General features: G+C 38.0%; 5 protein-coding genes across 5 annotated transcripts; 4 read left to right on the top strand and 1 right to left on the bottom strand.

The window, feature by feature from the left end:
• Positions 1 to 18,997: 18,997 nt before the first annotated feature.
• On the top strand, positions 18,998 to 43,781 carry LOC132557260 (sodium- and chloride-dependent glycine transporter 2-like). Its single transcript, XM_060221749.1, has 13 exons — positions 18,998 to 19,199; positions 29,361 to 29,492; positions 30,289 to 30,598; positions 32,948 to 33,080; positions 33,483 to 33,617; positions 36,740 to 36,843; positions 37,185 to 37,309; positions 38,436 to 38,548; positions 39,093 to 39,221; positions 41,369 to 41,468; positions 41,917 to 42,017; positions 43,140 to 43,310; positions 43,635 to 43,781. Exons 1-13 carry the CDS (start codon positions 18,998 to 19,000, stop codon positions 43,779 to 43,781), a joined length of 1,902 nt encoding a protein of 633 aa, XP_060077732.1.
• A 3,839-nt stretch (positions 43,782 to 47,620) lies between these two features.
• LOC132557259 (uncharacterized) lies at positions 47,621 to 48,627 on the top strand. The gene is made up of 2 exons (XM_060221748.1): positions 47,621 to 47,750; positions 48,032 to 48,627. Exons 1-2 carry the CDS (start codon positions 47,621 to 47,623, stop codon positions 48,625 to 48,627), a joined length of 726 nt encoding a protein of 241 aa, XP_060077731.1.
• A 95-nt stretch (positions 48,628 to 48,722) lies between these two features.
• On the top strand, positions 48,723 to 50,693 carry LOC132557258 (pre-mRNA-splicing factor CWC22 homolog). The gene has a single exon (XM_060221747.1). It carries the CDS (start codon positions 48,723 to 48,725, stop codon positions 50,691 to 50,693), a length of 1,971 nt encoding a protein of 656 aa, XP_060077730.1.
• Positions 50,694 to 55,667: 4,974 nt separating this feature from the next.
• Positions 55,668 to 74,541, top strand: LOC132557257 (sodium- and chloride-dependent creatine transporter 1-like). The gene is made up of 9 exons (XM_060221746.1): positions 55,668 to 55,851; positions 65,477 to 65,608; positions 66,845 to 67,166; positions 68,877 to 69,009; positions 69,582 to 69,716; positions 70,971 to 71,074; positions 72,229 to 72,353; positions 72,592 to 72,704; positions 74,386 to 74,541. The coding sequence occupies exons 1-9, from the start codon at positions 55,668 to 55,670 to the stop codon at positions 74,539 to 74,541; spliced, it is 1,404 nt and encodes a 467-aa protein (XP_060077729.1).
• Positions 74,542 to 94,952: 20,411 nt separating this feature from the next.
• LOC132557268 (chitinase-3-like protein 1) lies at positions 94,953 to 108,717 on the bottom strand (the record flags this gene model as incomplete). Its single annotated transcript, XM_060221757.1, has 11 exons — positions 94,953 to 95,134; positions 95,307 to 95,661; positions 95,758 to 95,880; positions 96,082 to 96,270; positions 98,007 to 98,130; positions 103,965 to 104,089; positions 104,890 to 105,142; positions 105,447 to 105,621; positions 105,953 to 106,090; positions 108,424 to 108,546; positions 108,663 to 108,717. Coding segments are annotated over 11 exons (1,842 nt in total), but the record flags the coding sequence as incomplete, so codon positions are not given.
• Between the last annotated feature and the right edge of the window lie 11,772 nt (positions 108,718 to 120,489).

Genomic DNA, 120,489 nt, shown 5'->3' with positions numbered 1-120,489 from the left:
TGTAAGGTTGTTAGGAATCCTCCTATTACAATAAACGTGTAAGGTTGTTAGGAATCCTCCTATTACAATAAACGTGTAAGGTTGTTAGGAATCCTCCTATTACAATAAACGTGTAAGGTTGTTAGGAATCATCCTATTACAATAAACGTGTAAGGTTGTTAGGAATCATCCTATTACAATAAACGTGTAAGGTTGTTAAGAATCCTCCTATTACCTACAATAAACGTGTAAGGTTGCTAGGAATCCTCCTATTACCTACAATAAACGTGTAAGGTTGTTAGGAATCCTCCTATTACAATAAACGTGTAAGGTTGTTAGGAATCATCCTATTACCTACAATAAACGTGTAAGGTTGTTAGGAATCCTCCTATTACCTACAATAAACGTGTAAGGTTGTTAGGAATCATCCTATTACAATAAACGTGTAAGGTTGTTAGGAATCATCCTATTACAATAAACGTGTAAGGTTGTTAGGAATCATCCTATTACAATAAACGTGTAAGGTTGTTAAGAATCCTCCTATTACCTACAATAAACGTGTAAGGTTGTTAGGAATCCTCCTATTGCCTACAATAAACGTGTAAGGTTGTTAGGAATCCTCCTATTACAATAAACGTGTAAGGTTGTTAGGAATCATCCTATTACAATAAACGTGTAAGGTTGTTAGGAATCCTCCTATTACAATAAACGTGTAAGGTTGTTAGGAATCATTCTATTACCTACAATAAACGTGTAAGGTTGTTAGGAATCCTCCTATTACCTACAATAAACGTGTAAGGTTGTTAGGAATCCTCCTATTACAATAAACGTGTAAGGTTGTTAGGAATCATCCTATTACAATAAACGTGTAAGGTTGTTAGGAATCATCCTATTACAATAAACGTGTAAGGTTGTTAGGAATCATCCTATTACAATAAACGTGTAAGGTTGTTAGGAATCCTCCTATTACCTACAATAAACATGTAAGGTTGTTAGGAATCCTCCTATTACAATAAACGTGTAAGGTTGTTAGGAATCCTCCTATTACAATAAACGTGTAAGGTTGTTAGGAATCCTCCTATTACCTACAATAAACGTGTAAGGTTGTTAGGAATCCTCCTATTACAATAAACGTGTAAGGTTGTTAGGAATCCTCCTATTACAATAAACGTGTAAGGTTGTTAGGAATCATCCTATTACAATAAACGTGTAAGGTTGTTAGGAATCATCCTATTACAATAAACGTGTAAGGTTGTTAAGAATCCTCCTATTACCTACAATAAACGTGTAAGGTTGCTAGGAATCCTCCTATTACCTACAATAAACGTGTAAGGTTGTTAGGAATCCTCATATTACAATAAACGTGTAAGGTTGTTAGGAATCATCCTATTACCTACAATAAACGTGTAAGGTTGTTAGGAATCCTCCTATTACCTACAATAAACGTGTAAGGTTGTTAGGAATCATCCTATTACAATAAACGTGTAAGGTTGTTAGGAATCATCCTATTACAATAAACGTGTAAGGTTGTTAGGAATCATCCTATTACAATAAACGTGTAAGGTTGTTAAGAATCCTCCTATTACCTACAATAAACGTGTAAGGTTGCTAGGAATCCTCCTATTGCCTACAATAAACGTGTAAGGTTGTTAGGAATCCTCCTATTACAATAAACGTGTAAGGTTGTTAGGAATCATCCTATTACCTACAATAAACGTGTAAGGTTGTTAGGAATCCTCCTATTACCTACAATAAACGTGTAAGGTTGTTAGGAATCATCCTATTACAATAAACGTGTAAGGTTGTTAGGAATCATCCTATTACAATAAACGTGTAAGGTTGTTAGGAATCATCCTATTACAATAAACGTGTAAGGTTGTTAAGAATCCTCCTATTACCTACAATAAACGTGTAAGGTTGTTAGGAATCCTCCTATTGCCTACAATAAACGTGTAAGGTTGTTAGGAATCCTCCTATTACAATAAACGTGTAAGGTTGTTAGGAATCATCCTATTACAATAAACGTGTAAGGTTGTTAGGAATCATCCTATTACAATAAACGTGTAAGGTTGTTAGGAATCATTCTATTACCTACAATAAACGTGTAAGGTTGTTAGGAATCCTCCTATTACCTACAATAAACGTGTAAGGTTGTTAGGAATCCTCCTATTACAATAAACGTGTAAGGTTGTTAGGAATCATCCTATTACAATAAACGTGTAAGGTTGTTAGGAATCATCCTATTACAATAAACGTGTAAGGTTGTTAGGAATCATCCTATTACAATAAACGTGTAAGGTTGTTAGGAATCCTCCTATTACCTACAATAAACATGTAAGGTTGTTAGGAATCCTCCTATTACCTACAATAAACATGTAAGGTTGTTAGGAATCATCCTATTACAATAAACGTGTAAGGTTGTTAGGAATCCTCCTATTACCTACAATAAACGTGTAAGGTTGTTAGGAATCCTCCTATTACCTACAATAAACGTGTAAGGTTGTTAGGAATCCTCCTATTGCCTACAATAAACGTGTAAGGTTGTTAGGAATCCTCCTATTACCTACAATAAACGTGTAAGGTTGTTAGGAATCATCCTATTACAATAAACGTGTAAGGTTGTTAGGAATCATCCTATTACAATAAACGTGTAAGGTTGTTAAGAATCCTCCTATTACCTACAATAAACGTGTAAGGTTGTTAGGAATCCTCCTATTGCCTACAATAAACGTGTAAGCTTGTTAGGAATCATCCTATTACAATAAACGTGTAGGGTTGTTAGGAATCATCCTATTACAATAAACGTGTAAGGTTGTTAGGAATCATCCTATTACCTACAATAAACGTGTAAGGTTGTTAGGAATCCTCCTATTACAATAAACGTGTAAGGTTGTTAGGAATCATCCTATTACCTACAATAAATGTGTAAGGTTGTTAGGAATCATCCTATTACCTACAATAAATGTGTAAGGTTGTTAGGAATCCTCCTATTACAATAAACGTGTAAGGTTGTTAGGAATCATCCTATTACCTACAATAAACGTGTAAGGTTGTTAGGAATCCTCCTATTACAATAAACGTGTAAGGGTGTTAGGAATCATCCTATTACAATAAACTTGTAAGGTTGTTAGGAATCATCCTATTACAATAAACGTGTAAGGTTGTTAGGAATCATCCTATTACAATAAACGTGTAAGGTTGTTAGGAATCATCCTATTACCTACAATAAACGTGTAAGGTTGTTAGGAATCATCCTATTACAATAAACGTGTAAGGTTGTTAGGAATCCTCCTATTACAATAAACGTGTAAGGTTGTTAGGAATCATCCTATTACAATAAACGTGTAAGGTTGTTAGGAATCATTCTATTACAATAAACTTGTAAGGTTGTTAGGAATCATCCTATTACAATAAACGTGTAAGGTTGTTAGGAATCATCCTATTACAATAAACGTGTAAGGTTGTTAGGAGTCATCCTATTACCTACAATAAACGTGTAAGGTTGTTAGGAATCATCCTATTACCTACAATAAACGTGTAAGGTTGTTAGGAATCCTCCTATTACAATAAACGTGTAAGGTTGTTAGGAATCATCCTATTACAATAAACGTGTAAGGTTGTTAGGAATCCTCCTATTACCTACAATAAACGTGTAAGGTTGTTAGGAATCCTCCTATTACCTACAATAAACGTGTAAGGTTGTTAGGAATCCTCCTATTACAATAAACGTGTAAGGTTGTTAGGAATCATCCTATTACAATAAACGTGTAAGGTTGTTAGGAATCATCCTATTACAATAAACGTGTAAGGTTGTTAGGAATCATCCTATTACCTACAATAAACGTGTAAGGTTGTTAGGAATCCTCCTATTACAATAAACGTGTAAGGTTGTTAAGAATCATCCTATTACAATAAACGTGTAAGGTTGTTAGGAATCATCCTACGATCGCTTTTATTATTACTGCATTAACAGAGTATTAATTGATCACACCAATCGACACTGTAAATGTTTCACGGTAGAATATGTGTCTGAGCTTGGCTAATAGTCCGAGATGACCTCTATTTTAGAGTCTAAGTCGTATTTAATGGGTGTGATATGGACATTCACCTACTTGTTGATTCTCATTCATCTCTAGTCCTATGTTAGAACGGTATTATTGCAGACACATCAATAGTAAACACAATGTTAGCTGGACTATACCATACACCAGACACATGATTAACTTAACACTACTATGATTATCTTATCACTATGTCACGTTTGTCTAGACTTCTGACAATTAAATTATAGTTGTTATATAAGCTGATGTTGTACGCTCGAAAAGATCTACGTTTGACTACATCACATTAACATGCAACAGACATTAAAACCATGATATGTGATAATATGTCTTCCGTAGCTATTTGATGTTCTTAATGGAGATATTTGTAAGCAATATGGTAGCTTGATAAAAGAAAAGAAAATTATTTGTATTTGTATTTGGCGTCCGTACTGATAGTTCTATGCGTTAAGTGTGACTTCAGTTCTACGACTAGATGTTGTGTTAAATGACATTGCTGTAGCTTTTTAATACTCTCAATAGATGACTTTTCTAATAAATCTATTGTCCACTGCTTAACGTGGCACATTTGTACGAGAAATGTAAGGGAATATATCAATGATTCCCAGAGATCCGTAGCTGCTCGAAGGACAGACTCCAATAAAACACATGACAAATGGAAATGAATATAAAATAATCGATGAGAAAGCATTACCTTTAAAAACGGTATTGAGGGAGAAGAAATATTACGAAAATTAAATTAAAATAACAGTAAGCACAGATAAATTTGAGCTGTTAAAAACCAATAATATCAAAGCCATATTATAAAAATATTTAAATATTATATCAAACGTCAGTGTGTATCACAGAAATTGTTAAACATCATATCAAACATCAGTTTGTATTACAGAAATAGTTAAATATCATATCAAACGTCAGTGTGTATTACAGAAATTGTTAAATATTATATCAAACGTCAGTGTGTATTACAGAAATTGTTAAATATCATATCAAACGTCAGAGTGTATTACAGAAATAGTTAAATATCGTATTAAACGTCCGTTTGTATTATAGAACATCAAACGTCAGTGTGTATTACAGAAATTGTTAAATATATCAAACGTCAGTGTGTATTACAGAAATAGTTAAATATCATATTAAACGTCATTGTGTATTATAGAACAGTTAGATATCATATTAAACGTCAGTGTGTATTACAGAAATTGTTAAATATCATATTAAACGTCAGTGTGTATTACAGAACAGTTAGATATCATATCAAACGTCAGTGTGTATTACAGAACAGTAAAATATCAAATCAAACGTCAGTGTGTATTACAGAAATTGTTAAATATCATATCAAACGTCAGTGTGTATTACAGAAATAGTTAAATATCATATTAAACGTCAGTTTGTATTACAGAAATAGTTAAATATCATATTAAACGTCAGTGTGTACTACAGAAATAGTTAAATATCATATTAAACGTCAGTGTGTACTACAGAAATAGTTAAATATCATATCAAACGTCAGTGTGTATTACAGATACAGTTTAAAATCATATCGAACATCAGTTTGGATCAGAGAAACAGTTTGAAATAAAATCGAACGTCAGTCTGTTTAAGATAACAGTCGTTTGATTCCCGTATCTTCTTGACTAGTTTTCTTGTCTTTGATTAAAGTTTTTCTACAACTTACGTTTTAGGTATAATTCAGACTTGATCTTTTAATGACATTTCACCCAGATAGAGGCAAGGTTATGCACGTAATACAGCGTTACACTTCCATAAAGACGAGAAAAACAGAAGAGTTTAGGTCACAATAGAGAATGTGATTGAATAATATGGGCTTTTAAAATGGACAATAATCTCAAGTCATCCAACACAGTCAATAAAACCAGTAGAATAACGGGAACGGCGTTACACAAAGCACTTGTACGCCTGCATCCTAACGCGGGGCCAGCATGTGGAACCCCTATCTGTAAAAAGTTAGGAATGAGTACAATGTACAAAGGAGGGCAACGAAACAAATACCGGGAATGAAAGATCGAAGGCAAGGTATCCAGACTTTATCAACAAAAAGATTGAGAGGGGACATTTTACAAATATATAAATTAAAGATGAATTAAGATATGGAGGATATTATAGAGATGTCACTGGTGGTTTGATTATTCCAGATAATAACAAGTCTATCACTACTAAAACAAGGAGCATGCTATATGTGAGAAATGTTTCTTGCTGGGAGAGGATTGTTTACCCGTAACGTCACCTGCCATTAAAACGTTTGAATCCCGTTTAGATAAACATTGAAGGCAGCTTGAATGTTTTGATAATTATGAGATAGACAATAACAAACTGATCGATATTGGGATACAATTCATTGTAACTCCGATCGGGATATATAGCCTCGATGTTTGTGTATTGTTGTTTTATTATTACATTGTTTTCATTATTATGTTATAGTATCATTATATTCAACCCCCGGATACACTGCCATAAAACATCTACCAACAGAAAAACACTTCACAAAGAGAACTGTCGTCATTAGTTCTTATTCAAAGGGGAAAAACCCAGCTTCCAACACTAATATGAAAACTACCCATCATAATATTATATAGATGATATAAACCCAATTTGTCATGCAGAATCAATGGAACCTCTTTACATCACAACTGTAAAACAGATTCCAACTGAAAATTAACATAGCTTTAAGAGTACACTGTCTTATGGCTACCATCTGTAATTGAACCATTATTGTGCTACATTGGGAGAATTTCAAAAAGAAAATCAACATAATCATAATCCAAACTAAGTTTAATTTCAACTAGGAAAGATGTACAATGAGACTAGTGAAAAGTAGACAAAGCTTACAGTTAGTGATGCATGCAATACTCGTCCCCTGCCGTTAATTAACGTTTCTAAGCAATATAGACCTTGATAGCAACGAATAGATGTCTCATTTTAAGTGAAAGTCTTCCCGATCGAACACCCGCATCTTAAAAGGATGGAACCCAAAACAAAAAATAACGCTGATGTGTTTAATACTATATGTCATCCCTTATTATTAAGTGATAATCTGGAGAACAACCCAAAAAATGACACGTGATAAAGGACCAAGCTGCTTTGTATCTGACCATTCTAGTCACAGTGTCAGTATACACATGATGTAAGACTTGACCTTGACCTTTTTACACACTGACCTTGAACATTGGTCAGTTGACCACTAGTGTTATTCTGACAAACTTTGCTTCCCTAAAATGATGATAGATGACTATTGTATTAAATGACCTTCAAAGCCTTCACAGTTGATCTTTTGACCCCTACCTCTATCCCACCCTATACATTTTCAAAATTATATTAGATTTCATCAAGTTTCAATACAACCGGTCAACCTTATCACAACTTATCATCTGGAAGCAAACATGTGATGATAACAATCTATTTTTAGTAACAATGGCCTTCGAAGTTGACCTTTCGACCCCAAAGTCAATCCTACTCTGTATTACCTCATAAGCTTATATTGTATTAAGTTTTAAGCAAATCTATCAATCCTTTCTAAAGAAAATATCTAGAAAAACCTAACCTTGACAAAAAGTATCTATTTTTAGGAACAGTGACCTTCATAGTTGACCTTTCGACCCCAAACTCATAACTTAACAGTAAATGAAGCTTCATTCAAATCCATCCACGTTTTGTAAAGTTATCGAATGGGAACCAACACTCGGACAGACAGACAGACAGAGACAAACACTGCAGTCCCCTCCGGTTTCACTGGGAGGGGACTAATAAGACCAAGTTTTCCGATAGAGAAAGCGTCGTCTGCTTCATCGATGACACCCACCATTTAAATCTTGATCAATCCCAGTAGGTAATGTGATATTCTTAAATGAGAGAACAAGATATAACAGAACAAACAGGCCAAGTAACGAGCGACAATCACGCCAAGCATCATATCGAACTAGGAAACAGACTATTTCTCAATGAGACCAATGTGACAAAATAAGAAAGCTGATTACTCTGTATTAATATGTTGTTGGTGCCTCTGAGTGTCATTATCAGCCGGATAGTGATAATATGATAATTCATGTTGCTAGTATATCGAACCTGAAAACACGGGGCTCTATTTTGCTAATTTAAGAAACCTAAATGGTACAGTGAAAGATAAAAGTAAAGTAATCTTCGTGCTTCATAGGGTACAAAATATATTTGAGTGACGCTACAATTCGAATCATCATCAAATTGAGCCCCCATATTAATACTTCAATCAATATTGAAACAGACAGAAGCAAATTCCGACATTATTATACTGCAAGGACGTTGTTCAAATACTTACTGCATTCTGTACCTATTTAGTAAATGACAGAACCTTACAGGACAAAGCCCGAAACAGATTAATACTGCTGAAAGGAACACACGCTGATCTGCAAGGCCGCAACCATTAGATATTTCTAACAACGTTTAATTCTGAAGACCTGTGGAAACTGGCCTAGAGACTTCATTCACTTATTGAAGATGTGGCACAATTCTGGCTTTTTAAACCTGTCCTTATAAATAGCCGGGATCCTCCAACAATTCGCCAATTTATGAAAGTTGAGTTTTCAAATAAGACAGAGGATGCTATCAATATCACCACGTCTGTTCTAGCTAACATTCTATCAGCTATGCTACTGAATGGAAGGGATGGATAGATGCAGCATTGGATTTACTTTCTTAGTGGGTTTAATTCATTTCGTCAATCGTTCTTTAAAGAAGTTGCAGCTTGAAATCTAAAGTGAAATCAACACACAATTTAGCTTGTCAAATATTAAATCCACACTTCTAGATTAACATAACAGGTGCTATTGCGCCAATAAACATCAGGAAAATTCAAACATGGCATTCTAATCTTTACGCAAACTCAAATTCAATAAAACTAGGGAAAATATGAACAAAAGAAAGATTTGCACGAAGACTTATGAAAAAGTACAAGATGAATACGACCAAGTGCTCCAAAAAGTAAGCGTCTTTCGGTTCATCGAATACACTGCCATGTAAATCTTGGTCAATCCAAGTAAGTAATGTCACATTCTCGAACGAGAACAAGTTACACAACAACGATACTAATGGGCAAACTAACGAGCATCCAACACGTCCTGCTTCATATCACACAACAGAACCACCAGGTATACTAACGAGCATCCAACACGTCCTGCTTCATATCACACAACAGAACCACCAGGTATACTAACGAGCATCCAACACGTCCAGCTCCATATCACACTACAGAACCACCAGGTATACTAACGAGCATCCAACACGTCCAGCTCCATATCACACAACAGAACCACCAGGTATACTAACGAGCATCAAACACGTCCAGCTCCATATCACACTACAGAACCACCAGGTATACTAACAAGCATCCAACACGTTCAGCTTCATATCACACTACAGAACCACCAGGTATATTAACGAGCATCAAACACGTCCAGCTTCATTTCACACTACAAAACCAAAAGGTGTACTAAAAAGCATTAAACACGTCAAGTTTCAAATCACATTACAGAACCACCAGGTATACTAACAAGCATCAGACACGTCCAGTTTCATATCACACTACAGAACCGCCAGGTATACTAACGAGCATCAAACACGTCCACCGTTATATCACACTACAGAACCACCAGGTATACTATCAAGCAAACCACGACAGGATTCATATCACACTACAGAACCACCAGGTATACTATCAAGCATCAAACACGTCCAGTTTCATATCACAACACAGAACCAACAGGTATACTAACAAGCATCAAACACGTCCAGCTTCATATCACACTACAGAACCACCAGGTATACTAACAAGCAGCAAACACGTCCAGCTTCATATCACACTACAGGACCACCAGGTATACTAACAAGCATCAAACACGTCCAGCTCCATATCACACTACAGAACCACCAGGTATACTAACAAGCATCAAACACTTCCAGCTCCATATCACACTACAGAACCACCAGGTATACTAACACAGCATCAAACACGTCCAGCTCCATATCACACTACAGAACCACCAGGTATACTCAACACGTCCAGCTTCATATCACACTACAGAACCACCAGGTATACTAACAAGCATCAAACACGTCCAGCTTCATATCACACAACGGAACCAACAGACAATCTAAGAAACATCAAACACGTCCAGCTTTATATATCACTACACAACCACCAGGTATACTAACAAGCAACAAACACGTCCAGCTCCATATCACACTACAGGACCACCAGGTATACTAACAAGCATCAAACACATTCAGCTTCATATCACACTACAGAACCACCAGGTATACTAACGAGCATCAACCACGTCCAGCTTCATATCACACTACAGAACCACCAGGTATACTAACAAGCATCAAACACGTCCAGCTCCATATCACACTACAGAACCACCAGGTATACTAACGAGCATCCAACACGTCCAGCTCCATATCACACTACAGAACCACCAGGTATACTAACGAGCATCCAACACGTCCAGCTCCATATCACACTACAGAACCACCAGGTATACAACGAGCATCATCCAGCTCCATATCACACTACAGCATCCAACACGTCCAGCTCCATATCACACTACAGAACCACCAGGTATACTAACGAGCATCCAACACGTCCAGCTTCATATCACACTACAGAACCACCAGGTATACTAACGAGCATCCAACACGTCCAGCTCCATATCACACTACAGAACCACCAGGTATACTAACAAGCATCAAACACGTCCAGCTCCATATCACACTACAGAACCACCAGGTATACTAACAAGCATCAAACACGTCCAGCTCCATATCACACTACAGAACCACCAGGTATACTAACAAGCATCAAACACGTCCAGCTCCATATCACACTACAGAACCACCAGGTATACTAACGAGCATCCAACACGTCCAGCTCCATATCACACTACAGAACCACCAGGTATACTAACGAGCATCAAACACGTCCAGCTCCATATCACACAACAGAACCACCAGGTATACTAACGAGCATCAAACACGTCCAGCTCCATATCACACTACAGAACCACCAGGTCAACTAACAAGCATCAAACACGTCCAGCTCCATATCACGCTACAGAACCACCAGGTATACTAACGAGCATCCAACACGTCCAGCTCCATATCACAGAAAGATATAGAATATTTATCAATGATAACAATACAACTTTCCCATAATTTTCATCAACCATCATTACATTGCCTGCATACAAATGAAATAGTCTTGTCTGAACATGTTTCATATTACAATGATACGGACATACTCAGTTTGGATATTGGATTCATAAACTTCTCAAGAATCTATATAAATAATTGTTGGCACACCTAGCTGTTCAACCAAACCTGCGGCAAAACTGTTAGTTACCATAATCAAATCGGGATTACTCACTGGACAACTGTTTAATAAAGTTGAATTGATGTTACGTGGATTTCAACGAACTCAAAAGAACCTTAGCCAATCTCCAACACCCTCTTCTAGAAAAATCATTTCCTCTGTAAGAACATTTTATTTTTCTACCCTGTACACCACCATACCACACTTTACACTAATATAACGCCTTCGTTATCTTGTAACGAGAAGGTGAACAGCGAAACAAATAAATGGTTGTGAATTTTACTGGAGAGTAATTGATAAATATATGTCTAAACAAATGAAGAATACATAGGATAATTATAAATTTTCTGGTTGGCACCATCTTCGTCGAGTTTGGTGGCAAGATCTCCAAACACAGCATTACTTAACACTTCACCTTTGTTCATACGAGGCTGAATCTATTAAAGAGCTGATCAAGAAGGCCACAAAGATCTTGCTAAGTGATTTAGTTTCACTTTCAGATATATTGATAAAGTATTTTCTTTACATTTAATTTTTTTTGACCTCGTCTATCATATGTACCCAACAGAATCGGAAATCAAGGAATCAAAAGACTCTTTGAGATCACCCGCTTATCTCGATCTTTTCCAACGACGAAAACAGTATGGACAGTTTTCCTCTATGGTTTATAAGTGTGATAATTTCAATTTCAAACTTTTCCATTTCTTGATAGAAACATTACTACATCCCAAACTTTTTGTGTTTGCATGTCGCAGTTGATTCGACTTTCAAAGGCACGCTGCCATTATCATGATTTGCATGCAAGAAGTCGTCAACTGACGAACAAAGTCATAACACATTATTTCTAAAGATCCTGAGGGAAGAAAAATTATGGGGGAGTTTTTCGGTCGTCATAGTGATCTCATTGAGAAACATTTTATTTCTTAGTGCGGTATGAAGATGCTCGTCAGTTTGCCTGGTGTTACATAAAACAACAAGAAAATACCAACATGTCAACATAATCATAATTTAAACTCGAAATCAATAAAACCAGGACAAAATATGAGCATGAAGACTCTTGAATGAGACAATTATACATCAACAATCCAGTATTGACTAAAATAGCTTTAAACAGTAATGGTCATTCTGGCATTGATATAGCAGTAGGAGATCTTGTGGTATAACAAGACAAAAATCTTTTCCCGATATCGTGAATAAATATCACTTGTAGCATGATTCTTTAAACGATTTGGCCCAACTTGTCCCTTGGTTGCCAATATAGTTAAGTCCATGTATGAGAAACACGTGGCTTGTACAAAAAACAAATCAGTGAATCACTTGTTATTACATGTTAAGAATTGGACATACATAGACTATATCAAGCAAATGTTCTAGGCCTGATCGGTTATATACAGGGCATTAAATAATAGGTAAGTAAAGGAAAGAAAATCGGTCAAAATTAACGACAAAAACAGTCTGGAAGGTGCACTAACCTCATACTTTTACGAATGAAAGGAATATTCGAAATAAGGAAAGTGTATACTCCAAGGGCAATAACTCGTGAAATCTTAACCACTTCACCATTGTGATAGTACAAAGTAGGGGAAAAGTTGAGTCGAGTAAACCACAAGGAGAGCGAGAATGTATCAAGACAAGCAGGCGGGAAGGACACAAATCAGTTACAAAGAAAGCCAGGTAAAGACAAGTCGGTCACAAGGACAACAACGAAATCAGTTACGAGAAAATGAGGCAAGTTGTCCACAGGGAGGCGAGAATGCGACAAGTTAAGCACAAACTAAGCGAGAATGAGACAAGTCAGGCTCAAGAAAGCAAGGAATGAGACAAGTCGGTCACAAGAGGCGGGAAATGACACTTCAGCCATGAGCAAAGCGGGATAGTCAAGTAGGGCACAAAGCGATGGGAATGAATGAAGTCTGTCCCGAGGAGAAGTCGGAATGACATAAAGTAATCATGATGGAAACAACTCGAAAATTAAAGCAAAAAAAATACAAAAAAAAACAAGACACCAGGAAAATAGGAACAAGTCGGTCAAACGGAAAGCAGGAATGAGGCAAGTTAATCACGAGTAGAGAGTTGGTACCTTAAACCAAGCCTGCCATGAGGATAAACGTCGGAATGGAATGATCACGTTTTTGCCTCGGCCTTATACAAATCTTTCAATCTATATTTTCTTCAAAGTGACAGTAACTAACCAAATTATCACTCAGACAGCTGACTTTTGTTCCTTTTTTATTCTATCTAAATTTTACTAAACAACCTCTCTATCACTGAACAATATTCTATTTACAAGACATTCTTCTCTTCACAACAAATTGAAAGTCCGATACTGTTGCGTCTGAATTGTGTTTACTAAATACAAGAAAGACAACTCTCGGTCGGGATTTTACCAAATGTTACCTGCACAAGCTTTGCTTCTAAAACTGATTTAAGTGGCTCAAAATATATTTTATGCAAGCTGGTATGACCTTTGTCACATTGGCGTCCAAGTAGGACATGTATTTTCTTACAGGCATTGCTATAATCCCTGAAAACTCGAGATCATTCCTGGCGTGGGAAGTGAGTGGGTATGTTACTCTGGAGAATTCTAGTCGCAATTTCACCGTCTGGTCTGAGAGCTTGATTTATTGAGTGTAAGCCAGATACCAGCTCCGCATCACAGCGGATACTGAATGTATTAAGTTTATTTTGTTTTATATCCTATCACAGGGTTATTTAATAGCGACACGTTATATGAGAGGAGAATGTATATGTATTGACTGTGTGTGTTTTTGGCAAGCTGGAACATATTCGTAGAACACTTCTAGTGATAACGAGGAACTGAAGACGATTTTATAGTGCTATCTCACTGTATGGTACATGCTGGCGGTAGGCATACAGATATTAGATTTCCCGCGGAAAAGTCATTCATCTACACAACATTTTCACTCCTTAATTCTCTTTATGAGAAAGACAGTCACTAGATAACACTATAAGAAACCTAAAGCAGTTACTCTTATAATTTATCGCGTTACCAATTGTGTCTACCGTTCCTATTTCTGCCGGAACTTCTATTGGAAGTTGTAAACATTAACCATACCGACATAAAGCACAAAAAGAACAAAAACATACAAAAAAGCATATTTTTCTACTTTTTCGAAAAGGAAACTAACGCTTTTAGGGAAGTCGATTATTATACAAAGTTTAATTATTCCTAAGATTAATTTTCTTGTCAATGCAGTTGGAATAAATAACGATATAATGAAAACCTTCGAAAAAATGTTGTATAAATTTATATGGAATGGAAAGCCTGATCGGGTAAAGCGAAATGTAATAATTTGTGACTTTGATAAAGGTGGACTAGGAATTGGAGACATTGAATGTCATGTTTATGTTATACGTATTTCATCGATTAAACTGCAAAATTATACCGCGATTTTATTTTTATAAGTTTGGTAAGAATAATTTGGTATTTAAAATGAATACAGGATCTGTAAAACTTTTGCAAAATATCCGCGAGTTACCTCGTTTCTATTTGGATATACTATGTGCATGGTACAAAATACATATAGATGGTTAAATCAATAATTACAGAGAAATAAAACAGCAAGTGATCTGGGGTAACAGATATATAACACTTAATGGTAAAGCTTTATGCTTTAAGATGTGATACGACCAACACTGAAATAGGGCTCCAGGTATGATTGTTGGTAACTGAAAATTGAATACGTTTTTTAGCTACAAAGGATAAAATCTAACTACAAAGGATTTGGTATAGGGAACAGAATTTGAGAAACAAATAAAAGATAATGTTTGCACTGTGATGAGAAAAACTGAGAAAGTAACGATATTAGCAAAACCAACCGTTCATATTAAGCAATTGGATGTATGTATGTATGTATGTATGTATGTATGTATGTATGTATGTATGTATGTCTCCATATAAGCTATGAAATATAAAACGAGATGTATTTTGAAAACTAGAAAATGATCGAAAACAAGAAAACGATTGGATGTGAAAGCTTTAGTCTTACATGTTAGGAAGTCGATTAGTGTAATTACCTTTGACAACTACCTGTTTGCTGGCTGATTACGTCAAAAACTTCTCTGCTCTGGGTGAAAGAAAAGAGAATGCAGTGTGAAGAAAGATTTGGTAGAGAGGACTTTGTGTTCGTCTTTATGTTTTGTTTTTGTTTTTTTTTTTTTTTTTTTTAATTTTCATACGAGACTGCATTTATCGAATGCAACACCTTATCAAAACTGGTCTAGACCTTGTAAAACTGGTCTAAAAGACCCTGTAAAACTGGTCTAGAAGACCTTGTAAAACTGATCTAGAAGACCTTAGAAGACCTTGTAAAACTGGTCTAGAAGACCTTACAAGACCTTAGAAGATCTTGTAAAACTGGTCTGGAAGACCTTGTAAAACTGGTCTAGAAGACCTTGTAAAACTGGTCTAGAAGACCTTACAAGACCTTGTAAAACTGGTCTAGAAGACCTTACAAGACCTTGTAAAACTGGTCTGGAAGACCTTACAAGACCTTGTAAAACTGGTCTAGAAGACCTTACAAGACCGTGAAAACTGGTCTGGAAGACCTTACAAGACCTTAGAAGATCTTGTAAAACTGGTCTGGAAGACCTTGTAAAACTGGTCTAGAAGACCTTACAAGACCTTGTAAAACTGGTCTGGAAGACCTTACAAGACCTTGTAAAACTGGTCTAGAAGACCTTACAAGACCTTGTAAAACTGGTCTAGAAGACCTTGTAAAACTGGTCTAGAAGACCTTACAAGACCTTGTAAAACTGGTCTAGAAGACCTTACAAGACCTTGTAAAACTGGTCTGGAAGACCTTACAAGACCTTGTAAAACTGGTCTAGAAGACCTTACAAGACCGTGAAAACTGGTCTGGAAGACCTTACAAGACCTTAGAAGATCTTGTAAAACTGGTCTGGAAGACCTTGTAAAACTGGTCTAGAAGACCTTACAAGACCTTGTAAAACTGGTCTAGAAGACCTTACAAGACCTTGTAAAACTGGTCTAGAAGACCTTGTAAAACTGGTCTAGAAGACCTTAGAAGACCTTGTAAAACTGGTCTGGAAGACCTTACAAGACCTTGTAAAACTGGTCTAGAAGACCTTACAAGACCTTAGAAGATCTTGTAAAACTGGTCTGGAAGACCTTGTAAAACTGGTCTAGAAGACCTTGTAAAACTGGTCTAGAAGACCTTACAAGACCTTGTGAAACTGGTCTAGAAGACCTTACAAGACCTTGTAAAACTGGTCTAGAAGACCTTACAAGACCTTGTAAAACTGGTCTAGAAGACCTTACAAGACCTTGTAAAACTGGTCTAGAAGACCTTACAAGACCTTGTAAAACTGGTCTAGAAGACCTTACAAGACCTTGTAAAACTGGTCTAGAAGACCTTACAAGACCTTGTAAAACTGGTCTAGAAGACCTTACAAGACCTTGTAAAACTGGTCTGGAAGACCTTACAAGACCTTGTAAAACTGGTCTAGAAGACCTTGTAAAACTGGTCTAGAAGACCTTACAAGACCTTGTAAAACTGGTCTAGAAGACCTTAGAAGACCTTGTAAAACTGGTCTAGAAGACCTTACAGGACCTTGTAAAACTGGTCTAGAAGACCTTGTAAAATCCTTCAATGTCTCTTTCAGATATATAGATATCGTTATTAGTGAAAAGTAATTTATTGACCATGTTCATTTTACATACCCACCAGAACTTCTATATCACCCGGTTATCTCGATCTTCTCCTACAATGACACCAACATGGACAGGTTTCCACTCATCTGTATGATAAGTGTGATGATTTAAAGTTCCATTTCTATAGAAGAGCCTCTCGTGTCCTCGATTTTCAATTCTGGTGGGATATACGATGGACTAAGGTCGAAAAAAGTGTGACGAAATGGTACTCAGATTAAAGAACATAGTGCACAATGTACTGCAGTCAATTCGGCTCCGCTATATCTAATATCTCACGAAAGTGGAGAAAATGCTAAACATTTTTTGTTCTTAGTAAATTTTAATTTGAAAAATATTTCTTAATCAGTAGATCAATAAGTTCACAATAATGGAGATATGACTTTTTTTTAACAATGACGTCACAGTGCGTATAGAAATGCGTAGTTGGGAGTTAGGGCAGATCCCGAATCGTCTGTCCGTTTCTCGTAATGAGATGCGTCTCCGTTCTTGAATCCGACTTTGTATACGCATTCTGCTACATTCTCTTTGGTTGTTTATCCTGGGGATGGACTAGACATCTCCTTGAACTATGTAAGACTTCTGTTGCAATGACACGGAAATCATGTGACTACCTGTCCTTTAATGTTTCCTTTGGTGTTTCGTCACTTAGTTGTTTTACTTACAACAACTTCGCTGCTAACTCTCTGGATTGTCCAGTCAAGGAATCGCATGTTTTCTTGAAGACAGAATTGTCTGTAGTCTTCGTTTAGCTATGAAAACCAAGTGGTGTTCTTCACGGGTACATACTCTATATCTCGGTATTTTAGTTTTCATTTCGTGTCTGTCTTTGCCTCACTTGTCTAAGTGACAATCATCGTTTACATTAACTTATCATAGTCCATCAACCTCTTTGTCTATGTGTTTACAGAAACAGGATTACTGTTCACGTATATTGTTTAACACTCCAATCTACAAACATAAGACACACGTATCACGTTTGTATTGATGACTTCTGCACAACATTAGTAAAATCCGCTGATTATTGTGAATATTCATTGAACTGAAAAGTACTTTTATCTCACTCGGCTCATCTTGTATAGTTTTAATGGTTACATTCTTCCCGAAATAATTCTTTTCTGTTTACTATTGTGTTGTCTTATGATAACCTTCTATCCTGTTTAATGTGATATAACGCAGTTTCTTTTTTGGCAAACGTCTAAAAGATGCAGACTTATTCTATTACATGAACAATAAGAAAAACACAAATGGTACAAAAAACTGTTTACTTAGAAAAATAGTAACAAACTAATGTCACCAAGAGGTCAGCGATGTATTATATACCTCACGTACCTGCTCATCCGTAAGGATACACACAGGTACAGGTAGAACTCTCACTCGTCCAATCTCAGGCACATGTGGATGGTCAGTGTTTGTTTTCTATTCACAGATAAGGAAATCTCGTGGTGAGTCTAAACATTTATTATCATCAGATTTAGGAGTGATGAAAATTAGAGAATCTCGATTCTAAAACTAAAAACATAGTAAACCTAGACGACTTCATAAAAATCCAGATATTCATTAATATGGTAGGTAACTTATGCTATCAAACACGTGTTTAAACTGTTGGTGTTCTGTTTGTAAACGCGTGTTTAGACTGTTGGTGTTCTGTTTGTAAACACGTGTTTAAACTGTTGGTGTTCTGTTTGTAAACACGTGTTTAAACTGTTGGTGTTCTGTTTGTAAACACGTGTTTAGACTGTTGGTGTTCTGTTCGTAAACACGTGATTAAACTGTTGGTGTTCTAACAGATTTATGTTACTTTACGATACCCTATGGACGTAAGGTCCCTGTAGTAGGTTTATGACAGTGTCCGACCTACTTCATCATTACAGAGGTAAACGTTCCAACACGGAGTGGAAAATGGAAAAACCAGATGTTGTAGAGCCGTCTTCACGAAACAGCTTCCTTTCTGACACCACAGAGAGGTCCGGAAATAACCAAAAAACACCCGCCAAGGAAGAATGGGGGAGCAAAGTGGACTTCCTGTTATCTGTACTCGGATATATCGTTGGTTTCGGCAACATCTGGAGGTTCCCATACGTGTGTATGAAGAATGGTGGAGGTATGTACAGAACATCCCAAAGTATTGTGACTGATTATACAAGGAGCTTTCCATCCAACATTTACCTTTAGCGGAATCCAGTGTTATGTCGTTCAAAATCCGTGCCCATTTTGACTAATGACCCAAAAACCGTGACATGATTTATGTAGAAGTCCAGTCACAACCTGGTCATCCCTAACCCTAATCAAAATCGTCGGAAACCAAACTAGAACATATCTTGTCGTACCAAACCGGCCATATTTTATCTAGTTGCCCGAAACCAAACTATGAATTATTCGGTCCTCTCGATTCCAGTCATAACTTACTTGGTCGTTCCACACCAAACCTTAAAATATCACGCGTTCTATACCTATACACAACTTAACTGGTCGACTCTAACCCTGCGATAACATATCCCGTTCTTCCAAATCTTTGACTGTCACAACTCATTCCCAAGCCAGAACTTGTCAGGACGTTCTAAGCCAAGCAATGAAATATCGGGCTGTCAAAACCCAACCATAATTCATTCGATTGTTCCATACCCAGCCATAACTTATCCTGTTGTTCCAAAACAGGCCATAACTTATCCTGGCGTTCCAAACCCAGCCATAACTAATCCTGGTGTTCCAAAACAGGCCATAACTTATCCTGGCGTTCCAAACTCAGACATAACTTATCCTGGTGATCTAAACACAACCAAAACTTATCCTGTTGTTCCAAACCCAGCCATAACTTATGTGGCGTTCTAAACACAGCCATAACTTATCCTGTTGTTCCAAACCCAGCCATAACTTATGTGGAGTTCTAAACACAGCCATAACTTATCCTGGCGTTCCAAACCCAGCTATAACTTATCCTGGTGTTCCAAACCCAGCTATAACTTATCCTAGTGTTCCAAACCCAGCCATAACTTATCCTGGTGATCTAAACACAACCATAACTTATGTGGCGTTCTAAACACAGTCATAACTTATGTGGCGTTCTAAACACAACCAGAACATTTTGTGTGATCACTTAACGTTGCATTATGTGGGATGTGTGCATGGCGTGCAGACCGCATGATTGGTTGTTGATAACTGGAGGAATTATACTGTGTGCAGGATGTACGGTTCTATCGCACAGATGTGAGATTCTATCGTGGTTCATAAATATTTTGGAAATGACATGAAAAGGTGTTTGTATAGAGTGTATTTATCTTTGAAAATATTGAGTACAACTTAGTATATTTCCTAATTAGTATTTGTTTCAGTCAGAAGCATGTAGATCTATATTGTACAGACTAAATGGCTATTTTATGGAGTGCCATACGCTTCGTGTACAGACACTCGTTATATATAGATATATACATAACAAAAAAGAAAGAGTATAAAGATTTGTATCCTCGGCAGCTATATCAGGTTTCATTGAAAAACGGGAGGTCAAATGATTCAGCGGGATGTCTGTTTATGGATGTTAAATGCGGACCAAAATGTGATACGGTTCGTTGATTTTGTGTGATGAACAAGACAGTGGTGTTTGAGGAACGGCCAGAGTAACTAGTTTGTCCACCATTGGCAGAGACCATTACAACGCCTGCGCACAGAGTCTTTATCTCGTCTAATGTGAGCCTGGATGTTGTTTCACTTCTCGATCAGTGCCTGCTCTAGTTTCCTATACGTTGGAGGGCAGAGTATTCCGGTACCCTACTCACTGTCTAAGACCACCCCAGATGTGCTCTATTGGGTTCAGATCGGGGCATTTCTTTGCTGCAATAACGTTCTAGTCACGTGATGGGTGTGGAATGTCGCATTATCATGCTGCAAAATGAACCCTTTACCTTAACGTTGCGAGAACGGGTGGGCGACCGGTGCTATTTTTTCGGATACCTTTGCGCGTTTTAATTGCCTCTGACAATGACTTATCCGGGTCGATTTCCATCCGATATGCCGCCCCATAACAGTATCCCTAAAAAATATGTCATGCTCTGCTATACAGCCGTCTGCTTTTTAGGCTAAACGTACTCAGTACGCATAGCCTATTGTGACGGCCTTTCAGACAAAATTTACCGATCCTGGCCTTCTCATTGGCTGAAATATCGAAAACAGTTGGAGCCCTCTAGCGGCAATTTTTGCGTAAATAATGCCGCGATCTTTCAAATCCCTATTTTAAAAGCATCCAAAATTAGCTTATATTTTAATAACAATACGATTACTATATATTTCAAAAAAGAAGCACAGTGTGGTTGAACTATTGATAATTTTTGAACAATATATTTTACGGAATTCTCGACATGACGTAAGCGTACAGAACACTGTACGTGCGAGTTGATAAGAAGCTAGTCTGGGGGCTTAGTTTGAATTATCAACTAACAACACTTATAAACAAACAAAACTTACAAACAGAACATCAGTTTTGTTTTAATCCTTGTCGTTGTTGCAAGATCATCTTAATATATAACATCACTTTACCTCATTAGACGTCACCGAATTGGACTGTTCGTCCCACGCGCACAGCCGCCGATATGACACTTTTTCAGGTTTTTCACACCCACCGCCATGACACTTTTTCAAGTTTTTGAAGATAAAAAGTTTGCGCTTCGTAGGCAAGTTACATTTGGTGTTCATGATTTATGAATAATATATTTTAATACTGTACTGATCATGATGTTGACACTGTTATAACTTATATTTTTTGTCTTTTAGTTTTATTTGATGAAGGTTGATTGTGCTGATTTTTCAATGTTTGTTAATGTGTATCAAAAGTCCTTGAAATGAAAACATTTCTTCAAACAAAGCGCATATAAAAAAAAACCCAAAATATTCATGTTTATAATTATCAATTAACTAGAACGAAATATTTTCATAACACATTTATTCATTTAGCGTGTCGTGGTGACATTATCTAATGCATTGGAGATCAGAAATAGTAGTAGCTATAGTGAAAATATTGTAAATTTTGTATATATATGGAAGTCTGGTTTAATCTCAAAGAACTATGTCTTTATAGACATAATTACTGGAAGAAAAGTCTAACCATGATACTTCAAGGAAGATAGGCATGTAAATACATTCAATGTAATTACTTACACTTTAATCGATCTGAAATGCTGTGTATACCTTATCTACTTTCCTCAACTACAAATATAATTATAATAAGTAAGGACTATTACTTTGCAATACATTCAAAATAAAGAAGTAGGTATAAAGCCGTTTCGATTTGTCTAAATCCTCATATTGATAGGATAGTAATTGCAACATCTTGAGTATTTCAAAGGTTTTATTTAGTCTACTTCATCATAGAGCTATTTATCTTTTGGCTTGTTTGCGATAGATATATGGTTGTGTGTATTTTGTTATGTTTTTTTTTACCTATTTTGATTTGTTCACATTATTGTCGTCAAATTTGAAATAAGAATTAAAGAAGATATAAAATCGCTTAAAATTAAGAAAAATAGCCTCTGGTTCTCTCATTTTAGTAATTTTTGCATTCCAAAGTGTAGGAGTATGGGGAAAGTAATATAGCTTAGCGGTTATTTGTGAACATTTTTCAAAACGTTTAGCCTCTCAGTACTTTCAGTACTTTGATTCCTTCTGACATATACATATTTGTATATATTACAGGCTTTCTTTGAGGACGTTGCCATAGTTAAACAATTTTAAAACCAAGTGTGATTTTTTCAAGCGATAAATGTTTTGAGATAAAGCGTTTTACAAAATACAATTGAACAAATCTCGAGTAAAGTGAAAGAACTGATTTTGTTCTATGAGACAATGTTTGAATTTCACACCTGACAGTGACTATATCTATTTCATCAACCAACGGTTGGTGTACGGCAAGGTAACTTGATAACATCCTTTTTCTTTAGTTGAAGAGTATGTATACTCGGGAATAAGACCTAGCCGGTACGTACCTGCAGGACACTACCATAAACAAGTTTATTTTGTTACTGGGGTACATAACTCGCCACTCTTTAACATGTGAATCTATATACACTAAAAAGACTAATCAATACGGAAATTGGTTGTATTTTGTCAAATTCTGAAGGAATAGTATACTTCATTCTATCTCTACATCATCAGAGGGAAATGTATACTTCATTCTACCTCTACATCATCAGAGGGAAATGTATACTTCATTCTACCTCTACATCATCAGAGGGAAATGTATACTTCATTCTACCTCTACATCATCTAGGAGAAGTTTATACTTCATTCTCTCTCTACATCATCAGAGGGAAATGTATACTTCATTCTACCTCTACATTATCTAGGGGAAATGTATACTTCATTCTATCTCTACATCATTTAGGAGAAGTTTATACTTCATTCTCCCTCTACATCATCAGAGGGATATGTATACTTCATTCAACCTCTACATCATCAGAGGGAAATGTATACTTTATTCTACCTCTACATTATCAGAGGGAAATGTATACTTCAATCTACCTCTACATCATCAGAGGGAAATGTATACTTCATTCTATCTCTACATCATCAGAGGGAAATGTATACTTCATTCTACCTCTACATTATCAGAGGGAAATGTATACTTCATTCTACCTCTACATTATCTAGGGGAAATGTATACTTCATTCTACCTCTACATCATCAGAGGGAAATGTATACTTCATTCTACCTCTACATCATCAGAGGGAAATGTATACTTCATTCTACCTCTACATCATCAGAGGGAAATGTATACTTCATTCTATCTCTACATCATCAGAGGGAAATGTATACTTCATTATATCACTACATCATCAGAGGGAAATGTATACTTCATTCTACCTCTACATCATCAGAGGGAAATGTATACTTCATTCTACCTCTACATCATCAGAGGGAAATGTATACTTCATTCTATCTCTACATCATCAGAGGGAAATGTATACTTCATTATATCACTACATCATCAGAGGGAAATGTATACTTCATTCTATCTCTACATCATCAGAGGAAATGTATACTTCATTCTACCTCTATATTATCTAGGGGAAATGTATACTTCATTCTACCTCTACATCATCTAGGAGAAGTTTATACTTCATTCTCCCTCTACATCATCAGAGGGATATGTATACTTCATTCTCCCTCTACATCATCAGAGGGATATGTATACTTCATTCTATCTCTATATAATCTGGGGAAAGTTTATACTTCATTCTCTCTCTACATCATCAGAGGGAAATGTATACTTCATTCTACCTCTACATCATCTGGGGGAAATATATTCTTCCTTCTGTCACAAATGTTACAATACGAACGAGGTAAGCTAATGTTAAGAACCTAAATACGTGTTCATTGAAATTGAGGTTTGATAGAAATATGGATAATGTAACAATTTTATAGATGGTTACATCATGGGTATTGACCCCGCAGAGAAATACTGCTGATTTGAAAAATGCTAACATAAGCCTTGAATGACGTTAAAGAAGAAAACGTACTTAGATGTAATGGAATAGTAACTGATACGAGGACACGAGTTTACAGAAAATGTTTCTAATAATGAAATCAAAAATATTTCACATTGACAGCCATTCCATTGTGAATGTTAAGATCACATCCGTATACAAACGGGGTACAGTGATGTATACATCGTTAAAACTGTTTAATATAGTCCGGATTATTCACGGTATTCGAGTGTTTTATGTGACATGTGGCATGGGACAAAACCTGTGTATCGGAGAAACTCTAGGGCAACACGCACTTAAGGATATTGACTTTGAAGAAATTAACAGTATCTACTAAAATACCACTGATTACTTGCAATATTTGGACTTTTTGTATACAACGATTGTGAAAAAGACTCACAAGTGGACAGCATCTTTATATACAAATTTAGTGTTAGATACAGTAGAGCCAAACAATTAATTAAACTGCATCATACAGTTGTTTCGTCCTTCTAAGACTCGTCAGTGATGCTACATCATACAGTTGTTTCGTCCTTCTAAGACTTGTCAGTGATGTTACATCATACAGCTGTTTCGTCCTTCTAAGACTCGTCAGTGATGTTACATCATACAGTTGTTTCGTCCTTCTAAGACTCGTCAGTGATGTTACATCATACAGCTGTTTTGTCCTTCTAAGACTCGTCAGTGATAATAATGGTCTAAGATTTTTAATCCTAGAAGAAAAATCCAAAGTGATTGGAAAAATAGTCAAAATCCAATCGGTGAGGAGCGGCAGCCCCGTCATTCAATAAATCTTGTAATTTTATACAACAAATGATTTTAAAGACAGCCATATATGTGCATATTCAGAATCGCGTCACTATTCTATTGAACTTAAAAATAGCATGCATGTTACGGCAAACCTAGTGGACATAAAGTCCACCAGCAGTGTCTACTACAACCTCGAGAGACGAAAGAAATCCAGATTCAGTGGCAGTAAGTTGCCGATTGCGCAAATGCGCGAGACAAATAAATCTGTGTTAACGTTGTGACGTCACCCGCGGACTCTCAGACCTCGGTCTGTCAGCAACCCGCATAGTTGAAATGTGCTGCCGTTGACCTTGCATAATCTGTACTTCCGTCAGTCGTGTCATTGTTTAATGCTATCAGAAATTAATTTTAAAAATATCATAAAATGATGTGTCTCTATAACGACTACCTTTTTTTTTCTTTGCACTCAGAGAACAAGATACTGATTTCAGCAATGTTTACTTCAACAATGTGGTTCATGTGTTTTCTCTCCAGACTTGTACACTCACACTTTTTCATACCAATTTCCATTCAACGATTTTGTAGAAGTGCGCATATACTCGCTCATACATACATTCCTTATCAGTATATTTATAGCAGTCTTATTTTGTTTTTAAATCAATTATCCAAACTTTGTTAACAGACCGCGTCTGAGAAAAGGTTGTACATGTCATAACCTTTGTATTGTTTTTACATTTATTAACATTCAAGGTATCTATTTTGTAATTAAGCAAATGAACACTCTTACTCATTCACAGACTCGCTCATACTTACTTTCTTTATCAGCACATCAGCCTTGTTTTGTTTTTCAATCGACTCAACAAAAACCTTAAACTATATATGTTTCTATATTTGTTTAACTTTGACAAGATAGCATGGTATAAGATCCGAATCAATATGTTTGAATATGTTCGATTAAAGAAAGATTTAAAAGGAAAGATGAAAAAAGGAAAGATGAAAAAAAAAGGAAAAAAGAAAAGGGGTGATCATATTTGCAAAATATAATCATATATAGATTTTCCATTACGTAAATAAAGGTGTATATTCATATATGCATACCATACATAATATAAATAAACGTCGACTCACACATACATTTCAATTTTCACGCACAAACAAGTATTTAAGTATATGTCTTTTTCTTTTCATAATCAGATGTTTTATATTAAACTCTTATACACATACATGTATTTTTCTGTTGCTGAATCATACTCTATCATTTTGTCTTATCATTGTGCTTTTTTCTTTTATCTGTTCAATAATTATTTTATTATCACCTTGTTTTCTATTGTACATGCCATTTTTATGTTACATACCTAAAACATATCAATGGTCCAGGTTGTCTAGTAATGAGTTGAGCATATTAGGTTTTTTACTCTTATAAATTATTTGCATATTTTTTAATTAATTCTTAAATATGTCCTTCACATTTATTATTTTTTGCTTTTGTTCGCTTAAATGGTAAACTTTATATATTGTAAAACCTATTAAACATAATATTGTATTGATTTCAGTACAGTTCTTTTGGTATATCTTGTATCCATATATATTTCAATTTCTTCATATCAGTTCTATAACCAAATTTTTCAAATATTTTTATAGCAAAATCCCATAGATCTTTAAAGTATTCGCATTCAATAAAATAGTGGTTATAATCTTCAGTAACATTACAGAACTTACATACATTATTTTTTTGCTATTTTCCATCTTTTCAACAAAACATTGCAAGGTATAATGTAATGAAAAAGTTTCCATTTAAATACTTTATAACGGTTATCCTTCATTGTATTAAAATTAAAATCAAGAACATATTTGTGTATTTCAGTTTTCTCCGGCCTAAACTTTTCTTTCCACATATTCAAGCAGTAGGTTTTTAAAAATTTCTTTTTTACGGCCTTATTGTATAAATCTTTGTTTTTCAAATAAAACAAATTGACTTTTGTTCCCCTCATGTTTATCGTTATTCGTTTATCCAATTTAAGTTTTGTTTAACGCGATTGTTCAGATAGCCATATTTCTTTCCATTTTTTTGGTATTGCTTTCTTCACCCTTGTTGTTTCCACAATCCAATTTCGTTTATCTTTTAGTTTCTTGTAAATGATATTTACGTCAATTTGTCCTTGTTTATTATATCTTCTACAAAAACTATGCCAAGTCCGTCCAAGTTTTGTTTATTAGTGATTTCCGTATGCGTATATCTCCGTTACCCCATACAATAGAGTTTCCTTTATCTCTATAACTGTTTTTTACTTTAATTGAACCTTTAATCTTAACCCACGATTTTAAAATGTTATAATAAAAATCAAACAGGTCACTGTTCACGTTTTCTATATCTGTTAAATGTGCAATATATATAGTTGCTTGACCGATTTTTATTGTTTTTGAACAACGCGTTCGCAAGATATTGCAAATAATGTCACTGCGTTTCTGCATCCCTTGAGTTTATATGGATGAGTATTTACCATGGAGATAACGGAAACTCCTGAAAAAGTACAAGGAGAATAAGACCAGGTGTTCCGGAAAAGTAAACGTTTTCTGTTTCATCGACGACACCTGACATGTAAACTTTGATCAATCTAAGTAAAATATGTCACATTCTCAAATAAGAACACGTTATACGACAACAGGACCAACAGACAATCTAACGAGTATACGTCCCGCTTCTTGTCGCACAATGAGATCACTATGATCACCTTGGCGACCATAAACGACTCCTCAATTTTCATCAACCAGCATCGCTTGTCGACGGCTTCTTGCACGAAAATCGTGACGGTGGGCACAGGCCCTTGAACATCGAATCAACTGTGACATGTAAATACCATAGATTAGAGATGCTGGAATATTGCTTTCCAGAAATGGAAAATTCACAATAGGGAAATTGAAATCATCACGCTTATCATATAACTTTATGTCCATGTTGGTTTCGTTGTAGGAAAAGATGACATACTATCCTTGTGATGTATACTATGTATAGTATTAATTACTATGTCGTTTCGCTTTCAAACAAAATTCGAATACCATGTGTTGTATTTCAAGTTGAATTGTTGTCGTACCCAGAATCAAGATATCGGTGATTTTATAAATACTATGTTTATGTTATCATTAGACAGATACTGATGGAACAAGTCTAACTTTCTACATCTGCCAAATATCACATACATCAAAATGTTAATATGTTAATGTTTAAATGCATGCAACAAATAAGATTTAACAAGTAACTTTATGTAAAACGCCTTCCTAGCAGCTGATCAAAACGTCATTGGAAAACCAGTATTAAATGACAATTACAAAATCACCATGAACAATTTACAAAATAAGGAGGGGATTAGACAGAAATACGACCAGGCTAAAACAGTACCACATTAACAAAGATGGGATGTAGGATGGGATTTGAAATGAATGAAAATGAAAGACATTTTGCTCAAAATGCTGTGGTAAAGATGGCGGCACTTCAGTTTTTGAGGATGCAGTTTAAAGTTGTTAGTAAAACAGATGACAATAAAGACATATCAGCCAATGAATATTATTAAACGCGAAGGGGTTCCAAGAGGGTAAAGAGGCACTTTATGGGGAATATGTTACCCTTAAATATATAGAATTTAAAGGAAAATTGTGTCTCTGCAAACAAATAGTTATGCTTTAACTTAACAATTATATTTTAAAAAGTCACTGTTTATTTATTTGTATTCCATATGGGCACTTAATGCTTTAAAAAAGTTTACGTTGATAGGAATATCTATGCTACATATAATGCGATTTATTGGATTATTGACACGAGTCCTTTTACGGCACTATATCAAATGTTTGACAGCGTATTTTGGTTTATCTAAAGTTGTAAGCACAAATGTCATTCCACCCTCAAATGAGGGTCAAATGAGAAAAGTCTTTGTCCATCATCAATGGTCTTATGCACAGAAATCAAGTTAACTTACTATCAAATTTTTATTTGTTTGTTTGTTAGATGATGATGATGGTGATGATGATGATGATGATTTATTCAACAGGTGCATTCATCATTCCATACCTGATTACGATCTTTCTGCTGGCAGTGCCTATGTACTTCTTAGAAGCATCTCTCGGACAATTCTCCGGAAAAACAATGCGAAATGTGTGGTGTTACTGTCCATTGATCAAAGGTAATGACACAGAATGTGTGGTGCTACTGTCCATTGATCAAAGGTAATGGCACAACATGTATGGTGCTACTGTCCATTGATCAAAGGTAATGAAAAAAATGTGTGGTGCTACTTTCCATTGATCAAAGGTAATGACAAAAATATGTGGTGCTACTGTCCATTGATCAAAGGTAATGACACAAAATGTGTGGTGCTACTGTCCATTGATCAAAGGTAATGACACAAATTGTGTGGTGCTACTGTCCATTGATCAAAGGTAATGACACAAATTGTGTGGTACTACTATCCATCGCTAAAAGGTAATGAAACAAATTGTGCCGTGCTACTGTTCCTAGTTCGATGAAGATATGTTAAACATATCAAAGGTTTGATGAAGATGTTTTAACTTATCCAAGGTTTGATGACGATATGTTTAGCATATCCAAGGTTTGATGACGGTGTGTTTAGCATATCCAAGGCTTGATGACGGTGTGTTTAGCATGTCCAAGGTTTGATGACGGTATGTTTAGCATATCCAAGGTTTGATGAAGAAGTTTTAACTTATCCAGGGTTTGATGACGATATGTTTAGCATATCCAAGGTTTGATGAAGATGTTTTAACTTATCCAGGGTTTGATGACGATATGTTTAGCATATCCAAGGTTTGATGAAGATGTTTTAACTTATCCAAGGTTTGATGACGATATGTTAAACATATCCAAGGTTTGATGACGATATGTTAAACATATCCAAGGTTTGATGACGGTGTGTTTCACGTATCTCAGGTGTGATAATGAATTATTGTTTATGTTTACAGGGGAGGGCCTGGGACTGCTGTTGATGATGATGGCGTGTGTGTGGTACTATGTGATGCTGACCTCCTGGGTAATATATTACCTGTATCAATCCTTCTACTCACCTCTTCCATGGAGCACTTGCGGTAATGAGTGGAACACGCCCGACTGTTTCAGCTTCACTCAGCCTTTCCTGTCCATGTATAACAATTCACAAGGAAACACGACCACCTCCGTTAACGTTTCCGATAACCTAACCTCTGTTCACAGTGGTGTTAATATGTCTTTACACGTCATCAAAACAGGTCACAGTTCGGAGGAAGAATTCTGGCAGTAAGTTACTTAAATGCTTCTTAACAGTACCACCATAGTATCACTGACGAAGAACATTGCTAGACAAAACAATCTGCCGGTCTTTTCATTAAGTATTATATGTATTTCAAGATGTTTTTATCAGATTAATTGTATTTCTATGCATTCTTTGAATCCCTTATCAGCTGATTGTGCAAAACACTATGAATAGCACACTGCACACTGTTAAGATTCCTTAGCCTGATAATTATGATGCTTATATCACGAATCAAAGGAAATCTCTGACCTCAAATCTTGCCTTTTCTTACTTTTTTTCCCGTAAGACAATAAAAGTCGACATTAATGACACTTTTCAGTATTCGGACGTTATATATTGGCATTTCATGTGCTGTAGATACCAAACATCAGTTTTATTTAACCAGAAACATGCATAGAGAAGGTCGACCTGTTGACTAACTGACATCTTATCAGTAAAATTTCTATAATGACAAAGAAAATATCAAAATGTCAACAGAATCTTCAATTTCAGGAAAGATAGATAAAATTTGAAAAAAGAAAGATTGATTACCCTGAAAACGTACAAGGATACTGAGACCAGGTACTCTGGATTGTTAAGCTTCGTCGACGACACATCGTGTAAAGCTTAGTCAATCAAAGAAAGAAATGTCACGTGTCCTAATGTGAACGAGGATAACAACAACAGAACATCACACCAACATGCATCGTCCACGGCCAACCTCATATCGCAATAACGAAATGATTAAGACGACAATAAAACTTCGCCATGATCTTTATCCCTCTGCCTTCTTGACACTTTGTGTTGTGAATTTATCTGTCAGTTGCAGAACAATCGTGACGTTTTGAAGACAGCATAAATTGGGGAAGCAGACATATCATGTTGCCGTTCAGAAATAATAGGTCATCAACAGCGATAAACATTCTTATTAAACTCCTTTTAATGGTTTGATATTTATTTCTTAACTGATAAAAAACATTATAACATTTGAATCTTTCAAAAGATTTTTTTTATTAATTATAACATTGAAATGTTTGCATAACCATTGTTATGACAATGTGAAAAATAGGAACAACGCTTCTTTATAATATCGTTATCGTTAACAGAGTGGAAACAATGTTTTTGCGCATGCGCGATGCTGGAAAGGGTTGATTGGCGGTAGACACAGCAGAGAGTGTCGACCAGTGTTAGTTCGAAGCTTACAACCTTTATCAAGTTTTCTTGAAAAGTGCTATAATTTTGTGAGTAGTGTAATTTTAAGGATAACAACGCACATTTCTCTTATATATGTTCTACTGACATTTGTATTTGATATCTAAGATAATTAATACCCATCCTAATCAGGACTCCTTGTCTTTAATACAATATTTGTTCCCAGTACAACTACAATGATACCAAAACATAAAAACATATCATACTGTATCCTCTTAGTAAATAGTAAGTTTGGCATACACCCTCCGTTTTGATACACAAGTGACACATGGATTTCTATGTGTAATAGCAGTATCATACTAACACTGTGTGACTGATTGGTGGCTGGTGCTAATGTTCTGCCCAGTACACGAATCGAGCTAGGCCAATCGTTCTTCATTATTAGATTTCTCGACAAGAATAATGATTCTAGACTAACTACTCAGGGGAGCTGCTTCACACGTAGTAGGATCCTTCTGTCAATAGATAATAAAAAACAAGATTAAATGTATGCGTGTTCTACATTTTTTTGCCCCTATTATGGATATTTTTATATGAATAACATAAATCCTGTTTGTTCCATAAAAAGAAGCACACGTCATTATTCACTTAACAGTGTGATATCATAAAATAAAAAAAAACATTGTTATAAGGTCAATGCTTAACTCAAGTCTATATTGTTTTTCTTTATTTTCTTACACTCATACTGTGTTATCAGCATACAATAATCTAGGGTATTTGTGTATTTATTAAGCGAATGATCTCCAACATAAGGTCTATATTATGTTTGCCCTTACCAATACTGCTTTTGTCCATGTGAACAAACACATCGCTAGCAGCTTTAATTCGAGAAAACACTCAGTTACCAAATTACGAAAATAGCATACTCAACGGAATAAATGCTAATCGACAGGGTTTTGCTTCGTACTTTATCATTAACGAGTGCCATATTGGAGAATTTATCTTGGGCCAAGTAATATCTTTACATTTCATTCGGATTTCCGATATCGATTATTTCTGTATGATTAGTATTTTATAAATCATATCGATAATTGTATTATCTTATTCATTGTCTTCATGGTTGTTTGATGTGGTATTGGTAATGATATTAATTGTCGAGTTGTATTTAGCACGCCTAGTTCTGAAGACTTTCTGTTGATCAGATACAAGGTGTTGGACATATCCTCTGGTTTTGATGACATTGGTTCTGTTCAGGGTCACCTGGCCTTGTGTCTATTAATATCCTGGATCGTCGTCTACTTTTGTGTCATCAGGGGTATAAAATCCACGGGGAAGGTAAGAAACATTAATATTTATGTACCATTAGTCTGAAGTCTGAAGCATTATATGAAAACAAAAGAACAGTAATGTAATGTCTATCTATTACATGTTGCATCTCTACCAACAGACATGTTCAAGTTTACAACCCATAGATTCTATACAAGATGAACGTCTTTGTTTGATCTTTTAATTGTTTATCGTACATACCTATAACAATGTACGTAACTGATATCAGTTTCTATTCTTCAAAGGCACTGGTCTCCAACTTAAATGATCTATTAACGTTACAAATGATGTATTTGGCAGTCTCATGTTTTCAGTGTGGTTATTTCTGTTTCATATTAAAATGGTTTTTGTGACAGCTTCGCTTCCAAATCGATTCATTTGACCAGTCTCATACTTCCGTTTCCGTTACAGGTGGTATATGTGACTGCCACGCTTCCATATATTCTCCTCACTGTTATCCTTGTCCGCAGTCTCACACTACCTGGTGCCATTGATGGAATTATATTCTATGTAAAGCCAGACTTCGCATCACTGATGAATATACAGGTAAAAGAACAACTTAAAAGGACAAATAAATCTTACAGCAAGCAAGTAAAATAACCCATATGTTGATTTATCTATTTATTTATTGTTCTAGAATGCTTTGAGACCATCTATCTAAGCTAACGATATATTCCTGTCAATGTGTCTAAGGAAAAGACAAACGGTTTAGTCTAAACCTTGCTTTGATTTGTGGACGAACATTCCTGTGGATGAAGGTCTCCAGTCTGACAGACGATACGATGACAGGAAGCTCTCGTTATCATAGGAGCATCTCTAAAGCATTTTTAAAACTAGAATGGATATCTTTTTAACTTGCCTCGTCACCTTTAATTGAAAACGAATTTTTTGAAAAAAATTTTTTTTCAATGAAATTGTGACGTTGTAAGTAAGCTTTGTGTATGCTATCATGTTATAACTTGTACGAAAGCTTTGAGCAGCGGACGTAGGCGTGGGTCGACAATGAATACAATCCACGTACACTGCGCTCAACTCAGTAAGGGTATGATAACAGCCCTATTCTATTGTGATGTATATAACGTAACGTGGAATTAGAAAGAAAGTCGTTAAGCAATTGTAAACGACATTTAAGATTTAAGGAGATATACTAAATGCTTTATTATACAGTTTTTAGAAAATTAATTCATATTCACGGAACGGACAGATATAAAGTCTCTAACTCTAACGTTGTGACTTATGTGAGCTTCGTACAGTATAATACTGATATCATAGTAATAGTGTTATTGATATAACGGTAAACCAAAATAGAACGAAAAAAATGTAATGTGATGTTAAGTAGATATTAGTTGATTTCGTGTAACATAATGTACAAATACCTATTACAATGCTTTATCATATACTGACGTCATTTCGTTGTGAAAGTGTGAAAAGGGTAAATGACGTAATCAATTAAGCACTTGAGTTAAGAGCATTCGGATTTGGGATACAAGTAATAAGAATATCTATTGCTTTACCGGAAAATAGCACGAAGCGCAGTTAACTTCCATGTTGTTGTAGAAGTATTGATATTGTATATATCTACATTCCCGTGCGTTATCTTATGCGAAACATTAATTGCGACATAAAATAGAATAAAAAATAGCAAAAAATCAGGAAATATTGAGTCGTCTAAATATTCCATAGCGTGCTCATTCTTTCCCGCGCCAGAAACTTATCCCTCACTTTTCCTGGATGAAACGGAGTTATCATAAAAATGTTAATCAAGAAAAAGTAATGATCTAATTTCATTTTTTGTATTTTCGTTAAAATGTGGTAAAACTACACCGAGAATTTTCATGATTTTAAACGACCTCGACACATTGCGGAGACATGTCCGCTGGATTTGAAATGATGCGGTCAGTGTAGATATCATGTCTCCATTCAGGCTTTTTTGTTTAAATGGGGGAACTCTGAGACATAATTAATACGTCCGGCCAGCTACGTTGTAAATAAGGATACGGATTGTCTTCAGCCAGATGTGTGATGAGAGCTTGGCGACAACGACGGCCTTGTTCAGACACTGGTTTGTAATTGAAAATTATATTGATAGTAGTGTCTTTTTAATTTTCTTATAACAAGGTAGCTCGTTTTCGTCAAACACACGTTAAAGTGTGGTACATGCATTTGCCGTAACCTTCATGCCACGTTTTAATTCATTCGAATAGTGGAACGGTTCAGAATATCTAGATGTACTTCTCATGAAATTATCGGATAAAGAAAAATTGTGAACTTGGTGGCTACTGCACCTCCTCATCTGGATTTTGACATTTCTTTCAATCATTTTCAATTTATTCAGTCGCAACATTGGCTTCCAATTTGGACACTTGGCATCAGTGGCGAGATGGACGAAGCGCCTGTATGCTGTAGACTTGTTGCTTGTTTGGTTCTAATCGTTTCTTACTCTACATTTTATGATGCTATTAAGTTACATGTACTTTGTGCAATCTTTATATATATATCATTCATACACATAAATCTCACGTTTATATTCATGAACATAAATCTCAAGTTTGTATTCATACACTCGTCGGTTCATATTCCTACATGAACGCCTGATTTACATAATAACTGTGTAATTATGTAGGTATAAAGAGAATAATGCTTAGCTCTCTGGACGGTAGGTTTTACAGACGTTGTTTGTATATTATTGTTGATACTCGATAGTTCATCTGTTGGTTCCATTATTGTATACTTGTGTATCTTGTTTTCATTTGAGGGCCTGACATTAATTTGATTGACCTAGATTTTCATGGCGGGTGGCGTCGATGAAGCAGAAGACGCTAACTCTTCCGGAACACATGGTCTTATTCACTTTGTACTTTTTTCACAGTCCTGACAAGAAATGTTTTATTACATGTACGTTTTTCCAGACTCCAAACAATTTTGTTAGCTAGAATTATAGAGAAATTATCATTTATGAAAAGATACATTTTAATTCTAATCTAAAGTTAACTAATATTGGTCAATACGCCCTAGGACACACATATATGTTATGATTCATTATTTACTTTCAAATAAAGATACATCTCGCATCCACGCACCAACACACACCGACACACACCACCTCACCATCTTTATGCTAATAAGTACATACTAATCTTATTCAGTAATATTATAAATCACACCATGAGGTTTCGAAATTATCTTTAACCCTAATTTAGGGGCCAGGTGAAAACCTATGACAAGCCGCCTGCCAAATACACCAGACGACAGCGTGAGTAGGCCAGTGATGTAATATGATCTACCGCTAGCCAAGTACCCGTGATGTCGCATTTTAACAAAATGTTCGGGGGAAAAACTTAAACTTTCCTTTAGTTTCTAGTTGAGATAAACACAATTCTGTATCTTCTGCGCAGCTCAAAAGTTGTACAATTGATGAGAATTAGTTTCCACAAAATATCATACTTCCGACAAAAACGTCCATCCAGTCCTACCGCTCCTTGGAGATCTAAAATGTTAAATATGACAGTAGGTTAAACAGTGTAGATTTTTAGAATCCTTCACACATATATGAATGGGAAACTAAATGACATTTCACAAATCCCAATGTTTGCCTGAGCTACATATGACATCATGAAAACATTGTGTCAGTAGATGATTGGATGAGTATCAGACCATTCTTATAATAGGTGTGGCTGGAGGCGGCCATCCAGGTGTTCTACTCTGTCGCCATGGGATGGGGAGTCCTCATCACACTTTCTAGTTTTAACAAATTCAACAACAACTGTTACAGGTAAGATAAAAGATGAGATATAGTATTTATTTGTTCCGGTTACCTATATGTTAAAGGATAATTCATGTTGTGTATCAGATATCAAATAAAAAATTAAGCGTGTCTTCACAAGCAACATAGACCTTTTATAAGGGACTATGCTGTATTTTATTATTTCTGTTTTGAATTTATATATTGTTGAAGACGCTTAATCTTCCGAGACACCTGGTCTTATTCTCCTTGTACTTTGTAAGAAGTGTAAATTTTTCGTTTTTTCATATCTTGCCCTTGTTTTATTGAATTTGAGTTTGGATCATGATTACGTCGACATGATGGTACTTCCAGGTTATGTTTTGTTACAGAGACGCGTTCCTGGTGACCCTAGCGGGAGAGGGGACAAGTTTATTTGCTGGTTTTGTCATCTTTTCTGCACTCGGATTCATGGCTCATAAGGCTAATTTACCTATTGAAGACGTGTCAAAGTCTGGTACGTGATGTACAAAATAGATCGGAATATCTGATCGCTTACTCGTGTTACAGATAACCACTCAACCGAGTCCTACTGATACAGTAAACTACAATATTATATTTGCAATATATGCATATATGCATGCCATTGAACAGGTATGACGCATTTTAATTCATTTTCTGCTCTGCTGTATCTAGCAATATATTTTTATGGAAATTCATCACTATTCATCACTTTTATACAATATTCTAGATTGCAGGCTTTAGACACTGCTAGAAGTTTTTGTCCTCAAGGTTTGACGTGACAATCATGACAATATTTTTTATTTTAGATAGTTTCACTGAACAGAATATACATTCGCATTTCACTTAGATTTCTCATGAGATAGGGTAGTTAACAACTGCGCGACTCCCTCTATGCAAAAGTGTGGCTGATCAAGGGGGTATAAACACAACAGACCAACAACATACACTTGCAGTTTACGTTCTTTTGTAATCATCAAACATATGAAAATTACAGTTTGTTTGAAATATAAGGCCAAGGACATCTACATTTTGACCCTTTTTCACATTTTGTGTTCCTCATTCTCCTCTTAGGGTTTTAGCTTCGGATGATTATTATCCTAGTATTGTACAGTTAATTAAACAGCTACCTGTACCTATTATGTATTTAAGTTTTGTATTGAAATGTGCCATTCACATTCATATTATTGTATAATCTTTCGTAGTGGACTTCCATTGGTTTTACATGGTCTTTAGTACTGAATCAAGCTTGAATAACTTTGCACGGTGTTTAATGCATCATGCCTGCTGTGATGAGTTCCTTGCTGTAGAATAATTATAAGTCTATAAGACTGAAAGAGTTTTTTTGTGAATGAGAAGTCTTGCCATCCTACCTATCAGATATGTCATCAATACGAAATCATTTTATTGGACATTGTAGTCACTGCAGTGGTTTGCAACCATACACTGGCATCTGTGTTCGTCATTCTCTTGATAGACGCAATCATACCAACTGCATGAAAGAATGGCTTCATATGAAGAAGACTATTGGAGAAATGGTATTTCTGAATAAAAGATAAAAAAAATATTATTTCGGAAGAAGGTTTTATGATACATAAAGAATAATATTGTATCCTTCATAGGTCCTGGTCTTGGCTTTGTGGCTTATCCTGAAGCTCTGTCACAGATGCCATTCCCAAATTTCTGGGCTGTCCTTTTCTTTCTCGCCATGTTCACAGTCGGACTGGATAGTCAGGTATAGTCAAACTAACACAACATTGAGAGAGAGGTTGAAGTAGTTCAGTGATCAGAACGATATATCTACAACGTGTAGGTTACATGTTGATGTAGTACTTAATTGTTATTCCTAGTTAAGATTAAGATCTAACAGGACAATACGTCTGCATTCCGTCCGGTTTATCTGTCCGTCCACAGTTTTGTTCGCAGACTAAGCATACATTCTTTCACATACCGTACGAAGGTGCCAGTCTGTCTGTCATTGAAATGCATCTCCATTGTGTATTGTTTTAAAGATTTTTTTCCTGTCGCGAAATATACAATTCTCTTATTTTCAAAAGAATAGACTCCAAACCAATCACCCCTCTGCTTTCACTTTTGGTATCGGTTTATCATACTTGGGTTATATATAGCAGACCCCGGACATCTAATGATCATTTATAAATGGAATCAAATGTCCCTTTGTTGAGGTTTATTTAGAACAGACATTAAAAATAATGTTTAGAATTCTGACACTTTATCTTCTGTCTTTATGATTCAAAATGCTGCATACTTTATTCCAGTTTGCGTTTACGGAGACAGTATGTATCATCTTTGAGGAGTCCTTTCCTATACTACGGAGAAGAAGAACCATATTTAGGGCCTGTTTCGCCGTTTGCGGCTTTCTCCTTAGCCTTTTATTCTGTACACAGGTAATTAATGATTACTAATTAAGATAGACCTCGTTGTTGCTTTTATCGCTCTTTATTTAGGTTTTAGTTATTTTATCAGGAATTTTGATCGCAATAAAACTTCGCCATAATCCAATCAACCTACCTTTCTCGAAACCTTATGTCGTTCGAATATCTTACAGTTGTCGACATCTTGCGGGAAAATCGTAATATTGAGAACAGGCCATAGACTATCGAATCAGCTTCGACCTGTTAACACCATATAATGAGGATGCAAGGATTTACATACCAGTAATCGAAATTCACAAAAAAATTGAATGTTAAAGAATGGTGGAAAGTTGGCAATCTTGGTTTCGTTGTCGAAAAAGATCGAAGTGAGCGGCTGATGTAGAAGACGCCTCACATTCCAATTCTGATGAGCATACAACGACTGATAGTGTCAATTAATTTCTTTCGTAAAGATAAGGCGTCATCAGTATCAGTGAAAGTGAAATTGAGTGACTTTGCATAGGTATACCAATGGTTTGTGGAAAGATCTTACTACTAAACTCCACGGAAGTAGTGTTAACCAGAAAATCGATCATTGTTATGATTTCTTCTGAGGTATTTTTCACGAAATACGCTTCAGTTTACTACAAAACCATATATTTGTACTATTTTTCATTTTTCTTGGAAAAGAAATCTCTCAATAGTCAGGTCCTTCCTCCGTGTGGTCGGGTGGCGCAGTGGTAACGTGCCTGCCTTTCACCTAGACGTCCGGGGTTCGATTACCGGAACGGACGTGAAAGGAGATGGGGTCACCTGCCCGACAACGTGGGTTTTCCCCGAGTACTCCCACAGTAAGACCCCTTGTGCTCTTCCATCCAGACCAACAAGACTGATTAATATAAGTTTAAAAATTGCTTGCTTCGGATTGTTGTAAAATGAATAAATTTATAGTTTAAGATAAAAAAATTGGACCTATTTCTTGTTATATATTTCACGCTCTACAGACTGACATGCTAATGTTTTTAAGCTGTTCTATTGTCACCTTCTCTAAATGAGATTTGTTGCAGGGTGAGCATGTTTGGTATGTCAATACACATTCTCATACAGTACCTCTGACATTATGTAATTGAATATGTTGAATATAACCAGAGTTTTTTTAACATCTAACGGGTATACGAGTTTATGAGAACGTATAAGATGTATGTGTTGTATGCTGAGGTTATAGATACTAAGAGAGTCCAACGAACAACACAAACGTTAAAATAAAAAAACATAAGGTGATATTTAATTTCTGGTAGTAATTCCCAGTTTTTTGCAGCTAATTAGTTAACTTTCTTAGAAAAGGCGCTGTTACCCCTCTATGTTGTACTATCCTTATGTTATACAAAAGACCAGCAACAACCGTTCTCAAGTACAAATGTTGAGTATTAGCACAAGTTACAACAATGATAACATGTATGGCCTGAGTATCGAGCTTAACAAGTTACTCCTTCCACGGCCACACCAGGACTGACTCTATTTGCTGTGATCTCACAGTTTATCCTAAAGTAATTATAATCTAATTCCGATAGGGAAAGTGTCTTCTACTGATCTACAATTAAACCGTGAACAGTTAATGTCTCACCGGTGGAGAGCATGTCCAGCCAATGTTTCACGGCATGACTCTGACACCAAGGTGACCGCAATTAGACTATCTGTCTGATAAGCCAGCCGGTCACTTTAAGATTTAACACAAATTATGTTGTACACTTGAGTGACAAATTTCGCCAATAATTGGCACTACTTAGAGTGTTATTTTGACGTATATCTAAGAATCAGTTTCATATCTTTGACTTGTGTCTCAGTATCACCCACGTATACTAGCTTGTCGACGATATATTTTATAGGTGTGTGAAGACATACTTTATTCCCAGTGGTTGTAATATCTAATTAACGTTGATGTAAATATATCCTACTTCAATACAGTAAACAAGAACTGTTTATGTGACATTGTACAAGTTGATTACACCCCTTACGTTGAGCCATCGCCAAGTACAGGCTGCTGATGGGTGGATTTTTCTTCAACATCTAAACCTGCCCCGGTTGTTAATAGGACGTAAAGCAACAAAACACAAAGCATTATATACATTCGTGACTTGGACGAATGGAATACCTGTATTAATTGACAATTTTACTTACAGAATGGTGTATACCTATTCCAGCTAGTCGACTGGTACTGTGCCGCTTTTTCACCGATTCTGTTCACACTCATGGAATGTCTAACAATTAGTTGGGTGTATGGTAAGCACTTAAACTCAGGAATTACATAATGGCAGTATGGAGTATGATAAACATATAAGAGCGTGGGCTGCCAGCTGGCAACTAGTTTCTGCGTGCGAAAACTTAATATCCTGCTTATGACGATGCCATATTCATATTTTCATGAGGGATACGTTTGAATTAAGTCATTCAGAGATAATGATTTTTTTTAATTTCAAAAAACTACAGTGCACATCTGTATAACGAAGATATAACGATATGTGATCATTACATCGTAAAATTTAAAGTACGAAGGGACACCACTTGTACTTTAAGGTAAATACGTTATTATGACGTGAAACAAATTACCCAGTCTCTGTTTACTTCTTACGCACCAATAACCAGGTATTACACTACAATTTACTCTTCACTTTTACCTCTAACAGGTATGTTTAATGTGATTAGCGTTAATATGCTTTGATTCTTGCAGGCGCTGAGAGGTTTTCCCGTGATATAGAGATGATGTTGGGTCGTCCTGTACCCATATACATGCGATTCTGTTGGTGTGTCCTGTCACCTATATTAACCCTGGTCAGTGGAACGAAATGTTACATATCACATCTCCTTATATTGGTCAGTTTTGACCCTGGTCAGTGGTACAATATGTTACATATCACATCTCCTTATATTGATCAGTTTTGACCCTGGTCAGTGGTACAATATGTTACATATTACATCTCCTTATATCGGTCAGTTTTGACCCTGGTCAGTGGTACAATATGTTACATATCACATCTCCTTATATCGGTCAGTTTTGACCCTGGTCAGTGGAACAAAATGTTATATATCACATCTCCTTATATTTGTCAGTTTTGACCCTGATCAGTGGTACAATATGTTACATATCACATCTCCTTATATTGGTCAGTTTTGACCCTGGTCAGTGGTACAATATGTTACATATCACATCTCCTTATATTGGTCAGTTTTGACCCTGGTCAGTGGTACAATATGTTACACATCACATCTCCTTATATTGGTCAGTTTTGACCCTGGTCAGTGGTACAATATGTTAAACATCACATCTCCTTATATTGGTCAGTTTTGACCCTGGTCAGTGGTACAATATGTTACACATCACATCTCCTTATATTGGTCAGTTTTGACCCTGGTCAGTGGTACAGTATGTTACACATCACATCTCCTTATATTGGTCAGTTTTGACCCTGGTCAGTGGTACAATATGTTACACATCACATCTCCTTATATTGGTCAGTTTTGACCCTGGTCAGTGGTACAATATGTTACACATCACATCTCCTTATATTGGTCAGTTTTGACCCTGGTCAGTGGTACAATATGTTACACATCACATCTCCTTATATTGGTAAGTTTTGACCCTGGTCAGTGGTACAATATGTTACACATCACATCTCCTTATATTGGTCAGTTTTGACCCTGGTCAGTTTTGACCTTGATACGAAAGTGTCACGAAGCAAACTACTAAATCTAAAACAATTGAAGTCCATTTTTTACAGTGTGTTTTCGAAACTGAAAACAACAGATGAGACTATCCCAAAATCCCTAACACTAGTGTCAACAAACAGTAAAGACACACATTATATTTTGATACTGTCGGATGTCCAACCTTGACCATGTTTTCCTCCATTATACTTAGTTATGTGATCATGGTATTATTACTTACTGACACAGGGTCTGCTGATCACCAGTTTCCTGTCCTATGTCCCTCCCACCTACGGGGACTATGTGTACCCCCACTTCGCCGCCGTGCTGGGCTGGATGTTTGCTGTAATGCCTGTCGTTCCAGTAATCGTTATTGGGTTGATGACAATTATGAAATCCCCTGGTGATACTTTTTATCAGGTAGGCATTACAGGACAAGCTATAGGACAAAGTAATGGACAGGTGCTCGTGACAGTAAAACAATAACCGCGCTTCAATTCGAGCTGATGATAATGACTTATATAACCTTATAGCTTGTTTTGCAATTGTTGTAAAATAAAGTTTTTTTGTGGACCTGATAGATTCTTTGTCGGTTACCAATTTAACGTAAAATAAAACAATTGTTATTTATTATTTCTGTTTATACCTGTGTATATATAATTGTTATCTTTATATATTCCTAAGCCGCGTGCCAATGTTATGTGTAATTTCATGTCTGATGTATTTATGTGACTATTACAACAGAAATTGAAGCACTCCCTGCAACCTTCATCAGAGTGGGGTCCCGTGTCAACTGACAAACCATACAGATCATTGGATGACTGGCGATTGGAGGGTTCGTTTAAGGACAGACTTTTTATAAACATGGGATACAAGAAAGCGCCATCTTAATCTATTGTGTTTTGGATGCCATTAAATTGACCCCAGTGAAGATATCTTAATATCATGCTATCGACATTTGTTTGTAAACGAGGCAGAACATTTCAAATTTGACTATATTATAAATATATATATATATTTACCTACATGCACCTATGTGCTACCTATCTTACTGTCAGTTGCCGAAATTGCGCCAAAATCGTGATATCGGGACCAAGAACTTGCATATTGAAACAACTACGACACGTGAACAGCGCAAGTTGAGAATTCAGTATGGATGCTATCCTGAAACGGAAAATTACAATAACAAAACACTAAAACCTGAACACTGGGGTGAAATTTGCGATATAGATTTTAAAATGACCCAACAGTTCAACGGTATCATAACATCTACCAATATATCCTGACTATACGAAATATATGTATTTTTAGTTTTAATCAGCTTCTCCGGGAAGACCATTTGTCTATTTTTATATAATGCCTTCGTAATCATATACGTTAAACGGAACAAATGCACTGCTGTAGGTTGCTATTTTTAAGCCCTGTGTAATGATGGAGCCAGGAAAGTAATTTCACTTGGACAAAATACCACTATGGTCTTTAACTGCGCGGAAAACTGTGGGAAATAAAGACACGCTTGGTATAGTCTACTAAAATAACGTTATAACTACACGTAAGACCAGTTATAATAACACATACAGATGTACATAATGTATGTACGATGTCGAGGACCAACATCACGAATACGCACAGATAGGCTGAAATCATTAACTATACTTCAGGCATATCAATGTCATTGATCTTTTTTTTTTCATTTTTTTTTCTGAAAATAAACCTTGTTGTTATTCCTTGCAGTGTCTCCTTTTGTGTTAGTGCTGTACGCAGCCAAGCAATAAACTCACGATAAACCAGAATACACCGTGTACCCCGTATTCTAACAAAACACAAGATTGCTCTGCCAACAAAAGCAGTGTTTAGACTGAACAGCGCCTGAACTAAAAAAGACTACAGAAAGAGAAGATAGACTTCTGTGTAAACAGGTAATGCAAACCCCATTCACCACTGTCAACAGGCTCAGAAGACAAAGGAACGCCAATGGTTACGTTAACCAAAGTATTGTAAAAAAAAAAAAAGACGTTTCAACAACATGCGACGTCGCTCTCGCCGAACAGTAAAACCTCCTCTGTTGACTGGAAGGAAAGAACAAACAAGATTGCAATGGACACATGATCAGCCTATATTGAATATAAGATCTTGGCGAGTAGTCCGTTGGCCTAACGAAAGGCCTTACTTAGTCTGACAGACGACAGATACCGTGTTTGGAGACCATGAAATGCGCAATGTCATCAAAATCACATTCTGGGCAGAATGGAATTGGGTAATGACGGTGCTACTGTTTGGTAATATCTCCCAGAGTGCATTGCGGTACCCCAATAACACCTGACGCCATTTCATGATTCTTTAAAAACGTGTCTTTCTTTTTCTGATTTGTTATTTGTATTATTATTTAGAAATGTTCGTTCATGTGGAAAATGACCACATTTGATCACATGGTTATAAACGTTATGTGTTATATTGAGGAAGTTTGATTTGGAGTAAACAGTATCTAACCGTCGTGTTTACATTTTGTACTTTCACTTTTGAGTTCCCAACGTGTTCATATGTTAATATCAGTGATTAGCTGATGGTAAACTGGCTACGATGTTGGTACATAACTTGTAAAAAAGCTCAAATGTTGTGTTTTTAATCTGGCATAAAAACAAAACAGTTTGCAGCTGTGTCCATCATTTGTATTGTCAGGGATGCCGCAATAGTTTTGCACGGCGCCAAACTCTGACCTTGTCTGCGAGGTCAACTATTGTCAGTCCGTGAGTTGTTTACAAAGGTGTACTGTGCCTGTTAAGGAACGACAACTCTGGTAGAATTTGACTGTTTGGGGACTTAAACTGTAAGCTTCGCTTGCATGTTATTGATGGATCCTTAAATCGACAAAAATGCTTTGATTAGATTCTTCGACCTTTAGTTGTTCCGCATGTAGATATCCATTTAATGGCAGCCTAACCTAATGGATTACAATGGCAGCCTAACCTAATGGATTACAATGACAGCCTAACCTAATGGATTACAATGGCAGCCTAACCTAATGGATTACAATGACAGTCTAACCTAATGGATAACAATGGCAGCCTAACCTAATGGATTACAATGGCAGCCTAACCTAATGGATTACAATGGCAGCCTAACCTAATGGATTACAATGGCAGCCTAACCTAATGGATTACAATGACAGCCTACCTAATGGATTACAATGACAGCCTAACCTAATGGATTACAATGACAGCCTAACCTTATGGATTACAATGGCAGCCTAACCTAATGGATTACAATGACAGCCTACCTAATGGATTACAATGCCAAATCACACTGAACCAGATATCCATTTAATGACAGACTAACCTTATGGATTACAATGACAGCCTAACCTAATGGATTACAATGACAGCCTAACCTTATGGATTACAATGGCAGCCTAACCTAATGGATTACAATGACAGCCTAACCTAATAGGTTACAATGCCAAATCACACTGAACCAGATATCCATTTAATGACAGACTAACCTTATGGATTACAATGACAGCCTAACCTAATGGATTACAATGACAGCCTAACCTTATGGATTACAATGGCAGCCTAACCTAATGGATTACAATGACAGCCTAACCTAATAGGTTACAATGCCAAATCACACTGAACCAGATATCCATTTAATGACAGACTAACCTTATGGATTACAATGACAGCCTAACCTAATGGATTACAATGACAGCCTAACCTAATGGATAACAATGACAGACTAACCTTATGGATTACAATGGCAGCCTAACCTAATGGATTACAATGGCAGCCTAACCTAATGGATTACAATGGCAGCCTAACCTAATGGATTACAATGACAGCCTAACCTAATGGATTACAATGACAGCCTAACCTAATGGATTACAATGACAGCCTAACATAATGGATTACAATGACAGCCTAACATAATGGATTACAATGACAGCCTAACATAATGGATTACAATGACAGCCTAACCTAATGGATAACAATGACAGCCTAACCTAATGGATTACAATGACAGCCTAACCTAATGGATAACAATGACAGCCTAACCTAATGGATTACAATGACAGCCTAACCTAATGGATTACAATGGCAGCTTAACCTAATGGATTACAATGGCAGCCTAACCTAATGGATTACAATGACAGCCTAACCTAATGGATTACAATGACAGCCTAACCTAATGGATTACAATGGCAGCTTAACCTAATGGATTACAATGGCAGCCTAACCTAATGGATTACAATGGCAGCCTAACCTAATGGATTACAATGATAGCCTAACCTAATGGATTACAATGGCAGCCTAACCTAATGGATTACAATGGCAGCCTAACCTAATGGATTACAATGACAGCCTAACCTAATGGATTACAATGACAGCCTAACCTAATGGATTACAATGACAGCCTAACCTAATGGATTACAATGACAGCCTAACCTAATGGATTACAATGACAGCCTAACCTAATGGATTACAATGACAGCCTAACCTAATGGATTACAATGACAGCCTAACCTAATGGATTACAATGACAGCCTAACCTAATGGATTACAATGACAGCCTAACCTAATGGATTACAATGACAGCCTAACCTAATGGATTACAATGACAGCCTCACATAATGGATTACAATGACAGCCTAACCTAATTGGTTACAATGCCACACAACATAGAATCAGCGTAGAATAAGAATATTTTCAACAAGAAGGGATAGAGAAGCCATCATGACCTGCAGTGTTGCCAGATATGAACCGAATTGGGCATATGTGGGACTTTTTCGAACAAAATTCAATACATGGAATCCACTGCATGAATTCAGGATGGCTGAGGTTCCTCAGTACAAGCTTCTACGTCGTATGAGATGACGTGTACAATATATCCGATATTGACATTTTGTACCCGATAGATCTTGTTCATTAGTTAATATCCTGGATAAAGGAACATGTTTTAGTAATTTGATGACACATCTGTTAATTAGGGAAGTTGAATTCAGCAGACAAGGTTACAACATATTTTTCCAAGTTCCTGTGTCCTTGTGTAAGAGTTTATGTGGATAAAATATCCAAAGGAGAAAGAATAAAACGTCAAAGGAAAAAAGAAAGAAGAATTAGAGAACAAAGGATAAAACATACGAGGAAAAAAGGACGACAAGTCAGACGACAAAGGAGGATACATCGGAAGGGAAAAAGGAGGATACGTCAGAGAAAAAGGAGGATATGTCAGTGGAAAAAGGAGGATACGTCAAAGGAAAAAGGAGGATACGTCAGAGGGAAAAGGAGGATATGTCAGAGGAAAAAGGGAGGATACGTCAGAGGAAAAAGGAGGATACGTCAGAGAAAAAAGGAGGATACGTCAGAGGAAAAAGGAGGATACGTCAGAGGAAAAAGGAGGATACGGCAACGGAAATAGGAGGATACGTCAGAGGGAAAAGGAGGATATGTCAGTGGAAAAAGGAGGATACGTCAAAGGAAAAAGGAGGATACATCAGAGGAAAAAGGGAGGATACGTCAGAGGAAAAAAGGAGGACACGTCAGAGGAAAAAAGGAGGATATGTCAGAGGAAAAAGGGAGGATATGTCAGAGGGAAAAAGGAGGAAACGTCAGAGGAAAAAAGGAGGACACGTCAGAGGAAAAAGGGAGGATACGTCAGAGGAAAAAAGGAGGACACGTCAGAGGAAAAAAGGAGGATATGTCAGAGGAAAAAGGGAGGATATGTCAGAGGAAAAAAATAGGACACGTCAGAGGAAAAAGGGAGGATACGTCAGAGGAAAAAAGGAGGACACGTCAGAGGAAAAAGGGAGGATACGTCAGAGGAAAAAGGGAGGATATGTCAGAGGGAAAAAGGAGGATACGTCAGAGGAAAAAGGGAGGATACGTCAGAGGGAAAAAGGAGGATACGTCAGAGGAAAAAAGGAGGACACGTCAGAGGAAAAAAGGAGGATATGTCAGAGGAAAAAGGGAGGATATGTCAGAGGGAAAAAGGAGGAAACGTCAGAGGAAAAAAGGAGGACACGTCAGAGGAAAAAGGGAGGATACGTCAGAGGAAAAAAGGAGGACACGTCAGAGGAAAAAAGGAGGATATGTCAGAGGAAAAAGGGAGGATATGTCAGAGGAAAAAAGTAGGACACGTCAGAGGAAAAAGGGAGGATACGTCAGAGGAAAAAAGGAGGACACGTCAGAGGAAAAAAGGAGGATATGTCAGAGGAAAAAGGGAGGATATGTCAGAGGGAAAAAGGAGGAAACGTCAGAGGAAAAAAGGAGGACACGTCAGAGGAAAAAGGGAGGATACGTCAGAGGAAAAAGGGAGGATATGTCAGAGGGAAAAAGGAGGATACGTCAGAGGAAAAAGGGAGGATACGTCAGAGGGAAAAAGGAGGATACGTCAGAGGAAAAAAGGAGGACACGTCAGAGGAAAAAAGGAGGATATGTCAGAGGAAAAAGGGAGGATATGTCAGAGGGAAAAAGGAGGAAACGTCAGAGGAAAAAAGGAGGACACGTCAGAGGAAAAAGGGAGGATATGTCAGAGGAAAAAAGTAGGACACGTCAGAGGAAAAAGGGAGGATACGTCAGAGGAAAAAGGGAGGATATGTCAGAGGAAAAAAGGGAGGATATGTCAGAGGAAAAAAGTAGGACACGTCAGAGGAAAAAGGGAGGATACGTCAGAGGAAAAAAGGAGGACACGTCAGAGGAAAAAAGGAGGATATGTCAGAGGAAAAAGGGAGGATATGTCAGAGGGAAAAAGGAGGAAACGTCAGAGGAAAAAAGGAGGACACGTCAGAGGAAAAAGGGAGGATACATCAGAGGAAAAAGGGAGGATATGTCAGAGGGAAAAAGGAGGATACGTCAGAGGAAAAAGGGAGGATACGTCAGAGGGAAAAAGGAGGATACGTCAGAGGAAAAAAGGAGGACACGTCAGAGGAAAAAAGGAGGATATGTCAGAGGAAAAAGGGAGGATATGTCAGAGGGAAAAAGGAGGAAACGTCAGAGGAAAAAAGGAGGACACGTCAGAGGAAAAAGGGAGGATACGTCAGAGGAAAAAAGGAGGACACGTCAGAGGAAAAAAGGAGGATATGTCAGAGGAAAAAGGGAGGATATGTCAGAGGAAAAAAGTAGGACACGTCAGAGGAAAAAGGGAGGATACGTCAGAGGAAAAAAGGAGGACACGTCAGAGGAAAAAAGGAGGATATGTCAGAGGAAAAAGGGAGGATATGTCAGAGGGAAAAAGGAGGAAACGTCAGAGGAAAAAAGGAGGACACGTCAGAGGAAAAAGGGAGGATACGTCAGAGGAAAAAAGGAGGATATGTCAGAGGGAAAAAGGAGGATACGTCAGAGGAAAAAGGAGGATACATCAGAGGAAAAAGGGAGGATACGTCAGAGGAAAAAGGGAGGATATGTCAGAGGAAAAAGGGAGGATATGTCAGAGGAAAAAAGTAGGACACGTCAGAGGAAAAAGGGAGGATACGTCAGAGGAAAAAAGGAGGACACGTCAGAGGAAAAAGGGAGGATACGTCAGAGGAAAAAAGGAGGACACGTCAGAGGAAAAAGGGAGGATACGTCAGAGGAAAAAGGGAGGATATGTCAGAGGGAAAAAGGAGGATACGTCAGAGGAAAAAGGGAGGATACGTCAGAGGAAAAAGGAGAATACCTCAGAGCAAAAAGGAGGATACGGCAGAGGAAAAAGGGAGGATATGTCAGAGGAGAAAGGAGGCTACGTCAGAGGAAAAAAGGAGGACGCGTCAGAGGAAAAAGGAGGATACGTCATACGGAACAAGGATCAAACGTTAGAGGACGATTATGATTGTCATAACAAAATTGCGTTAAATCTTTTTTTCTTTTTTTAATTTACAAATTTTAGTTGTTTTATCAATTCACGGTTAAGTTTGTAGGTTGAAAATGCCCATTTTATATTAGTATTAATGAGTATATAAACTTTCTAAATGAAAATAACATTCAGCCCGCCGATAATTGTTTAGACTGGCTACTGAAAGGACTTCAGCACCGATGCGTTTCCACATTACTGGCACTCTGGGTCGTGAACTCTTTCCCGCTGTGCCTGTTATCGGTAACATTAAGACAAGTTCGGAACACTCGCGATGTATCTTCACTCTCCATAGGTAAATACATGTTGCTAGTCAATCAGTCATGCCCGTGAACATTAAACCTAAACCCCTCACATAACACAGCAAGTAAACCACGTGAGCTGTGATTGACTTGTCCTGAAAAAATCACTCTCATTCATGTTTAATCGTTTAAAAATGGTTGCAGCGACCATTTGAGAATCATTCTTTTTGGACAAAATATTTGCGTACGTAAAGACATTGGCGATCCTGTCAACAGTGGATATGCGTTTCTTGCTCATATCAAGCCATGATGTGTCACCGATTGGCGAACTGTACAACAACGAACATTATAAAACTGTACTAATGCCGTGCAGTGGATTTGATATGTTAAACCTCAGTCTGCTCGGTTACATATATCATTCCGATAGAGACCCTAATGTATCATTGCAGTTTTTTTATATATATAGTATGCAGCCCTACTATCCATCCATATTAATGCAGTGAATTCCATCATCGAGTTTATTAAATAGCAAATTACATGTTTCGTGGGATATCTTACATCAAACGCGCCTGGTATACTCCCAAACGGTGTAAGCTGCATTTTATTATAGCAATTACACTTGAACATATGAAGAAATGCTAGTAACGGGCACAAAACTAGGTCATCGTTGATGGTCATGGGTGTACTCAGCTAAATACTGCCGTGCGCTATCCGGTAGGCATAGTGTAACATAGTGCCGTTTATTCTTCCGCTATGCGATCGAGAAATATTTATATCTTGTAAACAAAGTTATCGTGATTTATGACGTTCTTTTCACTGGGAGGAGCGGGAGGTGGAGAGGGGGGAGGTGGGGAGGAGCGGAAGGTGGGGAGGAGCGGTGCGGGAGGTGGGGAGGAGCGGGAGGTGGGGAGGGGGGAGGAGCGGAGCGGGAGGTGGGGAGGGGGAGGTGGGTAGGGGGGAGGAGCGGGAGGTGGGTAGGGGGGAGGAGCGGGAGGTGGGGAGGAGCGGGAGGTGGAGAGGGGGGAGGTGGGGAGGAGCGGGAGGGGGAGAGGGGGGAGGTGGGGAGGAGAGGGAGGTGGAGATCACGGCTGAGCTGCGTTGAGAGGATGTGGGGAGGAGCGGGAGGTGGAGAGGGGGGAGGTGGGGAGGAGCGGGAGGTGGAGAGGAGGGAGGTGGGGAGGAGCGGAAGGTGGGGAGGAGCGGAAGGTGGGGAGGAGCGGAGCGGGAGGTGGGGAGGAGCGGGAGGTGGGGAGGGGGGAGGAGCGGAGCGGGAGGTGGGGAGGGGGGAGGTGGGGAGGAGCGGAGCGGGAGGTGGGGAGGGAGGAGGTGGGGAGGAGCGGAAGGTGGGGAGGAGCGGAGCGGGAGGTGGGGAGGAGCGGGAGGTGGGTAGGGGGGAGGAGCGGGAGGTGGGTAGGGGGGAGGAGCGGGAGGTGGGGAGGAGCGGGAGGTGGAGAGGGGGAAGGTGGGGAGGAGCGGGAGGTGGAGAGGGGGGAGGTGGGGAGGAGCGGGAGGTGGAGAGGGGGGAGGTGGGGAGGAGCGGGAGGTGGGGAGGAGCGGAGCGGGAGGTGGGGAGGAGCGGGAGGTGGAGAGGGGGGAGGTGGGGAGGAGCGGAAGGTGGGGAGGAGCGGGAGGTGGGGAGGAGCGGGAGGTGGGTAGGGGGGAGGAGCGGGAGGTGGGTAAGGGGGAGGAGCGGGAGGTGGGGAGGGGGGAGGAGGGGCAGGTAAATAAAAAAAAGTGATGTTCTTTTTTGGCTCTGAAATTTTTTACATATCCTGACGGAAGAAAAACTTTGAATAATTGGAATTTTCCGTTCGAAATTATAAATATTGCATGTTCGTTACGTTCCAATGGTCAGCACTTTTTCGGATTAGACAACGCATACGAGGAAAACAGTCTTTCATTCATGGGAAATATTCTATGAAGTGTATGCAATCCTGGTAAAGTACTAGCCGCGAAATACTGGGCAGCTTGCGAATAGGTGGAGCGTGAGGCTGGTAAGCCAAGAATCCCGGGTTCGAATCCTAGTGGAGACATTGATACATTGGCGTCCACATAGGGACTCGGGAATAAGAGTTAGCTCTACTTTCACATGCATCGCTGTAACCCCTGGAAACTCGAGGGCGAGCTATTTCCTGGACGGGGAGTATATAACCTTGGTAAAATATTAGCCGGAAACTTCTCTTTAGCTCGATCATCTGAAAGTCGGACTAGTACGCCAGAGGCCCCGGTTTCGAATCCTAGTGGAGGCAATGAGAGAATTACAGGGAACATGCCACGCAAGGGTGAAAACGAATGTTTACGTATTATTGGCATTCTCGTGGATGGGATATCTCACAATAATGATTACCATGAGATCAATTTGAGGTACATGTACAATAAATGCTTTATGGGGTAATTTTCAGCAGATAAACACGGTAAGGGACCCCAAATGTGACATCACGTCAACAAGATACGTATGTACCGACGTCGTTTTACGTAACAGGTTTCAGTCCTCTTCACTGAAAGTTAGAAGCATTCGCGAGTTTCGAGGTCGAAATTCTTAACAGATTGCACGAGGTCTACGTCTGTTTGCGACGTCACACTATCCGCCCAGTTTTGCCTCAACGTCAAAGCGTTTTGTATGGTGCAACAGGGGTCAAACGTGTTAGTGGTGCCCTTAGTATGGTGCAACTGGGGTCTAACGTGTTATTGGTGCCCTTAGCATGATGCAACAAGGGGTCTAACGTGTTAGTGGTGCCCTTAGCATGGTGCAGCTGGGGTCAAACGTGTTAGTGGTGCCCTTAGTATGGTGCAACTGGGGTCTAACGTGTTAGTGGTGCCCTTAGTATGGTGCAACTGGGGTCTAACGTGTTAGTGGTGCCCTTAACATGTTGCAACAGGGGTCAAACGTGTTAGTGGTGCCCTTAGTATGGTGCAACTGGGGTCTAACGTGTTATTGGTGCCCTTAGCATGGTGCAACAAGGGGTCTAACGTGTTATTGGTGCCCTTAGCATGGTGCAGCTGGGGCCAACGTGTTATTGGTACCCTTAGCATGGTGCAACAGGGGTCTAACGTGATATTGGTGCCCTTAGCATGGTGCAGCTGGGGCCAACGTGTTATTGGTGCCCTTAGCATGGTGCAACTGGGGCAAACGTGTTATTGGTGCCCTTAGCATGGTGCAGCTGGGACCAACGTGTTATTGGTGCCCTTAGCATGGTTCAGCTGGGGCCAACGTGTTATTGGTGCCCTTAGCATGGTGCAGCTGGGGCCAACGTGTTATTGGTGCCCTTAATATGGTGCAACAGGGGTCTAACGTGTTATTGGTGCCCTTTGCATGGTTTGACCACAGACGTCTTCTTTCAACAATAGAACGTTCTTACTTTGTTACCAATTGTAACCGCCAAGATCAAAAACAGAGACATTCCAGAACAATGTCAAACTACTACAGAGATGTTCCGGACAAGTGTCAATTACTACCGGGATATTCCGGACAAGTGTCAATTACTACAGAGAAATTCCGGACAAGTGCCAATTACTACAGGGATATTCCGGACAAGTGTCAATTACTACAGAGATATTCCGGACAAGTGTCAGTTACTACCGGGATATTCCGGACAAGTGTCAGTTACTACCGGGATATTCCGGACAAGTGTCAATTACTACCGGGATATTCCGGACAAGTGTCAATTACTACCGGGATATTCTGGACAAGTGTCAGTTGCTACCGGGATATTCCGGACAAGTGTCAATTACTACAGGGATATTCCGGACAAGTGTCAATTACTACAGGGATATTCCGGACAAGTGTCAGTTACTACCGGGATATTCCGGACAAGTGTCAATTACTACCGGGATATTCCGGACAAGTGTCAATTTACTACAGGGATATACCAGGACAAGTGTCAGTTACTACAGGGATATTCCGGACAAGTGTCAATTTACTACCGGGATATACCAGGATAAGTGTCAGTTACTACAGGGATATACCATGATAAGTGTCAGTTACTACAGGGATATACCAGGATAAGTGTCAGTTACTACAGGGATATACCAGGATAAGTGTCAAATTTCTTAATATTTTTACGCTGTCAGTGCTTTAGAATTAAAATATTTTTCCTGTGGATTAGATAAACCAACCTGAGAGAAATACCTCTGGCTACTTGTAAAGTTAGACCTAGAATTATTAAGTGTATGTAACCCTGGTCAATACTAGCAGCAAAACACCGCTCGGCTTGGGAGAACATGAGACTACTAAGTCAGGAGTCATGGGTTCGAGTCCTAGCGGAGGCATTAAGATAAAAATGACTTCTGTTTCATATATTTTATACTATTACATTTTGCAGTGTGTCACGCTCTGTAAATCTGAAATAACATACCTTGACATTTGACACGACGATGTAGTTAGATTACATCTAGTTTAATTAAAACGTTTAAGAGATAAGATAAATGACATTGGCTTAATGACCTTGATTTAATATCAGATGACTGCTCATTAGATTTCCGAAAGTAGTAATAAATTTGTCAACCCAAACCATCTGAAAAATAAGATTTGACACAAAAAAGACACTGCGGTACATACATACAAGTGTTCTTCACCTAGCATAATGTTCCGCCTGCGATTTGTTTGAGAAAAATAAAATCCTGAAATGCGTGATGACGTACGCAACTAGAACCAGACCATTGGTTAGGTCAGGCCCGCCTTATACCGATCTGACGGGGTGATCAGCAGAGCATGGAATCGACGACAAAATTTCTTAAGTTTAGTGAGGATAGCATGTCTGACGATAGCAACTCAAAGTCAAAACAACCCGAACAATGGGGCAAGAAGCTAGACTTCTTCCTGTCCGTGTTAGGACTGGTTGTCGGGTTCGGAAATGTGTGGAGGTTTCCTTATGTGTGTATGAAGAATGGCGGAGGTAAGTTGATATATACCTGTAAAAGAAACTCACACAATGACCAGAAGCTTAAATGCATGTTATTTAGTAAGGACAGCCCTTCTCCCCATTTCCGATATTTACATGTATTTTTATATCTAATAGTTTCAACTCATTTTGATAAAGACATCAAACTATACATTGAATTTGGCAACAATTTTATATTCACATATCAGAATTGATTCTGTCTAAAATTAAATATTCAATATCAAATATAAGAGACAGTTTAAACCTCATTCGGCCTTATCATACAGACAGGCATCAGTTATCATCAACACATCAACACTTGTAGGAAATGGAGCCTCTGAAGTAGACTATGAACGGTATAACCTACAGCTGTATATCATCACATGGGTTTATCTAAGTCGCACAAGTCAATGGTACATTCCGTTAAAAATTCATTGTATGAACTCTGCTTTGTTTCTTTTTTATTGTATGGTTGTGAACTCTGATCCTCAATTACAGAAGTTTAAGATGACCAAATGATTTTTTTTAATCCATAAACAAGTGAGGTCCGTATTCTAGCGCTACATGGTTGCTAGCTTTACACGGTAACGGAGGAAACCCTACATATAAATTTACCAAAGGAGAATAGTGGCTAATCCATCTTCTGTATTACTCAGATTGCCAGTTCATACTTGGATACGGACCTCCCTCGTTCATATTTGATTCATAAACCTCACAATTGTCCATATTGCTATATATTTCGCGACATACTTTGTTGGTGAAAGTGATGGGGAAATTTACGATCGTCACGAAGAAATTTTTCACGATGTGACAATGCACGTGTTTGTTTCTCGTTGAACATGAGTTTGGATTCTGATTGTGTTGACATGTTTGGATTGTGATTGTGTTGACATGTTGGTATTTCCTGATTGAACCTGAGTTTGGATTGTGATTGTGTTGACATGTTGGTATTTCCTGATTGAACCTGAGTTTGGATTGTGATTGTGTTGACATGTTGGTATTTCCTAGATTTAGTGAACCTGAGTTTGGATTGTGATTGTGTTGACATGTTGGTATTTCCTGATTGAACCTGAGTTTGGATTGTGATTGTGTTGACATGTTGGTATTTCCTAGATTTAGTGAACCTGAGTTTGGATTGTGATTGTGTTGACATGTTGGTATTTCCTGATTGAACCTGAGTTTGGATTGTGATTGTGTTGACATGTTGGTATTTCCTTGTTTTAGTTAACCTGAGTTTGGATTGTGATTGTGTTGACATGTTGGTATTTCCTTGAGTTTGGATTGTGATTGTGTTGACATGTTGGTATTTCCGAGATTTAGTGAACCTGAGTTTGGATTGTGATTGTGTTGACATGTTGGTATTTCCCTGAGTTTGGATTGTGATTGTGTTGAGTGAACCTGAGTTTGGATTGTGATTGTGTTGACATGTTGGTATTTCCTAATTAAACCTGGGTTTGGATTGTGATTGTGTTGACATGTTGGTATTTCCTAGTTTTGGTGAACCTGAGTTTGGATTGTGATTGTGTTGACATGTTGGTATTTCCTGATTGAACCTGAGTTTGGATTGTGATTGTGTTGACATGTTGGTATTTCCTAATTAAACCTGGGTTTGGATTGTGATTGTGTTGACATGTTGGTATTTCCTGATTGAACCTGAGTTTGGATTGTGATTGTGTTGACATGTTGGTATTTCCTGATTGAACCTGAGGGATTGTGATTGTGTTGACATGTTGGTATTTCCTTTGGTATTTCCTGAACCTGAGTTTGGATTGTGATTGTGTTGACATGTTGGTATTTCCTAGATTTAAACCTGATTGTTTGTGTTGACATGTTGGTGTGTGATTGTGTTGACATGTTGGTATTTCCTAGTTTTAGTGAACCTGAGTTTGGATTGTGATTGTGTTGACATGTTGGTATTTCCTGATTGAACCTGAGTTTGGATTGTGATTGTGTTGACATGTTGGTATTTCCTAGTTTTAGTGAACCTGAGTTTGGATTGTGATTGTGTTGACATGTTGGTATTTCCTGATTGATTTGTGATTGTGTTTGGATTGTGATTGTGTTGACATGTTGGTATTTCCTAGAACCTTTTAGTGAACCTGAGTTTGGATTGTGATTGTGTTGACATGTTGGTATTGTGTTGTGATTGTGTTGACATGTTGGTATTTCCTCCTGAGTTTGGATTGTGATTGTGTTGGTATTTCCTGTTGAACCTGAGTTTGGATTGTGATTGTGTTGACATTTGGTATTTCCTGAACCTGAGTTTGGATTGTGATTGTGTTGACATGTTGGTATTTCCTAGTTTTAGTGAACCTGAGTTTGGATTGTGATTGTGTTGACATGTTGGTATTTCCTGATTGAACCTGAGTTTGGATTGTGATTGTGTTGACATGTTGGTATTTCCTAGTTTTAGTGAACCTGAGTTTGGATTGTGATTGTGTTGACATGTTGGTATTTCCTAGAACCTTTTGGATTGTGAACATGTTGGTATTTCTGAGTTTGGATTGTGATTGTGTTGACATGTTGGTATTTCCTAGTTTTAGTGAACCTGAGTTGTGTTTGACATGTTGGTATTTCCTGACATGTTTGGTATTTCCTAGATTTGAGTTTGGATTGTGATTGTGTTGAACCTGAGTTTGGATTGTGATTGTGTTGACATGTTGGTATTTCCTGATTGAACCTGTGTTTGGATTGTGATTGTGTTGACATGTTGGTATTTCCTGATTGAACCTGAGTTTGGATTGTGATTGTGTTGACATGTTGGTATTTCCTAGATTTAGTGAAACCTGAGATTGGATTGTGATTGTGTTGACATGTTGGTATTTCCTACCTGAGTTTGGATTGTGATTGTGTTGACATGTTGGTATTTCCTAGTTTGGATTGTGATTGTGTTGACATGTTGGTATTTCCTAGTTTTAGAACCTGAGTTGTGATTGTGTTGACATGTGTGATTGTGTTGTTGACATGTTGGTATTTCCTAGTTTTGAGTTTGGAACCTGAGTTTGGATTGTGATTGTGTTGACATGTTGGTATTTCCTAGTTTTAGTGAACCTGAGTTTGGATTGTGATTGTGTTGACATGTTGGTATTTCCTGATTGAACCTGAGTTTGGATTGTGATTGTGTTGACATGTTGGTATTTCCTAGTTTAACCTGGGTTTGGATTGTGATTGTGTTGACATGTTGGTATTTCCTAGTTTTGGTGAACCTGAGTTTGGATTGTGATTGTGTTGACATGTTGGTATTTCCTGATTCCTGATTGAACCTGAGTTTGGATTGTGATTGTGTTGACATGTTGGTATTTCCTGATTGAACCTGAGTTTGGATTGTGATTGTGTTGACATGTTGGTATTTCCTAGTTTTAGTGAACCTGAGTTTGGATTGTGATTGTGTTGACATGTTGGTATTTCCTGATTGAACCTGAGTTTGGATTGTGATTGTGTTGACATGTTGGTATTTCCTAGTTTTAGTGAACCTGAGTTTGGATTGTGATTGTGTTGACATGTTGGTATTTCCTAGTTTTAGTGAACCTGAGTTTGGATTGTGATTGTGTTGACATGTTGGTATTTCCTGCTTGAACCTGAGTTTGTGTTGACATGATTGTGATTGTGTTGTGTTGACATGTTGGTATTTCCTAGTTTTAGTGAACCTGAGTTTGGATTGTGATTGTGTTGACATGTTGGTATTTCCTGCTTGAACCTGAGTTTGGATTGTGATTGTGTTGACATGTTGGTATTTCCTAGTTTTAGTGAACCTGAGTTTGGATTGTGATTGTGTTGACATGTTGGTATTTCCTGCTTGAACCTGAGTTTGGATTGTGATTGTGTTGACATGTTGGTATTTCCTAGTTTTAGTGAACCTGAGTTTGGATTGTGATTGTGTTGACATGTTGGTATTTCCTAGTTTTAGTGAACCTGAGTTTGGATTGTGATTGTGTTGACATGTTGGTATTCTCTTTGTTGTTTCGAGGTATATTATAATTTTACTATGTGAAATAATCCTTCATGGAGACATATGTAATCTATCCAAATATTTCTAGTTATCTACAATACACCAGATACCGGGAAAGATAATAACTAATATTATACCCGAATTCACGGAAATTCACGAAACCAGACTGAAAACATGTAATTGCCCTCAAAAAACAGGTACAGGTAAATCTCTTCCTCTGTATCAATGTCAGGTATATACCCGTACACATAGATACATTATCTATGTCGACCTAGACTGGTTGTTATGTCGACCTAGACTGGTTGTTATGTCAACCTACACTGGTTGTTACCTTACCGGATTCTGTTCGTTACCTTGACAACTAATAGTTACATAACTTATTCATACCCTTCACATCACTCCATCCGACCGTTGGGTAACTGTGTGTGTATTTATTCACGCTTCAGTGGATGGAAATTTATCGACCGATTACTAATGTAATAATTCCCTTTTTCCTTCACAAAAACTTTGTAAACAACGTTTTATTTCTTACCCTACTGGACACTAAGCCAAGCCTCATGGGCCTCAACTGACCAGTCGGTAGACGTCAGACTGACCGGTTTAATCATCTTTGTCCGAAAACTGAATAAAAAAAAATGTATAACCTGTTTGTCCCAAAAACATTATGAACACAAATAGGGCAGTGGGTTGTTATAACATTTAAGGTACAAGTGTGTGTTGTTTTAACAGGTAAAGAACTTGTCCAAAATGTCATACCGCTAAACTTACACAAGTAAACTGTCAAGCTATTTGAAACATTTTGAAAAAAACAAATACAAATATTATTATAACGTAAACGAATATATATGCATGTATGAATAATTGATATGAATTAAATAAAATAATTCAAATAGGATATCAGAAACAAATGAATTTGTTAAAATATATCTTTAAGATATTTTATATAATTTCATTTTGTATTATCAAAAAAATCCGAGATATGTGCATAGATCTATACATCGGTCGATTTCTCAGAAAACTGATTACAGAATTGTTCAATTATTTTCCTTATCAAGTTCCTGTATATATTTCTCCTGTACCACGGTCTCTGTAAATACTTGTCCTGTACCACTGTCTCTGTAAATACTTGTCCTGTACCACTGTCTGTGTAAATTCTTGTCCTGTACCACGGTCTCTGTAAATACTTGTCCTGTACCACTGTCTCTGTAAATACTTGTCCTGTACCACTGTCTCTGTAAATACTTGTCCTGTACCACTGTATGTGTAAATTCTTGTCCTGTACCACGGTCTCTGTAAATACTTGTCCTGTACCACTGTCTCTGTAAATACTTGTCCTGTACCACTGTCTGTGTAAATTCTTGTACTGTACCACGGTCTCTGTAAATACTTGTAAACCTTATCTTTTTAGTACCAAATAGCTTGACGATCTTTTCATAACAGGTCCATCGAGAAAAAAATTCTACATTCCTTCTTATTAACAGGTGTTAACATGTATGCGGTGAGAATGACATGTATACCTGTATCGCGGGCCTTTCACTTCCTTTTTGCATTCAACGATTTAAAAAGAAATGAAAACTTTTCTTGTATAATGCTGAAATTCAGACCATTTGTTGTCACTAATTTGTAATTACTAGTTTGTCTAGTTATTTGTTTGTAATCAATTGTTTGTATAGTCACTTGTTTGTGTAGTGGCTTGTTTGTGTATTTACTTGCTTGTGTAGTCACTAGTTTGTAGTCACGTGTTTGTAGTCACGTGTTTGTAGTCACTTGTTTGTGTAGTTACTTGTTTGTGTCGTCACTTGTTTGTGTAGTGACTTGTTTGTGTAGTCACGTGTTTGTAGTCACTTCTCTGTGTAGTCACTTGTTTGTGTAGTCACATGTTTGTGTCGTCACATGTTTGTGTAGTTACTTGTTTGTGTAGTCACTAGTTTGAAATCACTAGTTTGTAGTCACGTGTTTGTAGTCACATGTTTGTAGTCACTTGTTTGTGTAGTTACTTGTTTGTGTAGTTACTTGTTTGTGTAGTCACTTGTTTGTGTAGTGACTTGTTTGTGTAGTCACTTGTTTGTGTAGTCACTAGTTTGAAATCACTAGTTTGTAGTCACGTGTTTGTAGTCACATGTTTGTAGTCACTTGTTTGTGTAGTGACTTGTTTGTGTAGTCATTTGTTTGTGTAGTCACTTGTTTGTGTAGTCACGTGTTTGTAGTCACTAGTTTGTAGTCACGTGTTTGTAGTCATTTCTTTGTGTAGTCACTAGTTTGTAGTCACTAGTTTGTGTAGTGACTTGTATTTAGTCACGTTTGTGTAGCCACTAGTTTGTAGTCACATGCTTGTGTAGTCACTTGTTTGTATAGTCACTTGTTTGTATAGTCATATGTTTGTAGTCACTTGTCTGTGTAGTCACTTGTTTGTGTAGTCACAAGTTTGTGTAGTCACTTGTTTGTAGTCACTAGTTTGTGTAGTCACTTGTTTGTAGTGACATGTTTGTGTAGTCATTAGTTTGTGTAGTGACTTGTTTGTGTAGTCACATGTTTGTGTAGTCACGTGTATGAAGTCACTGAAACCGCACTTATCTCACTTACAGATGTGTCTCGGGTAATCACTTCACACTCGTACCATCTACTGAGACAGAACATATGTCTGTGTGTCTGATTGATGTTCATGTCGACGTCGTAACTTCAGTTTTTTACGTATTAACGAGAACTCCTGTGTACATATTTACCTTAATAACTAGTCAACATGTAATGACAAATCAGATACATTTTCAAATCACAAGCACCTCCATTTTACTGTTATTATCGTTTTTTTATCACCTCGTGATGTTTCTGAAACTATAATCGGTAATGATATTTACAAGTGCAGTAGTATTGTATTGTTCCTTCTGTACATCTATATAGTTATAGAAAATATATGTTCGCTGATTTCATGAAACTTAAACCAAACTAAATATCCATATATAGTTTTGTAATGAACAAAGATGGAACAGATTAATGAATCGATATTCAGTAATTTGTGGACGTTGTATACAGACACTGTTTTATATGCAGAATAAGCTGACTGTCAGCTTTATGTCGTCTGTGAAAGGCTGGAAGGCCGTAATAGTGGACGTTAAATCTCTTCAATAAATCATTCAATAAAGACAACTATATATATTAAAATGTTGTTATTAATGGTCTGACCAAAAAAGGATGTTTGTTTATTTAATGAGAAACGTCTGTTGAAATGTTTGACATTCTATTTGGTTTGCAGTAGATAAAAGTGCCTTTGTGCCTCACACATTCCAGCAACATCATACAACTGTAAATATTTGTACATATTAAATGATAACAGCACTTGAATATCCAATAAATGGTCATCCTGTTGTACAGCATTTCTAGTCCTGGTCAAACAATATGGGTAACAAATACATAGAACCGTGATGGTCAGTCAGCAATTCTGTTGTTTTTAACCAGTCTCAAAAGCAAGCAATATATAGGACCAATAGGAATCTACCTATGAACTGTGAGAAAAACCATCCAGTACTTCGAAAGAGACAGTGGTAACAAATTTCCAATGTCAACATCCAAGATGGCCGCCTGTCGTCCATTTTTTTTAAATCAGGCCCGAAATCAAACGCGTTCAACTAATTACGAAGGTTAAATTTGAGAGAAAGATTCATCAGGTACTTCTAAAGACAACTGTAAAAACGCAAAGAATAGAACAACGAATTGTATTTGAAATTCATAAAGTAAAACGTATAACGAGCGCTAAACTCATCACTACATCAGCATCCTTCTTTTAATATATTGCCTCAAAGAAAATATATTTGAAAAAAAGACACTTGAATTACGAAATAATTTAACAGTGGCAATTGTTTTCTTGAAAATAAAACATAGATTTGAACGTATGTTGGATTTTTGCTGTCACACCCTAACTGTCAGAAATCAATAGCACAGCAATCAGAACAAAGAGACTAACTGTATCGGACGTCTATGCTCTGCAGTAAGTCTCTGACAGGCGAGATAAGTAAATATATCTCATTTTAGATATCCTCAAATTGCTGCAAAGGGAAAAATTAATCCTTTTTTTATCTTTTCTTAGTCTTTCATGTTTTTATTCGATCAAAGACGTAGTTATGAGTGTGTTAGAAGTTTTGATAACTTTTTGTCGGTCCCAAAATGTACAGGATGTTTGACTCATTGAAACTACGGCGTATAAGGAGCTGTACCGCATCCCTGCGTATATCAAAGTGATTCTAGTGTAGATGTTGGCGTGACAAAACGTCAGCTGATTTGATAACGACTGTCGAAAAAAAACCCAGGAAAACAGACATTTTAGAATCTCGTTGAATGTACCCAAGCACGCACAATCCAAACATATCACCTTTCTCTTGCCACTTTTTCTTTGAAGCAGGTGTAATAATTTCATTACCGCCATAATAATTCCGAAAAAGATTTGCATTCGCTGCACACAATCCTTCAGTTCTATCTATAAACATTAACGTAAGATAAATTAAGTATTATGCAAATTATGCAAACCAAGATCCTTTTCTCGGAACACTGCACCCATTTAAGTTTCTTTCATACTGTCGATTACACATACTAAACACGTCCAGCACTGAAGACGAAAATCCAAATATGCTTGGCCTACTGATAACATTGGTGAATGGGAGCGTTAGAAACTAGACTGCATATTCTAAACGTTGTATGTTTGAAAGAAACTATAGCTGGTTGTAGTGTGGTCCGACAAAGGAACGTAATACTATCTCTGTATCGTAGAACAGCCTTCTTTAACATCGAACTGATTTCAGATTGGGGTTGTACAGTAACGATCGCCAGACTGATAAGCATTTCACTTCCTGTAGTACAAAGAGAGAGTATTAAACGTGAATATATTTCATGCCTTAACACGAAAATATGATAAAGACAGGAAAGAAAACGACTAGATATACTCAACATTGAGTGAGGACCCATTCAGAAAATGAAAGTGTTTGTCCAGTTCTAAGGTCCACAGACTTGATTAATAACGCTGGACCGCTCATCGCGATGACTTAAAACTTCAAGGTCAAAGCGTGACAGAAATCCGTAATAAATCATAATTGTATCGTCACTTCCGGGAGCTTTCCTGATAATCCGTAATATATTATAGCTTTATCTTCAATGCCGGGAGCGTTCCTGATACTCCGTAATATATTATAGTTGTATCTTCACTTCCGGGAGCTTTCCTGATACGCCGTAAAGTATTATAATTGTACCGTTACTTCCGGCAGGTTTCCTGATACTCTGTAATGTGTTATAGTTGTATCGTTACTTCCGGGCGCATTCTTGATACTCCGTAATATATTATAGTTGTATCGTCACTTCCGGGCGCATTCCTGATACTCTGTTATGTATTATAGTTGTATCTTCACTTCCGAGAGCTTTAATGACACTCCGTAATATATTATAAGTGTATAGTTACTTCCGGGAGGTTTATACTACGTAATATATTATAGTTGTATCGTTATTTCCGGGAGGTTTCGTGATATCTCATAATATATTATAGTTGTATCGTTATTTTCGGGAGGTTCCTGATACTACGTAATACATTATAGTTGTATCGTTATTTTCGGGAGGTTTCCTGATACTACGTAATATATTACAGTTGTATCGTTACTTTCGGGAGCTTCCATGATACTCCGTAATATATTGAGGTTTTTCCTTTACTACCAGGTGCCTTCCTGCTACCTTACCTTATCACTATCTTCCTGCTTGCCATACCGGTTTATTTTATGGAGGCGGCCCTTGGACAATTCTCCGGTAGGACAATGCGGGACGTTTGGATATTTTGTCCTCTGATACAAGGTAAGAATAACAGGTAAAAGGTAGGTGTTTCAATTTTGGTGTTAGAGTTTTACCTGACAAACACAGGTGTGTGACTGATGATGTGGGTGCGGGCCACAAAATTACGTAACTGTCAGGTGTTACTGTAATACCTGACTGTTACAGGTGTGGGTTAGGTGTTACTGTAATACCTGACTGTTACAGGTGTGGGTTAGGTGTTATAGCTTTACCTGTCTGTTGCAGGTGTGGGTTAGGTGTTATAGCTTTACCTGTCTGTTACAGGTGTGGGTTAGGTGTTATAGCTTTACCTGTCTGTTACAGGTGTGGGTTAGGTGTTACTGCAATACCTGAGTGTTACAGGTGTGGGTTAGGTGTTACTGTAATACCTGACTGTTACAGGTATGGGTTAGGTGTTATAGCTTTACCTGACTGTTACAGGTGTGGGTTAGGTGTTACTGTAATACCTGACTGTTACAGGTGTGGGTTAGGTGTTATAGCTTTACCTGTCTGTTACAGGTGTGGGTTAGGTGTTATAGCTTTACCTGTCTGTTACAGGTGTGGGTTAGGTGTTATAGCTTTACCTGTCTGTTACAGGTGTGGGTTAGGTGTTACTGTAATACCTGACTGTTACAGGTGTGGGTTAGGTGTTACTGTAATACCTGACTGTTACAGGTATGGGTTAGGTGTTATAGCTTTACCTGACTGTTACAGGTGTGGGTTAGGTGTTACTGTAATACCTGACTGTTACAGGTGTGGGTTAGGTGTTATAGCTTTACCTGACTGTTACAGGTGTGGGTTAGGTGTTATAGCTTTACCTGACTGTTACAGGTGTGGGTTAGGTGTTACTGTAATACCTGACTGTTACAGGTGTGGGTTAGGTGTTATAGCTTTACCTGTCTGTTACAGGTGTGGGTTAGGTGTTACTGTAATACCTGACTGTTACAGGTGTGGGTTAGGTGTTACTGTAATACCTGACTGTTACAGGTGTGGGTTAGGTGTTATAGCTTTACCGGACTGTTACAGGTGTGGGTTAGGTGTTATAGCTTTACCTGTCTGTTACAGGTGTGGGTTAGGTGTTATAGCTTTACCTGTCTGTTACAGGTGTGGGTTAGGTGTTACTGTAATACCTGACTGTTACAGGTGTGGGTTAGGTGTTACTGTAATACCTGACTGTTACAGGTGTGGGTAAGGTATTATATCTTTACCTGACTGTTACAGGTGTGAGTTAGGTGTTATAGCTTTACCTGACTGTTACAGGTATGGGTTTTGGACTACTCCTACTGATGATACTTTGTGTTTGGTACTACGTCATGCTAACTACCTGGGTAGTTTATTATCTGTACCAATCCTTTGTGTACCCGTTGCCATGGAGCACGTGCGGCAACGAGTGGAATACTCCCGACTGCTTCAGTTTCTTGGACAAGAGATCATCGAACACCTCACTGAACAACAATTCTAGTCTGATCAGTGGAGCTCTCCTCAATGCTACGTCATACTACAATACGACAAACATAACCAGAGACAATCAAACGGGTTTTATATTTTTGGAAGGACACAGCTCTGAGGAAGAATTCTGGCAGTAAGTCGAAAAAATATTCTCTAAAAAACTTCTTCGCACCTCTTGTTGAGGGTGTGTATTTTTTTCAAACATTCAATGTTTCATAGTTTCAGTATCTTACATCCCTCCTCCCCAGACACCGATATCATTTCTCTACACCACAGCCTTCCCTCCTCCCCAGACGTCGATATCATTTCTCTACACCACAGCCTTCCCTCCTCCCCAGACACCGATATCATTTCTCTACACCACAGCCTTCCCTCCTCCCCAGACGTCGATATCATTTCTCTACACCACAGCCTTCCCTCCTCCCCAGACACCGATATCACTTCTCTACACCACAGCCTTCCCTCCTCCCCAGACACCGATATCATGTCTCTACACCACAGCCTTCCCTCCTCCCCAGACAACGATATCACTTCTCTACACCACAGCCTTCCCTCCTCCCCAGACACCGATATCATTTCTCTACACCACAGCCTTCCCTCCTCCCCAGATTCCGATATCACTTCTCTACACCACAGCCTTCCCTCCTCCCCAAATTCCGATATCACTTCTCTACACCACAGCCTTCCCTCCTCCCCAGACATCGATATCATTTCTCTACACCACAGCTTTCCCTCCTCCCTAGACGTCGATATCATTTCTCTACACCACAGCCTTTCCTCCTCCCCAAATTCCGATATCACTTCTCTACACCACAGCCTTCCCTCCTCCACAGACACCGATATCATTTCTCTACACCACAGCCTTCCCTCCTCCCTAGACGTCGATATCACATCTCTACACCACAGCCTTCCCTCCTCCCCAGACACCGATATCACTTCTCTACACCACAGCCTTCCCTCCTCCCCAGACACCGATATCATGTCTCTACACCACAGCCTTCCCTCCTCCCTAGACGTCGATATCACGTCTCTACACCACAGCCTTCCCTCCTCCCCAGACACCGATATCACTTCTCTACACCACAGCCTTCCCTCCTCCCCAGACACCGATATCATGTCTCTACACCACAGCCTTCCCTCCTCCCCAGACACCGATATCACTTCTCTACACCACAGCCTTCCCTCCTCCCCAGACACCGATATCACTTCTCTACACCACAGCCTTCCCTCCTCCCCAGACACCGATATCATTCCTCTACACCACAGCCTTCCCTCCTCCCCAGATTCCGATATCACTTCTCTACACCACAGCCTTCCCTCCTCCCCAGACACCGATATCAATTCTCTACATCATTACCAACTCTCCTCCCCAGACGTCGATATCACCTCTCTACACCATAGCCTGCCCCCCCCCCCCCCCCCCCCCCCCCCCCCCCCCCCACACACTCTCTCTCCCAACCCCACCCACCTCCCTTCCCCTTTCCTTTTCGACCACTAGCCAGTCGTTCATGTGTTAATCCTTACATCATTGTAGCCTACATCTACCGTTGTTTTAACGTCCCAGGGCCTTAAACTTATGTTTGGCACTTTATCTCTCAGAGTTTCAACTAGGGTTCGTGTCGTTATCTGTAAATCTTTGTATTTACCTGTGTTAATGAATCTTACTGGTGCAATAAATCATTTCATGTCAGTGTCAAACGTCTTATCTGAATTAAATGTCTTCTTAAAAGTCAAGTTTTTCCGACAAGTTTTCACTCATTTAGATGGTGGTATATATATATCAAGTAATCAAGTATCGAAAATAGCGTACGTTACTGGATAATAAGTTGTGCACTTGACTCAGGTACAAAGTATTGGACATTTCCGGCGGATTTTATGACTTCGCTTCTTTCAAGAGTCACCTCGTAATTTGTCTACTGATTACCTGGACTGTGGTCTACTTCTGTGTCATCAAGGGAATCAAGTCTACAGGCAAGGTAAGGCACACCTACCGTAGGCCTTAAAATTCGGTAAACTTTTCATCGTTAGAAATGTGTTTAAGTACTTACCATTGGTAAGTCAGAAAATGTAAGTACACAAGAGACCAATATTTATTGGATATTTCTGTTAGGAATCGAACCGGGATTAGGGCCTTTAGACAGTTCGATATGACGCTATCATTTAACGCAGCCATACCTACTAGAACTATTTTATCTTATTTTTACTTGTTACATGTGGTATATGTGACGGCCACGCTTCCATACCTACTAAAACTATTTTATCTGATTTTTTCTTGTTACAGGTGGTATATGTGGCTGCCACGCTTCCATACCTACTAGTGATCGTTATTTGATTTTTTCCTATACAGGTGGTATATGTGACGACCACGCTTCCATACCTACTAGTGATCGTTATTTGATTTTTTCCTATACAGGTGATATATGTGACGACCACGCTTCCATACCTACTAGTGATCGTGATCTGATTTTTTCCTGTTACATGTGGTATATGTGACGACCACGCTTCCATACCTACTAGTGATCGTTATTTGATATTTTTCCTGTTACAGGTGGTGTATGTGACGGCCACGCTTCCATACATCCTGCTCACTGTCATCCTCATTCGAAGTCTCACTCTTCCCGGATCTATTGACGGTGTCGTATTTTTCATTAAGCCACACTTTCCTTCACTGCTCAATGTTCAGGTAAACACTGTGATTACAAAAGCTTGTGATACATGTAAAGACCGCTAAATATCACTACATAATACCGCTTAATACCACTATATACTACCATGAAATACCACTGAACACCATTATATAATACCACTAAATATTACTATATAATACCACTATATACTACCACAAAATACCACTGAATATCATTATACAATGCCACTAATTATCACCAAACAGTTAATTTGCTTTTCCCTGAAATTATTTGTCATGTTTGAGATATACAGGTATAGCAGATTGGTTATGAAAATCCATCCTTACATGCATATATATCTATAGACTACATTACAATTACATTTATAGTAGAGATACAAATTGTGTAAATCAAAAATTTCCTCTGATTTCTGACATATGATTGCCATGGCAACCAACTTAAACAATGGTGAAAATGCAAAAATACTACTTATTCCAACCTAACACTACAACTTTACAGAAGAATTTATTTCTGAACACATGTCTGAAAATCAACACTGTCATGGTAACAAATTACCAGCAATTCCAACTCGAACACCTTCACAACAAGACCACATGTAAACAATATGAAAATTTCTCTTCCTGTAAAGCTAGTTTCTGGTGTGTAGACATAGATTCAAGAATGTCCAAAAACTTATCTTCAACACAATGCAAAAACATTATTCTGGAAAATATGAAACTCCATATTGCCCACTTCAACATGAAAGTACCAATTTTAGCAATGATTTATTTTTCAAATTTTGATTAAAACCTTTATAATGGGATAATCTAATGAACAAAAATATCACCCATGGCCACACCGAGAAACTGTGTACTGCTACGTAGATACTGTGATAGAAGTTGATCGAGAGTTTCTTTATCAAAGCTTGTATGATCAGATTAACAACTTGATACGTTACTAGAAATGGTCACAATCATTTGGTTTTTCATTTCTCATTTGAAAACGTGGCATTACTAATTCGGATTGACCAATATTTACAAAGCGGGTGAAGCATATAACGCTTACTCTTCTGAAACATTTGGTCTTATTATTCTTGTACGTTTTCTGGAGTCGCCTTGTAAATGTTTCGTTTTTTCAAATTTTGTTTTAGTTCTATTGAAGTTTGGATTTTAATTATATTGACATGGTGATATTTTCTTATTTTTGTAAGACGTATTGGTGAAAATTTCTGAAATTAGCCCGAAATAACACTTATAAGAAAGAAACCTATTCTTGTCGAACACGAAATTGAATATTCCCATTTCTTGTAGGTGTGGATACAGGCGGCTATTCAGGTGTTCTACTCCATGGGTATTGGGTGGGGTATCCACATCACTTTATCCAGCTTCAACAAATTCAACAATAACTGCTACACGTAAGTTGATTCGTGTTAACTTAACATCGGACAGACCATATTGAATATGGCTCATATTTCTAATATATATATAAATATCTTATCCCGGTTTGCTTTTCGTGTAATTTCATTTCTTCTTCTTCTTCTTCTTCTTCTTCTTCTTCTTCTTCTTCTTCTTCTTCTTCTTCTTCTTCTTCTTCTTCTTCTTCTTCTTCGTCTTCTTCTTCTTCTTCGTCTTCTTCTTCTCTTCCTCGTCCTCCTCCTTCTTCTTCTTCGTCTTCTTCTTCTCTTCCTCGTCCTCCTCCTCCTCGTCCTCCTCCTCCTCCTCCTCCTCCTCCTCCTCCTTCTTCTTCTTCTTCTTCTTCTTCTTCTTCTTCTTCTTCTTCTTCTTCTTCTTCTTCTTCTTCTTCTTCCTATCCTCCTTCTACTACTACTCCTCCTCCTCTTTCTTCTTCTTTTTCTTCTTCCTATCCTCCCTCTACTACTACTCCTCCTCTTTCTTCGTCTTCTTCTTCTTCCTATCCTCCTCCTCCTCATCCTCTTCCTCCTCCTCCTCCTCCTCCTCCTCCTCCTCCTCCTCCTCCTCCTCCTCCTCTTTCTTCTTCTTCATTATATAGCAATGATTTGTTAACGCGATGTTGCTTTCTGCGTATATTGCTGGACACTAGTTGTATGACCAGGTCATTGTTTCGGATATTTACAGTTTTTTCTTGAATACAGTAACGTTTTTATCGATTCCAAATTTGATGGACACAAATTTTTTTTAATTTATGTATGTAATTGTACCGTCATGAACATTCAGTGTTTCAGTCTTTCTGGCACCACAGCAACAAACAAACATAATTTCATACTTTACATCTATTTATTAAACACAAAACAAATGTTCATTGTTTCTTCTATTGAGATATCGTGAGCGAAGATATCAAAAGTTTGACAAAGAATGAAATACGGACCATTTTTCAAACGTACTTCATTTCGCGGAGGCATTTTAAAACGCGCAAAATTCAAGCCCAGTGTGTGATGCGGTGACGTCACGCTTACTCATTCCGTCATATCACTACGACTGGAAGAGAGACTGTATTATAGGTGTTTAATGAGAACTACAGAGATAACAGAGTTAATTACAAAGATTGCCTTATTGATCATACTTATCATAATTCACATTTAATTGACAGTGATGCCTTCCTGTTGACGTTGGTCGGAGAAGGTACAAGTGTTTTTGCTGGATTGGTCGTTTTTTCTGCTCTAGGATTCATGGCACACTCCGCAAATATGCCTGTCGCTGACATTGTGAAATCTGGTAAGTGGTGGGAACATGGATTTGTCTGATCAAAGACTCTTTGTCGGTTAGTTTTCTACCATCAAGCTTTGTATTTTGTGATATTAAAATGCTTGTTGGGTACAAATTATTCTTCTTATTCACAGAGGCCGTGATATCTTTTCCGTGAGTAGTACAGCTGTTGTTGATTGTGTGCAGAGATCATTTGTGGAGAGGTCATCAGGACAATACTGATTAATATCGTACTCCCTTGTTTCAGGTCCAGGTCTCGGTTTTATTGCCTACCCTCAAGCCTTGGCACAGATGCCCTACTCCAATCTCTGGGCCGTTTTGTTCTTCCTCGCCCTTTTTACAGTAGGGCTAGATAGTCAGGTACGTTTGCTATAACCTGTAACTCAACTTTATGCTGTTCCAAAGAATAGTGGGGGTTTTCAGTTAGATTTGCAATTGTATCTTATACCAAATCCAAAAGGAAATTAAATATATTAATACTTCATAGGACAAACGCATCCAAAAATACTGTGGGGAAAAAAATCATCTTACCTGTATACTGCTTAGAGAAAGAAGTGGTCTTAAACCTAATGGACAGATGTAAACATTGTTAAATCTATATCAAAGACTTTTTATACACGGCCCTGTGCGCACTGACGTCAGATCCTGGGGTTAACATTTAACCAGTTGTCACAATCCGACTCTTTCCGGACAATTTGGTAAGTATTTTGGTAACGCTACGTGCGCTTACGGTTGGTTGTTTTGGGCTACCGTAGTAGAGCGTCCATCCGGAATGGTATGGTGTTGATGTTGCATGGAAATGCAGATGCCAGTTAAACAGTTAGAAGCGTGAAATATCAGTCACGGTGAGTGATTGTGACAATCGCTCGGCTAGGTTACTGTAACCCTATGCAAGGTTTATTTTACCCTTGTTTTTAGGTAAATACAGAGTTATCTGCCTTGATTATCATACTGGGTGATTTGCCCTTGTTTATAACAATTATTGGTCTTTGATGAAATGATTATATATATTTAATATATGTACCGTTAGGTAATGTGTTACTTGGTTATGGATATAATGGTATTGAATTAAGGAGAGATATATTTACTTGATAAAAGTAAGAGGTTTAGTTATTGGTCATGTTAGATATATAGTTTATATGGTAAGTATAATGTTAGTAATTTGTTGTGTATAGGTGTATATAGGATGTTACAGAGTATACATGATACCGATGCATGTTGTGATAATATTGTTAGTGCTATGCAAGGTACAGATATTAAGGTCACTTAACTACGCAATACTGTTGTTGCTGGTGCAGGTGCAGTAATTGCACGAAGTTAATGACCTAAAATGCTGACGAATGTTTATGTGGCGGAATTTTTCGAAAGTCTTTTGTTTACACTGGAAGACTGGACCTTGGCATATGTCATAACATATAGCCGAGTTGTAAGCTTTGTATTTTGGATTAGACTGTTTTGGCTCCAGAATGTCTGGGTTACGTTTCAAAATTTGTAATAGTTTGACAGCCTTGGTCAAACACGGTCATCCATCAAATTCGGCAGTCACGTATACATTTGTTATAAAAATGAGGGGACAAAATCGCTCCTCACTTCAGTCATAGACAGCGTATTATACGAACCGTTGTCACGAAGCCTGGGACCAGGACAGGTACGGGAGTGAGAGAAGTTTTGGAGCTTATATAACCCAACACCCTAATACCGGATAGAAAGCGAAACGCTTTTCTCTCCACCTTCTGACTTTCTCTCTGTGAGAGGGTTACACTATACCAGTACCGACATTTTTTTTTCGATCTGGATTGATCGACCAATCAAATGGAGGGGGTTCATTGGCAAAAGCTGAATACTGGTTTTATGTTAGATCGGAAAATAGAAAATCCTGGTCGTATGAGTCAGAAATTCGTACTTTAGCAGGTCAAGACATCAATGATAATGTTATCACTGCGTTAGTATGACTGATCATTTGGAAGTGTATTATTACTTACTTTGAGAGAATGACTAGGAACACATGGCCTTATAATAGTCACTATTTGTTATTCTCCAGTTTGCCTTTACGGAAACAGTATGTGCCTATCTGGAGTCGTCTTTCCCTCGACTCAGCCGCAGGAGGGTGTTGTTCAGGGCTGCACTGTCCATTCTTGGTTTTCTCGCCAGTCTTGTGTTTTGTACTAGGGTAAGTTTTTTTCGAACAGAACGTTAGGAAAGAAACGATGCTATAATAAAGAATATAACTGTAAAGCGGATTCATTTATTGTATTTTGAATTAGCTAATGATAAAGAATAAGAAAACATGAAGATTCTAACGCTAAGTTAATCATTCTCAAGTATTACTATAGTTTGATGTCGTAAGGATTTTTATCATTTTTTATTTTGTTCTAATTGGTTTATCAGATTCGTATGGGAGTTCTTTTTTCTTAGATACCCAACAAATTGATTTAATACATGAACATGCAACCTGACTCCTCTTTTCTCAACCAACCAGGGAGGAGTATACCTGTTCCAATTAATTGACTGGTACTGCGCCGCTTTTTCGCCGATTTTGTTTACACTGCTAACTTGTGTCACAGTCAGTTGGGTTTATGGTAATATTCGAGCAGCTGGCATTAATCTGCTTGGGTAAACACAAACGTTCTAATGGTCATTATACATATGTTTTCATCACAGTGTCATTCCGTTCCCTAAATTCATCAACATCTAATGTATTCGTACAATTGCACGTTTGTGTATTCCCAGTAAGATTAATGCCAGTTTTACGGAGTGTGTAAACATGTAACCATGCAGTTGCGCTATCGTGGGACGTTGAAAAACGCAGATTCCATCGCGTCAGTTTGGACGCAGGACTTTCAGAAACGGAGATTGCATCCCGTAAAGAACGGAACATTGAAACAAACAATGTAAATTTATAATCATTCGGAACGGAAACTTCAACCTTTAAAAGCTTTTGGCGTGGCGTTCGGGAATTGAGATCGGGAACGCGTTGTATTAAGTGTAACAGCTCGGTTACCGTGGAATCAGAACGGCCCGGAACGGAGATTGTATCCGGTAAAAACTCAGGGCGTGACGTTCGGGAATTGAGATCGGGGACGCGTTGTATTAAGTGTAACAGTCCGGTTACCGAGGAGTCAGAACAACCCGGAACGGAGATTGTATCCTGTAAAAGCTCAAGGCGTGACGTTCGGGAATTGAGATCATGGACGCGTTGTTTTAGTATTAACTGTATCGGTCCGGTTATCGCGGAATCAGAACAACCCGGAACGGAGATTGTATCCTGTAAAAGCTCAAGGCGTGACGTTCGGGAATTGAGATCGGGGACGCGATGTATTAACTGTATCAGTCCGGTTATCGCGGAGTCAGAACAACCCGGAACGGAGATTGTATCCGGTAAAAACTCAGGGCGTGACGTTCGGGAATTGAGATCGAGAACGCGTTGTATTAACTTAACAGTATTTACCACAGGGTCGGAATATTCTAGACCAGAGATTACATCCCTGCTACAGTGTAGACATTCTGTAACGGAACCTTGGAACAAACACAACGAAGTCTTGGAAAACGATATATTAATGCAACCTAACCTTAGCCTCGTTATAACACTGAGGAACACACTTTGTATCCCGTAAACACGATAATGTGACACTAAGTGATGGCGCCGGAGAACGCTTTCTGTTATCATTGTAATCGTGCAGCACAACGGACGTGGGACGTTCACTAACCACAGACTGGTGGTTTGCAAACGGAGATTCGGAACACCTTCACACTACACTGTTGTGTTGACGTGAGGTTCGAAAACGTTATCACCGCGGTCGCATGATTGTCAGGAGTCTGGCAACATTTCAAAAGGAAAAACGCGAGACGTTCGGGAAAGGAATTGAAGCTCCGGATGAGCAATATTTTAACTAGGCCCTAGGACGCGGGGAAGAGAGCAACGCACTGGAGATATCATTTTTAATTTGTTTTCGTGTAAAACGCAGTGAGATGTACATTAACATAATTACATGTACCACTTAACACTTTGTTACACACCAAATATCCTCATCTGAGCACTTCAGGCGCGTTCATTACATGTGTCAAAAACTGTTTGAGAGATAATAACCTGTAAGAGAATTTGAACATGTTCGATAGAAAGAACATTCATTTAACATGTATAAAAACATTCTCAATTTTACACGTGTAGTTTGCCGCCCGACATTGAGGTGAGGATAACATTCCTTAGTAGATTTTTACAGAGTAGTGTCTTGTTCAGCCTAGGAAGAAATTGCAGTCTCGTGACAGTGAAGACGATACTATAGTTACCACGTATGATTCATTCACCCATGGCATTTGCAAGAGATTGCGTATAAGGTTTTTTCCAGATCTGTTTGTCTTTTACAGTATTTAAGACTTTGCCGAAAACCTTGATGGGTTTATTTCTTTTTCATAAAGTCTGTTTAACACCTAATTAAAACACATTTGATTATTTGACACGAAAAAGAACAATTACATTTTGAAGTGATTTCTGTGTAAAGACGATGTAGTTTGATGAAGTGTTACCAAGCTATCGCCTGATTTTGTTTGGATACGCTGCTGTGGTTTCCTAGTCTGAACAGTTTTCTTTCCCACCTAAGTTTAAAGTCTCCTGAAACAAGGCTTAAACTACCAATATCTTGATATGGAATTCAGCTTTGTGGCGTAACAAACACTACGTAACTAAACGGCTTTCTCGCCAACTGGAATTGTATCGTTAACACTGCTTTTTATGTCCTGTTTGGATATAAAATTATTGTTTGGAAATTGTGGAGAGATTATCAAACGGTATCAAAATTAATTAATTCCTGCTGGCATTTCACGGCATTTTGACCCTGAACAAACGTTGATTTCAAAACACGTAGTATGCCAGTTGCTTTTATTCAATAACGCCTCCTTCGCTTCACAAACATCTCAGTTGTCTTGACAACTTTTTTTCACACGTGGTCGTAAAATCTAGGACCCTTGATATACACGCGTATCATTGCCAGTCTGAATTTCATTCGATACAACTCAAGAGCAAACTGTAATATTTTCTCCAGCAATCAATATGACAGCAATTATATGGTATTAGTTAGTGACAATTCCAAACATAGTCATTTGTTTGTTCATAGATGCGAACATACGTATAGGGGTAAGGTGATTGGAAAGTAGTTCTATATCGTAAACTTTGGTGATGTTGGTGTGTTATCACCTGGTGCTGATGTGACCTCTTGTGGTGATGATTTACGTTCACCGTGTTAACTATGAGTTGAACCCGATGGGAGGTACATTTACCATTTCCTGTGAAGTTACTCTGTCTCCTATCCAACGTTAAATGACATTGGGTGTCAACTGTTCCAATCACCTTTCAGCATGATGTTGTAGGAACTTTCATATCAAGGTATAATGATTTTGAAAACTTCCGTTATTGTTAATACATGTTTACAGTTATAAAAGGGATCTGTTATTGTTAATACATGTTTACAGTTATAAAAGGGATCTGTTATTGTTAATACATGTTTACTGTTATAAAAGGGATCTGTTATTGTTAATACATGTTTACAGTTATAAAAGGGATCTGTTATTGTTAATACATGTTTACTGTTATAAAAGGGATCTGTTATTGGCTAGTGGGAGTGTCCCTCAGTGATTTAGTCTATATCTACTGTTTACAAAGTACAACCGAAGAAATGAAACACACTTCTGTTTGTGAACCCAATTCTCTCCAGAGTTACCCCTATCCCACCCTTCCTTTCTTAGTCATAAAAGTCACTAAACCCAATAGAGTTACCCCTATCCCACCCTTCCTTCCTTAGTCATAAAAGTCACTTAACCCAATAGAGTTACCCCTATCCCACCCTTCCTTCCTTAGTCATAAAAATCACTAAACCCAATAGATTTACCCCTATCCCACCCTTCCTTTCTCAGTCATAAAAGTCACTAAACCCAATAGAGTTACCCCTATCCCACCCTTCCTTCCTTAGTCATCAAAGTCACTAAACCCAATAGAGTTACCCCTATCCCACCCTTCCTTCCTTAGTCATAAAAGTCACTAAACCCAATAGAGTTACCCCTATCCCACCCTTCCTTCCTAAGTCATCAAAGTCACTAAACCCAATAGATTACCCCAATATCCCACCCTTCCTTCCTCTTAGTCCCACCCTTCCTTCCTTAATAAAAGTCACTAAACCCAATAGAGTTACCCCTATCCCACCCTTCCTTTCTCCGTAATAAAAGTCACTAAACCCAATAGAGTTACCCCTATCCCACCCTTCCTTTCTCCGTAATAAAAGTCACTAAACCCAATAGAGTTACCCCTATCCCACCCTTCCTTCCTTAGTCATAAAAGTCACTAAACCCAATAGAGTTACCCCTATCCCAACCTTCCTTCCTCCGTAATATAAGTTACTATACCCAATAGAGTTACCCCTATCCCAACCTTCCTTCCTTAAGCATATAAGTCACTAAACCCAATAGAGTTACCCCTATCCCACCCTTCCTTCCTCAGTCATAAAAGTCACTAAACCCAATAGAGTTACCCCTATCCCACCCTTCCTTCCTTAGTCATAAAAGTCACTTAACCCAATAGAGTTACCCCTATCCCATCCTTCCTTTCTCCGTAATAAAAGTCACTAAACCCAATAGAGTTACCCCTATCCCACCCTTCCTTCCTCATTAATATAAGTCACTTAACCCAATAGAATTACCCCTATCCCACCCTTCCTTTCTCCGTAATAAAAGTCATTAAACCCAATAGAGTTACCCCTATCCCACCCTTCCTTCCTTAGTCATAAAAGTCACTAAACCCAATAGAGTTACCCCTATCCCACCCTTCCTTCCTTAAGCATATAAGTCACTAAACCCAATAGAGGTACCCCTATCCCACCCTTCCTTCCTTAGTCATAAAAGTCACTAAACCCAATAGAGTTACCCCTATCCCACCCTTCCTTCCTTAGTCATAAAAGTCACTAAACCCAATAGAGTTACCCCTATCCCAACCTTCCTTCCTCCGTAATATAAGTCACTATACCCAATAGAGTTACCCCTATCCCAACCTTCCTTTCTCCGTAATAAAAGTCACTAAACCCAATAGAGTTACCCCTATCCCACCCTTCCTTTCTCCGTAATAAAAGTCACTAAACCCAATAGAGTTACCCCTATCCCAACCTTCCTTCCTCCGTAATATAAGTCACTAAACCCAATAGAGTTACCCCTATCCCACCCTTCCTTCCTTAGTCATCAAAGTCACTAAACCCAATAGAGTTACCCCTATCCCAATATAAGTCACTAAACCCAATAGAGTCCCCTATCCCACCCTTCCTTCCTTAGTCATCAAAGTCACTAAACCCAATAGAGTTACCCCTATCCCACCCTTCCTCATTCTCCATCAAAGTCACTTGGATTTCATTCTGTATGCACAGTTACTTGGATTTCATTCTCTATGCAAAGTTACTTGGATTTCATTCTCTATGCAAAGTTACTTGGATATCATTCTCTATGCAAAGTTACTAGGATTTAATTCTCTATGCAAAGTCACTTCGATTTAATTCTCAATGCAAAGTTACTTGGATTTCATTCTCTATGCAAAGTTACTTGGATTTCATCCTCTATGCACAGTAGCTTCGATTTCATTCTTCATGCAAAGTTACTTGGATTTTATCCTCTATTCAAAGTTATTTGGATTCCATTCTGTATGCAAAGTTACTTGTATTTCATTCTCTATGTAAAGTCATTTGGATTTCATTCTCTATGCAAAGTTACTAGGATTTCATTATCTATGCAAAGTTACTTCATTCATTCTCTTGGATTTCATTCTCTATGCAAAGTTACTTGGATTTCATTCTCCATGCAAAGTTACTTGGATTTCATTCTCTATGCAAAGATAATAGTATTTCATTCTCCATGCAAAGTTACTTGGATTTCATTCTCTATGCAAAGTTACTCGGATTTAATTCTCGATGCAAAGGTTCTTGGATTTCATTCTCTATGCAAAGTTACTTGGATTTCATTCTCTATGCAAAGTTACTTGGATTTCATTCTCTATGCAAAGTTACTTGGATTTCATTCTCTATGCACAGTTACTTGGATTTCATTCTCCATCAAAGTTACTTGGATTTCATTCTGTATGCAAAGTTACTAGGATTTCATTCTCTAGCCACAGTTACTTGGATTTCATTTTCTATGCAAAGTTACTTGGATTTCAATCTCTATGCAAAGTCACTTCGATTAAATTCTCCATGCAAAGACACTTGGATTTCATTCTCTATGCAAAATTACTTGGATTTCATTCTCTATGCAAAGCTACTTGGATTTAATTCTCCAGGCACAGGTACTTGGATTTAATTCTCTAAGCAATGTTACTTGCATTTCATTCTCCATCAAAGTCACTTGGATTTCATTCTGTATGCACAGTTACTTGGATTTCATTCTTCATCAAAGTCACTTGGATTTCATTCTGTATGCACAGTTACTTGGATTTCATTCTCTATGCAAAGTTACTTGGATAGTTACTTGGATTTCATTCTCCATGCAAAGTTACTTGTATTTCATTCTCTATGCAAAGTTACTTGGATTTCATTCTCTATGCAAAGTTACTTGGATTTCATTCTCCATCAAAGTTACTTGGATTTCATTCTGTATGCAAAGACACTTGGATTTCATTCTCTATGCAAAGTTACTTGGATATCATTCTCTATGCAAAGTTACTTGTATTTCATTCTGTATGCAAAGTCACTTCGATTTCATTCTCCATCAAAGTTACTTGGATTTCATTCTGTATGCACAGTTACTTGGATTTCATTCTCCATCAAAGTTACTTGGATTTCATTCTCTATGCAAAGTAACTTGGATTTCATTCTGCATGCAAAGTTACTTGGATTTCATTCTGCATGCAAAGCTACTTGGATTTAATTCTACGTCAAAGTAACTTGGATTTAATTCTCTATGCAAAGTCACTTCTATTGAATTTCTATGTAATGTTACTTGGATTTCATTCTCCATGCAAAGCTACTTGTATTTCATTCTCTATGTAAAGTCACCTTGATTTCATTCTCTATCCAAAGTTACTTGGATTTCATTCTCTATGCAAAGTTACTTGGATTTCATTCTCTATGCAAAGTTACTTGGATTTCATTCTGTATGCAAAGTTACTTGGATTTCATTCTGTATGCAAAGTTACTTGGATTTCATTCTCTATGCAAAGTTATTAGGATTTCATTCTCCATGCAAAGTTACTTGTATTTCATTCTGTATGCAAAGTCACTTCGATTTCATTCTCTATGCAAAGTCACTTCGATTTAATTCTCTATGCAATGTTACTTGCATTTAATTCTCCATCAAAGTCACTTGGATTTCATTCTGTATGCACAGTTACTTGGATTTTATTCTGTATGCAAAGACACTTGGATTTCATTCTCTATGCAAAGTTACTTGGATATCATTCTCTATGCAAAGTTACTTTGATTTCATTCTCTATGCACAGTCACTTCGATTTCATTCTCCATCAAAGCTACTTGGATTTCATTCTCCGTCAAAGTTACTTGGATTTCATTCTGTATGCAAAGTTACTAGGATTTCATTCTCTAGCCAGAGTTACTTGGATTTCATTTTCTATGCAAAGTTACTTGGATTTCAATCTCTATGCAAAGTTACTTGGATTTCATTCTCCATGCAAAGTTACTTGGATTTCATTGCAAAGTTACTTGGATTTCATTCTCTATGCAAAGTTACTTGGATTTCATTCTCAATGCAAAGTCACTTCGATTTCATTCTCTATGCAAAGTTACTTGGATTTCATTCTCGATGCAAAATTCTTTGATTTTGTTCTGTATGCAATTTTACTAGGATTTAATTCTCCATGCAAAGTTACTAGGATTTCATTATCCATAAAAAGTTAATTGGATTTCATTCTCTATGCACAGTAGCTTCGATTTCATTTTTCATGCAAAGTTACTTGGATTTCATTCTCTATGCAAAGTTACTTGGATTTCATTCTCTATGCAAAGTTACTTGTATTTATTCTCTATGCAAAGTTACTTGGATTTCATTCTCTATGCAAAGTTACTTGGATTTCATTCTCTATGCAAAGTTACTTGGATTTCATTCTCTATGCAAAGTTACTTGGATTTCATTCTCTATGCAAAGTTACTTGGATTTCATTCTCTATTCAAAGTTACTTGGATTTCATTCTCTATGCAAAGTTACTTGGATTTCATTTTTCATGCAAAGTTACTTGGATTTCATTCTCTATGCACAGTTACTTGGATTTCATTTTCTATGCAAAATTCTTTGATTTTATTCTGTATGCAATTTTACTTGGATTTCATTCTGTATGCAAAGTTACTTGGATTTCATTCTCTATGCAAAGTTACTTGGATTTCATTATCCATGCACAGTTACTTGCATTTAATTCTCTATGCAAAGTTATTAGGATTTCATTCTCCATGCAAAGTTTCTTGGATATCATTCTCCATGCACCGTTACTTGGATTTAATTCTCTATGCAAAGTCACTTCGATTTCATTCTGTATGCCAAGTTACTTGGATTTCATTATCTATGCAAAATTACTAGGATTTAATTCTCTATGCAAATTTACTAGGATTTCATTCTCTATGCAAAGTTACTTGGATTTCATTCTCTATGCAAAGTCACTTCGATTTAGTTCTCTATGCAAAGTTACTTGGATTTCATTCTCTATGCAAAGTTACTAGGATTTAATTATCTATGCAAAGTTACTTGGATTTAGTTCTCCATCAAAGTTACTTGAATTTTATTCTCTATGCAAAGTTACTAGAATGTAATGCTCTATGCAAAGTTACTTGGATTTTATTGTCTATGCACAGATACCTGGATTTAATTCTCTATGCAAAGTTACTTGGATCTAATTCTCTATGTACAGTTACTTGGATTTCAATCTCTATGCACAGGTACTTGGATTTCATTCTCTAGCCACAGTTACTCGGATTTCATTCTCTATGCAAAGTTACTTGGATTTCATTCTCCATCAAAGTCACTTGGATTTCATTCTCTATGCAAAGTTACTTGGATTTCATTCTCTATGCAAAGTTACTTGGATTTAATTCTCTATGCAAAGTTACTTGGATTTCATTCTCTATGCAAAGTTACTTGGATTTCATTCTCTATGCGAAGTCACTTGGATTTAATTCTCTATGCAAAGTATCTTGTATTTCATTTTCTATGTAAAGTCACTTGGATTTCATTCCCCATACAAAGTTACTTTGATTTCATTCTCTATGCAAAGTCACTTCGATTTAATTCTTCATGCACAGTTACTTGGGTACAATTACTTGGATTTCATTCTCCATGCAAAGTTACTTGGATTTCATTCTCTATGCAAAGATAATAGTATTTCATTCTCCATGCAAAGTTACTTCTCCATTTCTTGGATTTCTTCTCTATGCAAAGTAACTTGGATTTAATTCTCTATGCACAGTTACTAGGATTTCATTCTCTATGTAAAGTTACTCGGGTTTCATTCTCAATGTAAAGTTACTCGGGTTTAATTTTCTATGCAAAGTTACTTGGATTTCATTCTCCATCAAAGTTACTTGGATTTTATTCTCTATGCAAAGTTACTAGGATTTAATTCTCTATGCAAAGTTACTTGGATTTCATTCTCTATGCAAAGTTACTTGGATTTCATTCTCTATGCAAAGTTACTTGGATTTCATTCTCCATGCAAAGCTACTTGGATTTCATTCTCTATGCAAAGTTACTTGGATTTCATTCTCTATGCAAAGTTACTTGGATTTCATTCTCTATGCAAAGTTACTTGGATTTCATTCTCCATGCAAAGTTACTGGATTTCATTCTCTACTTGGATTTCAAAAAGTTACTTGGATTTCATTCTCCATGCAAAGTTACTTGTATTTCATTCTCCATGCAAAGTTACTTGGATTTCATTCTCTAGCCACAGTTACTTGGATTTCATTCTCTATGCAAAGTTACTTGGATTTCATTCTCCATCAAAGTTACTTGGATTTCATTCTGTATGCAAAGTTACTTGGATATCATTCTCTATGCAAAGTTACTTGGATTTCATTCTCTATGCAAAGTCACCTTGATTTCATTCTCTATCCAAAGTTATTTGGATTTTATTCTCTATGCAAAGTTACTTGGATTTCATTCTCTATGCAAAGTAACTTCGATTTAATTCTCTATGCAAAGTTACTTGGATTTTATTCTCTATGCAAAGGTTCTTGGATTTCATTCTCTATGCAAAGTTACTAGGATTTCATTCTCCATCAAAGTTACTTGGATTTCAGTCTACTTGGATTTCATTCTCTATGCAAAGTTACTTGGATTTCATTCTCTATGCAAAGTTACTTGGATTTCATTCTCTATGCAAAGTTACTTGGATTTCATTCATTACTTGGATTTCTATGCAAAGTTACTTGGATTTCATTCTCTATGCAAAGTTACTAGGTTTTAATTATCTATGCAAAGTTACTTGGATTTCATTCTCTATTCAAAGTTACTAGGATTTCATTCTCTATGCAAAGTTACTTGGATTTCATCCTCTATGCACAGTAGCTTCGATTTCATTCTTCATGCAAAGTTACTTGGATTTTATCCTCTATTCAAAGTTATTTGGATTCCATTCTGTATGCAAAGTTACTTGGATTTCATTCTCTATGCAAAGTTACTTGGATTTCATTCTCTATGCAAAGTTACTTGGATTTCATTCTCTATGCAAAGTTACTTGGATTTCATTCTCTATGCAAAGTTACTTGGATTTCATTCTCTATGCAAAGTTACTTGGATTTCATTCTCCATATGCAAGTTTTGGATTTCATTCTTTATGCAAAGTTACTTGGATTTCATTCTCTATGCAAAGTTACTTGGATTTCATTCTGTATGCAAAGTTACTTGGATTTCATTCTCCATGCAAAGTTACTTGGATTTCATTCTCTATGCAAAGATAATAGTATTTCATTCTCCATGCAAAGTTACTTGGATTTCATTCTCTATGCAAAGTTACTTGGATTTCATTCTCAATGCAAAGTCACTTCGATTTCATTCTCTATGCAAAGTTACTTGGATTTCATTCTCTATGCAAAGTTACTTGGATTTAATTCTCTATGCAAAGTTACTTGGATCTAATTCTCTATGCAAAGTTACTTGGATTTTATTCTCTATGCAAAGTTACTTGGATTTCATTCTCTATGCAAAGTTACTTGGATTTCATTCTCTATGCGAAGTCACTTGGATTTCATTCTCTATGCAAAGTTACTTGGATTTCATTCTCTATGCAAAGTTACTTGGATTTCATTCTCTATGCAAAGTTACTTGGATTTCATTCTTCTGCATGCAAGTTACTAGGATTTCATTCTCTAGCCAAGGTTACTTGGATTTCATTTTCTATGCACAGTTACTTGGATTTCATTCTCTATGCAAAGTTACTTGGATTTCATTCTCTATGCAAAGTTACTTGGATATCATTCTCTATGCAAAGTTACTTGGATATAATTCTCTATGCAAAGTTACTTGGATTTCATTCTCTATCCAAAGTCACTTCGATTTAATTCTCTATGCAAAGTAACTTGGATTTAATTCTCTATGCACAGTTACTAGGATTTCATTCTCTATGTAAAGTTACTCGGGTTTCATTCTCTGTGTAATGTTACTTGCATTTAATGCTCCATCAAAGTCACTTGGATTTCATTCTCTATGCAAAGTTACTTGGATTTCATTCTCTATGCAAAGTCACTTCGATTTAATTCTCCACGCAAAGTTACTAGGATTTCATTATCCATAGACAGTGCATTGGATTTCATTCTCTATGCACAGTAGCTTCGATTTCATTTTTCATGCACAGTTACTTGCATTTAATTCTCTATGCAAAGTTATTAGGATTTCATTCTCCATGCAAAGTTACTTGTATTTCATTCTGTATGCAAAGTTACTTGGATTTCATTCTCTATGCACAGTAGCTTCGATTTCAATTTTCATGCAAAGTTACTTGCATTTAATTCTCTATCTCAAGTTTCTTGAATTTCATTCTCTATGCAAAGTTACTTGGATTTCATTCTCTAGCCACAGTTACTTGGATTTCATTCTCTATGCAAAGTTACTTGGATTTCATTCTCTATGCAAAGTTACTTGGATTTCATTCTCTATGCAAAGTTACTTGGATTTCATTCTCGATGCAAAATTACTTTGATTTCATTCTCTATGCAAAGTTACTTGGATTTCATTCTCTATGCAAAGTTACTAGGATTTAATTCTCTATGCAAAGTGACTTGGATATCATTCTCTATGAAAAGTTACTTGGATTTCATCCTCTATACAAATTACTTGGATTTCATCCTCTATACAAATTACTTGGATTTCATTCTCTATGCACAGTTACTTGGATCTAATTCTCTATGCAAAGTTACTTGGATTTCATTTCATTCTGTATGCAAAGTTACTTGGATTTCATTCTCTATGCAAAGTTACTTGGATTTCATTCTCTATGCAAAGTTACTTGGATTTCATTCTCCATCAAAGTTACTTGGATTTTATTCTCTATGCAAAGTTACTAGGATTTAATTCTCTATGCAAAGTTACTTGGATTTCATTTTTCATGCACAGTTACTTGCATTTAATTCTCTATGCAAAGTTATTAGGATTTCATTCTCCATGCAAAGTTACTTGTATTTCATTCTGTATGCAAAGTCACTTCGATTTCATTCTCCATCAAAGTTACTTGGATTTCATTCTGTATGCAAAGTTACTAGGATTTCATTCTCTAGCCACAGTTACTTGGATTTCATTTTCTATGCAAAGTTACTTGGATTTCAATCTCTATGCAAAGTTACTTGGATTTCATTCTCTAGCCACAGTTACTTGGATTTCATTTTCTATGCAAAGTTACTTGGATTTCATTCTCTATGCAAAGTTACTTGGATTTCATTCTCTATGCAAAGTTACTTTGATTTCATTCTGTATGCAAAGTCACTTCGATTTAATTCTCTATGCAATGTTACTTGCATTTAATTCTCCATCAAAGTCACTTGGATTTCATTCTGTGTTACCCCTATCCCACCCTTCCTTCCTTAGTCATCAAAGTCACTAAACCCAATAGAGTTACCCCTATCCCACCCTTCCTTCCTTAGTCATCAAAGTCACTAAACCCAATAGAGTTACCCCTATCCCACCCTTCCTTCCTTAGTCATCAAAGTCACTAAACCCAATAGAGTTACTAAACCCAATAGAGTTACCCTTATCCCAACCTTCATTCCTTAGTCATCAAAGTCAATAAACCCAATAGAGTTACCCCCCTTCCTTCCTTATCCAAAGTCACTAAATCCTTCCTTCCTTAGTCATCAAAGTCACTAAACCCAATAGAGTTACCCCTATCCCACCCTTCCTTCCTTAGTCATCAAAGTCACTAAACCCAATAGAGTTACCCCTATCCCACCCTTCCTTCCTTAGTCATCAAAGTCACTAAACCCAATAGAGTTACCCCTATCCCACCCTTCCTTCCTTAGTCATCAAAGTCACTAAACCCAATAGAGTTACCCCTATCCCACCCTTCCTTCCTTAGTCATCAAAGTCACTAAACCCAATAGAGTTACCCCTATCCCAACCTTCCTTTCTCCGTGAAGTCATAACGAAAACTTTATCTGTGATGGCAGCTATGACCGAGAAGGGCAGTTCGTGCACTCGCAGAAATTAAAACGCGCACAAAAATACTTCTTATTGTTTTTTTTTTTTTTGTTTTTTTTTTATACATGGATTTGACATTTCATTGTTTGATAGATATTAACCTTTCATTACTTGTTTTTATTTGTGATAATTAATTTATTTCCACTACATATCAGGGTCTCATTCAACCAGACTTACGTTACGCCGATATTGAGTCTGGTCAAAGTTTTGAATGTTATTTTTGTTATGTCAAAATGAGGCTGACCAGAAATCTGGTGAAGGATAACATAAGTCATCAATACACATATCTTTATCAAGATAGCTGCGCTTTGTTGTTACTACTCTAAAGAAGTTGTATAATATTTTCTCATTCCTGTTTCTCTTGGAGTCGCTTCATACCTCCTCTTCTAGTTGAATTTGATATATACTTGGTGATGTTAACAAATAGTACCGCTGCTTTGAAGATGTGGTTTTCAATATTCTTTTTTCACTTTATATACTTTTATTTGTGGTGATAATTTATGCGAAATTTAGTTTAAATCTACCAAAGACATCCACTATCATGCTCTAGAAAAGTGTTAACGCTATCAACAGAATCACAATTACGCTGACAAAAATTAAGTTTACTGACTTAATTTCTCCAAAACGTCAAATCAACCGCATCTTTTCAGCTTCAACTTAACACAAAAGTCCTTGGTATCAAGCTGGAGTTCAGTTCAAATGACGCCATGACATTACTTACTATTGACCGTGATTTACACGGAGATTACTGAAAAGGGTGAATAAAGCATGTGTTCGGGAAGAGTAGATCTTGGTCGATCCAAGCAAGTAATGTCTGAAGGACGAAACAGCAGTATGGTGAAAGTTCTCTAAATTTGTATGTGAAGATGTTATTAACTCGTATTTGTTCTTTTGTTTTCTTTACAATGCAGTGACTGGAAATCATCGCTGTACCTGGTAAAATCTCAAAAACTACAAATGTTATCTTACATCATCGATGCAGTGATGACGTAAAGATAGATCAGATTTCTATAACTCATTGGCTGGTAGAAACAGGATAAACGTGTGTGTAATTGTTCACGCTTTCGGAAGTCAGTATTTATCATGATTTGTAGGTGCTGTTGGTAATATCACTGGCGACGTATGTACCTCCTACGTATGGAGATTATCAATATCCGTGGTATGGTGCAGCCGTGGGTTGGATGTTTGCCTGTTCATCTGTCATCCCTTTGGTAGTGGTGGGCGTGTCAGTGTTATGGAACTCACCTGGAGACACACTTTACCAGGTGAGACTGGAGAATTAACCGGTAAGGCGTTTATATCCGTAATATCTGTCACCGCTTTGGTAGTTGTGGGCGTGTCAGTGTTATGGAACTCCCCTGGAGACACGCTTTTCCAGGTGAGACTGGAGAGTTATCCGGTAAGGCGTTTATATCAGTATTGTGTTGATATCTTAACGGCTAACATTTATTTTCGTTGTTTGTACGCGAAATGCAGCATTCTGATTCGTCATTTTCTTTATTTTTCATTTCTGTTGCTTGAGGAGTCGATGACACTACGCCACCTTGTAGCGGGCCTGTTGTAACTACTTTTTTGTATGAATAGAACATTTATTAACATTAACCTGGATCGCTGTCATTTAATGATGTAAACAAAAAACCCGGACTACATCATAAAATATACAAATATCTTCTTACATTGTACACAAACAGTAAACAACGAATAATTCATTACTTATCAGGGGAAAATATGTTGTATTTTTCCACATTTCCGTTTGGAATGTGATGAGCCCACTCAGGAATGAATTTTAAATAAATGTCAAGACAACTGTTATGCGTCTTTAAACTACCAAATATATACAGTTATGTGCTATTTTAAAACCTATATCAGAAATAAATTATAAACTTCAAAAGGAAAATTTTGTAGTTTCATGCTAGTATGAAAGTAAAAACCTTTTTGCAAACTTATCAAGAATATACGTAAGGTTTTCTTTTTATACCAACATGAAACTAAAAACTATACCTATCAAAGCTTAAATAATAACAGAGTTTTGTAGGCAAACACCAAAACAAGTGTTTGAATAATTTTGATTTTCGCCTCCTAAGTTTCAAACTTTAAGCTCTTAGCATCACCTAGACGGACTAAACAGATGTATAACACTGTTTAATGATTTATCTCTGCTGTGTTTATTTTTTGTATTGAAGGCTGATGTTCACTTATTTTACAATGTAGAGACACGTTTTCAATGTCAAATCTGGAGACACGTTGTCAATGTCAAATCTGGAGACACGTTGTCAATGTCAATAATTTTTTACCTTACAAATTCTTGTCATTCCAAACACTATTTCTGGAATATTATTCTCTTGGTATCGATTTCAAGTGTGTGGTGCTTGCAGACAAGACAGTTTAATGTATTGTTTCATGATTCGAATATAGAACTTGAGTAAACTCTTGGCAGTAGCAGGAAAAACATTTACCATTGTCAGATATTGGAGTATGACACAGCACAAGTTATCTGAGAATTCTGTTTTGATTCCGGTAGGTACTTATACGGTAAATACTTTAGATCAGGCGCTGTTTAGACATCTCCGATTACGACGCTTAACGATTTAAAAAAAGTGATATTTAAAAATGAGATATAATATTCGCCAATACGACTTTACTAATTTACGCTTCATATTTAACAAGTCTTACTGTTCAGTATCACTGATCACTTTAAACTGTCTTCTTTCAGAAATTCTTGTGTTCACTAAAGCCTACCGATGACTGGCAGCCGTCTTCCAAACGGAAGGTACATCATTCAGAGGACACGTTGTTAGAACGGAAATGCTACCAGACAGGTGATTGAAACACCCAGGGAACCTTCTTATAAACACTTCTCCTTAACATCGGCTACCGAACAGGAGTTGTATATAGAGGGGGTAAACAGGATTACTGACAAATTGATTCTTTATAGGACGATGTGAATGGACAGAGGACCACGTGTTTCTGGACAATGTATATTTGTAACTATAAATAGTTTCTCTTTCAGATACATTTGTATTGATATCATTTAAACATAATTTTACACGATTAACTCGAAATGTTCATACCCTAGTTTATGGCTTCTACATTATTCAAAATGCTTTATTTTGTGTGGGTTTTTTTTAAGATTCTATGAGCTATATACTGCGATGTACAAAACGTACGTAAAACCCCAAAACATGATAAAGACCACGTATACCACAAGGAGGAAATCATTACCTAGATATTCTCAACGCTGGGCTTTATTTTAGTTATTTTGCATCCAACACCTTTTTCATTGTGAAATATACCTTAATTGGCATAATTTAATTTGATGGCATTCTTTAAAACAAAGGAGAAGAATGTTGCTAAATGTCTTTAGAAGATATATTTGGAATTAAATATCTTATTTTTTGCGTCATTTATGTGTAAGTCATTAATTTCTTAGTTTAACATTAGTTTTCTTCATTATCCTGACTTCCACACTAAAAACGGCCAATCAGAAAACATTAGTTTCATATATACAAAAATATATAATATGGCTTGTCTGTAAGACTTTGAGTAACATCCCTTGATCAAGTGATAAACTGAACACGTAACAAAATTCTGTAAATGTTAGTTTCAAAAACAATACAGAAGTTTGTGCACACTGTAGGCTGCCAGGGACTCCTTGAGACCATCTCGTTTTGTCCAACACACGGATCCTAGTTAGATGATAATGCAGGACAGAAGCAGACATAATGTATCTCTCTTCGTACATGGAACAAAAGCCTGTAACAAAATGGTTATATAAGGCATGTCAGTTATAAGTGTAATTGTTATCGTTGTTAAAACTACATTATCTCATGGACGACGTGGCCAAAATATAATATCTGTAAACAGTCTCGATTGTATTCACAAGATTGTAGATCCATCCTAGGTCACAAGACAATGATATGACATCATTTTATGCTTCATTGATCTACGTTACGTCAACGCTTTGCACGTCGCCTTAGATAACACCCAATACAATTATACGTTAATCATTCAGACGATTAGGATTTTCAGGAAGCTCTTTCGGTAAAAACGGATGTTATTCTATTTATCTGTCTCCCAAATTACATTCATGTTGACATAAAGCTGGTGATGTTCTGTAGTTGACTACTTCCCCTTTCACAACTCCAGAATGATCGCTGAAAACTATCATGAAACAATGGCCTATCATTTCAAACGAGCATAAAACAGATTCTTATTTTTAGAAATATTTTTGCCTCGTTTCGGAATCTTAAACCACGATAATAAACATTGTGTTGATATAAATATTTACCACTTTTTGTTCGGTACGGAGATAAGTTAACACAGGAACGCAGAAGGGAATTATCATAATGTTGTTTTTTCTGTAGGACAGTATGTATACAACACCCAGGTCGTGACTCCACCTGGCAGTTTTACATGTACTTGTCTCCAACTTCTGTGTTCCCTTAATTAACAACTGTTGTTCGCCCGTGTAATGTCTATAATATATGTATCTGTATAAGTCGCCGAGGATATATCTTCGATATAGGTTTTTCTGTTTTGAACATTATCACGCGTCGCATTTCCACACTATAGACAGTTAAATACAGCTCATGACACCGAGTCTCCTGTGGATGTTCTCAGTACAAACCAGTCATTGTCCACTGTGTAGCAACATATACGTCGTCCTATTTATTTACAAATATGGGCAACGGGGATAAACAAATTTCTTGTTTCTTTCCCAACGCGAACTAGATAGATCTGGTCGAGGGAAACCAGAAACTTGCTACAGGCCTATATAACCAGATAGTTTTAAACGGAAAATATTTCTAATTCAATAGACTAAGCTGGAAGTTTAACAAGACAGAAGAATATTGTTTGTTGTATTAAATATAATGATAATAATTATTGTTACATTCTTTACGATCCCTGTACACATAAAAGGTCATCAGAGCCACCAACCGGTGTATCGTTAAGATAATTATTTTCTCGAGTAGACAGAAGGTCAATGCAGTCCAATAAAAATGTTTAACGGTGAACGGCTCATCGCATTTAATACACCGAGGTTTATCTTCGCCTTTCAACATCTATGAATATGTAAGGTATGTATGGCCATCCTTAGATGGACAAGGACAACTTCGTCTCGGTGGTTGTCTCTATAGCATGGAGACCATTCACCGATGATATGATAAGTTTAACGGAATGCAATTTATTATCCACTCTTCCTGCCACTGAGCTGTTAAAAATTCTTTAATAAATGGATTTAAAATTGGTGAAATGAAGTTTAAAAATGAAAGGTGGTAGCGATAAAGCTTCCTTTGCGGCACGATCTGCTTTTTCAAAGCCTGGTATTCACATGTGCCCAGGAACCCAGCAAAAAGCAATACGAAAGTTAGAAGCAAGTTCATGAAATATTATTAATATATTTCGAATGAAAATAATGTCGATATTTCTATTTCTAAGACTTTGTAGCACCGAAAAAAGAGTCTGAATAGATAACAGCTCTCAATAATTTGTTGGAATATGTTCAAGGGCGAGGCAGATAGCTCGCGTTTCCACTGAGAAAATAGAGGCGTTGTTGGGTAGCCGGCATCCATGGGCTTCGTCTTATGAAACCATGGCTGCGGAAACCTTATCATTGGATTTTGAACTATCGATGTGAAAATGTAGACATGTTTTATTATTTCATATTGTGTTGTGTAAAAGAGCGAAAATCCCAATATCAAATGGTGGAATGGTCTTTGATTTGTTTTGAAACAATGTTTCATATTTTGGACCAAACACCAGAAGAAAAGCCTCACACACGAAGGTGTCTTATCTAACCAAATGATCGTTGGTACTTCGCTTAGATCTAAAACCGCTTTGTAGGGGTGGTATTATACGATTGGAGTCCAGATACCAAATTAATCTTGAATTTATCATCCGCTCTAGAGTTTTACAAACCCAACTCGTGAGTGACATTGGGCGGTAGCTGTAGGGATCTGTCGTATCTATACCTTATTTGGGGATAGGAAATCCAATTGCCATTTTCCATGACTTTGGGACATTATCCGATCTAAAAATATAATTAAAATTATCAAGAAGTATTATCTAATGATGACTCTAGTAAATGTTTTAGGAACTAATAGTGAATATCATCAGGTCCTGTTGCAGAGTCATGGTTTTCAATGTTCTAACATTGAAAAGGTTCATTGTAAGTTACATTGTTTTCGAAAGAGAATTTCAACTTAGTTTTTTCTCAAGTGGTCTTATTTTTATATTTATTTATTTTTTTTTGAAAAATAAACAGCAAGAAAGTAACACGTCAAGCATTAAGTTCCTTAGACCACTGCGTTCATAGTTCAATGAAGAATGAAAAACAAGAAATTCTATCATATCAACCAGGAAATCGATACGACCAATGGGACAAAATAGTCAATGATCGGGACAAAAGAATTAACAGTGAAGCGATGGGTGAGTCCCGAGAAAAGCGATGGGTGAGTCCCGAGTAAAGCGATGGGTGAGTCCCGAGTAAAGCGGTGGCTGAGTCCCGAGAAAAGCGGTGGCTGAGTCCCAAGTAAAGCGATGGGTGAGTCCCGAGTAAAGCGGTGGCTGAGTCCCGAGAAAAGCGATGAGTGAGTCCCGAGTAAAGCGATGGGTGAGTCCCGAGTAAAGCGGTGGGTGAGTCCCGAGTAAAGCGGTAAATGTGTGGTTACAATCTTTATCACTGGAGACGATACAAATTATTCATAATATATGAATGCCTATTTTTCGAAATTTGTTATGAGCTGTATATTATCGGCGCTATATTTAGACGGGTTTTCCGAACAAAGGCATTGATGATGGATTATGAGTACGGAGATAACATTTATACATAATTTGGTGGTGGTGGTGGTGGGGGGGGTTAACAGCCTATCCATTCCAGTTTAAAAAAAAAACACATTTTTCCCATGATCCCTTTTTCACGATATTGTTTACTGTCATTAGCATTACCTATGACGGTCACTTTCGCCCTCTTATACACGTGTGCTCATCTGGCCAAACGCACGTGGAGTGCTTGTTGCTATATTCGAGACCACTTGGGCACTTAAAATGAAACGTCCGTCCTGTGTAACACACGTAGAAGTGATGACAACTTTCTGGATCCTCGTAAAACCCGTACGGACGGAACCAGCACACGAATCCTGAAAACCAACAGGACGAGTTAATGTTCCTTTCGACAAACATCCAAAGGGAAATCACAACAGTCAGAGAGAGGGACGCCCTATCTCATAAACATAAGGAACAAATTGATTTGTGTTAAATGAATTAGAAAGAGACAATGGAGATATGTCTATGGGCTCAGCATACACCTACCTCTGTTGCCGAACACGAGTTCAGGGTTGAGTGTGACAGGTGCTTGTGTAACAGGTGACTGCGTGATTGGGCGATACGTGACCACGGGTCGAGGCGTGACTTCTGGCGTAGTGGTTACGGGCGCCGGAGTAGTGGTGGTTGTGGTTGTAAGGTAGAAGCCTGGATCTGGGATGGGCGAGGGAATGGTAGGCAATGGTGTGGTAGTTCTGCCTTGCTGTGCGTCGACGAGAGTCTCCGATACTGCGCTGGTCAGAGGGTAGCGTTTGACAGTACTCTTGCAAATATGGTTGAAATCATCCAGAGACATCGACCAAACCATGGAACCTCCGAATCCTTCTCGGGCTATATAACGTGCCTGTCAAAGATGAAATGTGTTTGACAAAATATCTTCAATTGTTAATGCATTTTTAAATTATCACATGTAACGTTAGAGAAATAGATAAACACATACCTTGTTTGCAACGCTCTCTGCGTCATCATATCCTATCCAAACCTTGCCAACGACAAAATATGGCACTTCCTGCTCGTGGTCTCTGAATACTCTACCGATCCCGAGATCTTGTTGTAGGCAAATCTACACGAATAAGGAAAAGCAGGTGGACAGAGGTGTTATAGATATGATAAATCACATTATTCCTAGCGTAACGGTAATTTACCTATACCAACTATATCATAACCCAGTTAACACGCTTTGGTCATCGACCGCCAATTCAGTGCCAAAAAATACTATCACAAAGTTGGCCATGCTTACATCAATGATAATGCTAAAACTGACCTCGTAGTACGACTGGAATCCAACCTCACGAGTGTACACGCCCTTTGGTCCAGGCTTGGATACAGCTGCTGACAATTGGTACTGTGTGGCTGGATCGGCCAGTATGTAAGATCGCCCGTATGTAGAGATACCGATGTTGAGCTTGTCACGGGGAGCTCCAGAAGTGTTCCAGTACTTAGCCGCCCAATCCTGTAACAAGAGCGAAATAAAGTGCACTTCCCAGACATTTTGAACGCTAGGTGGATTTATTGAAGGGTTCAATGGACTTTTTTGTGTTATTAGCAGTGCTTGATCAAGTGGATTGTAGAGTTGTAACACTGATGTAATGCTATGTCTACGAGATACCGTGTCCTGTAAAACTTACTTTTGTTGACAGCGTCTACAAAGTCTGGCTAATTGCATGCGACCTGCCGATATCTCGTTTGATGTAGCCCTTACATTACACTCTCAGACAACAGACGACCTGCCGAGATCTCGTTTGATATAGCCCCTTATATTACCCTCTCAGACAACAGACGACCTGCCGAGATCTCGTTTGATGCAGCCCTTATATTACGCTCTCAGACAACAGACGACCTGCCGAGATCTCGTTTGATGTAGCCCTTATATTACCCTCTCAGACAACAGACGACCTGCCGAGATCTCGTTTGATGTAGCCCTTACAATACACTCTCAGACAACAGACGACCTGCCGAGATCTCGTTTGATGTAGCCCCTATATTACCTTCTCAGGCAACAGACGACCTGCCGAGATCTCGTTTGATATAGCCCTTACAATACACTCTCAGACAACAGACGACCTGCCGAGATCTCGTTTGATGTAGCCCTTACATTACACTCTCAGACAACAGACGACCTGCCGAGATCTCGTTTGATGTAGCCCTTACATTACACTCTCAGACAACAGAAGACCTGCCGAGATCTCGTTTGATGTAGAACTTACATCACACTCTCAGTCAACAGACGACCCGCCGAGATCTCGTTTGATGTAGCCCTTACATTACTCTCTCAGACAACAGACGACCTGCCCAGATCTCGTTTGATGTAGCCCTTACATTACACTCTCAGACAACAGAAGACCTGCCGAGAGCTCGTTTGATGTAGAACTTAAATTACACTCTCAGACAACAGACGACCTGCCGAGATCTCGTTTGATGTAGCCCTTACATTACACTCTCAGACAACAGAAGACCTGCCGAGATCTCGTTTGATGTATCCCTTACATCACACTCTCAGACAACAGACGACCTGCCGAGATCTCGTTTGATGTAGCCCTTACATCACACTCTCAGACAACAGACGACCTGCCGAGATCTCGTTTGATGTAGCCCTTACACTACACTCTCAGACAACAGACGACCTGCCGAGATCTCGTTTGATGTAGCCCTTACATTACACTCTCAGACAACAGAAGACCTGCCGAGATCTCGTTTGATGTAGAACTTACATCACACTCTCAGTCAACAGACGACCCGCCGAGATCTCGTTTGATGTAGCCCTTACACTACACTCTCAGACAACAGACGACCTGCCGAGATCTCGTTTGATGTAGAACTTACATCACACTCTCAGACAACAGACGACCCGCCGAGATCTCGTTTGATGTAGCCCTTACATTACACTCTCAGACAACAGACGACCTGCCGAGATCTCGTTTGATGTAGAACTTATATTACCCTCTCAGACAACAGACGACCTGCCGAGATCTCGTTTGATGTAGCCCTTACAATACACTCTCAGATTCAACAGACGTTGACCATCGCCGAGATCTCGTTTGATGTAGCCCTTACACTACACTCTCAGACAACAGACGACCTGCCGAGATCTCGTTTGATGTAGAACTTACATCACACTCTCAGACAACAGACGACCTGCCGAGATCTCGTTTGATGTAGAACTTACAGATCTGTCGATATTATACCTACCGTATTCATCTTACGTTGATATTCATTTTCATCGCGGCGAGGATACAATGGACTGTTGTGTCCAGTAGTCCGCTCCCACGCGCCATGAAAGTCGTATGTCATAATGTTGATGAAACTAAGATGTCTGAAAAACATGAAACAAATGTAATATTGATTAACAGCGAAATAAAAGTTCTGATAACACAACAAGTAGAAGATTAGAGTGTGACGTTTCTATGACTACACGATCACCTTCATCTTATAACACAACCAGTAGAAGATTAGAGTGTGACGATGACTACACTGTCACCTTCATCTTATAACACAACCAGTAGAAGATTATAGTGTGACGATGACTACACGGTCACCTTCATCTTATAACACAACCAGTAGAAGATTAGAGTGTGACGTTTCTATGACTACACGATCACCTTCATCTTATAACACAAACAGTAGAAGATTAGAGTGTGACGATGACTACACTGTCACCTTCATCTTATAACACAACCAGTAGAAGATTATAGTGTGACGATGACTACACGGTCACCTTCATCTTATAACACAACCAGTAGAAGATTAGAGTGTGACGATGACTACATGATCACCTTCATCTTATAACACAAATAGTAGAAGATTAGAGTGTGACGTTGACTACACGGTCACCTTCATCTTATAACACTACCAGCAGAAGATTAGAGTGTGACGATGACTACAAGGTCACCTTCATCTTATAACACAACCAGTAGAAGATAAGAGTGTGACGATGGCTACACGGTCACCTTCATCAGACAAATGACCATTGTGGAGAGTACTAACACTGACGCACGTAGTGTACGAGATCTACACGGTCTCCTTCATCAGACAAATGACCAGTGTGGAGCGTACTTACACTGACGTAGGTAGTGTACGAGATCTACACGGTCACCTTCATCAGACAAATGCCCCGTGTGGAGCGTACTTACACTGACGTACGTAGTGTACGAGATCTACACGGTCTCCTTCATCAGACAAATGACCCGTGTGGAGCGTACTAACACTGACGTAAGGAGTGCACGAGATCTACACGGTCACCTTCATCAGACAAATGACCCGTGTGGAGCGTACTTACACTGACGTACGTAGTGTTCGAGATCTACACGGTCTCCTTCATCAGACAAATGACCAGTGTGGAGCGTACTAACACTGACGTACGTAGTGTACGAGATCTACACGTCACCTTCATCAGACAAATGACCAGTGTGGAGCGTACTAACACTGACGTACGTAGTGTACGAGATCTACACGTCACCTTCATCAGACAAATGACCCGTGTGGAGCGTACTTACACTGACGTACGTAGTGTGCGAGATCTACACGTCACCTTCATTAGAGTTTGAATCGCATATGAAAAAAATGTTTGCTGAAATCGATATATCGGGTGAATTAGACCAACATTTGTTTTGGCAACTTATTAAAAGCAAAAACAAAGCACCGAAGGTTAAACAAACTTAATTGAGATATGATGAGAAAACGTTAAGAGATACGGTTGATATTTTGAAAGATTAGTCTCTGCATTTCCAGAATATCTTTAAAAACCATGACGTCGAAGAATTTGACAGTGGTTTCTACAAGGAAATCAAAGACAGAATCAAAATGATAAAGTCGAATATTTGTTTTGATAGAGACACGTTTTTATGTGATTCTTTTTCTTGCCAAGAAATCAACCATGTAGGTAAAAAGTTAAAAACAAATAAGGCCGATGGGCATGAGGGTCTCGTATATGAACATGTAATATATGCAGGGCAGCCTCTGATTCATCATATACGGAATTTATTCAGTCTTGTTGTTAAACACGAATATATCCCTAAAGACTGGAAATATGGCATTATAGTTGCTTTACACAAGGGTCATGAGAAGCCTAAAGAAGACCCCAATAGTTATAAGGGAATAACACTTTTGCCTATATTTTTTTTTTAATTTTTGAAATGGCTATTGCAAACAGAATTACTGACATAATTGATTCTGACATATTTCCAAACTAACAACAGTCAGCATATCAGAAAAATCTATGCAGTCTCTGTACAGCGTTTAATGTGCAAGAATGCATTTATTATAATACGGAATATGGTTCAGATGTATATGTGTCATTTCTGGATAGCACAAAGGCCTTCGATACTGTTTGGCACGACGGTTTATTAGTTAAGTTGTATGACCTTGGTCTAACGGGGAAAGTATGGAATATACTTAGATATATGTATACAGATGTACAGAGTTCGGTGGTATTTAATGGCGTATTTTCTACACCGCTGAAAATGGAGAGAGGAATTTTACAAGGTGGGGCCCTATCTGCCAAAATGTACTTAGTTTTTATTAATGAACTATTAAATGAGGTTGAAAATTCTTGTTGGGGGGGGCAAGAATAACTGACATACCTGTCAATATTCCAACCCAAGCTGACGATATTTGTTTAGTAAGTTCCAATATTGTTAGTCTACAAAAAATGTTAAACATCTGCGAATCCTATAGTCGAAAATGGAGGTTTATGTTTTCAGCATCAAAGAGTAAAATTGTTGTTTTTTTCAAATAAAAGAATTGTAGATATAAATCAAAATTTCTATCTCTACAACAGTGTATTACCAGTTGTCGCAGACATTATACACGTTGGTATTCTAGTAAACTGTAAGCATAATTCCATGGAAAGAACAAAATCTGCTTGCAATAAATTAAAAAGTGGTACCATGGCCCTTCTACGCTCAGGCGACCATCAGTGTGCTCTAAACACATTAACAGTTTCAAAATTATGAAATTGAAAGTTTATCCTTCTGCACTTTATGGATGCGAACTGTGGTTGCTTTCGACTACTGAGTTACTGATGTTAGAAAGGGCCCAGCGTTTTATTGTAAAGTCAATCCAAGGTCTAGATAATAGCACAAGAACTGACATGTGTACCCCTCTACTTGGGTGGACGTCATTAGAAGCATATATAGATACTAAAAAACTTTTGTTTCTCGGTAGAATATGTAGAATGAGAAGAAGTAAGTTGACCAGTAAAATTTTTATTGTAAGATGTTTTTTGTATACAATTAATGAATATGTACAAAATGGTTATATACCAGATATTGTCAGAATCCTCAAAAAGTATAATTTATTCCAGCATTTCGAACTTTTGCTGGATGACGGTACTTTTCCAAACAAAACACATTGGACGAAACTGACTTATAATTCTGTAAAAGACTATGAAACAGATGCATGGTTACGAAGAATGTCTAACAATGCAGATTTTAACAAGATTTAAACTACTGCACGATTGTTTAAAACCACTGTTTGTGGAAACTAGCTCTGTATCACCCTAGTTCTCTCGATGATATCCGTTATGTAATCAAACTTATTGTTTCCATACGAAACTCCAATACACAATTTTTGTGTCATTTTTGTGGATATTTTTATACAGATATTGTGAATCATGCAATTCTACATTGTTCATTAACAGAAATTGTACGTGACGATTTATGGTGCGCAATTGTGTCTATTTCGAGTATTGAATTTATTTCATACTTACAATCGTTGCCAGAGTATATATTGCTTCACATTTTACTAGGAGGTCATTTGGCTTATCAGTTAGACAAACATAATTTTGAACAATTTAGACTGAAGTCAGCATGTTCTATAAAAAGGTTGCTTGAACTATATGGCTATGTATAGTGCGCCAGGAGGCTTTCTGTAATATATACACTTAAAACCTATTATTGTGACATATATACTTAGTATGTAATTATTTCATAACATTATAAATTGCAAGGTGATAACTCTTCACCGAGTATGAATTACATAAAACTAACATATTGTATGTATAGTCATAATTTGTAAATTCTACATTAATTTCCACCTTAATTGTATGCTTTTCAAGTTGTAATTTGTATGTAATGCTGTTCATCTTTGGAGGAAATAAAGACAATAATAATCACTGACGTACATACTGTACGAGATCTACACGGTCACCTTCATCAGGCAAATGACCAGTGTGGAGCGTACTAGCACTGACGTACGTAGTGTACGAGATCTACACGGTCACCTTCATCAGACAAATGACCAGTGTGGAGCGTACTAGTACTGACGTACGTAGTGTACGAAATCTATACGTCTCCTTCATCAGACAAATGACCAGTGTGGAGCGTACTAGCACTGACGTACGTAGTGTCCGAGATCTACACGGTCCCTCCATCAGACAAATGACTAGTGTGGAGCGTACTAGCACTGACGTACGTAGTGTACGAAATCTACACGTCACCTTCATCAGACAAATGACCAGTGTGGAGCGTACAAACACTGACATACGTAGTGTACGAGATCTACACGGTCTCCTTCATCAGACAAATGACCAGTGTGGAACGTACAAACACTGACATGCGTAGTGTACGAGATCTACACGGTCCCTCCATCAGACAAATGACTAGTGTGGAGCGTACTAGCACTGACGTACGTAGTGTACGAAATCTACACGTCACCTTCATCAGACAAATGACCAGTGTGGAGCGTACAAACACTGACATACGTAGTGTACGAGATCTACACGGTCTCCTTCATCAGACAAATGACCAGTGTGGAACGTACAAACACTGACATGCGTAGTGTACGAGATCTACACGGTCTCCTTCATCAGACAAATGACCAGTGTGGAGCGTACAAACACCGACATACGTAGTGTACGATATCTACACGGTCGCCTTCATCAGACAAATGACCAGTGTGAAGCGTACTAGCGTTGACGTAAGTTGTGTACGAGATCTACACGGTCACCTTCATCAGACAAATGACTAGTGTGGAGTGTACTAGCGTTGACGTAAGTTGTTTACGAGATCTACACGGTCGCTTTCATCAGACAAATGACCAGTGTGGAGCGTACTAGCACTGACGTAAGTTGTGTACGAGATCTACACGGTCGCCTTCATCAGACAAATGACCAGTGTGGAGTGTACTAGCACTGACGTAAGTAGTGTACGAGATCTACACGGTCACCTACATCAGACAAATGACCAGTGTGGAGTGTACTAACACTGACGTAAGGAGTGCACGAGATCTACACGGTCACCTTCATCAGACAAATGACCCTTTTGGAGCGTACTAGAACTGACGTACGTAGTGTACGAGATCTACACGGTCACCTTCATTAGACAAATGACCCTTTTGGAGCGTACTAGCACTGACGTACGTAGTGTGCGAGATCTACACGGTCACCTTCATTAGACAAATGACCCTTTTGGAGCGTACTAGCACTGACGTACGTAGTGTACGAGATCTACACGGTCACCTTCATTAGACAAATGACCCTTTTGGAGCGTACTAGCACTGACGTACGTAGTGTGCGAGATCTACACTGTAACCTTCATCAGACAAATGACCAGTGTGGAGCGTACTAACACTGACGTACATAGTGTACGAGATCTACACTGTCACCTCCATCAGACAAATGACTAGTGTGGTGCGTACTAACACTGACGTAAGTTGTGTACGAGATGGTACAGAATCAACCAACGTTTTCGGCTATACTATTATCTAATGTACACTAAAGTCGAAAATTGTGTGACGAGATGGTAAACAGATTATAGACAAAAATATACCAGATGGTTATAATTTACTATAGTCAATTCGGCTAGCTTTGTTTAACACTTTATTTCATTAGAAGTAGTCGAAAGGATGACAGAAAGATCCGAGCAGCGGATTCTGGACAGAGTCATGCCGAGGACAGACACTTGACATCATGACGTCACAGTTATATTCACTATTGTGACTGGGCATTCTGACGTACATTGTTATGAACATTCTCGGTTGAATTGCATTTGCACTTCAAGGAAACACATGGGACATTATGACGTGACGTGACTTTGACTGGTGGGACAGATTCTAGACGTGTGACGTCAGCGATAGAATTCGGTCATTGTCATTGGGTAAAGAATCTAACTATCGTGACGTCAGAGACTGAAACAAATCCCTGTAACTCACTCAGCCAGAGCTGTGACATTGTAGCTGACGTCAATGACATTGGGACTTGCGGAGACGGCGGCGGACAACAGCAGACACGGCTTTCCAGACGATACAGACTCCCTCTTAAACGAATCCCGTAACTCCTGTAAGACACATATATACTAATTTTTTAGATAATATATAACAATATGTTTACATCTAACAAGTCCCGTAACTCCTGTAAGACACACATATACTAATATTTTTGATAATATATAACAATATGTTTACATCTAACAAGTCCCGTAACTCCTGTAAGACACATATGAACTAATCTTTTTTTAGATAATATATAACAATATGTTTACAAATAACAAGTCCCGTGACTCCTGTAAAACATATAAGTACTAATCTTTCAGATAATATATAACAATATGTTTACATCTAACAAGTCCCGTAACTCCTGTAAGACACATCTAACAAGTCCCTTAACTCCTGTAAGACACATATATACTAATCTTTAAGATGATATATAACAATATGTTTACATCTAACAAGTCCCGTAACTCCTGTAAGACACATCTAACAAGTCCCTTAACTCCTGTAAGACACATATGTACTAATCTTTTAAATAATATATAACAATGGGATATGTTTACATCTAACAAGTCCCGTAACTCCTGTAAGACACAAGTGTACTAATCCTTTAGATAATATATTATAATGGGATATCTTTACATCTATCAAGTCCCGTAACTCCTGTAAGACACATATATACTAATCTTTAAGATAATATATAACAATATGTTTACATGTAACAAGTACCGTAACTCCTGTAAGACACAAGTGTACTAATCTTTTATATAATTTATAACAATATGTTTACATGTAACATCCTCGAGTTTCGTTTCTGATGCGTGATCTTCTATTGGTGAATATAAACATTTGGCCAGGAGAATGATACCTGTAGAAGTAAGGAAAACCTTTGTTTGTCCTCTGGTTTACCACCCCGTAGTGTAGGATATTCCCAATCAATGTCCAAGCCGTCAAATCCGTGATTCCGGAGAAAGGATATTGCGGACAATGCAAAGACACGACGGCTCATTGGCGTAGTCACCATGTTAGAGAAGCCCTTACTTTCTGCATTCCACCCTCCTACAGCTAGCAATGTTTTCACTCCAGGATTTCGACTTTTCAGGCCGGTAAATAATTGATACCTATCAAAATCACAACATTACTTGCATTTCGTTTCTTTAGACAATGGTACTAAACATCTATTAAAATCAACGCTAATAAAACCAGTCTCTTTTTTCTCTTTCTAAACAAATCGGGAGAAACATAAATCTAAGCAAAATGATTATCTGTAAAAGATTTGAGGTGATCTACGATAAACTGCCATTCATGTTAGCATTACGCCTTTATACTGACAAACATTTTCTTTACGACTTCAAAGTGACATATATTTGAGCTATACTCCTTCATACCGACAAAGGTCTGTGTACATGCCGACCTGGTACTCACATCTCCGGATCGTTTGGTTCAGACGGAGTGATCCTTGTGCCTTCCAGGTTGGCGAAGGCGTAGATAAGATGAGTACAGAGAGTAGGGTCAATATCTGTGGGTGTGAACTGCGCGCGACCCTGACGGTACTGTGACCAGTTGGTATAGTAACATATCCGCCGGAAGTTTCTGTGTTCTATAAACAATAACAATCCCAGTTCAAACGCCTGTGCTCTAAAACACACACAGATAAAAAGTATGTAAAAATACCTTTAACGACGATTTTTGTTGTCAATGGGTGGGAGTGGCTTCGTTTAACATCCAAATGAACTAGAATACTAATTTAATTCAATTTGTTTTTGGTGAGTGCAATGAAAACAGATTATATCTACCAGTGGGTCAAGCCTGAATGCCAGCAAGATTCTCGTGTGAGAAAAAATTGTTATTCTACATTTTGTAAAAAAAAACCAGCGACAATAACCTACTGCATTATTCGTCCGTACGGTGTATGAGACAGATAACCTTACCACAATGTTCGTCCGAGCCGTCGCGACAATCCCTGTCACTATCACATTGCCACTCTTTCGGTATACACTCGCCTGTCCCACACCGGAAGTGGACGCCATTACATGTATTCTGTGGCTGTTGTGTTACTGTCTTTGTCTCTGGAGTCAGAACATAAAACGATTTAAACCAATTTGTGCAATAAACGTGGCTATTATTCATTATGTCAGAACTTCCGATTTTTCGAACAGACAAGATTCGACTTTTCCCCTTCAATCTTCCCTTTCTCTGTAACCTTCCTCCCAGCCTTTATTCCATACCATCCCGGATATACTATGTACATGTATGTACTACAGACCTGGTGTCTCTCTGGTCCTATATCCTCTGTCCTACTCTGATCCTATTATCCCCGGGATATTAACTACAGACCTGGTGTCTCTCTGGTCCTATATCCTCTGTCCTACTCTGATCCTATTACCTACGGGATATTAACTACAGACCTGGTGTCTCTCTGGTCCTATATCCTCTGTCCTACTCTGATCCTATTACCCCCGGGATATTAACTACAGACCTGGTGTCTCTCTGGTCCTATATCCTCTGTCCTACTCTGATCCTATTACCCCCGGGATATTAACTACAGACCTGGTGTCTCTCTGGTCCTATATCCTCTGTCCTACTCTGATCCTATTACCCCCGGGATATTAACTACAGACCTGGTGTCTCTCTGGTCCTATATCCTCTGTCCTACTCTGATCCTATTACCCCCAGGTTACTAACTACAGACCTGGTGTCTCTCTAGTCCTATAACTTCTGTCCTACCCTGATACTCTGATCCCCGGGTTACTAACTACAGACCTGGTGTCTCTCTGGTCCTATATCCTCTGTCCTATTCTAATCCCTTTACCCCCGGGATACTAATACAGACCTGGTGTCTCTCTGGTCCTATATCCTCTGTCCTATTCTAATCCCTTTACCCGCGGGATACTAATACAGACCTGGTTTCTCTCTGGTCCTATATCCTCTGTCCTATTCTAATCCCTTTACCCCCGGGATACTAACTACAGACCTTGTGTCTCTCTGGTCCTATATCCTCTGTCCTATTCTAATCCCTTTACCCCCGGGTTACTAACTACAGACGTGGTGTCTCTCTGGTCCTATATCCTCTGTCCTATTCTAATCACTTTACCCCCGGGCTACTAACTACAGACCTGGTGTCTCTCTGGTCCTATATCCTCTGTCCTATTCTAATCCCTTTACCCCCGGGAAACTAATACAGACCTGGTGTCTCTCTGGTCCTATATCATCTGTCCTATTCTAATCCCTTTACCCTCGGGATACTAATACAGACCTGGTGTCTCTCTAGCCCTATATCCACTTTTCTATTCTGATCTCCTTACCTCGGGATACTAACTACAGACCTGGTGTCTCTCTGGTCCTTTATCATCTGTCCTATTCTAATCCCTTTACCCCCGGGTAACTAACTACAGACCTGGTGTCTCTCTAGCCCTATATCCACTTTTCTATTCTGATCTCCTTACCTCGGGATACTAATACAGACCTGGTGTCTCTCTGGTCCTATATCCTCTGTCCTATTCTAATCCCTTTACCCCCGGGATACTAATACAGACCTGGTATCTCTCTGGTCCTATATCATCTGTCCTATTCTAATCCCTTTACCTCCGGGATACTTATACAGACCTGGTGTCTCTCTGGTCCTATACCATCTGTCCTATTCCAATCCATTTACCCCCGAGTTACTAACTACAGACCTGGTGTCTCCCTAGCCCTATATCCACTTTTCTATTCTGATCTCCTTACCTCGGGATACTAACTACAGACCTGGTTTCTCTCTGGTCCTATATCCTCTGTCCTATTCTAATCCCTTTACCCGGGTTACTAACTACAGACCTGGTGTCTCTCTAGCCCTATATCCACTTTTCTATTCTGATCTCCTTACCTCGGGATACTAACTACAGACCTGGTGTCTCCCTAGCCCTATATCCACTTTTCTATTCTGATCTCCTTACCTCGGGATACTAACTACAGACCTGGTTTCTCTCTGGTCCTATATCCTCTGTCCTATTCTAATCCCTTAACCCGGGTTACTAACTACAGACCTGGTGTCTCTCTAGCCCTATATCCACTTTTCTATTCTGATCTCCTTACCTCGGGATACAAACTACAGACCTGGTTTCTCTCTGGTCCTATATCCTCTGTCCTATTCTAATCCCTTTACCCGGGTTACTAACTACAGACCTGGTGTCTCTCTAGCCCTATATCCACTTTTCTATTCTGATCTCCTTACCTCGGGATACTAACTACAGACCTGCTGTTTCTCTAATCATATATCCTCTGTCGTACCCTGATCCCCTTATCCCCGGGATAATGACTACAGATCTGGTCTGTCTCTAACAGGTCTCTATAAGTAGCTAAGCACATGTCGTACACGGATCCCCTTACCCCCAGGGTAATGTTGTACCCTCGGAATACTTACCACATAACTCTGGAGCCTCATCCTGTCCGTTCGGACAGTCTTCCGCCCCGTCACACACCCAGTTATCAAGGAGACACAATCCACTGCTACACTGAAAGTCCGTCCCTTCACAGCTCTGGCTATCTACATTAGACGAAGGGAGACAACTCTTGCAATATTAGCAGTTCGGAAATGACCGGGTCGTAACGACGTATTTATGAGAGGAAGACAGGAACTACTCAAATACATCACGTACTTACACACTTTAGCGGAGAAAATCAGAAGTGAACTGCACAAACAAATAAAACTCCAAATCTGGAAAGAAAAGAATCAGACAAGTTTACAAAAAGGAAAAACCAATAAAAAATAACAAAATAAAAAATAAAATAGTGTGGTAGTTGTTTATTTCAATAACTGACAATAAACATGTCTATATAAAGATTGTAGTGTTTGTTATAACCAAGATAATCGTATTGCCGGTTAACCTTATCTTAACGCGTTTTTCTTGTTTCGTAACAAATCAGAACCATTCATTCTCTATTTCTTTTTATTACGATCACTACATCGAAAGCAATATTATATATAGGATATATCAACCTATATGGATCCCTTTAGGAGTTTCTACCTCAGATAAACCCAAGTAACAGAAGTACTGAACCATGAGGAAATCACGTAGTCGGGATTATCTAGATCGAAGTACTGAACCATGAGGAAATCACGTGGTCAGGATAATGTAGACCGAAGTACTGGTCCATGAGGAAATCACGTGGTCAGGATAATGTAGACCGAAGTACTGGTCCATGAGGAAACGACGTGGTCGGGGTAATATAGACCGAAGTACTGGTCTATGAGGAAATCACGTGGTCGGGGTAATGTAGACCGAAGTACTGGTCTATGAGGAAATCACGTGGTCGGGGTAATGTAGACCGAAGTACTGGTCCATGAGGAAATCACGTGGTCGGGGTAATGTAGACCGAAGTACTGGTCCATGAGGAAACGACGTGGTCGGGGTAATATAGACCGAAGTACTGGTCTATGAGGAAATCAGGTGGTCGGGGTAATGTAGACCGAAGTACTCAACCATTAGAAAAACACGTGGTCGGGATAATGTAGACCGAAGTACTGGTCCATGAGGAAATCACGTGGTCGGGGTAATGTAGACCGAAGTACTCAACCATTAGAAAAACACGTGGTCGGGATAATGTGAACGAAGTACTGAACCATGAGGAAATCACGTGGTCGGGGTAATGTAGACCGAAGTACTGGTCCATGAGGAAACGACGTGGTCGGGGTAATATAGACCGAAGTACTGGTCTATGAGGAAATCACGTGGTCGGGGTAATGTAGACCGAAGTACTCAACCATTAGAAAAACACGTGGTCGGGATAATGTGAACGAAGTACTGAACCATGAGGAAATCACGTGGTCGGGATAATGTAGACTGAAGTACTGGTCCATGAGGAAACGACGTGGTCGGGGTAATATAGACCGAAGTACTGGTCTATGAGGAAATCACGTGATCGGGGTAATGTGAACGAAGTACTGAACCATGAGGAAATCACGTGGTCAGGATAATGTAGACCGAAGTACTGGTCCATGAGGAAACGACGTGGTCGGGGTAATATAGACCGAAGTACTGGTCTATGAGGAAATCACGTGGTCGGGGTAATGTAGACCGAAGTACTCAACCATTAGAAAAACACGTGGTCGGGATAATGTGAACGAAGTACTGAACCATGAGGAAATCACGTGGTCGGGATAATGTAGACTGAAGTACTGGTCCATGAGGAAACGACGTGGTCGGGGTAATATAGACCGAAGTACTGGTCTATGAGGAAATCACGTGATCGGGGTAATGTGAACGAAGTACTGAACCATGAGGAAATCACGTGGTCAGGATAATGTAGACCGAAGTACTGGTCCATGAGGAAACGACGTGGTCGGGGTAATATAGACCGAAGTACTGGTCTATGAGGAAATCACGTGATCGGGGTAATGTGAACGAAGTACTGAACCATGAGGAAATCACGTGGTCGGAATAATGTAGACCGAAGTACTGGTCCATGAGGAAACGACGTGGTCGGGGTAATATAGACCGAAGTACTGGTCTATGAGGAAATCACGTGGTCGGGGTAATGTAGACCGAAGTACTCAACCATTAGAAAAACACGTGGTCGGGATAATGTAGACCGAAGTACTGGTCCATGAGGAAATCTTGTGGTCGGGATAGTGTAGACAGAAGTACAGAACCATGAGGAAATCACGTGGTTTGGATAGTGTAGAACGAAGTACTGAACCATGAGGAAATCTTGTGGTCGGGGTAATATAGACCGAAGTAACGGGTGATGGTAGATATAGTACAGGGTGACAATGGGTACATGCGAAGGTAACATAATGTACCTCATAACAACACGAACATACATCTGTATTAGAGGTACAGGACTATACCAAGTATATACATCCGTATTAGAGGTACAGGACTATACCAAGTACATACATCCGTATTAGAGGTACAGGACTATACCAAGTACATACATCCGTATTAGAGGTACAGGACTATACCAAGTACATACATCCGTATTAGAGGTACAGGACTATACCAAGTACATACATCCGTATTAGAGGTACAGGACTATACCAAGTACATACATCCGTATTAGAGGTACAGGACTATACCAAGTACATACATCCGTATTATAGGTACAGGACTATGCCAAGTATATACATCTATAATGTGTTACAGGGATACACCAGGTACACATATCTGTGTGAGGGTTCAGGGATACACCAGGTACACATATCCGTGTGAGAGTACAGGGATATACCAGGTTCACATATCCGTGTGAGGGTACAGGGATACACCAGGTACACATATCTGTGTGAGGGTACAGGGATACACCAGGTACACATATCCGTGTGAGGAAACAAGGATATACCAGGTACACATATCTGTGTGAGGGTACAGGGACATACCAGGTACACATATCCGTGTGAGGGCACAGGGATACACCAGGTACACATATCCGTGTGAGAGTACAGGGATACACCAGGTACACATATCTGTGTGAGGGTACAGGGATACACCAGGTACACATATCTGTGTGAGGGTACAGGGATACACCAGGTACACATATCTGTGTGAGGGTACAGGGATACACCAGGTACACATATCTGTGTGAGGGTACAGGGATACACCAGGTACACATATCTGTGTGAGGGTACAGGGATATACCAGGTACACATATCTGTGTGAGGATACAGGGATACACCAGGTACATACATGAGGTTGATTAGTCATTATTTTGAAAGCATTTGAAAACAAATTTCTTTTTTCTATATTGCCTCTTCAAAGTTATAAACGGGTTTTCAAATATATTATTCTAAGGCTGAGGTATAATTAGCAATTATTTGGATTGTTCGGATAACGAACATTGTGTTGTAAATCAACTTTATTTGATTTATGGGTTAAAACGTTCTGTTTTTAGGAATCCTGTTTTACAAATAGTATATGTATTTGTGACCTAGTAATTACATTTTTTTAAATGACCTCGAAACTTATAAGCCTGAGCACACTAGTGGTTGTGGTTGTACAATAGATGTAGTTCATACGTACTACACCTCGGCTGATTTTAGGTTTAAAGTTAATTTCGTCTTTTCACTGTTGATAAACACTGTCCAAAGCTTTATTCACTACTATCGTGTCAGCCATGAATTACCGGGATCTTTCGTGACTTCCATTCCGCTGTGTGAACTAATCAGGCCTACCGATCCCTGTTACTGTTTGTAATAAATGGATATCGTCCAGCTATTTCATCACACCACTCAACAACGTGTAACAAACAGACATGTCCTCCATTCAATCACCACTCTATATCACACTATTTAGATAGATATCCAGTAATTACATTTTCAACTGACAAATCAGATTTGATTTTGGAAGTGTAAATATCAATCACGCTATATGTATCTATATATGTTTACCAATGTGACTTTTAAACCTTCCAGTCTACCTATGACATCGGGAAGGGGGCACCTTGCCGATTAAGTGAGACATTAAACAGTTATAATAATAAACACCTTTCATATTTAAAGTTCACAACAAAAAGGCAATATAAAAAATAATCCAAGCAATCTGGTCAAAGTTTATCGAAAGTTCATCCAGGGTTGGAAGAAAGAAATAATGAAGATATTTTGTTCAAACAAACACACCATAATGTAAGATGAGGGTGTTTCTGTATGTAAGGTGAGGGTGCTTCTGTATGTAAGGTGAGAGTGTTTCTGTATGTAAGGTGAGGGTGTTTCTATATGTAAGGTGGGAGTGTTTCTGTATGTAAGGTGGGAGTGTTTCTGTATGTAAGGTGAGAGTGTTACTTTATGTAAGGTGAGAGTGTTTATGTATGTAAGTGAGAGTGTTTCTGTATGTAAGGTGGGAGTGTTTCTGTATGTAAGGTGCGAGTGTTTCTGTATGTATGGTGAGAGTGTTTCTGTATGTAAGTGAGGGTGTTTCTGTATGTAAGGTGAGGGTGTTTCTGTATGTAAGGTGAGAGTGTTTCTGTATGTAAGTGAGGGTGTTTCTGTATGTAATTGAGAGTGTTTCTGTATGTAAGTTCAGGGTGTTTCTGTATGTAAGGTGGGAGTGTTTCTGTATGTAAGGTGAGAGTGTTTCTGTATGTAAGTGAGGGTGTTTCTGTATGTAAGGTGAGAGTGTTTCTGTATGTAAGTGAGGGTGTTTCTGTATGTAAGTGAGGGTGTTTCTGTTTCTGTATGTAAGGTGAGAGTGTTTCTGTATGTAAGTGAGGGTGTTTCTGTATGTAAGGTGAGAGTTTTTCTGTATGTAAGGTGAGGAGTGTTTCTGTATGTAAGGTGAGAGTTTTTCTGTATGTAAGGTGAGGGTGTTTCTGTATGTAAGGAGAGTGTTTCTGTATGTAAGTGTTTCTGTATGTAAGTGAGGGTGTTTCTGTATGTAAGTGAGTAAGTGTTTCTGTATGTAAGGTGAGAGTGTTTCTGTATGTAAGTGAGGGTGTTTCTGTATGGGTGTTTCTGTATGTAAGGTGAGAGTGTTTCTGTATGTAAGTAAGTGAGGGTGTTTGTTTCTGTATGTAAGTGAGGGTGTTTCTGTATGTAAGGTGTTTCTGTAGAGTGTTTCTGTATGTAAGTGAGGGTGTTTCTGTATGTAAGTGAGAGTGTTTCTGTATGTAAGGTGAGAGTGTTTCTGTATGTAAGTGAGGGTGTTTCTGTATGTAAGGAGGGTGAGTAAGGTGTTTCTGTATGTAAGTGAGAGTGTTTCTGTATGTAAGTGAGGGTGTTTCTGTATGTAAGTGAGGGTGTTTCTGTATGTAAGGTTGTCTTCTGTATGTAAGTGAGGGTGTTTCTGTATGTAAGGTGAGGGTGTTTCTGTATGTAAGGGTGAGAGTGTTTTGTATGTAAGGTGAGAGTGTTTCTGTATGTAAGGTGTTTCTGTATGTAAGGTGAGAGTGTTTCTGTATGTAAGTGAGGGTGTTTCTGTATGTAAGTGAGAGTGTTTTCTGTATGTAAGTGAGGGTGTTTCTGTATGTTGTAAGTCTGTATGTAAGGTGAGGGTGTTTCTGTATGTAAGGTGTTTCTGTATGAAGTGTTTCTGTATGTAAGTGAGGGTGTTTTCTGTATGTAAGTGAGGGTGTTTCTGTATGTAAGGTGAGAGTGTTTCTGTATGTAAGTTTCTGTATGTAAGTGAGGGAGAGTGTTGTTTCTGTATGTAAGGTGAGAGTGTTTCTGTATGTAAGGTGAGAGTGTTTCTGTATGTAAGGTGAGGGTGTTTCTGTATGTAAGTGAGAGTGTTTCTGTATGTAAGTGAGGGTGTTTCTGTATGTAAGGTGAGTAGTGTTTCTGTATGTAAGGTGAGGGTGTTTCTGTATGTAAGTGAGGGAGAGTGTTTCTGTATGTATGTAAGGAGGGTGATGTAGTGTTTCTGTATGTAAGTGAGGGAGTGTTTCTGTATGTAAGTGAGGGTGTTTCTGTGAGGGTGTTTCTGTATGTAAGGTGAGGGTGTTTCTGTATGTAAGGTGTGTTTCTGTATGTAAGTGAGGGTGTTTCTGTATGTGAGGGTGAGGGAGAGTGTTTCTGTATGTAAGTGTTTCTGTAGGGTGAGAGTGTTTCTGTATGTAAGTGTGTTTCTGTATGTAAGGTGTTTCTGTATGTAGGTGGTTAAGTGTTTTCTGTTTTTCTGTATGTAAGGTGAAGGTGTTTCTGTATGTATGAGAGTGTTTCTGTATGTAAGTGTTTCTGTATGTAAGGTGAGAGTGTTTCTGTATGTAAGTGAGGGTGTTTCTGTATGTAAGTGAGAGTGTTTCTGTATGTAAGTGAGTGTTTGTAATGTTGGTGAGGGTGTTTCTGTATGTAAGGTGAGAGTGTTTCTGTATGTAAGGTGAGAGTGTTTCTGTATGTAAGTGAGGGTGTTTCTGTATGTAAGTGAGGTGAGTATGAAAGTGTTTCTGTATGTAAGTAAAGTGAGAGTGTTTCTGTATGTAAGGTGAGGGTGTTTCTGTATGTAAGGTGTTTCTGTATGTAAGTGTTTCTGTATGAGAGTATGTGAGAGTGTTTCTGTATGTAAGGTGATGAAGTGAGAGTGTTTCTGTAAGGTGAGGTTGTTTCTGAATGTAAGTGAGAGTGTTTCTGTATGTAAGTGAGGGTGTTTCTGTATGTGTTTTCTGTATGTAAGGTGAGGGTGTTTCTGTATGTAAGTGAGGGTGTTTCTGTATGTAAGTGAGGGTGTTTCTGTATGTAAGTGAGAGTGTTTCTGTATGTAAGTGTGGAGAGTGTTTCTGAGGGTGTTTCTGTATGTAAGTGAGAGTGTTTCTGTATGTAAGTGTTTCTGTATGTAAGTGAGAGTGTTTCTGTATGTAAGTGAGGGTGTTTCTGTATGTAAGTGAGGGTGTTTCTGTATGTAAGGTGAGAGTGTTTATTTCTGTAAGGTGAGGGTGTTTCTGTATGTAAGTGAGGGTGTTTCTGTATGTAAGTGAGAGTGTTTCTGTATGTAAGTGAGAGTGTTTATGTATGTAAGCTGTATGAAGGTGTGTTTCTGTATGTAAGGTGTTTCTGTATGAGTGTTTCTGTATGTAAGGTGAGAGTGTTTCTGTATGTAAGTGAGGGTGTTTCTGTATGTAAGGTGAGAGTGTTTCTGTATGTAAGTGAGGGTGTTTCTGGAAGTAAGTGAGGGTGTTTCTGTATGTGTTTCTGTATGTAAAGAGGTTTCTATATGTAAGGTGAGAGTGTTTCTGTATGTAAGTGAGGAGTGTTTCTGTATGTAAAGAGTGTTTCTGTATGTATGAGGTTGAGTGTGTTTCTGTATGTAAGTTGAGAGTGTTTCTGTATGTAAGTGAGGGTGTTTCTGTATGTAAGTGAGGGTGTTTCTGTATGTAAGGTGAGAGTGTTTCTGTATGTAAGTGAGGGTAAGTGAGGGTGTCTGTATGTAAGTGAGGAGTGTTTCTGTATGTAAGGTGAGGTGTGTATGTATGATGAGAGTGTTTCTGTATGTAAGGTGAGGGTGTTTCTGTATGTAAGTAAGAGAGTGTTTCTGTATGTAAGTGAGGGTATTTCTGTATGTAAGGTGAGGTGTTTCTGTATGTAAGTGAGGGTGTTTCTGTATGTAAGTGTTTCTGTAGTAAGGTGTTTCTGTATGTTAGTTAGAGTGTTTCTGTATGTAAGTGTATTTCTGTAGTAAGGTGTGTTTCTGTATGTAAGGTGGGGTGTTTCTGTATGTAAGAACCTGAGAGTGTTTCTGTATGTAAGGTGAGGGTGTTTCTGTATGTATGGTGGAGTGTTTCTGTATGTAAGGTGAGTGAGGGTAAGTTGTTTCTGTATGTAAGTGAGGGTGTTTCTGTATGTAAGGTGAGGTGTTTCTGTATGTAAGTGAGGGTGTTTCTGTATGTAAGGTGAGGTGTTTCTGTATGTAAGAGAGTGTTTCTGTATGTAAGTGAGGGTGTTTCTGTATGTAAGAGGTTTTCTGTATGTAAGGTGAGAGTCTATATAAGATGAGGGTGTTTCTGGTAAGTGAGGTTGTTTCTGTATGTAAGGTGAGAGTGTTTCTGTATGTAAGAGGGTGTTTCTGTATGTAAGTGAGAGTGTTTCTGTATGTAAGTGAGGGTGTTTCTGTATGTAAGTGTTTCTGTAGTAAGGTGTGTTTCTGTATGTAAGGTGAGAGTGTTTCTGTATGTAAGGTGAGAGTGTTTCTGTATGTAAGGTGAGGGTGTTTCTGTTGTAAGTGAGTGTTATTTCTGTATATAGTGTAACTAGGGTGTTTCTGTAAAGGTGAGAGTGTTTCTGTATGTAAGTGAAAAGAGGTTTTCTGTATGTAAGTGAGGGTGTTTCTGTATGTAAGGTCTGTTTCTGTATGTAAGTGTACACTAAATCCTGGATAAAGAGGTTACAATGTCTCTGTGTACACTAGAACCTGGATAAAGAGGTTACAATGTCTCTGTTTTAGTGTACACTAGAACCTGGATAAAGAGGTTACAATGTCTCTATTTTAGTGTACACTAGAACCTGGATAAAGAGGTTACAATATCTCTGTTTTAGTGTACACTAGATCCTGGATAAAGAGGTTACAATATCTCTGTTTTAGTGTACACTAAATCCTGGATAAAGAGGTTACAATGTCTCTGTGTACACTATAACCTGGATAAAGAGGTTACAATATCTCTGTTTTAGTGTACACTAGATCCTGATAAAGAGGTTACAATATCTCTGTTTTAGTGTACTCTAGATCAGAAACTAGAGGTTACAATATCTCTGTTTTAGTGTACACTAGAACCTGGATAAAGAGGTTACAATATCTCTGTTTTAGTGTACACTAGATCCTGGAGGTTACAATATCTCTGTTTTAGTGTACACTAGATCCTGGATAAAGAGGTTACAATATCTCTGTTTTAGTGTACACTAGATCCTGGATAAAGAGGTTACAATATCTCTGTTTTAGTGTACACTAGATCCTAGATAAAGAGGTTACAATATCTCTGTTTTAGTGTACACTAGATCCTGGATAAAGAGGTTACAATATCTCTGTTTTAGTGTACACTAGAACCTGGATAAAGAGGTTACAATATCTCTGTTTTAGTGTACACTAGATCCTGGATAAAGAGGTTACAATATCTCTGTTTTAGTGTACACTAGATCCTGGATAAAGAGGTTACAATATCTCTGTTTTAGTGTACACTAGATCCTGGATAAAGAGGTTACAATTTCTCTTTTTTAGTGTACACTAGATCCTTGAAAAAGAGGTTACAATATCTCTGTTTTAGTGTACACTAGAACCTGGATAAAGAGGTTACAATATCTCTGTTTTAGTGTACACTAGATCCTGGATAAAGAGGTTACAATATCTCTGTTTTAGTGTACACTAGATCCTGGATAAATATCTCTGAGGTTATCCTGGAATATCTCTGTTTTAGTGTACACTAGATCCTGGATAAAGAGGTTACAATGTCTCTGTGTATCTGGATAAAGAGGTTAGAATATCTCTGTTTTAGTGTACACTAGATCCTGGATAAAGAGGTTACAATATCTCTGTTTTAGTGAACACTTGATCCTGGATAAAGAGGTTACAATGTCTCTGTTTTAGTGTACACTAGATCCTGGATAAAGAGGTTACAATATCTCTGTTTTAGTGTACACTAGATCCTGGATAAAGAGGTTATAATGTCTCTGTTTTAGTATACACTAGAACCTGGATAAAGAGGTTACAATATCTCTGTTTTAGTGTACACTAGATCCTGGATAAAGAGGTTACAATATCTCTGTTTTAGTGTACACTAGATCCTGGATAAAGAGGTTACAATATCTCTGTTTTAGTGTACACTGGATCCTGGATAAAGAGGTTACACAAGGGAGGTTTTAGTGTACACTAGATCCTGGATAAAGAGGTTACAATCTCTCTTTTTTAGTGAACACTAGATCCTGGTTATAGAGGTTACAATGTCTCTGTTTTAGTGTACACTAGATCCTGGGTTACAATGTAAAGAGGTTAGAATGTCTCTGTTTTAGTGTACACTAGATCCTGGATAACGAGGTTACAATATCGCTGTATAAGTGAACACTATATCCTAGAAAAAGAGGTTACAATATCTCTGTATACACTACTTTTAGTGTACACTAGATCCTGGTAAAGAGGTTACAATGTCTCTGTTTTAGTGTACACTAGATCCTGGATAAAGAGGTTACAATATCTCTGTTTTAGTGTACACTAGATCCTGGATAAAGAGGTTATAATGTCTCTGTTTTAGTGTACACTAGATCCTGGATAAAGAGGTTACAATGTCTCTATTTTAGTGTACACTGGATCCTGGATAAAGAGGTTACAATATCTCTGTTTTAGTGTACACTAGAACATGGATAAAGAGGTTACAATATCTCTGTTTTAGTGTACACTAGATCCTGGATAAAGAGGTTACAATATCCCTGTTTTAGTGTACACTAGATCCTGGATAAAGAGGTTACAATGTCTCTGTTTTAGTGTACACTAGATCCTGGATAAAGAGGTTACAATATCTCTGTTTTAGTGTACACTAGATCCTGGATAAAGAGGTTACAATATCTCTGTTTTAGTGTACACTAGATCCTGGATAAAGAGGTTACAATATCTCTGTTTTAGTGTACACTAGATCCTGGATAAAGAGGTTACAATATCTCTGTTTTAGTGTACACTAGATCCTGGATAAAGAGGTTACAATATCTCTGTTTTAGTGTACACTAGATCCTGGATAAAGAGGTTACAATATCTCTGTTTTAGTGTACACTAGATCCTGGATAAAGAGGTTACAATATCTCTGTTTTAGTGTACACTAGATCCTGGATAAAGAGGTTACAATATCTCTGTTTTAGTGTACACTAGATCCTGGATAAAGAGGTTACAATATCTCTGTTTTAGTGTACACTAGATCCTGGATAAAGAGGTTACAATATCTCTGTTTTAGTGTACACTAGATCCTGGATAAAGAGGTTACAATATCTCTGTTTTAGTGTACACTAGATCCTGGATAAAGAGGTTACAATATCTCTGTTTTAGTGTACACTAGATCCTGGATAAAGAGGTTACAATATCTCTGTTTTAGTGTACACTAGATCCTGGATAAAGAGGTTACAATATCTCTGTTTTAGTGTACACTAGATCCTGGATAAAGAGGTTACAATATCTCTGTTTTAGTGTACACTAGATCCTGGATAAAGAGGTTACAATATCTCTGTTTTAGTGTACACTAGAACCTGGATAAAGAGGTTACAATATCTCTGTTTTAGTGTACACTAGATCCTGGATAAAGAGGTTACAATATCTCTGTTTTAGTGTACACTAGATCCTGGATAAAGAGGTTACAATATCTCTGTTTTAGTGTACACTAGATCCTGGATAAAGAGGTTACAATATCTCTGTTTTAGTGTACACTAGATCCTGGATAAAGAGGTTACAATATCTCTGTTTTAGTGTACACTAGATCCTGGATAAAGAGGTTACAATATCTCTGTTTTAGTGTACACTAGATCCTGGATAAAGAGGTTACAATATCTCTGTTTTAGTGTACACTAGATCCTGGATAAAGAGGTTACAATATCTCTGTTTTAGTGTACACTAGATCCTGGATAACGAGGTTACAATATCTCTGTTTTAGTGTACACTAGATCCTAGAAAAAGAGGTTACAATATCTCTGTTTTAGTGTACACAAGATCCTGGATAAAGAGGTTAGAATGTCTCTGTTTTAGTGTACACTAGATCCTGGATCAATGTCTCTGTTTTAGTGTACACTAGATCCTGGATAAAGAGGTTACAATGTCTCTGTTTTAGTGTACACTAGATCCTGGATAAAGAGGTTACAATGTCTCTGTTTTAGTGTACACTAGATCCTGGATAAAGAGGTTACAATGTCTCTGTTTTAGTGTACACTAGATCCTGGATAAAGAGGTTACAATGTCTCTGTTTTAGTGTACACTGGATCCTGGATAAAGAGGTTACAATGTCTCTGTTTTAGTGTACACTGGAGATCCTCTGTTTTAGATCCTGGATAAAGAGGTTACAATATCTCTGTTTTAGTGTACACTAGATCCTGGAAAAGAGGTTACAA

This window comes from Ylistrum balloti, unplaced genomic scaffold (genome assembly GCF_031769215.1).
Source record: "Ylistrum balloti isolate Yb309-2 unplaced genomic scaffold, AGI_CSIRO_Ybal_v1 Utg370652, whole genome shotgun sequence".
Lineage (NCBI taxonomy): Eukaryota > Metazoa > Mollusca > Bivalvia > Pectinida > Pectinidae > Ylistrum > Ylistrum balloti.
Note: the sequence above shows the minus strand (reverse complement) of the source record. Positions and strands in the feature narration are given on the sequence as shown.

What these genes read in the sequence shown, in the direction of transcription:
- LOC132557259 (XM_060221748.1), top strand. Translation starts at nt 47,621, where the DNA reads ATGACCTGCAGTGTTGCCAGATATGAACCGAATTGGGCATATGTGGGA. An exon ending in TCAGTACAAGCTTCTACGTC is followed by an intron (nt 47,751 to 48,031) that starts GTATGAGATGAC and finishes AAAACATACGAG; the next exon opens with GAAAAAAGGACGACAAGTCA.
- LOC132557257 (XM_060221746.1), top strand. Translation starts at nt 55,668, where the DNA reads ATGGAATCGACGACAAAATTTCTTAAGTTTAGTGAGGATAGCATGTCT. An exon ending in GTGTATGAAGAATGGCGGAG is followed by an intron (nt 55,852 to 65,476) that starts GTAAGTTGATAT and finishes CTTTACTACCAG; the next exon opens with GTGCCTTCCTGCTACCTTAC. An exon ending in CTTCACTGCTCAATGTTCAG is followed by an intron (nt 69,717 to 70,970) that starts GTAAACACTGTG and finishes CATTTCTTGTAG; the next exon opens with GTGTGGATACAGGCGGCTAT.
- LOC132557258 (XM_060221747.1), top strand. Translation starts at nt 48,723, where the DNA reads ATGTCAGAGGGAAAAAGGAGGATACGTCAGAGGAAAAAGGGAGGATAC.
- LOC132557260 (XM_060221749.1), top strand. Translation starts at nt 18,998, where the DNA reads ATGGAAAAACCAGATGTTGTAGAGCCGTCTTCACGAAACAGCTTCCTT. An exon ending in GCCTTTTATTCTGTACACAG is followed by an intron (nt 39,222 to 41,368) that starts GTAATTAATGAT and finishes TTTTACTTACAG; the next exon opens with AATGGTGTATACCTATTCCA. An exon ending in AACAATTAGTTGGGTGTATG is followed by an intron (nt 41,469 to 41,916) that starts GTAAGCACTTAA and finishes TGATTCTTGCAG; the next exon opens with GCGCTGAGAGGTTTTCCCGT.